At 46.7% G+C, this 144,179-nt stretch overlaps 3 protein-coding genes across 7 annotated transcripts in view; all 3 read left to right on the top strand.

Moving 5' to 3' along the window:
• LOC137428961 (uncharacterized) overlaps positions 1 to 24,079 on the top strand; it is a 110,069-nt gene extending 85,990 nt beyond the window's left edge. The window contains exon 8 of the mRNA XM_068118881.2: positions 21,748 to 24,079. Coding sequence (XP_067974982.2) covers positions 21,748 to 21,938 — 191 coding nt within the window. The 3' untranslated portion in view covers positions 21,939 to 24,079. The remainder of the gene's footprint in view (positions 1 to 21,747) is intronic.
• A 21,919-nt stretch (positions 24,080 to 45,998) lies between these two features.
• AMD1 (adenosylmethionine decarboxylase 1) lies at positions 45,999 to 102,890 on the top strand. 3 transcript variants are annotated; one of them, XM_078780858.1, is made up of 10 exons: positions 46,008 to 46,496; positions 54,648 to 54,734; positions 74,155 to 74,278; positions 74,723 to 74,825; positions 82,251 to 82,293; positions 82,644 to 82,821; positions 88,394 to 88,486; positions 88,619 to 88,822; positions 100,451 to 100,637; positions 102,750 to 102,890. In XM_078780858.1, the coding sequence occupies exons 1-9, from the start codon at positions 46,222 to 46,224 to the stop codon at positions 100,610 to 100,612; spliced, it is 1,269 nt and encodes a 422-aa protein (XP_078636984.1). In that variant the 5' UTR covers positions 46,008 to 46,221; the 3' UTR covers positions 100,613 to 100,637; positions 102,750 to 102,890. The 3 variants fall into 3 exon arrangements, with proteins under 3 accessions (XP_067974983.2, XP_078636984.1, XP_067974984.1); XM_068118882.2 differs by lacking the exon at positions 102,750 to 102,890 and having other exon boundaries at positions 45,999 to 46,496; positions 100,451 to 101,280; XM_068118883.2 differs by lacking the exons at positions 46,008 to 46,496; positions 102,750 to 102,890 and adding an exon at positions 48,707 to 49,275 and having other exon boundaries at positions 100,451 to 101,280.
• An 11,180-nt stretch (positions 102,891 to 114,070) lies between these two features.
• The window catches only part of LOC137429491 (spermatid perinuclear RNA-binding protein), a 109,368-nt gene continuing 79,259 nt past the window's right edge, over positions 114,071 to 144,179 (top strand). For all 3 annotated transcript variants that reach the window (XM_078780859.1, XM_078780860.1, XM_078780861.1), the window contains exons 1-4: positions 114,071 to 114,204; positions 117,187 to 117,222; positions 117,792 to 117,937; positions 125,532 to 125,697. In XM_078780859.1, the coding sequence (XP_078636985.1) occupies positions 117,217 to 117,222; positions 117,792 to 117,937; positions 125,532 to 125,697 (318 nt within the window). In that variant the 5' untranslated portion in view covers positions 114,071 to 114,204; positions 117,187 to 117,216. The remainder of the gene's footprint in view (positions 114,205 to 117,186; positions 117,223 to 117,791; positions 117,938 to 125,531; positions 125,698 to 144,179) is intronic.

Consider the following 144,179-nt stretch of genomic DNA (forward strand, 5'->3'; position numbering starts at 1 on the left):
CGAATACGTGGAGCTGCGCTGGCTGCTCACTTCCAGCCCGGAGCATGGACCTGGAGCGGACCTCCTTGCTGTGCCTTTGCCCGAACCTTCCAGCCCAGTTGTCCCACTTGGACCCTTCTCCTTCGTCCAGTCATTCCTGCCTGCTATTCCCCTTTCGTTTACTCTTCCTGTTCAGGCTGGAGTTCCCCAAGGTAGTGTTCTGGGCCGTGTGCTTTTTCTGGTCTTCATCAATGATCTCTCTGACTCTTGAAAATCCTCTCTATCTCTTTGCTGGCGACTCTACTCTCTGTCGCTCCATTCCACATCCCTCAGATCGGCAGTCTACAGCCTCCTCACTCTCTGCAGACCTGGACAAAATCACAGACTGGGCAAACAAATGGAACATGTCTTTCAATCCTGATAAATCTCACACTCTTACGATGTCTCTCCGAAAAGACCGACTGGACAACCCTCCCATCCACTTTCTGAATAATCCTCTCCAAGAAGTTCTGTCACTCAAGCTTTTGGGTCTCACTATTTGCCATGATCTTTCCTGGGAAAACTACATTTCAAATCTGGCCTCCAAAGCCAGTCGCCGACTGGGCATCCTCCGTCGTGCGAAGTCCTTCCTTGGCACACCTGAGCTCCTCACCACATACAAGGCTTTCATCCGCAGCTCTATGGAATACTGCTCTCCCCTCTGGTCTGGTGCTCCTGCCTCACACCTAGCTCGTCTTCACGCTGTTGAAACCAAAGCGTTCAGAATCATTGGAATCTCCCGCGATGAAGCTAACTCCAAGGGCCTTTCACTCACTCACCGCAGGCAGGTTGGTGGTCTTTCCGTCTTCTACCGACTCCTCTCTGGCCTTGCCCCCCCCCCCCCCAGCTCTCTCTGGGCTCTGTCCCCCAAATATTCCTACAGGTCGCACAAGATCTGCCTGCAACCCTCTTATGGTTAAACTGCCAAAATCAAGACTTTCTGCTCACCTTCACTCCTTCATTCCTCTTTTCTCCCACCTCTGGAACAAACTCCCTCACTCTCTTCAATCCCACTCCACCCTCCAGGTCTTTAAAACAGCTGTTCACCACCATCTCTTATCCTCCCCCATCCAAAACCTTGATCTTTTCTACCCCCGCTAATTTCGGTCCCCTTGTGTTTTATACCTCTCCCCCCCCCCCCCTTCCCACGCCTCCTCCCTCTCTCCCCATCTTGTCTTCCGCTCCCTCTTTTTATATATTTTGTTTGTCTGGTTGATTTGTTTGTGTAATAAATGTTAGCTCTTTCATGAGCCTCGATTCAGTATACAAAAAAAACAAAAAAAAAAACAAACACCCTCTGTTGTCTGTCCTGGGCGTTGATAATTAAGATTGTTTTAAGGGTTGCCCTGTGTATCTGCTTTTTCCTCCTTGTAAATGCCCTTCTTTCGTTCCTCTTTTAGTATAGAAATAAACCTGTGTGCTTCCTTTACCCTTGTTGGTTCTTTGGTTTCCTCTCATCCTGTCACTTTAGTGTTTTCCCTGATTGAATACCTGTGGCGCGATTTTGGCCAAACGCTCGGAGTCGGGTTAGTCCTTTGTTAATGGCTCGAGCCGCGGATTGCTAAACCGCTTGGCAAATACCATCTTGTCCGTGGTTCGAGCGGTACTTGTCTCCCTGTTTTGCGGAGGGATTGTTAAAGGTATTCGGGAGAACACCTTGACCAATAACCCTGATCAATTCCACCCCGCAAAGGAGTGTTACAAGTACCAGGACCAGAGACGGCCAGCTTAACAGGCCAAGGGGATTAACCCCCCCCCCCCCCTTGCTAAGGGGAGTGCCGTCTCTGAGATCCGTAACAATTGGTAGTCAGGAGTGGGGATCTGGAACCTGGGACTAAATTTATTTAGACCAAATTTTGGACACCAATTGTGCTATTGGCCGTAAAAATTGTTGTCGGGGAGTGGGATTTGAAGCCCGAACCAAATTTTTAACATCTAAAAAAAAAAAAAAAAAAAAATTGGTCAAAATTACGAGCGGCCGAAATCTAGTATTTAATATCCTAAATTAAAATCGTGCCATGGATAGTCAAGGTGATCGGGTGCCGGTAGGGGAGAATGGGGAGTTAGAGGCAATCCAGGACCCCAGGGAGGAGGAGAGCAATGAGGGTGCGGTAGCGGGGGTTGCAGGCGCACAAGATGGCGGCGCCTCGCACATGGCAGCGAGGGCCTAGCCCGCGGTACCAGCGGGTTGGGACCTGCATTTACTCATAGGGCAATTACGAGCATGTGTAGAAATGCAGAGGGCCAAATTAAGGGCATAAATGGGAGAAGTGGGGGACAAATCCACCCGGGAAATAAAAGGGTTAAAATTAACCCAGGACTCCAGGGAAGGAGAAGGACAATTGGCAATGGAGGGGGCCGATGAGGGAACAGTAGAGGGGGTTGCAGAGGGACAAAATGGCGGCGCCTCGCACGCGGCGACGAGGGCCGCGCCCGCTGCACAAGTAGGGGCTGGGGACATGCAAGCGTTAATGGCACAATTCATGTCGGAAATCAGGCAAATGAATGACAAGTCCACCAAAGAAATTCGGGAAGTGAATATTGGCATGAATAAAATGAATGGTAAAATAGATATCCAAGGGAAGCAATTGGGAAACCAAATTGAGGAATTGAAAAAGGAGGTGGGAAATCAAATTGAAGTGTTTAGAACCACAATAGGTGACCAAATAAAAGCATTAGGGAGGGACATAGACCGCGAGTTGCGCGGGAGGGGTACACGGGTACGCGGCGAGGTAACGCGGCTCGAGGAGCACAGGGGAAGCGAGTTGGAGCAACGCGGAGTCACGTGGACTGGGGTAGGGATCGCGACCCGGGGTATGGGGAAGACGGCGATCGCCGAAGTAGAGAAAAATTTAGTAGCACCAGCGGTCGTCGAGCTTAACAAGGAAAAAGAAAATAAAGAAATTAAAACCAAACAAATAGTGGAAATTGGGGTTGAGGAGACGGCAGGGTCAGGAATTAAATTGGAGAGGGAGATGGAATATGTACAAAGTCCATGTTCACATCATGATGCCGTGCTTCGTACCCAAAATGAAAGTTTGCAGGTGGTGGACGAACGAAGAAGAGGAAGCGCCCAGGTGAGTCGGACTGTATATGGCACGAAAGGATTTTTCGCGTGCTTGGGATCGCGAAAGCACCCGGGCGTTCGTGGAAGGTCCTTTGTGTGCTGTGTTAAAGCGAATGGCGGGCGTGTGAAGAAAAGGTGTGTGAAGGTGAACGGCGCGCATGTACGAATGGCGTTGGAGCGCGAGTGTGTTACCGAAAGTGAGGATGAGTGCACAACAGAGTGTGAAAGTGAGGATGAGTGCACAACAGAGTGTGAAAGTGAGGATGAGTGCACAACAGAGTGTGAAAGTGAGAATGAGCGCACAACAGAGTGTGAAAGTGAGGATGAGTGCACAACAGAGTGTGAAAGTGAGGATGAGTGCACAAAAGAGTATGTGAGCGTTATGAGTAGACCTGAGTATAGAGCGAAAGAGAACGCATGAGCAAGTACAATAACGAAGTGTATGGAGACACCTGGATGTGTGAGGAGGAAAAGGAACGAGTGGTGTGAGCATGTACGGGGAGCATCGACGTTAAACGGGACAGCGGTTAGACCGACGTTTAGCCGACGTGAGCCCTCGGTCCGTGCCGGGCTTTGGGTACTGCGGGAACCGGCGAGGGTCGTAATCACGGCGGTTTCAAAAGAACCACCGCGCGCGATCCGCGCCGGGCCCAGCCCTGCACGGTCGCGTCCGCGCTTTGCTAAGCAGAGCGGGCGGCCCGGTTCGAGGGAAGGCAGGAGGGGTCGGAACGGAGCCCCCCCCCCACCCCCCCCCCCCCCGTGGTGGCGGCGTTCCACCCGGGCAAGGTTGGCCCATCGCGCTTGGGAGCGCAAGGCCCCGCGCCGGGATGGTGCTTTAAACCTTGTCCCAACCAAACCTCCTCCCCTGAATCGAGTGCCGGACGGACCCAACCGCAGGAGACCAAACCACCCGAATTCATTGCCGGCTTTGCGAAGCCAAGCTTTGATAATGCATGGACGTACCGAGGAGGCTCAGATATAGCGGACTGTGAGGATGATAGTGTAACTGTTTGGAATTGGTAGGGAATTGGCTTGAAATTACTAGTGATTTGAAATTGGGATAATAGTGAATATGATTGGCAAATTTGATGGGCAAAAATGATTGGCAGTAATGATTGGCAAAAATTGGATGGGCAAAATTGATAATGGGAGACGCCCGATGTGGAGGGATGGCAACTTTGCCATCCCTCCCATCTGCCCGGGCACATGAGCTATAGTTTTATGGGGTTTGGCGGTACAAACTACACCGGGGGGGGTTAGGTTATTGATTAGGGATCTAGAGAAATGACAATAGGTAACTTTAGATTTATGTAGCGACATGATACTTGTAGTAGGGGATGTAGGTAGATTAGTTTGGATGATAACGACGTGGGATGTGAAATAGTATAAGGGAAGACGGGAAGCACTAATTTAGAGGGAAAACCAGGTAGATCAGATGATGCAGTGTGTGTGTGTAGGAAGTGATTGAGCAGAGTATGGTGAAAGGTGTGATTGTGTATTGCATTGCATGAATGAGCCTGGGAGGAAAGACGGGTGCAAGAGCCACCAGGTGTGTGTGAGCACCAGGTGAATGAGCAAGTGCAGGTGAAGCACGGGTGAATGGAGCATGGAATGAAGGGAGTACGGAATAGATGGAATGGAGTATGGAATGGATGGTGTGGAGTGAATAGTGTGGAATATGTGGAGTGGAGTGGTTGGTGCGAAAGGAGTGGATGGGGAAGATGGACCCCTTTCACGAGTACCCGGGGAGGGTAGTTTAAAAGTAGGTAGAGGGAGTAGGTAAATTGTGGTTGGATATTGGCATCTGTGGTGCGGGTGGTAGAATGGTGTTTGGATGGGTGCATTAGTGAAGTGGAAATGGCTGGGCGTGTGGCCTGTTAGTGTGTGTGTGGTTAAATGGGCACTCCGCCACTGTTAGGATGTCGGCCAGGTGGGCTCTGGGAGCCAGTAGAGTTGTTCAGTGGGGCCCGAGGATCCGGAGGACGGACCCGGGTAGCCCAGTGCCAGAGAGGGCACCGAGTGGGGAGAGCGCCAGAGGGCCTTCCCCAGGTAGATAGGTTAGGGTAAGGAGCAGGTAAGCTCGGAGGCAACTGCAGTGGCGGAGGTGTGCAGGTGAGTAGACCTGATGGTGAGCCACACGACCCAGCCCGGAAATTGTGCGAAGGCACAGGGAGTTGAATCGGGGGAGTGAGACCCCAAATTGGTGAGCACCACAGTTTGGTCAATGGGAGTTCGGTTCTTAGAACCACATAGTGTAAGATGGCCAATGGTTTTGCAGGGAAAGACCCCGGGTAGAGTAAAAATGTTAGTCATTTAGAGGATAGTTAGGATTGAAATCCCTTCGCACCATCTGCAGCCACTCACCTGGGGTGATATGACTCCACACCATGTTTGTTTTTTTTGTGCAAATGTTTTGGAATGGTAAGACGCATCATGACGTTGGGGTGACATTGTGCTTGTTTGTTCCATCTTTTCCTCCTTATGAGGAATTGATGAGAAATTGGGCTTGATGGCAAATTTGGTTAGAGGGATTGTTAACGAATTTGGTATTAGGGGAGATATGGGGAAGACAAGACGATAGCGACGGATTTGTAAATGTGTCGAGTTTTGTGTAAATACGGGGTAAGGGCAAGGGTAGGGTAGGTGATGGGGGGGGGGGGGGGGCCTGTTGGCCCTAAATAAAAATGGACGCGTTGTGTGCCTTTTTATTGTTTGCAAATAGGCAGCAAGCAAAGACCAAGAAGAACAACAGGAAGAAACATCGGCCAGCAGAGCAGGAGCTGACAAGAACCGGTCAACAGTTTGTGTTGTTTTTATGTGTGCAATGAGCACTGGATGGTGCTTTGTGTGTTTCATGGTGCTTATTGGTGCTGATGGTGCTTTGGTGCTTTGTGATGCTCTTGTGCTCGGGGGTGCACTGCAATATCAATTGTGCATCCCCGGGCACTTGAGTATGGTGTATCGGTGCAGTGCAGTGCATGCTCTTCCTCTTTTTCAGAAACATTATTTTGTCTCCCAAAATGACAGGTCCTGGGTTCACATTGTAAATACAAATTCGTGTTTTGTAAATAATGCTCCCCACCGTATATGTGTAGTTTGCGAATAATTCCGTGATTCGGTCATTCTGTGGGCGTGAGTCTGTTAGGTAGGATGCAATGTAGCAGGCGGGACATACGTAGTTGTTTTAAAACTGTCGCACTCAAGGGTAAGGTTAATAGTAGAGGGCTACTACACCTGAGTGTCACATTAAGTAAAGCTAGTTCGGGTCGGGACGACCCTAGAGGAAAAACGGGTGCTGTGTTACGCTTTTTAGAACCTTCACTAGTAAATTTTAGTAAATGTTTCCCTTATAAATGTTCCCCTGTAAATATGCCCACCAATTGGCTTGTTAAAGATCGCACCCTCGTTAGTCCATGTACAACACGTAGCGAACCATAGGACCTCTCTGTAGTTATTTCATTATTATGTGTTTCAGTTAAGGATCTGTTCCCAATAGTTGAATCTGCGTTGCATTAATCAAATAAGATAGGCCCCTGCTGTCCATTTTGCTCTCCCTCTTCAAATTGTGGTACCTCGCTTGCCAACAGCGTTCGCCGCCGTTGCACTGGGCTGTTTACTGGCACCACGCCGCCATTAGCCATGCGGTCAAGCCGAAGAGGAAGGGGGCAGAGCTGCCAGAACAAGGTGTGGCACGTTGACTCGTCATCGGAGGTGGAGTCAGCGAGCCCCCACCAGCCAACCAGGGCTGACGAAATACGATCACGGGTGTGGCTCTATGAAGCGCGGCTTGATTCCAACACGAGCAATAAAAGCGGCTACGAGGGACTGCTTGGCCAGTTGAGTGAGAGGGTTCCAGAGTTGCTTGAGAGAGTCGGGTGAGAAGGTACCAGTTGAGTGAGAGGGTTCCAGAGTTGCAAGAGAGAGACGTGATCCGGCAGATGAGGGAGGTACCAGGCGAGCATACCGCTGGATCGTGAGGCAGAAGAGTGGGTCCGTCATGGCGACAACAATACAGCAGTCAATTGACATTGTCCGACCGTGTGTGAAACCAAATACGTGGAGCTGCCACTGGCTGCTCGCTTCCAGCCCAGAGCGTGGACCTGGAGCGGACCTCCTTGCTGTGCCTTTGCCCGAACCGTCCAGCCCTGCTATCCCACTTGGACCCTTCTCCTTCGTCCAGTCATTCCTGCCTGCTATTCCCCTTTCGTGTAAGTCTGTTGTCTGTCCTGGGAGTTGATAAATAAGATTGTTTTAAGGGTTGCCCTGTGTATCTGCTTTTTCCTCCTTGTAAATGCCCTTCTTTCGTTCCTCTTTTAGTATAGAAATAAACCTGTGTGCTTCCTTTACCCTTGTTGGTTCTTTGGTTTCCTCTCATCCGGTCGCTTTAGTGTTTTCCCTGATTGAATACCTGTGGCGCGATTTTGGCCAAACGCTCAGAGTCGGGTTAGTCCTTTGTTAATGGCTCGAGCCGCGGATTGCTAAACCGCTCGGCAAATACCATCTTGTCCGTGGTTCGAGCGGTACTTGTCTCCCTGTTTTGCGGAGGGATTCGTAAAGGTATTCGGGAGAACACCTTGACCAATAACCCCGATCAATTCCACCCTGCAGAGGAGCATTACAAGTACCAGGACCAGAGACGGCCAGCTTAACAGGCCACCGGGATTAACCCCCCCTTGCTAAGGGGAGTGCCGTCTCTGAGATCCGTAACAATATATATATATATATATATATATATATATATATATATATATATATATATATATATATATATATATGTATTGTTGCGGTTTTGAGAACCCACACAGGTAACATCATTAAAGGTTAAAGGTTGCACCCCATAGTTAGGCCACAAACAACACGTAGGCCCATTTAGAACATTAGTTATGTCATAGTACGTGTTTAGGATAAGGCCATTTCCCGAGTAAATCATCTGCGTTGTGCAAATCAAATAAGGTAGACTCCCTTCCATTTTGCCACCAAACCCTCCAAATTCCACCTCGGAGGAGAGTTTTCCTTCCATTCCCCTTTTTGGCCTTTGCACTGAGCATTAGGGTGTTCACAAGTCAAGGAACACGAGGTAGGCCTGAGAAAGGGGGTGGAGCGGTGGAGATCGGCAGCTGCGGTAAGGACCACCAGCCAATCAGCGTTGAGGTGAGATGGCCTGATAGGGCGTGGCTGGAGGTTCGAGAGGGTTCGTTGGGCAGCGCTTTGTCAACGCGCGCGCAAAGCCCTCTGCAGGACTGACGCGCTTTACCAATGAGGACTTGGTTGGAGCGCATTGCATTGTTGGTTACAAGGACTTTGATGGGAGAGCGCATGTGTAAAGAAATTTCCAGAGAACCAAGGACTTTTGTGGAAGGCGCCATTATTCAACGACTCGCTGGGGAAAGCGCCATTGTGAAGGACTATTGTGAGAGACGCGCTATCCTGATCGATTGCAAGGGCTCGTTGGGAATTTGGCTGTGGGCTTGCAGGGAGCGCATATCAAGCACCGGTCCTTCTATTACATACGTGGCCGTGAACCACAACGTAACCGTTAGCCCAGCCTACCTTTCCCCGATATAATTGTCCGCTTCGCGCCAAAGCCATGCGGAGAGCTTGCCTGCCGTCTACCATCGTCTTTACGGTACGAGTCGGGGACCGGAGCGAGCTGTGAACGAGATCCTTGGGACCATCGCCTGACCATCTACAAACCCCGTGTGAGTGAGTCTGAGAGTGTGACTGAGTGTGAACGGGCCCGTGTCCAGGGGATAAGTATAAGACTGTATAAGGCTGCCCTGTGTTTCTGCTTCTTCTTCACTGTACATTGCTTCTCTTCCTCTTCTTATTTGTACTAAGCGTAATAAATTACTTGTTCTTCCTGTTTCCTCTTAATTCGACCATCTTAGTGATTTCTCCATTGGGTAAGCGTGGCACGATCACAACCGCTCCAATCGGGTTAGTTCCCGTTAACGGCCCGAATCGCGGCTCGCTATCGCTCGGTGTGTCCACTAAAACTGTGGTTCGGGTGGGGTTATTTCCTTGCTTCACGGCCGGTGTTAGTACTTAGGTAATAAGAATTCGGCTTACAACCCTATTTAACGCCAACCGGAAGGAACGTGATAGCCCCGGATCGCGTCGGCTAGATAAAAGACAAGGGGATTAATACCCCCTTGGTAAGAGGAAGGCCGACGTTTGGAGATCCGCAACAATTGGTGTCGGGGAGTGGGATTTGACCCGAAGTGCGCCTAACGCACTCAAAATTACGAGCGGCCGAAATTTTATTAACATCTAAATTCAATCGTGCCATGGATAGCCAAGGCGGTCGGATGCCGGTGGGGGTAAATGAAATAGAGGAGGAATTAGAGTCAACCCAGGACCCCCGGGAGGAATTGGGACAATTGGGAGAAATGGAAGAGGACATTGAAGAGGGTGCAGCAGTAGAGGTAGCGGGGGAAGAAAATGGCGGCACCTCGCACGTGGTGGCGAGAGCCGAACCTGCAGCACCAATAGATATGGACCTTCTTATGGCACAAATCAGAGCGTGCATAATGGAGTCGAAATGGGAGATGGGCCGAATGGGTGAGCAATTGGGAAACCAAATTGGGGGATTGAAAAATGAGATGGATGCGCGAAGTAGCCAAATGAAGGAAATGGGGGGCCAAATGAAGGAAATGGGTGGCCAGATGAAAGAAGAATTAAATAAATTTGAAAACAAAATGGGTGACCACATAAAAAAATTTGGAGGGAACATAGACCGCAGGCCGAGCGGGAAAGGCACATTGGTATGCGACGGGGTAGCGCGACTTGAGGATTGCGGGGAAAGCGAGGTTGAGCCAAGCACAGCCGGGTGGACCGGGGTAGAAATCGCGACACGGGGTATAGAAAAGCCGATGGCCGCTGAATTGGAAAATCTTGTTTTATGTGCACCAGCAGTCATCGAGCTTAATAAAGAAAAATAATTTATAATTAAAATTGGGGTTGAGGAGACGGCAGAGGTAGTACATGAATCGAAGAAAGAAATGGAATGTACACAAAGTTTGCATTCCCATTATGATGTCGTGCTGCCTAACCAAAATGGAAGTTTGCAGTTGGTGCAGGAGAGGAGGATCCCGAAGGTAAGCAGGATTGTGGATGGCGCGAAAAGGTTTGGCGCGAAAGGATTTTTCGCGCGCTTGGGATCCCGACGTCACCCGGGCGCTTGTGGGAGGTCCGTGGTGCGCTGTGTGAGAGCGAATGGCGCGCGTGTGCGAACGGCGCCAGAGCGCGATTGTGTTACAGAGTGCGAAGAAGAGTGTATGATGGAATGTATGTGGGAAGAGTGTGTTGAAACAGAGTGCGATACAGAGTGTGAGATGGATGAAGAGAGTGTGCGAGGATGCACACCAGAGAGTGTTGGAGCGAGTGTGCAGGGATGCACACCAGAGTGTGTGATTGGGTGTGCAGCGGGAGATTGCACACCCGTGGGTAGGTGTGTGCTGAGTGGGTATGTGCAAGAGTGCACACCCATGGTTGTTACAGAGGATGTAACGGGAGAGAGCGCACGAGAGGAGTGCGTGGAAGAGAAGTGTTTAACAGAGTGTGCGAGTAGAATGAGTGCGCCTGGGTGGTATGCACAAGCGAGTGCAGTGACGAAATGTGTGGAGTGTATGGGAGATGCTGGAGCGCCTCGGTGTACGAGTGAGAAACGGGTCGCGTGGTGTGAGAATGCGATTCGAGCATCGACGCAGACCGGGTTAGCGTTTAGGGCGACGTACAGCCGACGCGAGCTCTCGGGGCGTGGTGCGCTTTGTGTGCTGTGGGAGCCGGCGGGGATCATTGCCGCGGCGCTCTCGCAAGGAGCGCCGTGCACGATTCGGGCCGGGCCCCGCCCTGTATGGTCGGTGCCGTGTCGTAGCGGCGACCGGCACGGTTTGAGGGGAGAAAGGCGAGGTCGTACCTTCACCCCCTGGTGGGCGCGGTGCTCCGACCGGGGGAGGTTGGGTCATCGCGCCGGAGACCGAAAGGCTATGCGCAGAGATGGTGCCTGGAACCTCGGGCCAAGTATGCCTCCTCCCCAGAATCGAAGATGCCGGACGGACCCAACCGACGGGAGACAGACCACCAGTATGCATTGCTCGGCTTTGCGAAGCCGAGCTGTGAAAATGTATTTCCACCCCGAGAGGCTCAAGAGTAGTGGACTGATAGTAATGGTGATGGCAAATGGTATCCGGTGTAGGGGGATGGTAGATCTACCATCCCTCACATCGTTTACTTTTGGGGCAGAAGAGCAGTAGATTTATGGGGTTTGGCAGTGAAAGATCGCCGAGGGCGGGCTAGGATAATTGTTAGGGATTTAGAAAGATGACCATAGGAGACCAAGATTTAAGTAGAGACATTGATACTGGTAGAGGGGACGTAGTCAGATTAGATGGATGATAATGACGAGGGATGTGCTTAGTATAAGGGAAGACAGGGAAAGCACTAGTATTAGGGGAAATAGTTAGTTAAATGATGCTGTGTGTGTGGAGAAATTGTGTATGAGCTTGAGGATGCGCTTTAGGCGCAAATGAGGAATTGATAATGAGATTCTTTGTGGTGAGAGTGAGCAAATGAGGCATTAGGTCGTGAATGATGTGTGTGTGTGTGTGTAAAAGTGTATGAATGGAGTATTGTGGACATGTGTAATGGTGTTGAGTGAATGACTTGCATGGGGTGCAAGTGAATAAATGGTATGGAATAAATGGTGTGGAGTAAATGGTGTGTGGAATGAGTGGTGTGGAGTGCACGGTGCGAAGGAGTGGATGGGGGAAGATGGACCCTTTCACGAATACCCGGGGAGGGTAGTTTAAAGTTAGGTAGAGGGAGTAGGTAAATTGTTGGATATTGACATCTGGGGTGCGAGTAGTAGCAAGTTTTTTTTTTTTTTTTTTTTTGTATACTGAATCGAGGCTCGTGAAAGAGCTGACAGTTGTTGCTTTGAGGGGTGCATAAGTCTGTGGAGATGGCTGGGCGTGTGAGCCTGTTAGTGAGTATGGTTAAATGGGCACTCCGCCACTGGTAGTCTGTCAGCCAGGTGAGGCCGCAGGTAGGCTCTGGGAGACAGGTAGTGTCAGTATAGTGTTCAGCGGGGCCCGAGGATCCTAAGAGAGGACCCGGGTAGCCCAATGCCAGAGAGGGCATTAGTGGGGTGAGAGAGCCAGGAGGACCTTCCCCAGGTTAGGGTAGTTGAGGAGCTAGGCAAGCTCAGGTGGCGACTTCAGTGGTGGCGGTGCGCAGGTAAGTAGGACCTGCTGGTAGAGCCACACGACCCAGCCCCGAAATTGTGCGAGGGCACAGTAGGAAAAAATGGGGGAGTGAGACCCCAAATTGTAAGAGCTGATATTCATTGACAGGATGGTCAATGGGAATTGGTTTTTAGAACGACATAGTGTAAAGAGGCCAATTGATTGGCAGGGCAAGACCCCAGGTAGTTTAAAGAGTAAAAGTTATTGGAAGGATAGTTAGGATAAAATATCTTCGCACCATCCGCATCCACTCACTGAGGTGACAGGACTCCACACCAGGTTTTGCAGACGATTTGGAATGGAAGACGCATCATGACGTGGGTGAGACATTGTGTGGTATTCCATCCCTTCCTTCTAGGGAGGGATTGGGAACGAATTTGGTTTAGGGGGAGATATGGGAGACAAGACGGTAGAGAGGAATTTGTAAATTGTGTAAATACGGGGAGGGGCAAGGGTAGAGTAGGTTGACATGGGGGGTCACGTACGGCTAGGGACGAGCTTTCTCCGCTCGCTCCCCCGCGCCCCTCATGTCGCATTACCTTGTATTGATGTGTACCCTTGTGCCCTTTCCCTCGCTAACCTCTGCTTGTCTTTCCTCCCCAACCATGGACCCATTACCTTTTATTGAGGGGTGTGCGCAGGTGCCCTGAGCCGTGTGGCCGCACTCTTGCGCTGCACCCTGCTGCCTGCTGCCTGCACCGGTACACCATATGGACCACACGTTCTGTGGCCTGGCACCTTTGCTTGGGCAGGCAATCGCGGCAAACGTTATCTTGCCCTGCGGACCACTGTTTTCTAAGTGGCCCCAATGCCATGCAGTCAGACCACCTAAGCTGGCCCTGCTGGCCAAAATAAAAAGCGGACACGGTTTGTGCCTTTTTATTAATCTTTGGTGTGTCAGGACAAGAAGACTAAGTTTGACGATGGCACACCGAAGAACATGAAGCAGGAAGACGTCGCAGCCCAGCAGCCAACCAAGCACAAGACATCATTATTATTGAAATGTGATGATTGTGGTTTTTGTGCATTTTTTATATCTTTTTCTGCATACGGTGTATGGTGTATTGGTGCAGTGCAGTGCATTCGGTGTTTCCTCTTTTCAAAATTCCTTTTCTTTCCCACAAAAGGCAGGTCCTGGGTTGTTGTAGTTGTAAATAATTAGTTAGTGTCTGGTAAATAACATGCGTCCCACCGGCTTTATGTATAGTTTGAGAATTAATTCCGTAATTCGGTTAATTGTGGGCGTGAGTCAGTTAGTTAGTACACAACGCAGTAGGTGGGACATATTTAGTGTTTAAAACTGTCACACACAGGGTGTTAGAGTAAATGTAGAGGGAAAACCACACCTGAGTGTCACACTAATTTAAAAGGTCGTCCTGACCCTTGCTTGAAGCCGGCCGTCCTCACGTGTGTGGTTCGGCTCGGGGGCGAGCCTGGCGAAGGAGGGGTGCAGTGTTGCGGTTTTGAGAACCCACACAGGTAACATCATTAAAGGTTAAAGGTTGCACCCCATAGTTAGGCCACAACCAACACGTAGGCCCATTTAGAACATTAGTTATGTCATAGTATGTGTTTAGGATAAGGCCATTTCCCGAGTAAATCATCTGCGTTGTGTAAATCAAATAAGGTAGACTCCCTTTCATTTTGCCACCAAACCCCCCAAATTCCACCTCGGAGGAGAGTTTTCCTTCCATTCCCCTTTTGGGCCTTTGCACCGAGCATTAGGGTGTTTACAAGTCAAGGAACACGAGGTAGGCCTGAGAAAGGGGGTGGAGCGGTGGAGTGGTGGAGATCGGCAGCTGTGGTAAGGACCACCAGCCAATCAGCGCTGAGGTGAGATGGCCTGAAAGGGCGTGGTAAGGGCGTGGCTGGAGGTTCGAGAGGGTTCGCTGGGCAGCGCTATATAAACGCGCGTGCAAAGCCCTCTGCAGGACTGATGCGCTTTACCAACGAGGACTTGGTTGGAGCGCATTGCATTGTTGGTTACAAGGACTTTGATGGGAGAGCGCATGTGAAAATAACTTGCCAGAGAACCAAGGACTTTTGTGGAAGGCGCCATTATTCAAGGACTCGCTGGGGAAAGTGCCATTGTGAAGGACTATTGTGAGAGACGCGCTATCCTGATCGATTGCAAGGGCTCATTGGGAATTTGGCTGTGGGCTTGCGGGGAGCGCATATCAAGCGCCGGTCTTTCTATTACATACGCGGCCGTGAGCCACAACGTAACTGTTAGCCCAGCCTACCTTTCCCCGATATAACTGTCCGCTTCGCGCCAACGCCACGCGGAGAGCTTGCCTGCCGGCTGCCATCGTCTTCACGGTACGAGTCGGGGACCGGAGCGAGCTGTGAACGAGATCCTTGGGACTATCGCCTGACCATCTACAAACCTCGTGTGAGTGAGTCTGAGAGTGTGACTGAGTGTGAATGGGCCCATGTCCAGGGGATAAGTATAAGAGTGTATAAGGCTGCCCTGTGTTTCTGCTTCTTCTTCTTCACTATACATTGCTTCACTTCCTCTTCTTATATGTACAAAGCGTAATAAATTACTTGTTCTTCCTGTTTCCTCTTAATTCGACCGTCTTAGTGATTTCTCCATTGGGTAAACGTGTCACGATCACAACCGCTCCAATCGGGTTAGTTTCCGTTAACGGCCCGAATCGCGGCCCCGCTATCGCTCGGCGTGTCCACTAAAACCGTGGTTCGGGTGGGGTTATTTCCTTGCTTCACGGCCGGTGTTAGTACTTAGGTAATAAGAATTCGGCTTACAAACCTATTTAACGCCGACTGGAAGGAACGTGATAGCCCCGGATCGCGTCCGCTAGATAAAAGACAAGGGGATTAATCCCCCGTTAATAAGGGGGAGGCCGACGTTTGGAGATCCGCAACAATATATATATATATATATATATATATATATATATATATATATATATATACGTATATATATATATATATACATACATATACATATATATATGTATATGTATGTACAGACTTGGCATTTAATATTGAATTTTTTTTTTTTCTCGACTTGGGTTTACTTTCTGAACTCGGTATATCAATCTGATGAGTTTCTTTTATGCTTCGGTGATTTCTTTTGTTAAAAGAACCATGTCACTGATTGTCTGTCACAGCAAGAAGTCAATAACAGGATCATATCACAGGTGGCGTGACAAAATGTACGGACAGGTACATTTGACGATTGGCTTCACAATCGGGTATATAAGGGTTGTTGCGTTCTGTATTCGTGGAAAACAACTGCTGCACGTCTACAAAAGTTATTGCCGCTTCCCCTGAAGATGGTCCGTCAACTCGACAATGCTGTTTGTCATTTAGTGGTGGCTTTACGAAATTCCGGCATGAAACAGCGTGCTATTGCTTGGCAGTATGGCATCACTCAAGGTCAGGTGTCAACGATCCTGAAACGAAATGCTCAGAGGGGTGTCCCGACTCCAATACCGAGGCCAGGATGTCCCCGCAGAACCACATGGAGGGATGATCGCCAGCTGCACCGGTTAGTCCGCAATGGCCGTACCAAGTCAGCTAATCGGCTTAGGGCTGAGTGGCAGCAACTGACAAATGTGCCTGTATCCAGAAGGCTAGTCAACCAACGACTGGTTCAAGCAGGCTATCATGCCAGGCGTCCCCTGAGAAAGCCACGTCTGACCAGACAACACCGCCAGCGCCGATTGCAGTGGGCCAGAGAGCACCGTCAATGGCAGCCAGGACACTGGAATCACGTGATCTTCAGTGACAAGTCTAGATTTCTGGTCTATCGTCAAGATGGCCGCGTCCAAGTGCGCAGACAAGTGCATGAAGCCTACAGCGAAGATTGTATAGTGCCAAGAGTCAAAGCTGGAGGTGGTGGGGTGACCGTCTGGGCTGCTTTTCATGCAGGGGGCAAAACTGACCTGGTTGTTCTGAATGGAAACCTGAACCAGTTCAAGCACAGGGCCATTCTGGAAGAAACATTGCTTCCATTTGTTTGTGCAGCCTTTCGAGGAAAGTTTGTCTTCCAAGATGACAATGCACGGCCTCATCGTGCTCGCATGATCCACCACTTTCTTGCTGACCGTGGTGTAGAGCATATGGAGTGGCCTGCCATGTCCCCAGATATGAATCCGATAGAGAACTTGGACCAGCAGCCTGCCTCTGTGCGTGAATTGCAGCAGGCTCTTGTAACTGCATGGCAAGCGATTACTGTCCAAACCTTGGCAAATCTCGTGAACAGCATGCCTCAACATGTACGTGCTCTCCTGAATGCTCGTGGGGGTTACACGAAGTACTGAACTGTAATTTTACTGTCCGTAATCCCATTCGTAATTTAACTTTTGTTTTTGTTAAAAAAAGTTTTGGCTAATGTGCAAAATAAAGAGATACTTCTGGAAAGCGCACAGAAGTTTAACACAGTACTGTCTGTGAATTGAGTTCGATATCAGTTTACATCACTTTCAAGGATCAATTTATTTGCTTCGAAATGTCAAATGTGGTTTTGTTTCTTTTAAAGGTCACATTAACAAAATCTAGAATAATTTCAACATAATTCCAATGAACTTTTGGTTCTAAGTCATCTTGAAAAGTAAGTTCACCCCCACAAAAAAAATATTCCATATTAAATGCCAAGTCTGTATATGTGTGTATATATACACAAAGAATTAAGTTAAGCACCCCTACACAACGAATTAAGGTAAGCACCCCCTAATATATATTCTTTGTGTATATGTATACATTGGCATATATTCTAAGGTATGTGAGATCAAATAATGATTGGTATGACATTAGCAATTATCCATTGATGAAATTGAGTGATCAAAGTGAAAAAAAGTGATTGGTTGAGTCAGTGATCCGATCACGTGGGTCCTACACACGTTATTGACGCAAAGATCGCTAGAGGTCTTCTCAGAACAATGACTGTACGTTAGAAAACATAAACGTCATCCACACTGTCCGTGATGGACCTATAGCTCCATACTTAAATTGAGGTGAAAATATGCCTAAAATTCCCAAAAAATTTCACCTTAAATTATTCAGAATAAAATATTGAAAACGGCATGATTGTTATGTTTTTATGTGACCATAATATCACTTCTCCAGAAAATATAGCAATATCATGGGTATATTACACTGTTTTGACGACAACAAACTTGTAATGTGCGAGGTTGTAAAAAAACGGGGGGGGGTGCTTAACTTAATTCTTTGTGTATATATATATATATATATATATATATATATATATATATATATATATATATATATATATATCTATCTATCTTTATATATATGTATATATATGTATATATATGTATATATATAAAACACAGTTTGTGTGTGTGTGTGTGTGTGTAATGTTACCGATAGACTCCTAAACGGAGAGGCTCACGTACTTGATATTTGGCACAGATATTTGGCACAGAAAAGCGATTGCGTTTTTTCACATTTCAGCGAGGAACATTGCCATTCACACCACATTAGCTCTTTCACGAGCCTCGATCTTGTATACAAAAAAAACAAACAAAAAAAATACAAAAAAAAAAAAATAGGTTTTTTTTTCTTTCATCTTTAGATCCATATTTTTTGCCATAACGTAGCGCATTATGGCTCTCTCGAGCTCGAGTTAGCCAATCACCTGGGAGCATGAGGCCATGTTGGCCATGCCCACGACACGACGCAGAGTTGCAATCGATCGCTCAGAGCGATCACGTGATGTTCCATGCCGCGCGATTGCGTTTTTTTCACATTTCAGCGAGGAACATTGCCATTCACACCACATAGTTTTTTTTTTCTTTCATCTGTAGATCCATATTTTTTTTCAGCGAGGACTATTATACACGGAATCTGAATCGGTGGCAGAGCAGCGCGCTGATTCGACGATTCGCGTGCCCTCCCCCTTACCCTGCCCCCTCCCCTCCCCCTCCCCCCCTCCCCCTCCCCCTCCCCCCTCCCACCCCTCTCCTCTCCCATCCCTCCCCCTCCCCCTCCCCCCATCTCCCTCCCCCTCCCCCCTCTCCTCCCCTCCCCCCTACCCCTCCCCCTCCCCTCCCCCCTCCCCCTCCCCCTCCCCACTCCCCCCTCCCCCTCCCCCTCCCCACTCTCCTCCCCTCCCCCCTCCCCCTCCCCCTCCCACCTCTTCTCCCTCACGTTTATACACGGAATGCCGGGTACTTCCCCCCCCTCTTCTCCCCTCCCCCCCTCTCCTCCCCTCCCCCCCTCTCCTCCCCTCCCCCCCGTTCCCCTCCCCTCCACCGCCCGGCAATGCCGGGTACTTCTGCTAGTATATATATATATATGTATACAGTCATGTGAAAAAGTAAGTACACACCATGTAAAGTTTTGACTTTTTCAACATATTTCAACATACAGCTATTTGATCTTCATTTCAACAATATTTATAGATAAAGGTGACATAATATAACAAATATCATGAAACATTTACATTTTGTAGTCCATTGTATAATTTAAATAAACATAAATGCAAATTTTGCATGTGGAAAAAGTAAGTACACCCTTGGCGCTAATAGGTGGTATTGCCCCCTTTGGCAGAAACAACCTCAAGTAGGCGTTTCTTATAAGTGTCTACCAGTCTCTGACATCGACTGGGAGAAATTTTTGCCCACTCCTCTTTGCAGAATTATTTCAGCTGTGTGATGTGTGAGGGGTTTCTTGCATGCACAGCTCGTTTCAAATCCCCCCACAACATCTCGATGGGATTTCGATCCGGGCTTTGACTTGGCCATTCCAGAACCCTCCATTTCTTTCTTTTCAGCCATTGCTTGGTGGATTTACTGGTATGTTTAGGGTCATTGTCATGTTGCAAGGTCCACCTTCGGTTGAGCTTCAACTTACCGACAGATGGCCTCACATTATCCTCAAGCACCCTCTGGTACAATGAAGAATTCATAGTGGATTCTATGATGGTGAGCTGCCCAGGCCCTGATGCAGCAAAGCTGCCCCAAACCATAATATTTCCACCACCATGTTTTACAGTTGATATCAGGTTCTTGTGGTCAAATGCTGTCTTTGGTTTTCGCCAAACATGTCTTCTGGTACTGTGGCCAAATAGCTCTACCTTTGACTCATCTGTCCAGAGCACATTGTTCCAGAAGTGCTGGTCTTTGCCTAGGTGTTCATTGGCAAACTTTAGTCTTGCCCTGATGTTCTTTCTGGACAGCAAAGGTTTCCTCCTGGCACACCTCCCATGTAGATCAAATTTGTGCAGCCTCTTTCTAATGGCAGACTCGTCCACTTTGACATCAACAGTGGCAAGAGCTACCTGTAGGTCCCGTGATGACATTCTGGGGTTCTTAGAGACTTCTTTCAGCATATTGCGGTCTGCTCTCGGGCTGAACTTGCTGGGGCGGCCTGGCCTGAACAAGTTGGCAGTTGTTTGGAATCTTCTCCACTTGTAGATGATCTTCCGGACAGTCGAATTATTGATTTCAAATTGTTTGGAGACCTTTTTAAATCCCTTCCCAGACTCGTAGGCATCTATAACCTTCTTTCTGAAGGCCCCAGAGAGCTCTTTTGATCTAGGCATGGTGACGCCGCACACTTAAACAACAAAGAGCAAACCAAACGAAATGTCTGAGGTTTAAATAAGACAGATTCCTCCAAGATCCTCTCTAACGATGTTCTAATCATTTGCACCTGAGCTGGTGCACCTGATTCTAATTTTAGGTATTTGAAGTAGTGATAAATGTAGGGGTGTACTTACTTTTTCCACATGCGGAATTTGCATTTATGTTTATTTAAATTATACAATGGACTACAAAATGTAAATGTTTCATGATATTTGTTGTATTATATCACCTTTATCTGTAAATATTGTTGAAATGAAGATCAAATAGCTGTATGTTGAAATATGTTGAAAAAGTCAAAACTTTACGTGGGGTGTACTTACTTTTTCACGTGACTGTATCTATGTAATATACAACTTTGGTTTTGTTGAAAGAGAAATTGGAAGGACTCGTCAGTGGGCTGTGTTGTAATGATGGGTTTAATCACCGTTATGTGTGATCCTGTGGAGGGTGCCCAGTCGTCAGCTGGCTTTTGAGGCTAACTTGAGTGACTGAACTTCTTCAAGAGTATTGTTAAGAAAATCGATGAGGGGAGGGGGGGGAGGCAGTTGCGGTATGGGCCTTTCGGAGAGAGGGAGAGTGAGAATGGGAGATTTGTCAGGATTGAAGGACATATCCCAAGTGTTTGACCAGGTAGTGATTTTATCAAGGTTAGAAGAGAGGGAAGAGGGTGCAGCCTGCCTATCTGAGGGATGAGGGATTTCATGGCAGAGGGTGGACTCATGAGCAAATAGATAAAGATTCTTTTCTGGAGAGTCAGAGAGATCGTTGATGAGAATTAGGAATAGGATGGGGTCTAGAGCACTGCCTTAGGGTGCTCCAGCCTTGACAGGGAGAAGAGGTGTAATTATACCGTTGGGAGCCACACATTGGCTACGAGATTGGAGGAAGTCAGTAGCCCAAGAGTGAAGTTGTTCATGGATGCCACAGGCAGAGAGTTTGGAGAGCAAAGCGGGATGCCAGACAGACTGTATTGAAAGCTTGAGATATGTTCAGAGAGATGGAGATGACATGGAGAGCATCCATCCATTGTTGGGAGAGAAGCAGCATCTCCAAGGTGGAGTCCGTGACCTGGTCTGAATCCAAATTGAGCTTCGGTCATTGGATATAAGGAATGATTTTTATATCAACTGCGATTATGGATTCCATGAACTTGCTGATGGGATCGGTTTTTGCACCTTGTTTACGTAATCCAGCGATTCGTCTGATTTCTAAGCAAATGGAAGTCAACCTCGGGCAAATGATTATTCAAGTACTGCATTGTTATTTTGCCAAATTATAAGAGTCGAGCAATTGCAGAGTATGGATAAGACAGAATACTTATAAAGTGAACCAACTTCTTGAGAATGACGAAGTGTTGCAGTTAGATTATTAAATATTTATTATACCGTTGCCCTAATGTTTCCTGTTGTTTGTCGGTTTCACCCTAAAATTACACCAAGCGCACATGAGTGTCTTTATTTATTTTCTGCTGTGATGGCCTCCAGGTTACCCGTGCACTAGCTTCCGGTGCTCTTTACATTCCAGGTGGATGTTTTTGGATAGAAAAAAATGCCATCCTTGCGCAAGCAGCTGATGCCTTCTTAGAGTGTTTATTTGTGATGAGAGTTGACCATAAACTACGGGATGAATCCAGTCTAAGCGTTGACTCTCACCTGGGGTAATTTTCTTAATTGTTTAATCGCAATGGTGCAATTCGAGATCAAAACTAGAATTTTGTTTTTGTAGCCATGAAAAATTGTAATGAATTTTTTTTGTAGAATTGGAATGAAAAAATCTGCTTTTTTGCCTTGATCGTTAAATCTCTCTTTCAAACTATCTTCATGTATTTTTTTGTTCCTAGGAATGCTGAGAGATAAATTGGGTTCATATGACTTGGCGTTTTATCTTGCTGGTGTTCCACCTTTGCTGGGAGCAGCGGTCCTGGCTTCGATCCCACGCCTTGCAACCACTGACGGCTTCAGGCAGAAACCAAAGGAGAGCAGAACAGAAACGACAAAGAAAGATAATGAAGAGTCCCTCAATAGTGTTTGATTTGCAACAGAAGATCCTCATGTGGATGTTTTCACGTGTTTGTAGTCGTGAAGAAAGAAAAGGAGAATTTTTTTTTTTTTACGGACACATGAAGATTTTCTTTTTTGTATTTCTCTCATCAAAGTTGGAGCAAAGGAATGGGCGACGAAGATGAAACGAAGGAATAACAATAATGGTTAAATGAAGGTAGAACATAGTTTTGTACGTGAAAAGATTGTATTTTGCATCGAACGCCATTAAAAAAAAATATATATATATTGTTTTATTGAATGCAAACTAAAAATGCATAACATGCACCACCTAAACCTAATGTTAAGTATATAATGTGCTATTTAGATTATGATCCGACATTGCTGAATGTAGAATGATCGACAAATGAAAGTTGTTCTCCGTTACACATGATGTGTGTATATGATGCCTCGAGATCCTGTGCACCAATGAGCATAGCTTTCAGGTACATGTGATTTGTGAAGATACAATAACAGCTGTGCTTGATGCCAATGATCAAGGGAGGCAATCAAACGAAATAAGGGTAAGTCTCAGCTGCAGGAACATCAACGAGCAGCGATCTTACCAAGCACTTTGGTTAGCCTGCTTATTATGAAACACCGCCAGTTAATTTTACTACTTATTTGTGGTCATGTTACCTGTGTTATTTATTTGCAAGCATTGCCTTGATATGAATGGAAGAATGTCTGAGAGAAATAATGTTCACGTCGTTCCTCTTTTCAACGTTTTTGTTTTTCCGCATCTTTTTGCTTTCCGCTTCCCTCTCCTTTCCAACACCATTAGTTCCGTTGTTTTTTTATTTATCTTGCTTTTTCACACCTCTCTCACTTATCTCTCTTCTCCCTCCCCATCATCTTAGCTTACCATCAGATGACTAACTGCACCCTGTGCCCCCTTGCAACTTTAATTAAGTCTTGAGTCCACCTATCTGAGGAAACTACGCTTCTTTGAGAGCTATGACTTGTATGGAGAGATAGTGGATATACTGTACATGTGATTTCATGTAAAAGATTTCAGATTTCATGTCTCTCAAAGTTTCCCCATATGGTCTTACACTAACGTCTTACATTACCATGGACACTGAAACAGTTTCTGATTGACGCATACTTTTACAGGAATTTTAAGTTGAGTTATGAATACCCTGCAATGCAGTTATGAATACCCTGAATACCCCGGTAATGTAAGACGTTAGTGTAAGACCATATGGGGAAACTTTGATGACCATGAGCTACCCGTAAATATTATTCAATTTCATTTTTATTTCAAGAGCAGTGTTTATTTAGGTATTGGAACAGTTCTGGAAGGTGAGAACATGACATTTCAAACAAAAATAAAAATTGTGGACCACCCTAATGGATATACAGTACTGTGTTCGTCCATTTTTGGGCAGTTACTGTCTGCAACTTCTCTTGCTTGCCTCCAATTGGCAAATTAATTACTTGAATTTTATGATTCATAAAATAATCTTCAACTTTTTTTTTTTGATTTATTTAAATCACTTTTTCTCTATGTCTGACAGGGTGGTGCAGGTGTGTGCTCTTACCCCTGAAATGCCTAGTCTGGGTTTGATGCTCATTCTGACTATAAATTGTTGAATTATCTTTTTTACAATTTACGAAGCCATTACATCACAAAGTGTGCACAGTCCCTCGGCTGGACGTTGCTTTGGATGTCTCATCTGCCTGCATTAGTTGGTGGATGTTAAATACCACTCGGTGTCTTCTGCGAAACGTTGGCAAGTTATCGCTGACACCCAGAACAGATTCCAATTTTCTGCCACATTCAGTTGAAAGTCAGGCCTGTCATGCCAGTTCGTGAAAGGCTTGGTCCAAAAACAATGTGGGGATAATTGGGGCCATGAAATAAGTAACCGTAGACCTTTTGTTTTTCATCGCTGGAGGCTTTTTCTTTCACTGCTGAATTTGCCTCCAATTTTCCTCCCAAACTATTTTGCATTTTCCTCCTCCAGTGATAGATGTTTTTTCAATCTTCTGTTTTTCTGATTGTTTTTATTTCTTTACACTTTATAGGAACTGCAATGTGATGCAAAGTATTTTGTATATTGCTGCATAATTTCAAGGTTCTGTTGATAAAGAGAATAAAGAAAACATTTCCAAAAATTGTTCAATGAACTGGGGTTTGGTACTGCGGCCTGACTTTGATGATTATGAAACCTACTGACAAGTTTTTGGGATTGTTTTGCATTCCAAGAGAGAAACTTTCAATCGGTGCATACATGCCAACATTGGATTCCTTAAAAACCTCTGAGATTCGCAGTCTGCTCTGACTTAATTTTCACAGTGGAAACGCATAAAGAAATTGTGCAAACTGTTGTCATATAAAGGTCATTTTCACATATTTGCACACTACTCCCCCTCGCCCCTCCCCTCCGAGACTCACCCCTCCCCTCCAAATCTCCCCCATCTCCCATCCCTTTCAAATCCCTCCCCTTGTCCCTTCCCTCCTAAACTCCCCCATAACCCCTCCCCTCATAAACTCCCCCCTCGCCCCTCCCCTTCAAATCTCCCCACCCTCATTTCTTCTCCATTTCGCCCCTCTCACCCCTCCTACTCAAAGCGTCCTCCCCACTTCTTCCCACTTCCAACTCTCACCTCCATCTCCCCCAACCTTCTCCCTCGCTCTTCCTCCCCCTCAAATAACACCTCACTGTGCCTCACCCAATCACCATCAAACCTTTTGTCCGCCCCATCCTTCCCTTTCTCTGAGCTATTCTGAAATCTCTGACACACCTTCAACAGCTCTTCCTCCTCTTCCACATCTTACCATACCCCTCCCTCCCCCTGTTCTGTATCCGATGCTCCCCCTTCCTCTTCATTAACGGTATGGACCTCAAACATCCGGGGCCTTCGCTCAAACTTGACTGATCTCTCCATACAGGTTGCTTCTGACAAAGCAGACGTGATCTGCTCAACAGAAACTTTCCTCCTTCATGATGTCTCTGATTCCTTAGTATCTCTCCCAGGTTACTCCCTCCTCCGGTATGATAGAACGGAGCCTCGTCCTGGAGGTGGGGTTGCTATCTTTATAAAAAAAACTCTTTCTCACTCGCCCTGCACTGCCCTCTCTCCACCTCACCCCCAGGAATACCTCTGGCTATGGCTTCCCCTTCGCTCCCACCTTTTGTTCATATGTGTGTTGAACCGTCCACCAAACAGTGATGACTCCATCTACATCTCGCTGTCTGATAATATGGACCAACTTCTATCTACTCATCCCAACTCTCTCTTCCTCATATGTGGTGATTTCAATTGTCACCATGCCAGTTGGCTGGGTGAGGGTACCACTCTCACCAGCCATGGCTCCTCAGCAAAGGACTTCTGCGACTCACTGGGACTGACACAATCTGTCAATTGCCCGACCTGGATCTCAGTCAATGGAGCATCTTCTCTTCTGGACTTGGTTATGACTAATTCCCTGAAAATGTCTGCTGCTCTCCTTCTGCTCCAATGGGCTCATCTGATCATGTGCTTGTTAAAGTGGACAGCTCTCTGACCATTCTCAGGGAGCCTCCTCAGCGTCGACGAGTCTGTCATTTCACTCAGGCCAACTGGCATGGTCTTCAAGCAGCCATCAATCATCTGGACTGGTCTCCCATCTCTACCGCCTCTGACATCAACTCATCCTGGGAATTCTTCCAAAGTAAATTGCTCTCTCTCATGCACAGATTTATCCCATCTCGTCTTCAGTTGTCATACCCTTCCTCCCGTCCAAGGTACACGGCATCTTGTGGTGAGGATGTTGCCCAGAAACAACTTGCCTTCGTCTCCGGGAAAGCAAATCCAACGGAAGGAAATCTCATATCCTTTCATAAAGCCTGAAACAAGTGTGTGTCCACCCTCAGGAGAGCCCGAAACAATATCTCTCCATTTTCAAGACCGAACTCTCAAATCTGTCTCCCTCTTCCAAATCCTGGTGGCATCTGGTCAAATCTGTTTCTGGTGTTTGTTCCCCCTCCATCCCCTCCCTTACCTCAAATGGTTACACAGCTGACTCCGCATGTGAAAAAGCTGAATGCCTCAACTCTGTGTTTGCCTCTAAATCTTGTGTCCCAAACCCATCCCTCTCTGTGCCCACCATACCCAGTCGTGCCCAGCTGCTCCTGGACTCTGTGCTCTTTCCTCCTGACAAGGTGGAAAAGTTTCTGTCAACCCTCGACTCTGATTCTGCAACTGGACCTGACGGCATCAGCCCACGGATCCTAAAATCCTGTTCATCCACTCTTTCACTCCCTCTCTCTGTTCTCTTCACCCTCTCTTTTGCTCAAGGTCATCTGCCATCTGCTTGGAAATCAGTCAACATCACCGCTTTACACAAAAAAGGTGCAAAAACAGATCCTAGCAACTACAGACCAATCAGCCTTCTTCCAATTATCAGCAAAGTCATGGAATCCATCATTGCTTCGGATATGAAATCTTTCCTCTTCTCCAATGGCTTGATCTCTGATCATCAATTTGGTTTCAGACCAGGTCACTCTACTCTGGACATGCTGCTTCTGCTGTCTCAACAATGGATGGAGGTCCTCAATGCCAAACAGGAAATTAGAGCTGTCTCCCTTGACATATCACATGCCTTCGATACGGTCTGGCACCCCGCTCGGCTCACCAAACCCTCCTCATTTGGTATCCATGGAAATCTCCACGCATGGCTGGCGGACTTCCTCTCTAGTCGTAGTCAACGTGTGGCCCTGAATGGGTTCCTCTCATCTCCTCTTCCTGTTTAGGCTGGAGTTCCCCAAGGCAGTGTTCTGGGCCCTGTGCTTTTTCTGGTCTTCATCAATGATCTCTCCGACTCTCTTGAAAATCCTCTCTATCTCTTTGGTGATGACTCCACTCTCTGCCGCTCCATTCCTCATCCCTCAGATCGGCAGTCTGCAGCCTCCTCACTCTCTGCAGACCTTCTTTTTTTTTCTTTTTTTTTTGTATACTGAATCGAGGCTCGTGAAAGAGCTGACATTTACTTCACAAACAAATCAACCAGACAAACAAAATATACAAAAAAGAGGGAGCGGAAGACAAGAGAAGGGGAAGCACACAAACACTTGAGAGCACACAACATTTAAGAGCAGGGAAATGTGTGGGAGGGAGAGGGCTTGGGGGGAGGAGGCGTTGGAAGGGGGGGGGGGGGTGAGAGAAGTATAAAACACAAGGACACCAAGGACTTCCAAGACAGAAATTGGTATTTCAAAAAAGTGGAATTGGGGTGAAATTAGCGGGGATAGAAAAGATCAAGTTTTTGGATGGGGGAAGATAAGAGATGGTGGTGAACAGCTGTTTTAAAGACCTGGAGGGTGGAGTGGGATTGAAGAGAGTGAGGGAGTTTGTTCCAGAGGTGGGAGAAAAGAGGAATGAAGGAGTGAAGGTGAACAGAGAGTCTTGATTTTGGCAGTATAACCATAAGAGGGTTGCAGGCAGATCTTGTGCGACCTGTAGGAATATTTGTGGGACAGAGTCCAGAGAGAGCTGGGGGGGGCAAGGCCAGAGAGGAGTCGGTAGAAGACGGAAAGACCACCAACCTGCCTGCGGTGAGTGAGTGAGAGGCCCTTGGAGTTAGCTTCATCGCGGGAGATTCCAATGATTCTGAATGCTTTGGTTTCAACAGCGTGAAGACGAGCTAGGTGTGAGGCAGGAGCACCAGCCCAGAGGGGAGAGCAGTATTCCATTGAGCTGTGGATGAAAGCCTTGTATGTGGTGAGGAGCTCAGGTGTGCCAAGGAAGGACTTCGCACGACGGAGGATGCCCAGTCGGCGACTGGCTTTGGAGGCCAGATTTGAAATGTGATTTTCCCAGGAAAGATCATGGCAGATAGTGAGACCCAAAAGCTTGAGTGACAGAACTTCTTGGAGAGGATTATTCAGAAAGTGGATGGGAGGGTTGTCCAGTCGGTCTTTTCGGAGAGACATCGTAAGAGTGTGAGATTTGTCAGGATTGAAAGACATGTTCCACTTGTTTGCCTAGTCTGTGATTTTGTCCAGGTCTGCAGAGAGTGAGGAGGCTGCAGACTGCCGATCTGAGGGATGAAGAATGGAATGACAGAGAGTAGCGTCATCAGCAAAGAGATAGAGAGGATTTTCAAGAGAGTCAGAGAGATCATTGATGAAGACCTGAAAAAGCACACGGCCCAGAACACTGCCTTGGGCAACTCCAGTCTGAACAGGAAGAGGAGATGAGAGAAACCCATTCAGGGCCACACGTTGACCGACTAGTGAGGAAGTCCGCCAGCCATGCGTGGAGATTTCCATTGATACCAAAAGAGGAGAGTTTGGTGAGCAGAGCGGGGTGCCAGACCGTATCGAAGGCACGTGATATGTCAAGGGAGACAGCTCTAATTTCCTGTTTGGCATTGAGGACCTCCATCCATTGTTGAGAAAGCAGAAGCAGCATGTCCAGAGTAGAGTGACCAGGTCAAACCAAATTGATGATCAGAGATCAAGCCATTGGAGAAGAGGAAAGATTTCATATCTGAAGCAATGATGGATTCCATGACTTTGCTGATTAATTGGGAGAAGGCTGATTGGTCTGTAGTTGCTGGGATCTGTTTTTGCACCTTTTTTGTGCAAAGCGGTGATGTTGGCAGATTTCCAAGCAGATGGCAGATGACCTTGAGCAAAAGAGAGGGTGAAGAGAACAGAGAGAGGGAGTGAAAGAGCGGAAGAACAAGATTTTAGGACCCGTGGGCTGATGCCGTCAGGCCCAGTTGCAGAATCAGAGTCGAGGGTTGACAGAAACGTTTCCACCTTGTCAGGAGGAAAGGACACAGAGTCCAGGAGCAGCTGGGTACGACTGGGTACGGTGGGTACAGAGAGGGATGGGTTTGGGACACAAGATTTAGAGGCAAACACAGAGTTGGGGCATTCAGCTTTTTCACGTGCGGAGTCAGCCGTGTGGCCGTTTGAGGTGAGGGAGGAGATGGAGGGGGAACAAACACCAGAAACAGATTTGACCAGACGCCACCAGGATTTGGAAGAGGGAGACAGATAAGAGAGTTCTGTCCTGAGAACAGAGAGATATTGTTTCCTGGCTCTCCTGAGGGTGGACACACACTTGTTTCGGGCTTTGTGAAAGGAAATGAGATTTCCTTCCATTGGATTTGCTTTCCAGGAGACGAAAGCAAGTTGTTTCTGGGCAATAGCCTCACCACAAGATTCCGTGTACCATGGACGGGAGGAAGGGTATGACAACTGAAGACGAGATGGGATAAATCTGTGCATGAGAGAGAGCAATTTACTTTAGAAGAATTCCCAGGATGAGTTGATGTCAGAGGCGGTCGAGATGGGAGACCAGTCCAGATGATTGATGGCTGCTTGAAGACCGTGCCAGTTGGCCTGAGTGAAATGCCAGACTCGTCGACGCTGAGGAGGCTCTCTGAGAATGGTCAGAGAGATGTCCACTTTAACAAGCACATGATCAGATGAGCCGATTGGAGCAGAAGAAGAGCAGCAGACATTTTCAGGGAAGTTAGTCATAACCAAGTCCAGAAGAGAAGATGCTCCGTTGACTGAGATCCGGGTCGGGGAATTGACAGATTGTGTCAGTCCCAGTGAGTCACAGAAGTCCTTTGCTGAAGAGCCATGGCTGGTGAGAGAGGTACCCACACCCAGCAAACTGGCATGGTGACAATTGAAATCACCACATATGAGGAAGAGAGAGTTGGGATGGGTATATAGAAGTTGGTCCATATTATCAGACAGCGAGATGTAGATGGAGTCATCACTGTTTGGTGGACGGTACAACACACATATGAACAAAGGGTGGGAGCGAAGGGGAAGCCGTAGCCAAAGGTATTCCTGGGGGTGAGGTGGAGAGAGGGCAGTGCAGGGCGAGTGAGGAAGAGTTTTTTAAATAAAGATAGCAACCCCCCCTCCAGGACGAGGCTCAGGTCTATCATACCTGAGGAGGGAGTAACCTGGGAGAGATACCAAGGAATCAGAGACATCATGAAGGAGGAAAGTTTCTGTTAAGCAGATCACGTCTGGTTTGTCAGAAGCAACCTGTATGGAGAGATCAGTCAAGTTTGAGCGAAGGCCCCGGATGTTTGAGGTCCATACTGTTAAAGAAGAGGAAGGGGGAGCATCGGATACAGAACGGGGGGGGGGGGGAGGGGGAGCGTTAGGGTAAGATGTGGAAGAGGAGGAAGAGGTAGGGAGAGCTGTTGAAGGTGTGTCAGAGATTTCAGAATAGCTTGGAGAAAGGGAAGAATGGGGCGGGCAAAAGGTTTGATGGTGATTGGGTGAGGCGCAGTGAGGTGTTATTTGAGGAGGGGGAAGATTGAGGCAGAAGGTTGAGGGAGATGAAGGTGAAAGTTGGAAGGGGGAAGAAGCGGGGAAAACGCTTTGAGGAGGAGGGTGAGAGGGGAGTCTAGGAGGGGAGGAGTGAGGGAAGGTCTCGGAGGGGAGGGGTGTGGGGGGAGTTTAGGAGGGAAGGGGCAAGGGGGGAGATCTGAAAGGGATGGGTGATGGGGAAGATTTGGAGGGGAGGGGCAAGGGGCAAGATTTGAAAGGGATGGGTGACGGGGAAGATTAGGAGGGGAGGGGCAAGGGGGAATATTTGAAAGAGATGGGTGATGGGGAAGATTTGGAGGGGAGGGGCAAGGGGGTGGATTTGGAGGGGAGGGGTGATGGGCACGTTTTGAAGGGGAGGAGTGATGGGGAAGTTTTTGAGGGAAGGGGTGATGGGGAAGTTTTGGAGGGAAGTGGTGATGGGGAAGATTTGGAGGGGAGGGGTGAGATTGGATTTTGAAAAATGTACAATTAATGGGAAACGAACATTTCTTGCAAAATGCGTTTCTTGAGACCTTCGATTCAAAAATCCGTTTGAGGACGCTGAAGGATGGGTGGAGTTCTGGAGAGTTTAGGGAATGTATGAAAGAGGCACTGTAACTGTAAGAGATGGAATTTTTTTTTGGAATGAATAGATTTGGTGAGCAAGTCGAAAGCATCCTTTTATAGAAGAAGAAGAAAAAGGTGTTATAGTATATGACAGAATAAGTTCTTCAGGGGACAGTTGAAACATTTTTTAACGACGTGAACACGTGATCATGAACAACGTGGTCGAAGAACCAACGAACAAATAAGAACGAAGAACGGATAAGAACAGAAGGGAATTTTTTTTTTTTTTTTTTTTTTTTGAGTTGAGGTGAAAACAGAGACAGAGACCGAACGTGAAACGTGAAAAATAGAGACCGAAAGTAATTGCGAGCGCAATCGAAGAACCGCTGAGACAGAAACAAAGCCTCAAGCCAAGGTCAGACACGGTAGCCTACTCGTACTACACGAGGCGTCAGGATACGCGACACGAACTGACCGACGATTCTGTACACAGGTATGAAAAACCAACACCAATAATACTATTAAAGACACACCAATAGTTACACACACCGAAAGAAAGATACAGTTTCGACAAACACACAATTGTGAAAAGTTGCTTAACTTCGAAAGCGTGCGCGCATGAACAGCTTTGAAGAGACGTGACGTGAGGTGACGAGAAGAGACGTGAAGAGACTTTGAAGAGATTTAAAACGTTAGACAAGTGGTCGATGTTCGGGGAAGTCAGGGGGAGAAGAGAAAATCTAAGAAATAAGCAATACAGCGAAGGAAAGAACTTAAATTCACAGAACACCTATGGGGGTAGGGAAGCCGAGAGAAAGCAGGCCGCGCACGCAGTGGGACAGAAAACGATTAAATTATACAAAAGTTTGCAAGAATTGCAAAGCAACACCAACTGGAAAACACCGTGCAACACATGCACAATAAAAAACGAGTAGAAATTGACGAAGCCACGAATGGAAAAAATACTATAACTTTTGCTGCAGTGCAGAGGTCGAAGACGCTTCCTTGCTCCAGGGACCGGAAACGGAAGTCCAAACGGAAGACCAGACGGAAGACCTGGACAAAATCACAGACTGGGCAAACAAGTGGAACAGGTCTTTCAATCCTGACAAATCTCACACTCTTACGATGTCTCTCCGAAAAGACCGACTGGACAACCCTCCCATCCACTTTCTGAATAATCCTCTCCAAGAAGTTCTGTCTCTCAAGCTTTTGGGTCTCACTATCTGCCATGATCTTTCCTGGGAAAACCACATATCAAATCTGGCCTCCAAAGCCAGTTGCCGACTGGGCATCCTCCATCGTGCGAAGTCCTTCCTTGGCACACCTGAGATCCTCACCACATACAAGGCTTTCATCTGCAGCTCAATGGAATACTGCTCTCCCCTCTGGGCTGGTGCTCCTGCCTCACATCTAGCTCGTCTTCATGCTGTTGAAACCAAAGCGTTCAGAATCATTGGAATCTCCCGCGATGAAGCTACCTCCGGGGGCCTTTCACTTACTCACTGCAGGCAGGTTGGTGGTCTTTCTGTCTTCTACCGACTCCTCTCCGGCCTTGCTCCTCCAGCTCTCTCTGGGCTCTGTCCCCCCAAATATTCCTACAGGTCGCACAAGATCTGCCTGCAACCCTCTCATGGTTAAACTGCCAAAATCAAGACTCTCTACTAACCTTCACTCCTTCATTCCTCTTTTCTCCCACCTATGGAACAAACTCCCTCACCCTCTTCAATCCCACTCCTCCCTCCAGGTCTTTAAAACAGCTGTTCACCTCCATCTCTTATCTTCCCCCATCCAAAACCTTGATCTTTTCTACCTCCGCTAATTTCACCCCAAATCCACTTTTTTGAAATACCAACGTCTTTCCTGGAAGTCCTTGGTGTCCTTGTGTTTATACTTCTCCCACCCCCACCCCCACCCCTTCCCACGCCACCTCCCGCCAAGCCCTCTCCCTCCCACACATTTCCGATGTCCCTGATCTCAAATGTTGTGTTTATGTGCTTCCCCTTCTCTCCCCATCTTGTCTACCGCTCCCCTTTTTACATGCATTGTTTGTTTGTCTGTTTGATTTGTTTGTGTCATAAATGTTAGCTCTTTCACGAGCCTCGATTCTGTATCCATAAAATAAAATAAAAATCACATACGATAAGGGTGTTCTGTCAAGTCCTGTTTTGTCAAGTCAGATGAAAAAGTACCATTTTTTTTTTGGCCTTTTTCACCGCAGACGACACATATGATTGCAACCACACATGGGTACGACTGGATTTCTTCACTGGCCAATGAGGCCTGGGCCCTTGGGTGGCAACTGAAGTAAGGGTGGCAAAAATGGTGAATCAGCCTATCTGTGATTTCATAATTGTGACCACTACCAATTTATTTCTAAAGGATTGCTTTAGAAACATGTGGGAAGCATTGAGCCAAGTTCTTGAGAGTCGAATAGGATGCAGACATGCAATTCAAACGGCGCGCCGAAACAGGTATCTCATGATTCGCCTGTGCACGCCTACAGGGCGAGGCTTCTTCCTTTCCCGGTTGCGTATCCTGACCCCCAATTGTCTGGCTTCCTGAAAATCACCATCCTGATACTTGTGACTTGTGTTTTATGAGGTCTATGTGTTTCCCTTCCCCACTTATCATCAACAGATGAGCAATTAACTTCATTTTGCAAGGAGAGTGTATGTAAATATACTGTATCAGTTCACATTTTGATGCAATGACACTAGCAGAGCCAGTAGGAAAAGGGCATTTTGAAGGAGCTGTGGCTCCCACGTCGATCGAAAGAATGGACGCGACAAAAAGCTTGAATTCATCTGAGCTGCTTTATTAGAATCAAACACTCAGGCACTCTGGGAAAAACGTTTTACGGTCGGCAATATATATCTATTCCGCCAGGGGGTTTGCCCAGGCCTGGCGCCAGGGGGCGTGGCCCCGCGGGCCGGCTGCGGCCTGGCAAGCCGAGGGCGAGCCTGCCCGGGCGTCCCGACCGAGGCCTGGCAAGTCGAGCGCGGGCCTGCCCGGGCGTCCTGGACGAGCCCGGCCTGGTGATCGCTCCGCGTCCTTGATAGGTGCAAGGCGATTGTGTAACCCCAGCGGCAGCCGCTACACACGTCCCCCCAGAATCGACTTGCACCGACAGGGTCAACTTGAGGGGGGTCCTGATGACCCGGCCGAAGCGACCCCTGGTGGGTCGTGGGAGGGGGTCCGGTGAGGTGGTGGGCGGTCGAGTGGGGGGCACCGTGGACGGGGGGCGGCCTCGCCGCGGCGGGAGGGCCACCCGTGGTGGGTGGTCGACGTCCACGTGCGCCGGCTTGAGGCGGTCCACTGCAATCCGGTCCGACCTGCCGCCGATGTCGATGACGAACGACTTGTCGTCCCGTCGCAGCACCCGGAAGGGCCCGTCGTACGGCGGCTGGAGTGGCCGCCGATGTGCGTCGTGACGCACAAAAACATACTCCGCGGTGCGGAGTGCTGGGGGGACGTAGGACTGGGGGTCACCGTGGTGGGATGTCGGCACGGGGGCAAACCGTCGGGCGGCCTCCTGGAGGTCCGAGCGCTGGCGAGCTGCGGACCAGGGGCTGGTAGCGTCGGGCACGAATTCGCCCGGGACGCGTAGCACCTGGCCATAGACCAGCTCGGCGGTGGATGCCTGGAGGTCCTCCTTGGGGGCCGTGCGAAGGCCCAAAAGGACCCACGGCAGCCGGTCGGCCCAACCGCCGTCTTGAAGGCCGGCCATGAGCGCGGCCTTCATGGAGCGGTGGAATCGCTCGCACAACCCGTTTGCTTGGGGGTGGTAGGCCGTAGTACGGTGGAGCTTGACCCCCAGGTTGCGGGCGACCGCGCCCCACAGCTCGGAGGTGAACTGTGGTCCGCGGTCTGACGAGATGTCCGCCGGTGCGCCGAAGCGGGCGACCCAGGTGGCGATGAAGGCCTGCGCCACGTCGGCGGTGGTGGTGGAGACGAGGGGAACGGCCTCCGGCCACCTGGTGGTCCTGTCCACCATGGTGAGCAGGTGTGTGAACCCTCGTGATGGGGGAAGGGGGCCCACCAGATCCACGTTGACGTGGTCGAAACGTCGTTCGGGCACGGTGAAAGGTGCCAGCGGGGCCTGGGTGTGTCGGTGGACCTTGGCCCGTTGGCAGGCGGTGCAGGCGCTGGTCCAATCGCGGACGTCCCGACGAAGGCCGTGCCAGACGAAACGCGCCGACACCAGCTTCTGGGAAGCTTTCCGGCCCGGGTGGGAAAGGCCGTGGAGGGAGGCGAAGATGCGGCGTTGCCAGGTGACGGGCACGATGGGGCGAGGCCGGCCTTGGGAGACGTCGCAGAGCAGGACAGTGTCCGCGCAGGGGATGTCGGCCAGGCGGAGGCCCGTGTCCGCCGCCCGGAGGGCTTGCACCGTGGTGTCGGTGGTTTGGTCCGCCGCCATGAGCGCAAAATCCACGCCCAGGTGGACCGCGTTCGCGCTGGCCCGGGAAAGACAGTCGGCCACGGCGTTGTTTTTGCCGGCGACGTGCCGGATGTCCGTGGTAAACTCCGACACGGCGGAGAGGTGGCGCTGTTGGCGGGCCGACCATGGCTCCGTGACCTTGGCCATGGCGTAAACCAACGGCTTGTGGTCGACGAACGCCGTGAAAGGTCGGCCCTCCAGGAGGTGGCGGAAATGGCGGACGGCCAGGTGTAGACCGAGGAGCTCCCGGTCAAACGTGCTGTATTTGAGCTCGTTCGGCCGGAGCTGCCGGCTGAAAAAAGCGAGTGGCTGCCAAACCCCGTTCACCCATTGCTCATGTACGGCGCCCACCGCGTAGTCGGAGGCATCCGTGGTGAGGGCGATGGGAGCGTTGAGCACCGGGTGAGCGAGCAGTGTTGCGTCGGCGAGGGCCCGCTTTGAGCTTTGGAAGGCCGCATCCATTGCTGCGGACCAGTCGATGTCGTGCTTGGCCGGCTTGCCCCGGAGGGCTTCGTAGAGGGGCCGCATGAGTTGAGCAGCGCGGGGCACGAAGCGGTGATAAAAATTCACCATTCCCAGGAATTCCTGCAGGGCCTTTATGGTGCGGGGACGCGGGAAAGTGGTGATGGCCTCGACCTTGGTTGGCAGCGGCACAGCCCCGTTCTTGGTGATGTGGTGGCCCAAAAAATCAACGGCCGTCGTGCCGAAGTGGCATTTGGCCGGGTTGACGATGAGGCCGTGCTCGCTGAGGCGCCCGAACAGTGTTCGGAGGTGGAGGAGGTGCTCGGCCCGGGACGTGCTGGCGACGAGGATGTCGTCCAGGTAAACGAAAAGGAACGGCAGGTCACGCAGCACGCCGTCCATCAAGCGCTGGAACGCCTGAGCCGCGTTCTTGAGACCAAACGGCATCCGCAAGAACTCGAATAAGCCGAACGGCGTGATGACTGCCGTTTTAGGGACGTCGGCCGCCCTGACAGGTACCTGGTGATATCCCCGTATGAGATCAATTTTTGAAAAAATGACCCGTCCCGCCAGACGGGCGGAGAAGTCTTGGATATGCGGGATCGGGTACCTGTCGGGTGTTGTAGCGTCATTAAGACGGCGGTAGTCGCCACACGGGCGCCATCCACCCCCCGGCTTTGGCACGATGTGCAGTGGCGAGGCCCACGCGCTATCGGAGCGCCGCACGATGCCGAGGTGCTCCAACGCGTCGAATTCGGCCTTCGCAACGGCAAGCTTGGCTGGGTCGAGGCGGCGGGCCCTGGCGTAGACCGGCGGGCCCGTGGTTGGTATGTGGTGCTCGATCCCATGCCGTACTGCGACGGCCGAAAACGTCGGCCGCGTGAGGGCCGGGAACTCCGCGAGCAGGCGAGCAAACTCGTTCGCCGCCGGGACGGTGCGTGCCAGCTCGGTCGGCGCGGAGCTGCTCAATGTGCATACCAGGGAGCTGAAGGTTTCAGCGTTGATTAAACGACGCCGTTGGACGTCCACCAGCAGTCCGTGTGCGCAGAGGAAGTCGGCGCCGAGCAGAGCCATGGGCACGTTGGCGGTTACAAACGTCCAAGCGAAGCGTTGGCCGCCGAAGCAGAGGGTGACGTTGCGCGGGCCGAAGGTGCGGATAGTCGATCCGTTGGCCGCAACCAAGGAGGGGCCGCAAACCGCGGATTGCCTGTCCTGGTCAGAGGCGGGCATGACGCTCACTTGGGCGCCGGTGTCGCACAGGAAGCGCCGTCCGGACGCTTTATCCGTGATGAACAGTAAGTTGCCCGTGTGACTGTGGCCGGCGTTCATGGCAGGTAATGAACGCCGGCCTGGCCGTTTCCCGACCCGCCGAAGGTGCACGGGGGTCGGCATGTCCGGGCCTTCTGTCCGAACCTGGCATGATAGGAACACCACGCTTGGTCGGGTGGAGGCTTCGGACGTCGTGCTGAACGTGGTCGGCTCGGTATAGCGGCCGCCAATTGCGTCGGCAGTTCGGCCGTCGAACGCGCCGGGTGCTCGGGCGCCATGGATGGTGCATCAGGCGGCGGCGGGTCCCATGTCGCCGCTGCGATGCGCTGTCCCGCGGCGGAGATTTTGTCGGCTTCTCTGGCAAGGGCCCGGGGATCTGTGATCGTCGTGCTTGCCAGGGCGAGGCGTACCGGGTTAGGCAGCTGACGGAGGAACAGCTCCCGGAACAGGAATGCCGGAGAGTGCTCGCCGAGCAGCGAAAGCATGTAGTCCATTCGCTCGGAAGGGCGCGTGTCGCCGAGCTCCGGCAAATCGAGCAGGCGCCGTGCGCGTTCCGCCGCTGGGAGGGCGAAAGCATCGAGGAGAAGCTTCTTAATCGCGCCGTATTTGTCCGCGGCTGGCGGTCTCTCGAGGAGGCTCAGGGCGCGGGCTGCGGTGGCTGAACCGAGCGCAGCGACCACGTGGTGGAAGCGGGTGTCGTCCGCCGTGATGCCTCGCAGGGCGAACAGGGACTCCGCTTGTGCGAACCAAACCGCCGCGTGAGCCTCCCAGAAGGTAGGCAGTTTAAGGGCGACTGCCGTGTTCATGTCGATAGGTCACCAATGAAGGAGCTGTGGCTCCCACGTCGATCGAAAGAATGGACGCGACAAAAAGCTTGAATTCATCTGAGCTGCTTTATTAGAATCAAACACTCAGGCACTCTGGGAAAAACGTTTTACGGTCGGCAATATATATCTATTCCGCCAGGGGGTTTGCCCAGGCCTGGCGCCAGGGGGCGTGGCCCCGCGGGCCGGCTGCGGCCTGGCAAGCCGAGGGCGAGCCTGCCCGGGCGTCCCGACCGAGGCCTGGCAAGTCGAGCGCGGGCCTGCCCGGGCGTCCTGGACGAGCCCGGCCTGGTGATCGCTCCGCGTCCTTGATAGGTGCAAGGCGATTGTGTAACCCCAGCGGCAGCCGCTACAATTTAAGATTTTCTGACTAAATAATTGGTTTGAGGGAAAGTTTTTCTGCAAAATACGTGACACCGTTTATTACCACCACCCCTCCCCAGAGGAGAGGTTATTACATTTGGGTCTGCTTGTCTGTCTGTTTACACGTAATTTGCTAACGTAGACCACAACAATATTTTTTGCAACCAGTACCTCTATAAAATATGTACAATTAGAATGTGAGTACGTCTATAAAATATGTACAACGAGAATGTGAGTACGTCTATAAAATATGTACAACAAGAATGTGAGTACGTCGAAAAAATATGTACAACTACCCAATGCCAAATAATTAAACAACATTTCCTCCAGCTCACTGCATTGCCGTGCAGCACATAGAGACGGTATTGCGAGGGAGAGGTATACAATAATTGTTTGATTAATTGCATAATTCAAATAAACAAATAATAATCGTGAAATAATTTCTTAATCAATTAGTTAATAGCATACCTAAACCACCAGTGTTTCATCTGAAGCTGTAACGTTTTGGAAATTAATTAAAAAGTTAATGAAAAAAAAATCGATTACTTGATTAATCAATAAATAATTAATTATTGATTAATTGATTCATCAAATCTAAAATATAATTTATAGCCAAATCACTTGGTCACTGTCATATCCAAATATCAGCTTCCTCGTTCAAAAGGTGCCCGAGATAGTGCCCAGGTGAGAAAAATTTAACAAGTGATTAATAATAAAAGTAAATAAATAATAATCGTAAAATAATTAGATTATTAATCAATTGGCTAATAGAATACCTAAACCGCCACCGTTCCATCTGAATCTAACTGTAAAAAATTAATTAATTGAGTAATTAATCAAATGATTAAATAATTAATTGATTAATCAATAAAGCAAAAATACAATTTACAGCCAAATCACGTGCTCACGATTGTGCCCAAATTTCAGCCTCCTAACTCAAAGGATGGCTGAGATATCTCCCAGACAAACAAACAAGAAACCAGAGTGAAAACAGAGTACCCCCTTTCAGCTCGTGTCATTGCCGGGCCCCCTTCGGTGTCCGGCAATGATGTCATGCAGCGCCTGAAGATGGAAGAGGAAAGGAGTGGTGCACAATTAGAATGTGAATACAGTATGTCTATAAAGTATGTACAATTAGAATGTGAGTACAGTATGTCTATAAAGTATGTATAATTACCCTGCCATAGCCCTCCCCACTTGGACAAAAAACGTACGCAATGTGAATGTTGCTATATCCACTCAATGGCGAAACTGCAAATGGGGAATCCACGAATGTCACGGATGGAAACCCTATGTCATTTCCTCATTCTGTTTTAAACTCAATGTTTCTATATTTTCATTCCAAACAGCATCGTTTATCATTACAATCACAAACAAGTCAAGTGAATCCACTTGGATTCCGCCCAGGTTGGCACATGGAAATTATGATGTAGCATAATTATCATCTCGGGTCAAGATTTGAAATTATGCCATGGTTTTTGTAAAATTGCTACGAGTATTCACATTATGTACTTTCACCAAAACATACATCATCATAGAAACATACATAGAATTTGGGTCCTCTGGGTCATTTGGGTCCTCTGGGTCATTTGGGTCCTCTGGGTCATTTGGGTCCTCTGGGTCATTTGGGTCCTCTGGGTCATTTGGGTCATTTGGGTCCTCTGGGTCATTTGGGTCATTTGGGTCCTCTGGGTCATTTGGGTCCTCTGGGTCATTTGGGTCCTCTGGGTCATTTGGGTCCTCTGGGTCATTTGGGTCCTCTGGGTCATTTGGGTCATTTGGGTCCTCTGGGTCATTTGGGTCCTCTGGGTCCTCTGGGTCATTTGGGTCCTCTGGGTCATTTGGGTCCTCTGGGTCCTCTGGGTCCTCTGGGTCCTCTGGGTCATTTGGGTCCTCTGGGTCCTCTGGGTCCTCTGGGTCCTCTGGGTCCTCTGGGTCATTTGGGTCCTCTGGGTCATTTGGGTCCTCTGGGTCATTTGGGTCCTCTGGGTCATTTGGGTCCTCTGGGTCATTTGGGTCCTCTGGGTCATTTGGGTCCTCTGGGTCATTTGGGTCCTCTGGGTCATTTGGGTCCTCTGGGTCATTTGGGTCCTCTGGGTCATTTGGGTCCTCTGGGTCATTTGGGTCCTCTGGGTCCTCTGGGTCATTTGGGTCCTCTGGGTCATTTGGGTCCTCTGGGTCATTTGGGTCCTCTGGGTCATTTGGGTCCTCTGGGTCATTTGGGTCATTTGGGTCCTCTGGGTCATTTGGGTCCTCTGGGTCATTTGGGTCCTCTGGGTCATTTGGGTCCTCTGGGTCATTTGGGTCCTCTGGGTCATTTGGGTCCTCTGGGTCATTTGGGTCCTCTGGGTCATTTGGGTCCTCTGGGTCATTTGGGTCATTTGGGTCCTCTGGGTCATTTGGGTCCTCTGGGTCATTTGGGTCCTCTGGGTCATTTGGGTCCTCTGGGTCATTTGGGTCCTCTGGGTCATTTGGGTCCTCTGGGTCATTTGGGTCCTCTGGGTCATTTGGGTCCTCTGGGTCATTTGGGTCCTCTGGGTCATTTGGGTCCTCTGGGTCCTCTGGGTCCTCTGGGTCATTTGGGTCCTCTGGGTCCTCTGGCTCCTCTGGGTCCTCTGGGTCCTCTGGGTCCTCTGGGTCATTTGGGTCCTCTGGGTCCTCTGGGTCCTCTGGGTCATTTGGGTCCTCTGGGTCATTTGGGTCCTCTGGGTCATTTGGGTCCTCTGGGTCATTTGGGTCCTCTGGGTCATTTGGGTCCTCTGGGTCATTTGGGTCCTCTGGGTCCTCTGGGTCATTTGGGTCCTCTGGGTCATTTGGGTCCTCTGGGTCATTTGGGTCCTCTGGGTCATTTGGGTCCTCTGGGTCATTTGGGTCCTCTGGGTCATTTGGGTCCTCTGGGTCATTTGGGTCCTCTGGGTCCTCTGGGTCATTTGGGTCCTCTGGGTCATTTGGGTCCTCTGGGTCATTTGGGTCATTTGGGTCCTCTGGGTCATTTGGGTCCTCTGGGTCATTTGGGTCCTCTGGGTCATTTGGGTCCTCTGGGTCATTTGGGTCCTCTGGGTCATTTGGGTCCTCTGGGTCATTTGGGTCCTCTGGGTCATTTGGGTCCTCTGGGTCATTTGGGTCCTCTGGGTCATTTGGGTCCTCTGGGTCATTTGGGTCCTCTGGGTCATTTGGGTCCTCTGGGTCATTTGGGTCCTCTGGGTCATTTGGGTCCTCTGGGTCATTTGGGTCCTCTGGGTCATTTGGGTCCTCTGGGTCATTTGGGTCCTCTGGGTCATTTGGGTCATTTGGGTCCTCTGGGTCATTTGGGTCCTCTGGGTCATTTGGGTCCTCTGGGTCATTTGGGTCCTCTGGGTCATTTGGGTCATTTGGGTCCTCTGGGTCATTTGGGTCCTCTGGGTCATTTGGGTCCTCTGGGTCATTTGGGTCCTCTGGGTCATTTGGGTCCTCTGGGTCATTTGGGTCATTTGGGTCCTCTGGGTCATTTGGGTCCTCTGGGTCATTTGGGTCCTCTGGGTCATTTGGGTCCTCTGGGTCATTTGGGTCCTCTGGGTCATTTGGGTCCTCTGGGTCATTTGGGTCCTCTGGGTCCTCTGGGTCCTCTGGGTCATTTGGGTCCTCTGGGTCATTTGGGTCCTCTGGGTCATTTGGGTCCTCTGGGTCATTTGGGTCCTCTGGGTCATTTGGGTCCTCTGGGTCATTTGGGTCCTCTGGGTCATTTGGGTCCTCTGGGTCATTTGGGTCCTCTGGGTCATTTGGGTCCTCTGGGTCATTTGGGTCCTCTGGGTCATTTGGGTCCTCTGGGTCATTTGGGTCCTCTGGGTCATTTGGGTCATTTGGGTCCTCTGGGTCATTTGGGTCCTCTGGGTCATTTGGGTCCTCTGGGTCATTTGGGTCCTCTGGGTCATTTGGGTCCTCTGGGTCATTTGGGTCCTCTGGGTCATTTGGGTCCTCTGGGTCATTTGGGTCCTCTGGGTCATTTGGGTCCTCTGGGTCCTCTGGGTCCTCTGGGTCATTTGGGTCCTCTGGGTCCTCTGGGTCCTCTGGGTCCTCTGGGTCCTCTGGGTCCTCTGGGTCATTTGGGTCCTCTGGGTCCTCTGGGTCCTCTGGGTCATTTGGGTCCTCTGGGTCATTTGGGTCCTCTGGGTCATTTGGGTCCTCTGGGTCATTTGGGTCCTCTGGGTCATTTGGGTCCTCTGGGTCATTTGGGTCCTCTGGGTCCTCTGGGTCATTTGGGTCCTCTGGGTCATTTGGGTCATTTGGGTCCTCTGGGTCCTCTGGGTCATTTGGGTCCTCTGGGTCATTTGGGTCCTCTGGGTCATTTGGGTCATCTGGGTCATTTGGGTCCTCTGGGTCATTTGGGTCCTCTGGGTCATTTGGGTCCTCTGGGTCATTTGGGTCCTCTGGGTCCTCTGGGTCATTTGGGTCCTCTGGGTCATTTGGGTCCTCTGGGTCATTTGGGTCATTTGGGTCCTCTGGGTCATTTGGGTCCTCTGGGTCATTTGGGTCCTCTGGGTCATTTGGGTCCTCTGGGTCATTTGGGTCCTCTGGGTCATTTGGGTCCTCTGGGTCATTTGGGTCCTCTGGGTCATTTGGGTCCTCTGGGTCATTTGGGTCCTCTGGGTCATTTGGGTCCTCTGGGTCATTTGGGTCCTCTGGGTAATTTGGGTCCTCTGGGTCATTTGGGTCCTCTGGGTCATTTGGGTCCTCTGGGTCATTTGGGTCCTCTGGGTCATTTGGGTCCTCTGGGTCATTTGGGTCCTCTGGGTCATTTGGGTCCTCTGGGTCATTTGGGTCCTCTGGGTCATTTGGGTCATTTGGGTCCTCTGGGTCATTTGGGTCATTTGGGTCATTTGGGTCCTCTGGGTCATTTGGGTCCTCTGGGTCATTTGGGTCATTTGGGTCATTTGGGTCCTCTGGGTCATTTGGGTCCTCTGGGTCATTTGGGTCCTCTGGGTCATTTGGGTCCTCTGGGTCATTTGGGTCCTCTGGGTCATTTGGGTCATTTGGGTCCTCTGGGTCATTTGGGTCCTCTGGGTCATTTGGGTCCTCTGGGTCATTTGGGTCCTCTGGGTCATTTGGGTCCTCTGGGTCATTTGGGTCCTCTGGGTCATTTGGGTCCTCTGGGTCATTTGGGTCCTCTGGGTCATTTGGGTCCTCTGGGTCATTTGGGTCCTCTGGGTCATTTGGGTCCTCTGGGTCATTTGGGTCATTTGGGTCCTCTGGGTCATTTGGGTCCTCTGGGTCATTTGGGTCCTCTGGGTCATTTGGGTCCTCTGGGTCATTTGGGTCCTCTGGGTCATTTGGGTCCTCTGGGTCATTTGGGTCCTCTGGGTCATTTGGGTCCTCTGGGTCATTTGGGTCCTATATTCCTATCCTATAACATATATATCTCCTATAACCTATCCTATAAATATAGATTTGATGACGTCATGTTTACACATCTGAGCGACAGAAATGAGCGACAGAAATGAGCGACAGAAATGGGTGACAGAAACTAGCTTCACTTTTGAGCGCCCGAAATTCCCAGGCAAACGCTATAACGCACCAGGTTTACAACCTGTGCGTTAATAAATACCATAGTATTTATATATCAAAATATAATGTTAAAGCACGATTGTATTGATATATTAAACAAGCAAACTGTCATAATCGAGTCACTTTAGGATTCGGGGGCAAGCAAGGTGTGTGCTGATCCACATTTCAAAATCATAATGCGAGCATGGTGGCGTTAGCCAAGGCGAGCTTCGCGCCCACGAACGCCGCGTCCATCTGCTCGGTCCAGGTGACGTCACCTTTGCCCGGCTTCCCTCGGAAGACCTCGTGCAGGGGGCGCAGGAGCTGGGCGATGCGGGGCAGGAACCGATGGTAAAAGTTTACCATGCCCAGGAACTCCTGGAGCCCCCTGATCGTGTGGGGGCGTGGAAACCCCTTCACCGCCTCCACCTTGGCCGGTAGGGGGACGGCCCCGTGCCTGGTGACGCGGTGCCCCAAAAAGTCGATTTCAGTGACACCGAACCGGCACTTGGCGGGGTTCACGATCAGGCCGTGCTGGCCCAGGCGTTCGAAGAGCGTGCGGAGATGTCGCGCAGGCATTCATCGCCACCTGGGTCGCCCGGTTCGGCGCCCCCTCGGACATCTCGTCCGACCGCGGCCCCCAGTTCACCTCGGAGCTCTGGGGGGCGGTCGTGCGGGGGCTCGGGGTCCAGCTGCACCGCACCATGGCCTACCACCCCCAGGCTAACGGCCTGTGTGAGCGGTTCCACCGCTCGTTGAAGGCCGCGCTCCGGGCGACCCTCCGCGACGGTGGCTGGGTCGACAGGCTCCCCTGGGTGCTGCTGGGCCTCCGGACGGCGCCCAAGGACGACCTGCGCGCATCCGCGCCAGAGTTGGTCTTTGGGCAACCGCTGCGGGTGCCGGGCGAGTTCCTCCCCGACTCCACGGCACCATGGTCCGCGGCGCAGGAGCGCTCCGCGCTGCAGGAGACCGCCCAGAGGTTCGCCCCGGTGCCCACGGCGCACCACGGGCATCCACCTACACACGTCGCCCCGGAGCTTCGCACCGCGGAGTACGTCTTCGTCCGGCACGACGCCCACCGGACACCACTGCGGCCCCCGTACGACGGGCCTTTCTGCGTGCTGGAGACCGGGGTGAAACATTTCACCTTGGACATCGGCGGCACTCCTGACCGTGTCTCCATAGACCGCCTCAAGCCGGCCCACCTCGACGTGGACCACCCACCGCCGGTGGCTCGACCCCGCGTCGGGGCCGCCCCCCGGCGGGCGCACCCCCGGCACCGCCCGGCCCGCCGGCACGCCGCCCCCCGAGCCTGCACCCATCCCGGGTGCAGCCGGAGGCATCCCAGCTGGCATCCCTGCACCCCGGACGCCGCCAGTCGCCAGAGGGCGCTTCGGCCGGGTCATCCGTTTGCCCCGCAAACTGGCCCTCCAGGTGCGCGGGAATTCTGGGGGGGCGCGTGTGGCGGACACGAAAGCTCACTGGCGCGAGGGCATCATTCCGCGCACCAAGTGGGCGGCGGCCACGCCCGAGGGGTAGGCGTGGCCGCGGGATATACACCGGGCGCGCAGCCCGGAACGCTCCAGTGTTACAGTGGAGCTCTTGAATAAAGACTCTTACAACTTACCGCGTTGTCCGCTTCCTCCTTGCTTACAAGCAGCGCGCGTAACACCGCGCTTCAATTGATTAATTTTCCCGAAATCTCCTACCCTACCTTGCGACACCAGCTGGGTCCCAAACATTCCACAGAAAGTTTTTATATTTCTTTTTAGTAAAATATCAACTGTAATGGTGATTAAAGCTTCCTCCTCGTCCCCGTCATGTGACCAGATCCTCGGCTCTGATTGGTGGACGTTTGTGAGGGACTTACAAACATACATACACCGGACGAACAGATAAACGATGTTCCAGACGGCATTGCCCGAGCCCCGATGCGCTAAGATGTAAAAATTACGAAATTTGGTCGTGAGAAGTCGGAGCATCCGGAATGTTGGTACAGGATCGTGGACACTGTAAAATTTATTATAAGCGGTGTATTAACATAGTGACAACTCCTCAATGCTGGCTAATTTAATCGCGCTCCTAAAGTCTCATTACGCAAAGGTTAACAGCACATTATCAATAGGGAGATAATAAGATCGCATATTATTAGTTATTTATTTGCAAGTTGATGAAATAACAACGAGGCGAAAGGTTTTTGCTGATGTGGTTTATTTATTTATTTAAAAAATTGACGCGCAAACCACAGCAACCACCGAAGCCACGCCCCCAGACGTCATGACACAGTACGTAGTACCAATCACAACACGAGTGACCCCCGCCTGCATAACTTGTTTGGCAGGACAGGAAACTGGAAGGCGACAGCCGACAGCAGATAACCATTGCGGGAATGGCTGCAGATATCACCTAACGTTGAGAGGTTGTCGTGTCGGCGAAAGAACGAGGTCAAAAAAGATTAGAAGAGGGTCTGCGAATCCATAAATAAAGAGAGATTTACATCAAATAAGTGTAATGAGAAAATCGTTTCAATCGGATTGATATTGTGCAGGGATGGAGAAGCTTCCAGAATGTGAGGAAGAAGAACGTGTTGAGAAAGGAGAATGGCGTGCTCGTATTCCTGAGGTTGGTGAGGCCTTGGTACAGGTTTCAGAGAAGGGTTTTGATGAGGATGAGAACTCCTTGAATGGGACGGAGAGGTTCGAGGGAAGTGGATCGAAACTAATAAAGGGAGATGAAGATGATTGTTCGTTCTTTGAAGGAGCTGAAAAGCTCTTGGAGATTTGGTTCGACAAGAAAGCGGGAAATGATCTGCGTGACATTCCCAGGTCAGTCATACTGTGCGTTGTGTCGTGTGTGCAAAAAAACCCCAAAACAAGTGATCCTGCATTGTGTACATGTGGAAGGGATGAGTGGATGTATGGATTGTTTATGTGTGGAAGGGAAGAGTGGATGTATGGATTGTTTATGTGTGGAAGGGAAGAGTGGATGTATGGATTGTTTACGTGTGGAAGGGAAGAGTTTATGTCTGGATTGTGCACATGTGGAAGGGAAGAGTTTATGTATGGATTGTTTACGTGTGGAAGGGAAGAGTTTATGTCCGGGTTGTTTACGTGTGGAAGGGAAGAGTGGATGTATGGATTGTTTATGTGTGGAAGGGAAGAGTGGATGTATGGATTGTTTACGTGTGGAAGGGAAGAGTTTATTGCCCGGGTTGTTTACATGTGGAAGGGAAGAGTTTATGTATGGATTGTTTACATGTGGAAGGGAAGAGTTTATGTATGGATTGTGCACATGTGGAAGGGAAGAGTTTATGTATTGATTGTGCACATGTGGAAGGGATGAGTGGATGTATGGATTGTGCACATGTGGAAGGGAAGAGTTTATTTATGTATTGTTTACATGTGGAAGGGAAGAGTGGATGTATGGATTGTGTATGTGTGGAAGGGAAGAGTGGATGTTTGGATTGTTTACATGTGGAAGGAAAGTGTGGATGTTTGGAATGTGCACATGTGGAAGGGAAGCGTTATTGTATGGATTGTGTACGTGTGGAAGGGAAGAGTTTATGTATGGTTTGTGTACATGTGGAAGGGAAGAGTGGATGTATGGATTGTGCACATGTGGAAGGGATGAGTGGATGTATGGATTGTGCACATGTGGAAGGGAAGAGTTTATGTATGGATTGTTTACATGTGGAAGGGAAGAGTTTATTTATGTATTGTTTACATGTGGAAGGGAAGAGTGGATGTATGGATTGTTTACATGTGGAAGGGAAGAGTTTATGTATGGATTGTTTACATGTGGAAGGGAAGAGTTTATGTATGGATTGTGCACATGTGGAAGGGAAGAGTTTATGTATGGATTGTTTACATGTGGAAGGGAAGAGTTTATGTATTGTTTACATGTGGAAGGGAAGAGTGGATGTATGGATTGTTTACATGTGGAAGGGAAGAGTTTATGTATGGATTGTGCACATGTGGAAGGGAAGAGTTTATGTATGGATTGTGCACATGTGGAAGGGATGAGTGGATGTATGGATTGTGCACATGTGGAAGGGAAGAGTTTATGTTTGGATTGTGCACATGTGGAGGGAAGAGTGGATGTATGGATTGTGCACATGTGGAAGGGAAGAGTTTATGTTTGGATTGTGCACATGTGGAGGGAAGAGTGGATGTATGGATTGTGTACATGTGGAAGGGAAGCGTTATTGTATGGATTGTGCACGTGTGGAAGGAAAGTGTGGATGTTTGGATTGTGCACATGTGGAAGGGAAGAGTGGATGTATGGATTGTGTACATGTGGAAGGGAAGGGTTATTGTATGGATTGTGTACATGTGGAAGGGAAGAGTGGATGTTTGGATTGTTTGCATGTGGAAGGAAAGAGTGGATGTTTGGATTGTGTACGTGTGGAAGGGAAGAGTTTATGTATGGTTTGTGCACATGTGGAAGGGAAGAGTGGATGTATGGATTGTGTATATGTGGAAGGGAAGAGTGGATGTATGGATTGTGTATATGTGGAAGGAAAGATTGGATGTATGGATTGTGTACATGTGGAAGGGAAGAGTTATTGTGTACATGTGGACTGGAAGAGTTTATGTATGGATTGTTTATGTGTGGAAGGGAAGAGTTTATGTATGGATTGTGCACATGTGGAAGGGAAGAGTGGATGTATGGATTGTATACGTGGGGAAGGGAAGAGTTATTGTTTGGATTGTTTTCATGTGGAAGGGATGAGTATGTATGGATTGTGTACATGTGGAAGGGAAGAGTTTATATATAGATTGTATATATGGGGAAGAGAAGAGTTATTGTTTACATGTGGACGGGAAGAGTTTATGTATGGATTTTGCACATGTGGAAGGTGTTACGGATTCGTCACTTCCGTTGTTGTGGTTTTCATCCACTGTAAACATTGTTGGTTCCATGTACTATTATTGTTGTCGTTTAAGGGAAATAGAGATTACTATTTTCAAAAGGTAAAAAAGTTAATGTTTTAAATGAAACCGGAAACGGACGACGACGAGGAGGAAGAAAAAAAGAAGGCGGAGCGAGTGAGTCGGACAAGGAGCCTAGCTGCTTCGAGGTCTGGAGCAAACGTTGACGAACGAGGGTCACGTGTGAACTTCGGGTTTCCCGGGAAAGGGATTCCTGCGACAGAGTTGTCATCGCTGTGACAGATAAACCTGCGTGACAGGTTTTGCGGTTGATTCCGAAGAGAATCATTAGAGTGCCATTACGTCTCGAGAACGGACCGTTGGCCATTATGACTCGCGCCCGATTTTCGCATTGCTCCAGGTTTTTCAAGTCGCTTCAACCATTTTCACCGCATCCAGACGTTAACTTGGTGTGTGTGTGAAACGTGGCCTTTGAGTGGGAAATCTGCGGTTCGCCGATTGGGAGCCGTGGAACGTCCATACCCGAAGGTGTGATTTCCCAGTCGCCTGGAGGGCACCTTTACGCATCTTTGGCAGCGTGACTGTCACTCAACCAAACGGGATTCTGGTCTCGATTAGACATCGTTCTGACGATCACTGGAGCGGATCGACTTTGGCTTGATGCCGGAATAGAGACATTGGGAATGTTCTTGTTTCACTCACTTGGAGCACAGTGAGTTACCTTGTACGAACTGATGGTACCATCATAGGATTGATATATTTGTTGTACAATTGATTACTATTATTTTTTGTACTGTTATTCTTGTGTGACCTTAATACAATACTTGTTTGTTGGTAACAATTGGTGTGGTTTCACCATTGATCTTTGACACACAGAATAACACATCTTTCTGCCGTGACTCCTCTCGGGGCTCGGAGGTACACCATGACCGGGGTTTGGGGAGGAGCACGTAACAGAGGGAAGAGTGGATGTATGGATTGTGCACATGTGGAAGGGAAGAGTGGATGTATGGATTGTATACGTGGGGAAGGGAAGAGTTATTGTTTGGATTGTGTTCATGTGGAAGGGAAGAGTGGATGTTTGGATTGTTGATGTATGGATTGTTTATGTGTGGAAGGGAAGAGTGGATGTATGGATTGTTTATGTGTGGAAGGGAAGAGTTTATGTATGGATTGTTTATGTGTGGAAGGGATGAGTGGATGTATTGATTGTTTATGTGTGGAAGAGAAGAGTGGATGTATGGATTGTTTATGTGTGGAATGGATGAGTGGATGTATGGATTGTTTATGTATGGATTGTTTATGTGTGGAAGGGATGAGTGGATGTATGGATTGTATACGTGGGGAAGGGAAGAGTTATTGTTTGGATTGTGTCCATGTGGAAGGGATGAGTAGATGTATGGATTGTATACGTGGGGAAGGGAAGAGTTATTGTTTGGATTGTGTTCATGTGGAAGGGAAGAGTGGATGTTTGGATTGTATACGTGGGGAATGGAAGAGTTATTGTTTGGATTGTGTTCATGTGGAAGGGAAGAGTGGATGTTTGGATTGTTTATGTGTGGAAGGGAAGAGTGGATGTATGGATTGTTTATGTGTGGAAGGGATGAGTGGATGTATGGATTGTTTGTGTGGAAGGGAAGAGTGGATGTATGGATTGTTTATGTGTGGAAGGGAAGAGTGGATGTATGGATTGTTTATGTGTGGAAGGGAAGAGTGGATGTATGGATTGTTTATGTGTGGAAGGGAAGAGTTTATGTATGGATTGTTTGTGTGGAAGGGATGAGTGGATGTATTGATTGTTTATGTGTGAAAGAGAAGAGTGGATGTATGGATTGTTTATGTGTGGAATGGATGAGTGGATGTATGGATTGTTTATGTGTAGAAGGGATGAGTGGATGTATGGATTGTACACGTGGGGAAGGGAAGAGTTATTGTTTGGATTGTGTTCATGTGGAAGGGATGAGTAGATGTATGGATTGTATACGTGGGGAAGGGAAGAGTTATTGTTTGGATTGTGTTCATGTGGAAGGGAAGAGTGGATGTTTGGATTGTATACGTGGGGAAGGGAAGAGTTATTGTTTGGATTGTGTTCATGTGGAAGGGAAGAGTGGATGTTTGGATTGTTTATGTGTGGAAGGGAAGAGTGGATGTATGGATTGTTTATGTGTGGAAGGGATGATTGGATGTATGGATTGTTTATGTGTGGAAGGGATGAGTGGATGTATGGATTGTTTATGTGTGGAATGGATGAGTGGATATATGGATTGTTTATGTATGGAAGGGATGAGTGGATGTATGGATTGTTTATGTGTGGAAGGGATGAGTATGTATGGATTGTTTATGTGTGGAAGGGATGAGTGGATGTATGGATTGTGTACACGTGGAAGGGAAGAGTTTGTTCGGATTGTGTGCATGTGGAAGGGAAGTTTATGTATGGATTGTGTACATGTGGAAGGCAAGAGTGGATGCATGGATTGTTTATGTGTGGAAGGGAAGAGTTTATGTATGGATTGTGCACTTGTGGAATGGAAGAGTTTGTTAGGATTGTGTACACTAGGGCGTGCCCGTACGTGGGTGCAAAAAAACATGCGTGCAAACAACAACAACAAAAAAAAACTTTGAAACCACGTGGCAGTAACGACCACAGAACCCCCCCCTCTATTTACATGAAATGGTTTGGTCCATTCGCAAAGCCAAAGCGAACGGCTTGCGAGTACGGTAGAACCCCCCCCCTCTATTTACATGAAATGGTTTGGTCCATTCGCAAAGCCAAAGCGAAGGGCTTGCGAGTACGGTGACCATACCTTGGGAACCACTTGTCCGATTAATTTCAAACCTTGAAAAGGCACATCCTCGGGTCCCCAGCAATATACCTGGCAAGTTTCAAGTATATCGGACCCGTGGTTGTCGAGAAACAGCGGTCACAGACAAACACACACACACACACACACACACACACACACACACACACACACACACACACACACACACACAGACACACACACAGAGATTACTGGAATTATAGATAGACTAGGGCATGCCCGTACTATATATAAGCTAGGACGTGCCCGTACGTGGGTGCCCGTTCCTTGCCAAAAAAAAAAAAAAAAAAAATTTGTGTAGGGGTGTGTGTGTGTAAACATCCTAGGGCGTGCCCGTACGTGGGTGCAAAAAAACATGCGTGCAAACAACAACAACAAAAAAAAACTTTGAAACCACGTGGCAGTAACGACCACAGAACCCCCCCCCCCTCTATTTACATGAATGGTTTGGTCCATTCGCAACGACCACAGAACCCCCCCCTCTATTTACATGCAATGGTTTGGTCCAAAGCGAACGGCTTGCAGTGTTTGGTAAAGAAATCGCCATAGCTCGGTAAGTACTTGTCCGATTAATATGAAACCTTGAAAAGGCACATCCTCGGGTCCCCAGCAATATACCTGGCAAGTTTCAAGTATATCGGACCCGTGGTTGTCGAGAAACAGCGGTCACAGACAAACACACACACAGACACACACAGACACACACACACACACACACACACACACACACACACACACACACACACACACACACACACACACACACACACACACACACACACACACACACACACAGAGATTGCTGGAATTATAGATAGATGTGGAAGGGAAGAGTGGATGTATGGATTGTGTACATGTGGAAGGGAAGAGTGGATGTATGGATTGTGCACATGTGGAAGGGAAGAGTGGATGTATGGATTGTGCACATGTGGAAGGGAAGAGTGGATGCATGTATCGAGTACATGTGGAAGGGAAGAGTTTGTTAGGATTGTGTACATGTGGAAGGGAAGAGTGGATGCATGGATCGAGTACATGTGGAAGGGAAGAGTTTGTTAGGATTGTGTACATGTGGAAGGGAAGAGTTTATGCATTGATTGTGTGCATGTGGAAGGGAAGAGTTTGTGAGGATTGTGTACATGTGGAAGGGAAGAGTGGATGCATGGATCGAGTACATGTGGAAGGGAAGAGTTTGTTAGGATTGTGTACATGTGGAAGGGAAGAGTTTGTTAGGATTGTGTACATGTGGAAGGGAAGAGTTTGTTAGGATTGTGTACATGTGGAAGGGAAGAGTGGATGCATGGATCGAGTACATGTGGAAGGGAAGAGTTTGTTAGGATTGTGTACATGTGGAAGGGAAGAGTGGATGTATGGATTGTGTACATGTGGAAGGGAAGAGTGGATGTATGGATTGTGTACATGTGGAAGGGAAGAGTGGATGTATGGATTGTGCACATGTGGAAGGGAAGAGTTTATGCATTGATTGTGTGCATGTGGAAGGGAAGAGTTTGTTAGGATTGTGTACATGTGGAAGGGAAGAGTTTATGCATTGATTGTCTTGTGTACATGTGGAAGGGAAGAGTGGATGCATGGATTGTGCACATGTGGAAGGGAAGAGTGGATTCATGGATCGTGTACATGCCGAAGGGAAGAGTGGATGCATGGATCGTGTACATGCCGAAGGGAAGAGTGGATGTATGGATTGTGTACACGTGGAAGGGAAGAGTTTACATATAGATTGTATACGTGGGGAAGGGAAGAGTTATTGTTTGGATTGTGTACATGTGGAAGGGAAGAGTTTATATATGGATTGTATATGTGGGGAAGGGAAGAGTTTGTTAGGATTGTGTACATGTGGAAGGGAAGAGTTTGTTAGGATTGTGTACATGTGGAAGGGAAGAGTGGATGCATGGATCGAGTACATGTGGAAGGGAAGAGTTTGTTAGGATTGTGTACATGTGGAAGGGAAGAGTGGATGTATGGATTGTGTACATGTGGAAGGGAAGAGTGGATGTATGGATTGTGTACATGTGGAAGGGAAGAGTTTGTTAGGATTGTGTACATGTGGAAGGGAAGAGTTTGTTAGGATTGTGTACATGTGGAAGGGAAGAGTTTATGCATTGATTGTGTGCATGTGGAAGGGAAGAGTTTGTTAGGATTGTGTACATGTGGAAGGGAAGAGTGGATGCATGGATCGAGTACATGTGGAAGGGAAGAGTTTGTTCGGATTGTGTACATGTGGAAGGGAAGAGTTTGTTAGGATTGTGTACATGTGGAAGGGAAGAGTTTATGCATTGATTGTCTTGTGTACATGTGGAAGGGAAGAGTGGATGCATGGATCGTGCACATGTGGAAGGGAAGAGTGGATTCATGGATCGTGTACATGCCGAAGGGAAGAGTGGATGCATGGATCGTGTACATGCCGAAGGGAAGAGTGGATGTATGGATTGTGTACACGTGGAAGGGAAGAGTTTACATATAGATTGTATATGTGGGGAACGGAAGAGTTATTGTATGGATTGTGTACATGTGGACGGGAAGAGTTTATGTATGGATTGTGCACATGTGGAAGGGAAGAGTTTATATATGGATTGTATACGTGGGGAAGGGAAGAGTTATTGTTTGGATTGTGTACATGTGGAAGGGAAGAGTTTATATATGGATTGTATACGTGGGGAAGGGAAGAGTGGATGTATGGATTGTGTACACGTGGAAGGGAAGAGTTTACATATAGATTGTATATGTGGGGAATGGAAGAGTTATTGTATGGATTGTGTACATGTGGACGGGAAGAGTTTATGTATGGATTGTGCACATGTGGAAGGGAAGAGTTTATATATGGATTGTATACGTGGGGAAGGGAAGAGTTATTGTTTGGATTGTGTACATGTGGAAGGGAAGAGTTTATGTATGGTTGGGATGAGGGGGTGGCATCTGGCAGATGTGTGGTCGAAGGATCGTGTGATTGCATATTGTCACTGAGGTTTGTGGGACAGGAGTGGGGGAGGGAGGGCAGGAGGTGGTCTTGTACTGTTCGGGGAGGTGTGGGAACGTGTGCCATGAGCACATGGGTAATAGTACTTCGTTAGGGTGGAGTGGGGGAGGGTGTGGTGTGTTGGTCGCACCTATTGTCTCACAGGAGCTTGTCATGGGTTTTACTGTGGTAACGTGGACCAAGCCATTTTTTGCATCCATTTGGGGAAAAGATGGAAGTGTATTTAAAGAAGATAACTTTTCGTTTTTTTGTGATATTGTGTTGTTTCAGATGTGATTGGGAATCTGTCCTGAGTTATGTTCACTGCCTCATCATCTCTCACATATCCTCAGCTGACCATGATGCTTACGTTCTGAGGTAACGCACTCGCCATTTTTTACCTTAACTTTGTCAAAATGAAACCCTGCTTTGTTCCTAAGGGGACAAACTTTACATATTTTCTTTGTCTTGCCCTTGACTGTTGACATGAATTCCCATTTGGCTGCTGCCGCGATAGATGTTCCAGGCACTGAACTGAAGCAGTTGGTCGCTTTTAGGTCACTAGGACGTGCCCGTTCCTTGCCCAAAAAAAAAAAAAAAATGTCTTCGCCCATGCATGCATGGGCGTGCCCATGGGCCCATGGGCGTGCCCGTAAGTGCGTGATGTGACCGTACAATGAATGTATCGTCCCGACGCCGCAGCTCGGATGGCGCTGCAGTTAATCGGGCCTGTATCGGCAGAGTTATTATAAACGTGTACTACAATCGATCGTACCTTACAGCGTATGCTCGCCACGTTCAGCATCAGTACGTCGTCACTATGACTATCCGTAAGTCCGGAAGTGACGTCCTCATTTGACTGTCCGGAAGGTCGCATATCGCAGTTACGATGAATCGCAAATTAGTTTTAATTAGTTCTAAAACATAGTTTAACGCCAACATAGCGCCAACATAGTTTGCCAACGTGAAATAAATGAATACGCTCTCAAATGTGCCGTCCGAGGCAGAGTCTGTTCGCCACGTTCGGCACACGTGATAGCTCGCTGCTCTCTGATTGGTTGAATCGTTTTTTGGACATAGCTCGGTAACTACTTCTCCGATTAATATGAAACCTTGAAAAGGCACATCCTCAGGTCCCCAGCAATATATCTGGCAAGTTTCAAGTATATCGGACCCGTGGTTGTCGAGAAACAGCGGTCACAGACACACAGACACACATACACACAGAGATTACTGGAATTATAGATAGATGCATGACGGTGTGGTTCAGATGAATGGTCACATGAGCTCCCCGTGGTGATGGTGAACATCATTTCTCCAAATCTTCCAGAGGATGGTACCTTTGCCATGCTTCGGATGGAGGTGTATGCCAAATTGACGCCTTCTTTGGCCAGATTTACTGCTCATAGCTCTTCCCAAAGCAGTCATCACTTCATTTCTTTAAATGCAAGCTGGTCTTGCCATTTCCATATGTGAACCTGCTCTCAACACACTGAATCAGATAGAGTGAGCACACCTTAACATTAAGTTACCAGGCTCTAACTGATCATGTTTATCCTATTACAGCTTCATATTCACCGGTTTGCTGTTTTCCTTTCAAACATTCGAATATTATATTTTCATATATATCACAAAGGCATGAGGTCCAACATCAGATGTATATTTAAAACAGGCCGAGAAATAGCTTTTAACGTGCTCTCAGGTTGCCATTTTGAGAAGAAAATAAAGTCAGTCCTTTTACAATTTTCGGTTTGTCCATAACAACAAAACACCGGATGTTTTAATAGCTCGGATATCTCTAACCTTGTGACTCATTATTTAACAATTTAAAATTATGTGGTCCTCGTAATACAAGTCAACAAGGAATTTAATCACTATCTTACCTTCTATATCAACAATTTTCCTGTTATTATTACCAAACAGGTATTACAAGCGTTACGCCTCGGTCCCCCCGTCGTTGAAGTGATGTGAGTTGACAAAGTGGAAGACGCAAGGCGGCCATCTTGGATTTTGACGTGGCGACCCAATTTTCAACAGCGTTCTTCCTTATGCGGAGATACACCCACACACCAGATTAGAAGTTGGTACTTCGCTTATTTTTCAAGATATTTCGTTCACAAGATTCAGACATACATGGCGGTGGCCATCTTGGATTTTATCGTGGCGACCCAATTTTCAATAGCCTCCTTCCTTATGCGGAGATACACCCACACACCAGATTAGAAGTTAGTAGTTCCTTTATTTTTCAAGGTATTTCGCTCACAAGGTTCAGACATATATTTGGTGGTGGCCATCTTGGATTTTGACGTGGCGACCCAATTTTCAATAGCGTTCTTCCTTATGCCTAGATACACCCACACACCAGATTAGAAGTTGGTACTTCGCTTATTTTTCAAGATATTTCGCTCACAAGGTTCAGACATACATGGCGTCAGACATGCATGGTGGTGGCCATCTTGATTTTTGACGTGGGTTGCACCCACACACCAAATTAGGATTCGGTCCTTCGCTTACACACGCACGCATGCACAGACGCATGCACACACAGACGGAGGGGAGAACCATAGTCCCCCTTTCGCTCCGCGGTGCGACGGGGGACAAAAATGAGTACTTCATATATCTCTCAAATGCATTCATCATGAAATAATGAATAAGATGCAATAATAATGATAATAATTAATTATAATAATAAGACAAATAATAATTATTAATGAGATTAATAATTAAATAATGAATTATAATTGATAATAATTAAAAATATATCTCATGCATTAAAAAAAAAATCATTAATATAATCGTTAAAATCACAAACAGGAATACCTAGCCCCAATCAACGAAACATGATCTATTTATCATCATAGATTCATCGATTTCCCACTTTTTATTTTTAATTTTCTTTAAAGACGTTGGTCAATAGATTCTACAAATAGTGTGTGGTTTAAAAAAAAAAGGTGCTTGAGGTCACATCAGTTTTCCTGGTTTCAAACTTTGGTGATATTAGTTCACTGGCCTTATAAGACCGGCACAATACATGACATCCTTTTATCTTTTCATTCTGGATCTGCGCCGTCCATCTGTATCATTATTTGATTCGTTGTCCTTGTTCAATCTCACGGTATGCAAATATAGGTGTCCCAAGTTATTAAAATATATATTGCAGGTACACGTAACATCGCGTTCGTGTTTGTCCTCTGATTTGAGATTCACAAATGTACAATACATTCCTTTGGAAAGCTCACATTAATGGCTGAATATTCCCACTAATTCTTTCTTTTGCGAGATTTGTGAGATTTATATCACTACCAAACTGTCAGATCTTACCCCATATTCTTTATTATTATTTTTATTATGTTAACAACTAATAAAACCCAACCAACTTGGTCCATTTGTTCAATCTGACTTGTTTGTTTCCATTTCCATCCTTATTCATGAAGCAGGTGGTTGCTTTGACCTTTCAGCTGGTCAAATATTCAACCCCCTCGCTCGGTAACCGTCCACGCATAATAGGCAGATGGGATTCTCCACGCCTATGATACTCTTCTTCTTCATCAGTTTCACCGCAATCACTCTCCCTTAAGAATACAACGAGCAGGTGTCGAAACTGAAACGGGTTGGAGGCTGACATAGCTGTCCACCAGGGTGGAGCTTATTTTTGAACTTTTGAAATATGATCTTCTTACCCTCTCAGTTTGTTCCTATATATGAAATAAAACTTCAGGCAAAATATGAGCACAATTGAACAATATTGGTAAAGTTTCTGATACCCCAAAGCTGCGGCCGCCCTTTTATTTCGCATACTACTGATATAATAGATCAATTCTGTTGATAAATTAAGAACCCAATTTTAACTACTAAGTAAATTGACACTCTCTCCTATCATCATACACACAACATGCAATCATTGTGGTAAAATTAATTACTGGGAACACAGATAAAACCTTTAAATTATAAAACTCTGTGCTCCATTAAATAAATAATTACAGTAGTAATATGTACATTGTACATACACAATATCTGTTATAATAAAAGAGTAAAATGTTCGTTGAGCTAGAGTCTGCTAGACAATAAATTTTAAAATGAGATGTAGCGCTGACCTGGGAACGCTTATCACCATAGTATCTAAAAGTAAACACTGTACATAGGTGTATCACAGAACACTATTTGAAAATAAAAACGAAGTTATCACAGGCTTTGCAGAGAATCACAGACACAATGGGTGTATAAACATGGTATCATATTATCACAGATTATAGAAGCATAATCATTGTGGTTCAACTGGTTCATATCTATTATCCAACCAATCATCCGAATCCCATTGTTTTGCTGATAAATTGATAATGCAAATTTTCCATGAATTTATATTCCAGACATGTTCAGACTTGTTTACTGTTTGGACTCATGGACTGACTATGCTGACTAAGCAACAGCTGCAACACTGTTGCAGCAGTATGTTTGTGTAATTGCTTGAGGCATTGTGCTCACTGCTCAGTTATTAATAGAACTGTTTGAATTTTCTTGATTCTTAATTTCTTAATGCTATGTTCTACTTCTTTCAGATTCACATCTGATTGAAAATGTCATCTGTGGAAAAAGCAACAAAATCTCAAACCAAGTTGTATCTCCTTGGCGACTCTGTGACTGAATTAAGTGGCAGCAAGTTGCCATCATTGCGTATGGCTCTTGGATTCTTCCTACATCACCATCTCGATCTGAAGGAGACCGTAAGACAATCGTCGGATGTTACCATCACGGAAATAGCTAACTTTTGGAAGAAAGCTAGAATCCCGATGAGAGCTCATCAAAACTGCCAAACCAAGCTTGAGCAGACATTTGAAGAATGGCGTCTTCTGAAAAAGAACAAAGCGCGAACGTCACCAACTCAACTCGCGAGAGAGTCGGCTTTTGTTTCCAGGCTTGAAGACCTTTTTGATGTCGCTCATGCTGATGCTCTGACCAATACGTCAGTATTACAAGAAGACAAGGATTTCTTGTTAGCCCAGCGAGAAAAGGGAAGAAGGGGGTCGCTGGCTGGAGTAGATGTAAAGCTTGCTGCAAAGGAGAAAACGGCGTCCAAAAGAGGAGGAAATGCTTGCCAGGCGACAGTGAATGGAGCAAATGAAACAGTTAGCAGCTTCTACAGCTGAACTGATTTCAACTGATTTCATCTGGTTCTGAATCTGAAAACAGCTCAGCAGAAGATAGTGAAAAGATGGAAACTGGGGACAATGCAAGTGAGGGAGCTGCTGGAGGCATCACATTTCAGACACAAAAAAGAAAGAGGGGGCGAAAAACTGTCGTTACTGAAGAACTCGCAGCCGCTCTAGATCGCACAAAAGTGTCAGACCGCAAAGCCGTTTTTGTTATAGCAGAAACTGCCAAAAGCTTGGGACAGAACATTGATGAACTTGCTCTAAACAGAGACTCAATTCGCCGACAAAGAGTACAACACCGAGTCCAGAGATCTGCAAATATAAAGGCGGAGTTTCAGGGTAACGTTCCCCTTGTTGTTCACTGGGACGGCAAACTGATCCTTGATCTAATTGGAAAAGAGAAGGTTGATCGCCTGCCAGTATTGGTTTCAGGGAAAGGAGTTTCTCAGCTATTCACAGTTGCCAAGCTTCCATCTGGAACAGGCAAGGCTCAGACTGCTGCTGTCTTTGGAGCCATTGAAGACTGGGGCATAGCCGACAGCATCCGAGCTATGTGTTTTGACACGACCAGCTCAAACACTGGTCGGATCGCTGGTGCCTGTGTCCTCCTAGAGCAGAAGCTTGAGAAGGAGCTCTTGTCACTAGCTTGCAGGCATCACATTATGGAATTGATAATTGGTGCAGTGTTCCAAGTGTGTATGGGATTGGGAGCCAAATCTTCTCCCGAGGTTCCACTCTTCAAACGCTTCCAGGAATACTGGGGATTCATAGACACGACCAAGTATGAACCAGGGATTGCAGCTGATGATGTGGCAAGTCTAGTGGAAGACATAAAGCAAGGCACTATCGATTATGCCAACAAGCATCTTGAACAGAGTCAGCCGAGAGATGATTATAAAGAATTCTTGGAACTTGTGATTGTCTTTCTCGGTGCTGCTCCTGCCAGAGGAGTGCGATTCATGTCATCCGGAGCAATGCACCACGCCCGCTGGATGTCCAAAGTAATATACTGTCTCAAGATCTGGATGTTCAAGGCTCAATTCAAACTGACTCCTGCAGAAAAGAGAGGATTACGTGATGTGTGTGTATTCACAGTACGTGTCTACCTGACAGCCTGGATCTCTGCACCTCAAGCATCAGGTGCTCCTTACAGTGACCTGCTGCTGCTGAAGTCACTGCTTGAAAACTCATCAATCCATCCAGCCATCTCAAAGTCAACATCACGCAAGTTTTCCAATCACGTGTGGTACTTGTCACAGGAACTTGTTAGCTAGGCTTTCTTCGACAGTCGGGTCAGTTCGTCAACCAAGAGACTGATGGTGAGTGCCATGAAGAATGAAGAAGACCAAGATCAGGATCATTCCAAGCGAATCACTGTTGCTCTTGATTCATTCAAGGACAAGAACTTGGAAGATTTCGTCACAGCAAGGTCAATGAAACTACTGCGAATGATGGAACTTCCAGATGGATTTCTCGCGGTTGATCAGGACTTGTGGGATGACAGAGACGACTACAAGCAGGCTGCAGAAACTGTCAACTCTCTAAAAGTTGTCAATGACTACGCTGAACGTGGAGTGGCACTTATTCAGGAGTACAGTGGGTTGATAACCCGCGATGAAACTCAGCTGCAATTCCTGCTGCAAGTTGTCGAGGACCATCGCAGAATGTACCCTGATAGCAGAAAACATACACTGTCCAGGATGCCATGAAAATAATAAATTTGGGGTTTGCTGGACATTGTCAGACTGATACTATGAACTCTGTCAGAAACTGAACAAAGAATTCACTATTAACGTGTCCAAAAATAAATACTGTGTTCAAGTGTGTTGTTTAAAATAAATTAAGATATAGTCTGATATACTCGTAATTCGTTGAATTTTTATAATTTTCATAATCTTTGAGGCCCTTGAGCTACCCCTAAACATAATAATTTAGTGCTCAAACTTATTATACAGTGTTTCTATATTATATGGAACAGATTAAGGGGGTAGGACTTTCAAAAATAAAAATTTAGTTTTTTAAAAATTTTTAAGCTCCACCCTACTGTCCACCTCACGTGAAATGTACGTCAACTCCACGACCCCCTGCGCTCGGTATTGGCCAGGCCCCCTCGCCGGGCGATTTACTCAAGGAACTCGGCAGACCCGGGGCCGGCAATGGTGACAAGCTCCCAGAATCCAAAGCAGCGGCACCCCAAGTAGCATCGTCCTTGCGCGAGTCCACCCGGGCGGGCTAGTCAAGTCTGCCTCGGCTGAATCGCTCATGTCGGGCTGCCCGTTAACCTCTCCACAAGGCGCAAGATGCTGTACCGACATAGTTGTTGTCCCCCGTCGCACCATGGAGCGAAAGGGGGACTATGGTTTTCCCGTGCGTGTGTGCATGCTTGCGTGCGTGCGTGCGTAAGCGAATGACCGAATTCTAATTTGGTGTGTGGGTGCAACCCACGTCAAAATCCAAGATGGCCACCACCATGTATGTCTGACGCCATGTATGTCTGAACCTTGTGAGCGGAATATCTTGAAAAATAAGCGAAGTACCAACTTTCTAATCTGGTGTGTGGGTGTATCTAGGCATATGGAAGAACGCTATTGAAAATAATTGGGTCGCCACGTCAAAATCCAAGATTGCCGCCACCATATATATGTCTGAACCTTGTGAGTGAAATATCGTGAAAAATAAACGAACTACCAACGTCTAATCTGGTGTGTGGGTGTATCTAGGCATAAGGAAGAACGCTATTGAAAATTGGGTCGCCACGTCAAAATCCAAGATGGCCACCACCATATATATGTCTGAACCTTGTGAGCGAAATATCTTGAAAAATAAACGAACTACTAACTTCTAATCTGGTGTGTTGGTGTATCTGCGCATAAGGGAGAACGCTATTGAAAATTGGGTCGCCATGTCAAAATCCAAGATGGCCGCCTTGCGTCTTCCACTTTGTCAACTCGCATCACTTCACCGACGGGGGACCTAGGCGTAATGCTTGTTTCCCTACCATTGGTGTGCAGCTTCAAAGTTATAATTATTGTAAAATCATTATTCCAAAATTAACTTTGAGACAAACCTGCCGCAAAATCCGGAAACCCAATCTAGTGTAGTGGTGTACCAAAATGGCGGCTCGCCATCTTGGTCATCCCACTGCCTCTTGTTGGGTTTTTCGGCCATCATTTTGCTCGGCCTACACAAACGCGCTTTGTCTTAAAAACACGTTCGATTTATCATTACATAATTGAAATATATCATCCAACTCTGTATTCAGTTATTCAGATGTCGCCGTGACACGGCCTGACACCACGAGCAGAGATGCGCCCCTCACCGTTTATAACAGCCCTCCCCACTTGTTTTGGCTCCCACCAGGGGGAATTTAGATTTTAAACCAAATTGTCAGGATTTAAATTTTAGACGAAAGAGTGGCAATTTCGAAATTATAATAATATAAATAACCACTTTTAGAGGCCATTTTCCCCCGCGACGCGGGGGTTGGCCTTTTTCGGGAACCGTGGTTGTTGTTGTTTTTTGGTCCCCTTTTTGAAGCAATGTTTTACGGCCGGATGCCCTTCCTGACGCCAACCCTTTTTGCCGCCTTTAACGACAAACAGGGAATTACCAGTGAACTGGTACTCAATTAGCCGACCTCGGAAGGATGACAGGCTGAGTCAACCCCCCTGGCGTTAATTCAGCGATCGACCGGGATTCGAACCCAGGATCCTAGGATCCTAAGCCGGTACCCTAGCCGCTAGCCCAACACCAGGGCGAAATTGTTAACCATAATTGTTCTGTTACTCAATGCAAGTTGGAATCATGGAAATATGGGAATACAAGAAATATCCGTGGATGAGAGGTGTTGGGTTCGCACCATTTCCTTTTCGTACAAGCTAGCATCGGCCGTGGATGTAACACAGGCACATGGATACTCATCCTTTTAGCAATAGATGAAAAAAATGTCGTGGAACTCCTGTTGTGGCCCCGGAACCGAAGAATAAAGTATATTTATAACAGCCCTCCCAACTGTTGTAGCTCCCCGCCCTCCCAGCTGTTGTAGCTCTCCGCCCTCCCAGCTGTTTTAGCTTCTCCACCCTCCCAGCTGCCGTAGCTCCCCCACCCTCCCAGCTGCCGTATCTTCTCCACCCTCCCAACTGCCGTAGCTTCTCCACCCTCCCAGCTGCCGTAGCTTCTCCACCCTCCCAGCTGCTGTCCCTCCCATCTGCCGTAGCTCCCCCACCCTCCCAGCTGCCGTATCTTCTCCACCCTCCCAGCTGCCGTAGTTTCTCCACCCTCCCAGCTGCCGTAGCTTCTCCACCCTCCCAGCTGCTGTCCCTCCCATCTGCCGTAGCTCCCCCACCCTCCCAGCTGCCGTAGCTCCCCAACCCTCCCAGCTGCCGTAGCTCCCCCACCCTCCCAGCTGCCGTAGCTCCCCCACCCTCCCAGCTGCCGTAGCTCCCCCACCCTCCCAGCTGCCGTAGCTCCCCCACCCTCCCAGCTGCCGTAGCTCCCCCACCCTCCCAGCTGTCGTAGCTCCCCCACCCTCCCAGCTGCCGTAGCTCCCCCACCCTCCCAGCTACCGTAGCTCCCCCACCCTCCCAGCTGCCGTAGCTCCCCCACCCTCCCAGCTGCCGTAGCTCCCCCACCCTCCCAGCTGCCGTATCTGCCGTAGCTCCCCCACCCTCCTAACAGGATTAATAGTAAATATCATCATTTGAAACTTATGCTGTACATTCACAAGCCCCCATATATGTCCTTCCTTCCCATCAGTGTTCAAAATCACCTAAACCAGACACGCAGTCCATTCATTGCTTGTGATCCATCGGTTTACGTCGGCTTGCAAGTCTGCATCGGACATGCCCGTACACTCGGGCCTTGCACTGACCCACATGGTTGGGAGTTTCCACTACAAGTAGTTGACCATTTGGAGTGCTGAGAATGTCCTCCGGTCTTTCGTTGTACACAGGCACAACCGTTTCTCTCACGTACCTTTCCAAGTATTTTCTGATTCTTTCATAAGCTTTCTGAGCCATTTTTGATGACAATCCTTATCTCACCCACACAATATACTTTAGGGTGCCTGAAGATTGCTATTTCCTGGGGATTCTGCGTATGAGCACCGACCATACAGGACTTTTGAAATGTCCCAAATGCAGGACGATGCCTTCTGTGCATGTGCTGTTTATTTTCGTTCCCTCACTTCGCTAACATCGAGGCATTTTGTGGAGGACATAACATCTAGATTTGTTTGTTTTTACATTAGAGTTAATCAAGTAATGACTTGTGAAGGTTTTTTTTTTTTTTTTCCTTTCTTTTTTGTTCGGCAGTTCTTCGCTGCATTTTATATCACTCCATCCATATGTCCTGCTCTGCAATTGCAGCACAATTCGTACAATACGGGCACACACATTTATGTCCAGCCGAGCGATGGCACACACATTGGTGGGATACTGGGATGACAGGCTTTAACTGTGTCAGGATTCAAATCCAGGTTGGATAGCTTAAAGGTGAGTGTGCGTTCTTCTAGGAATCTAGGCCATCTGACCCACGTGAGTGTAGTATTTAACAAAATACTGAGTTAAAAATATTATTCCCTCTCTTCTGTAGCAATGTCCTCATTTGTGTCTTGGAAAGAAAAAGAGGACAAAACTAGAATGGCACACTGCAGAACGCATACCTTCACCAGACTGAACGGTTTACGTTTTGTAGCCCAATGATAGACCGGATCTGTATCTGGACCTGAACCAAAAGATCTGGCCCATTGGGCCCTATAGGCCTCAAGATGACATCGTGTTTCGTTCAATCCCGTTCCGAGGTCAGAGAGACTAAAAAATAATCACTGGTAATCTGAGTACGTGCCAAGTTGTAGCACATACAAAAAGTTTAACTAACAGATCCTGCCAGTTTGAAAGTTTTCCACGCGTTTATGTCGCACTACTTTGTCTTGCATCGAAGGCACTGATGTTGAATCTAGGCCCATCAGAACACTTGCTTGGGTCACATGACATACAAAATGGCGGCGCCCATGTCGCGCTGAATGTTTAGTCATGGCCTCGGGAAAATCGCGTTTAAAGTGCTTCATGCACTTTGAACACGTCGTGAATGACATAACTCCGCCGTTTACGCCTCTTAGATGGAGTAAATATCGTGAATGCCTGCAGACGTGGCTGCAATTGGACAGTGAGTGTCACAATCTTGCCAACAGACACCAGCATCTGGTCAACGTCGAGTTCACCAACACCTCCACGAGTTTATGATACACCTCCACGAGTCTAGGATCTACCTCCACAAGTCTACGATACACCTCCACGAGTCTACGATACACCTCCACGAGTCTACAATACACCTCCACGAGTCTACGATCTACCTCCACGAGTCTGCGATCTACCTCCACGAGTCTACGATCTACCTCCACGAGTCTATGATCTACCTCCACGAGTCTAGGATCTACCTCCACGGGTCTAGGATCTACTTCCACGAGTCTAGGATCTACCTCCACTGGTCTAGGATCTACCTCCACGGGTCTAGGATCTACTTCCACGAGTCTAGGATCTACGTCCACGAGTCTAGGATCTACCTCCACGAGTCCAGGATCTACCTCTACGAGTCTAGGATCTACGTCCACGAGTCTAGGATACACCTCCACGAGTCTAGGATCTACCTACACTGCTAATTATACCCCAAGTTATTGTGCAGGGTGGGACGAAACGAGCTCTGTTGTACAATGTCTGCATCGGTGGGTGATATTGGATATGCGTCCGCCTGCGTTCGATGTCAACCCACTGTTTACGTTTGATCTCGATTAAAGGTCACATGACAGAGGTAAAACCTCAGATGTTTCAAACTCGAGTTATGATCTGCAAAAATATTTTCAAAGGGCACAAGTCCTGTTACACCCAAACATTTAATCTGTCCATCTTTGCACAGCAGGCCATTGTGGTGTCAAATTTGGTTGTTGTTGTATCACTTCGGACAGTTCTCTCGAACAAGCCCGTGACACAAAGACAGCGGATCGATCTCCCAGAAACGACCCAGAGATCCCCCACATCGAGGATGGTGTGACCCACCTTCACGAAGTCAGGGCCACGTCAGAGTTGGAGAAAGAGAGAAACAGGGACAAGAGGGAAAGGGACGGTCCATGGGGACCAATCGGAACTCTGACCCTAATTAAGCGCTGACCTGACAAATCCGGACAGCAGGACAGAATGGGGAAGATTTTGCCCCCGAATTGCATTGGGGGGAGGAGGGGGAAGGGTTCGACCACCATGAAGAAGCATCCGCGATATGTACTGTCAAGTTTGATTGAAATCCCTTCTCTCGTCCACAAGTTGTGGTAACCAAGATTTTAAATTAAAGGTCACATGACCATGTAGTACATGGGCTTATGTTGGGAAACCAAAGTTTTAGGACCGTTTTGCTAGATTCTTGGCAACTAGGCTTAAATCACTCTAAATAGCATATAAAATAAAAAATTGCTGTTGCCAAATTTTCACGACATCTTCATGGCGGCCATCTTGGATTTCAAGATGGCCACCATTTCGGACCTATTTTGCCTTATATCTCACTTATTAATCAAGGTATCAGCACAAGAATAGTGTCCTTACCCACATTTTCGGGGTCAAGGAAGACAATGGTGATAATCAAATTTCAGCTGGATGGCCAACATCTTTATAATTTCAAGATGGCCGCCATTTTTTATCAAAGTATGAGCAAACATAGCCTAGTGTCTTAGTCTGAGACAATTGATGAAGACTAGTTGTGGTGGCTAGCAACCATCATAGACTTAAGCCTTTTCTGAAAGCAATGCTACAGTTTGTTAATCAGTTTGTTTCATCAAACAACTCCTATCAAAAATCCAAACGACAGGCTCTCTACTGATCAAACACAGTCATTCCCAATAGGCTGGGCATCAGTGTTGCAGCATTTCTCCAAATCAGCATCACAGTTACACAATTCGGTACAGACTACATTCCTAGCTTTGCATGAACACCTGCGTGAACACAATTTGCTAGACTCTTTGCAGCTCGTCCACAGCCACAGCGAACAAGTTGGAGAATTGAGGCTGGAGCAATTGCAACCTGCGTCACGACTGGTCTCAATTCGCCTCCAACAGTTTCCCATCCCAAGGTGTTTGGGTCGATCACAGTTGGATTTAGAGTTAGATCTTGTGCCCACGTGTGTGCTTGCAAATGAGCACGCTGGACATGCTCTTTCCAGGCACCAGCAGTTGGTGTTAGTTTCTCGACTCCCTGATCAGCCTTCAGCTGGTGGAATAGGTGCCATCGTAGTTCAGCAGCACTTCTTATTGTGACACCTTTCGGACAGAAGAGGTGACAGAAATACTCTTCACATCCTTCTAGGACAGCATCAGATGGTTTATCACCCTCTCCAAGCTGAGCAATTGCTGACACTACTGTTTGATTACTTTCAGTGAATGCCTTGAAGCAAGTTGTTTTACTCTTGCCCTGAATGTGGCCAGTGGTGTCACAGCCGGCGAGAGCATGCCAATTAACAAGTGCTTTTGCCCTCTGAGCACCAAGCTGTTCATAGATTGGCCTTAGTAAGATTTTCCGACGGTTTTTTCCAGTGCCCATGATAACTGCAGCATCACTTCCTAGGTCATCACTTCGACGTAGAGCAAGTAACAACACATCTGTGTCTGGGGAATAGATACTCACAATGAATCCTGTTTTCACAAGTTGCACTGCATGCAAAATCATGAGTGTGTCAGCTTCCTCCTGGCTACTGACCTCTTTAGCAATTTCACATTCAAAATTGCTCTGGACGCTTCTCCTTGTCACCGTTACAATCTGCATGGAGGATCTACTGTTGATCAATCTATTTGCCAGGAAGAGTGTCAGTGAATCCTTTGTGACATTACTAGCAAGGAATGACTTGGTGTCCTTGATTTTAGTTTGCTCATCAACAATATAGTTTTTCACTGCCTTGGTCTTGCCTCTACGACGTTCCCTTGTTCCTTCCTTCAATGATGCATCAATTGTGTAATTGTCAAACACAACCCGAAGCTGCTCATAAGCACATCCTCTGCATTCGGCTAGCTGTACATACGCTGTGCCTAGCTCCTTGCAGTTCTGAAATTTCTTGACACATTAATTCTTGCAATAGCGCCATTCCATCAACAATTAAGCATGTCCTGGGTCTTTCTTGCACATTCTCAGGGTGTTCTGCAAGTTCTTCAGCATGGTCACTTGAGTTTGTGTCATCACTGGATTTCACAAGACCCTCCAGGAGTGATATGATCTTGCTCTTGTCGGTGGTGGGGTGGACCATTCCATTTGGCTGGAGAAGAGTTCTATTGGTATTGGACAGTTCATGTGCCCCTACCACTTCCTCTAGATCCACTGCTTCCCTCGATGACCTTGCAATGACTAGTAGTCGAGCAAACAGGGATGTCGTCACTTTCAGTGCCACAACCTCACTACCAGTTTTCACCAACAGGTCTTTGCCAACCGAATTCCAAGATGGCAATTTCAATTTGGTCATTGTCGACCACAGGTTTTGGTTTCCCCTTATTCTCTTTTCTACAAATGCACTGTAAGCCTCCTGTCCGAATTTCTCTGCATTAAGAATTCCTTCCTCTACAGCTTTAGGAATCACCTCAATTGCAGCATCTATTGCTGTCCTTCTTGCCTTTTTACCATGAATGACAGAAGGTTTTTGGCCTTGACCATCGGTAATATTACAACAAATGTTCTCACGGATCTTCTGTAACAGCCTGCCCCTGGTGATGCTGTGATTCTGAATACCATAGTCCCGCATCATGTTACTGTAGACCTCATCAGCCTCAGGTGTTGAGACAAACTGTCCATCATCGATGCAATCCTGTAATTCAGCGAATAACTCAATTTCAGCTGATACAAATCTCTCTCTCTGTCCTAAGTCCCCATCACCACTTTGGTCACCTGCACAATTTTTGCGCTGTGGCATTTGCACGTAGCGACTCCAGTTGGAGGTCAAACAGCTCTTCTGGTAGGTTATGTCCCTTGCAAGAAAATCTCCCTCAACGAGAAAGTCCGCAAGGTTGAGTTTCCAGACACTGTTGTCACTGTTTTCCACAATCTGTTTAACTGACCTACCAATATCTTTGCTTCTACACTCACAGCGTATCTCTTCTGTCCCGGTCTTTTTGTCCTGTTTCACAGTCTGACAGAAAAAGCACATATTCCGGCAGAATGATGGTACTGTCGACCGTGTCTGCCTTTCTGCTGGTGCTGAACAGGAGGCTTCCTCTGGAATAGGAGTTGTTGATGGTCTTCCTCGTTTCTTACCTCCGGTCAGAACACGAGTGTCCATTTGACTTGTGGCTTGTTCATATCGTCCTTTATCACGTTCAATATGCTGTATATGTGTCAGCATACCGTAACAGCTCCGATGCCATAATGCTTTTCTTGACATCAGATCACCAGCGGATAAGCCTTGCAGTCTTTGATTTATGGCCACATATGTCGGATTCCTGTATGTATCTCGTTTGGTGAGATTTCGCAAAAATGTCTCATATGTATCTGCCTGTGGTGTGCTTAAAGGCTCAAGCACTTTCCTTTTTATGTATTTCTTCCCTTGGCATAGCAAACAAAGACTGAAGTCAATGGGCTTCTTTTTAGCAGCAGGTTCCTCTGGTGTGGTCATGATGCCGGCAGTCGTTCTTCCTCCACAGTTATCCAAGAATGCAACTTCTCAAGGTCCTCTGCTGCACATCTGAAAAGAATAAAGATTGTTAAAAAGTCATCCAACACAGTTTCAGGAATAATATTTGACTAAAACTAGATGTACGGTAGCTTGATTCTTTAGATAATATTTGGGTGTGGATCTGGCAGAAGAACTCCCCTGTCCCCCCACCTCCTATCCACCCACTCCCAATCCAATCCTAACCATTATCTAAAAATGTAAGTACCTGTGAGTAAAAGTAAATAGATTCAATACCAGGACATTTATATTTAAACCTGATATACATGAAAACCTTTTAAAGTATGGCTTTGACCTGGAGTTTGGGCAAAACTAGATTAAAAAATGGTGGCCATCTTGAAATTATAAAGATGTTGGCCATCCAGCTGAAATTTGATTATTACCATTGTCTTCCTTGACCCCGAAAATGTGGGTAAGGACACTATTCTTGTGCTGATACCTTGATTAATAAGTGAGATATAAGGCAAAATAGGTCCGAAATGGTGGCCATCTTGAAATCCAAGATGGCCGCCATGAAGATGTCGTGAAAATTTGGCAACAGCAATTTTTTTATTTTATATGCTATTTCGAGTGAATTAAGCCTAGTTGCCAAGAATCTAGCAAAACGGTCCACAAATATACATAAGCCCATGTACTACATGGTCCCTTTGACCTTTTCAACCCAAAATCGAACCAGTTAATATTTGCATTACAGTTCATACCAATTTTGTTATCATACCAATTATTACAGTTCATACCAATAAGCCAATTCCATAAGCGGTTATTCTGGAAACGAAAGTCTGGTACGGACCGACAACCGGACGGACAACCGTCCTGCGGAAGCATAAAAACGTGCACTGTATACTAATTTTAATAATAAAATACTCACGATCACCTTGCTGTTCTACCTGAGCGAAATAATTGCTGATTAATTCTACCTGAGATTTTTCAAGTATATTGCTTGATCTTGTGCGTTATTCTGTCTGTTTTTCTGTTTGTTACTTGCAAAATCGAAGATTTTTCAAGTATATTGGTCGGTTGTGTTTGTGACTCTGTTAGTTTGTCACCGGCCTACAGGTCACAATTTTCAACCGATCTTCACCAAACTTCACCAAGTGGTAGAGTTGGTCAAATGCCAGAAGCCTATTGTTTTTGGGGTCAATAGGTCAAAAGGTCAACATAGGCCAAAGGTCACCAACTTTGCTAAATTTCTAAAATCCTCAATTTTCATCCGATTGACTTGAAATTTGAAGACCACTTGCATATCTGGTCATTGAATTCAACCACCAAGAATTTTTGAAGTCAACATTGGCCAAATGGTCAACATAGGCCAAATTTCTAAAATCCTCAATTTTCATCCAATTGACTTGAAATTTGGAGAGGACTTGCACATCTGGTCACTGAATTCAACCACCAACTATTCTTGAGGTCAACATCGGCCAAATGGTCAACATAGGCCAAAATTCTAAAATCCTCAAATTTCATCCAATTGACTTGAAATTTGAAAAGGACGTGCATATCTCGTCACTGAATTCAACCACAAATTATATTTTAGGTGAACATAGGCCAAAAGGTCAACATAGGCCAAATTTCTAAAATCCTCAATTTTCATCCAATTGACTTGAAATTTGAAGATGACTTGCATATCTGGTCACTGAATTCAACCACCAAGTACCTTTGAGGTCAACATAGGCCATAAGGTCAACATAGGCCAAATTTCTAAAATCCTCAATTTTCATCCAATTGACTTGAAATTTGAAGACGACTTGCATATCTGGTCACTGAATTCAACCACAAACTATATTTGATGTCAACATAGGCCAAAAGGTCAACATAGGCCAAATGGTCAACATAGGCCAAATTTCTAAAATCCTCAATTTTCATCCGATTGACTTGAAATTTGAAGAGGACTTGCATATCTCGTCACTGAATTCAACCACCTAGTATATTTGAGGTCAACATCGGAAGGTCAACATAGGCCACATTTCTAAAATCCTAAATTTTCATCTAATTGATGTGAAATTTGAAGAGGACTTGCATATCTGGTTACTGAATTCAACACCAAGTATTTTTGAGGTCACCATAGGCCAAAAGGTCAACATAGGCCATCATGTATCATTGGAAAACTTTTGGGGGAGGGCGGATTTTGCAAGTATCGTGCTACGCATGACGTCTTCTTGTTTGTTTGTCTGTCTGTCTGTCTGTCTGTGTCTGTCAGGCGCCTGCAGGTCACAATTTTCAACCGATCTTCACGAAATTTCACCAAATGGTAGAGTTGGTCAAAAGCAAGAAGTTTATTGTTTTTGGGATCAAAAGGTCAATAGGTCAACATAGGCCAAAGGTCAACAACAATTTCAAATTTCTAAAATCCTCAATTTTCATCCGATTGACTTGAAAATTAAATGGGATTTACATATCAGTTAACTGAATTCAACCAACAACTATTTTTGAGGTCAAATATGTCACAAGGTCAACATAATCTAAAGGTCAACCACTTTTTTCAAATATCTAAAATCCTCAATTTTCATCCGATTGACTTCCGATTGATTGATTTTCATGACGATTGACTTGAAATTTGAATATGATTTTCATACCAGCTAACTGAATTCAACCACCAACTATTTTTGAGATCAACATAGGTCATTAGGTCATACGGTCAAAATAGGCCAAAGGTCAACTAATTTTTTGGGATTTCTAAAATCCTCAATTTTCATCCGATTGACATGAAAAATCTGAATAGGATTTGCATATCAGCTTAGTGAAACGCACCACCAACTGTTTTTGCGGTCAACATAGGCCAAAAGGGCAACATAGGCCAAATTTCTAAAATTGTCAATTTTCATTTGATTAACTTAAACGTTGAAGACTATTTGCATATCAGGTCACTGAATTCAACCACTAATTATTTTTGAGGTCAAAAGGATGCTCTACTGAGTGCCATTCTACTTTGTTCTGTTTTGTCAAGTGTCGCTCTATGAGTGATTTTTCATTTGTTTGTTTGTCCGCACAGAATAAATATGATTTTCTCTGCAACCTTTGGTCCGATTGACAGGAAATTTTCACCAAAGGTGCAACTCTACCTGTACAATCTTTAATCATAATTATGACGTCATAGGTCACGTGGTGTGGGCGCCATCTTGGAAAAACTTTGCACCTCTGTATCTCCGAAAGCACTGCACAGAACAAATTGAGACATGGCTCATTGTAAAGAACTCTCCATGGGGAATAAAATATGTTAATGATTATGTCATAGTTGCCTCCATTATGACGTCATAATTCGACAAGTACAAACCTTCATCCGATCAAGATGAAATTTCTTGAGGTGGAGAAAAATAATAATAATAATGATGTCATCGGTCACGTGGTTCGGCCGCCATATTTGTTTTAACACAAAAGCCTTAAAAACGACTGAAAACACGTCCTGGTGAGGGTCTGCAATATCTGATTGCTCTTTCTAGTTTGTTTTGCATTGCTTCTTGTAAATTCCTTACCCGTGTGCCATTTCCTTTTCAAATATATTTGGTCTTCGGTGAATTCTGGTTATCCTGGTGGATTTTTGGTGGTTTCCAAAATCCTCATTGAAGGTGATTGGCAGCGGTCCCCCTACCGCTAGACAAGATCACGTCACTTGACTCGGCCTCGCTCAGCCCAGCTCTGTCACATGATCGTCTATCGGCACACCACTTGGCCAATTCGGAGACTCCACCCTTTTATGGTAGCATGGCATTGGACACGAGGATCTGGCCAGGGTGGGAGAGGGAGGTCTTCGAAATGGGTCTTTGAAACGGTCTTTGAAATCAAGATTGCTTTCACGAGAATCACTGGATTCGAACCAGGCAACCACAACGGACCGATGGCTATGACAATACTTTTATATGGAAATAATTTGTTAAGGTGTGCGTGTGCTTTCTTTTTCTTTTTAAAATTCGTTTGTATTGGCCATTATTTACAATGTGCATTTCTTCTTCTTCTCCTTCCAGTGAGAGTTCGATGTTTATATCTCGACAACGCTTTATCCTAAAGACGTGTGGGAAAACAACACTCTTACTCGCCCTCCGTCCACTTCTCTCTCTCGTGTATTCATACTGCCAAAATACTCCGCAGGTAGTCTCTGCTCAATCTGCCACTTCCCTTTTAATCTTTTCCTTTGTATTATGACCTGGTGTTGGGCTAGCGGCTAGGAGTGCCGGCTTAGGATCCTACGATCCTGGGTTCGAATCCCGGTCGATCGCTGAATTAACGCCAGGGGGGTTGACTCAGCCTGTCATCCTACCGAGGTGGCAAATTGAGTACCAGTTCACTGGTAATTCCCTGTTTGTCGTTAAAGGCGGCAAAAAGGGTTGGCGTCAGGAAGGGCATCCGGCCGTAAAACATTGCTTCAAAAAGGGGACCAAAAAACCAACAACAACCACGGTTCCCGAAAAAGGCCAACCCCCGCTTTGCGGGGAAAAATGGCCTCTAAAGGTGGTTTTTTTTTTTTTTAATGACAATATATTTAGAAAATATCATGCCATAATTGGAGGTTTAATTGTTACATTGCTGTTCCAGTCCCTGTTCTATTCTAGGAAGAGTTATCTTCAGCCAAATCATCAACCTTTACCTCATGGATCCTTCTCACGAGAGGCAGATTTTCTACTTTCTCTTTTTCCAGGTAATCTGTGGAAGCATTTTAATAACTGTTTGCTTTATCTTGATTTAATTGATTTATAAACACTTTCAGGCTTTCCCTTCCAGTAGAGGGTACAGTGCCGACAAAGTTCTTTCAAATATCCTCCGCTGCATATCTTTTCTCTCCCAATGCTCTGTCATCATACTTTATTTGGCTTCCAGTGCAGTGTGCCACAGGGTGGTTTGATGCAGGGCAGTAAACTTGAGTGCACACATTTAAAGATTTGACACCGTGTTTGATATAATTTTGAGTGCTTAAGTTAGGATTTCTTCTTCATTACACACACATTTACAAATGCTCGACAAGTTGAATGGCATTGCCTAGAGTCGGCATGGGGATCCTGTGGGTCGAATACCGCCCACGGCATGTTTTGATGCATCATGTTTTGATGGAGCCTGGTGTTGGCGTAGCGGTTAGGGTGCCGGCTTGGGATCTTAGGATCCTGAGTTCGAATCCCGGTCAATCGCTAAATTAACGCCAGGGGGGTTGACTCAGCCTGTCATCCTTCCGAGGTCGGCAAATTGAGTACCAGTTCACTGGGATGAATGATTCCGGTGTGTACCCCGGTTTAGAATAGGTACACCGTATCCCTAGTAAGAGGCGACTAAGGGTTGGCGTCAGGAAGGGCATCCGGCCGTAAAAACATTGCCTCAAACAGGGAACCATGAGGTCATGGGGCCCGCAAGGCTAACCCCCACTCTAGCGGGGAAAAATGGCCTTAAAACGAACATTCATTCATTCCACGTGATGATATTTTGTTCTGTATTTTAAGTAGCTATTTTGTAGGAATGACTGGCAGGATAACGTAGAGGTGTGCTGACTTGCCTCTGAATTGTCTTGCCTGGGTTCAAATTTCGACCCAGCTATAAGCTGGCATCCTATTTCGTATGCAAGATGATTCATTGATTTGTGTGCCGTGCCGTCCCTCAGATGGATGTTAAACTGGGTGTCCCGTTGCTGGCATTAGTTGGTGGACGTTTAACTCCCTACCGTGTACTTTGCGAATAGAAGGCGAGCTGGCCCCGACATCTTGAAGAAATTATTAATTCCTGCACTTGCATGTCCTGTCGGATTTGCGACCCCATCCATCCACCCCAAGTGACCAAGCCAATGAAACTGCCTCGGCACCCCTTTGTGCCTAATGGTGCAAGGAGGAAAAGAAGAATTATGTAAGAATATGAAAGTTCATACAAAATTTAATTTCTCCAAAAATGTCATAATGTCTTTAATCCATCAAATAACTGACCAAATACAGCATTGGAGTATCAGGATGAACCTAAAAAGTCAAAGATGGAGTCGTCAGGAGGAACCTGGATAGGATTTGGGTTTTGGCTGATACTCCTCGACCCATCCAGGTGCGGCCAGGTGAACCTTACAAAAACTATTTGCAAGATTCAGCCCTCAGACAAGATCCATAGGCAAAGAAAATCAAGGAAATTAGAGATGGAGGACAAAAATAAACATAAATAAATAAACAATGCATACCAACAGAAAACATTCACACACACATTTACACACATACACACCTATTGTCCAGAAATACCTTACCACTTATTACATTACCACCAGAGAATTTACACAGCAATTCACCAGCAGACAAATCAATACACAGGCCCTCAATTTATAATGAAGTTCCCCTTCTGGTAAACATAATGACACTTCTGGTTTAATTGACTTATTTATTTATCTAAAATATGAACAATCAACACCAACAACAAATCCCCATTACTTATTTATTTTGATTCTTTCACACCACTTCCAATGCTACAGGAACCTGTTTACCCAAAAACCAACCAAAGTTAAACAAAAGATTACAATGACGTCTGAAAACATTTTCACACAATCTAAACAATCTACGTATTAGCACAATAATCCTGTCTAACGTAATGGAATATATCTTCTTCGCATGAACCACAAAATCATCCTTCACAAATAAATTCTAGCAAATATAATAACCTGAGATGAAAGACATTGTAACCTTTCTTAACAGGTACATTATGAGACAAAAAGTATACAGGACAACAGGAAAACTAATACTGTATAGTCAACTTTATGACACAGATTTGTACTAAAACAATTATTTCCAACTCTAATTAAAACATCCAGGTATGCAACAACACTAACACATGTGCGGGGGAGGGAGGGGGAGGAGGAGGGGAGAGCACACATCTGTGGGTTTTGAATGGTGAGGGAGAGGAATAGGGCAAGAGTGAAGGTGTGTCTGTGTGTGTGTATGTTTGTGTATGTGTGTGCAGTGTGTGTGCATTCGCATGATAATGTAAAGCGCCACGAGGGTCGTTAACTCTTCTTGATGGGGCTATATAAGACTCCTTTATTATTATTATTAACACCATCATCACTATGACTGTTATCTGCTATTAGGCTTTCTGTATAAATCCTATGAATCAGCCTATCAAAAATTTGTAATTAATCACACATATATCTTCGCTATAATAAGCCTGGTGTTGGCTTTGCGGTTAGGGGGCCGGCTTGGGATCCGAGGATCCTGGGTTCGAATCCCGGTCGATCGCTGAATTAACGCCAGGGGGGTTGCCTCAGCCTGTCATCCTTCCGAGGTCGGCAAATTGAGTACCAGCTTGCTGGGATGAATGATCCCGGTGTGTACCCCGATTTAGAATAGGTACACCGTATCCCTGCGCATCGTAAGAGCGTGACCAAGGGTTGGCGTCAGGAAGGGCATCCGGCCATAAAAACATTGCCTCAAACAGGGAACCATGATTGTCATGGGGCCCGCAAGGCTAACCCCCGCTCTAGCGGGGAAAATGGCCTTAAAACGATCATTCATTCATTCATTCATATCTTCGCTATAATGACATGTAGTCGACAACATTTTAGCAAAGCTTAACTTATTTTCCTTCATCAACTTCTGCACAAATTAAAACTCACAATAAACAAGAAACATGTCTGCTAATAATGGGCTACAGTTCCCTCCCATTGGAATATCTTTTATTTGTTGAAATAATTTCCCACAAAAAGATACAAGAGTATTAAACAAAATGAAATCAACATCTTAAAATTTTTGTTGGTTACAATAATTAAAACCCGTATACTTTTTCTTAGAAAAAGAGAGACTTGTCAAATCTGTTGCATAAAAATATATTATAAGAGCGAAAACTTTATTAACTTGATGGTATTCATAGAATATACTTACGACTCAGTCGACATGGTGTGGGCCAACTCGTGTTTTTTTTAAGGTTTTTTGTTTCTTTGATAAAATATGGCTGCCAGACCACATGACTGATGATGTTATGAATTTACATTCTCCAATATAATTGTTGCGTAGATCACACTCGATAAATTTCTAACCGATCTAACTAAGCGCTGCACTTGTTGAATTATGACGTCGTAATGAAGGCACCAATGACATCCTCGTTAACGGCACTTATTCCCATATGCAGAGTTATTTACAATGCACCACGTTTCAAGATTTTTCATAGAGTGGCTTCAGGCATATAGAGGTCCAAAGTTTTTCGGGTTTTCAAAGATTGCGCCCAAAACCATGACCTATGACGTCGTATTTATCACTAAAAATTATACATGCGTAGACGCATACTATGGTGAAAATTTCGTGTCAATCGGACCAACAGTTGCCGAGAAAGTTAATTTAAAAAATGCAGCTACCCAGGTACATACGTACGTGACGATCACTTAACCCCACTTTTCGCTTTGAGCGCAGGGTAATAACAGAGTGCATCCTTAACCAGTGCCAAATCCAAATTTGTATACAAGGTAGAAAAATCAAAAACATCAACACATTTAATATGGAGGAATCTAATCCTATCTAAGAACTCTAAAGTGCAACGTGTTCACTGCTACCAGCGATCTTGTAAGTCTTGGCAGGAAATTTAACTGTAGAACAGGAAGGAGCGAGCTTCACAAGCACACACGTGCTCTGTATCTTCGTACATTGTGTTGTTGGTGTACAACCTTATAGTTTGAGATAAAAGCAAGTAAGAATACGAATTATTATACCCAACACTTTTTGGGAAAAAAAAAAATTGATGGGATATTGTAATCGGCTCTCTTTCTGACTCTGTTTGTCTGTCAATCAATCACGCCATCTCCTAAACTGTTGGTTGCCATACTGGAGGCGAGCTTCTCTTGGGGGAGTGTGAGGCAGGTACAGGTAAGGCGGGTACAGGGAAGGCGTGAGGCCCTGTGAAAAACCTATTCTGATGTCGAATTCAGCTTAAATATTCAAAAAATGATCATCTAAGCTAGATATTTATACGAACACAAACGTTCTCCACTTTGCGATACCCCCACGACCTTCAAATATCACGCCAGCTCTGTGCGTGCTGATGCCTGTGAATAACACCGCAACTACACCGGCAGCGTAGTGTCCGACTGTGCTTTACTGTGTCTGAAATAAAATTTATTTCAACTAGTGAGATACCCATGCTGCGCACGGGTGGGAGGCCAGAAGCAAACGGGCAATGCAGATATGGCGAATGCTAAAGCATGAATCCAATAAATTCCACGTACCTGTAGCATCCTCAGTCGCATGTCAGACATGGACAGCAAGTTCGTGAAGGACTTCCATGAAAAACGTACCTGTTCGCAAACAAACGGGTACGTTCACGTATAGGAACATCGATCATGGGTCCGTGGCGAATCTGCGTATGGCGATCCGCGAAGTTCACGTTGAGAAAGTAGAAACCATCACGGCATGTCGTCATTTACTTGAACTCAATATCTCTTTTTTCATTCCAAACAACATAACTCCAATCACAAATTAATTACAAAATAAACTTTTAACAACATTGTTAATGTTTCCTTCGTTGTAAAAACTACCAAGTCAACAGCTAAAAGGATTTTGAGCCGATAGGTGTTACGGCCTTGGCAAGATCGATGGAGACAGCAATCTGTTAGCGTATACACCGCCCAAATAGCTATGTGGAATTCTCTCATGTAGAGATGAAACTCACGTCGTTTGAACTTTGGCCGAGGTCATTATTTACTTTTAATGATGTTTATATACGAATCCAAAAGAAGATAATTGGTTTTGGGTCGTCCTTTCCGCATATCTCGTGGGATTGTGAGTTGGAGAGACGACCGTGATGGCGGGGAGGGGGTTGGCATTCTCTCAAGCAGGGATTCAACCCATGTCCTTATAAAACGTCTTTGTCCGAGGTCACCGAGTCCGATCGGTGCAGTTGGAGGCCAAAGGCCAAAGCTAGAGGCCAAAGCTGAAACTGGAAAAACAATAAACCCTATTTTACTCCAGGAGATCCCAGGATTACCCACCCAAAATATCGTTGCGATCGGTTCAGCCGTTTTTGCGGTACCTTCGAACGAACAGACAGACAGACGGACGGACATTTGGTGAATTATAGTAAGATGAAAAATGGGGGGCGAGATGGAGTGTGAGGATTTGTTGAAAACCAAAAGGGGGGCGTCATGCCAAAACGTTTGGGAACCACTGTCCCAAACAGTTGTGAATAAATTCATCAAACTTGATAGTTATGATCACCACATGGCAAGAAGGTGCAAAAGACCGACTCCGAAAACCGACTCTCCGAAAAGACCTACTGGACAACCCTCCCATCTACTTTCTCAACAATCCTCTCCAAGAAGTTCTGTCGCTCAAGCTTTTGGGTCTCACTATCTGCCATGATCTTTCCTGGGAAAACCAGATTTACAAGCTCGCTTCCAAAGCCAGTCGCCGACTGGGCATCTTCCGTCGTGCGAAGTCCTTCCTTGGCACACCTGAGCTCCTCACCACATAGAAGGCTTTCATCCGCAGCTCAATGGAATACTGTTCTCCCCTCTGGGCCGGTTCTCCTGCCTCACACCTAGCTCGGCTTCACGGTGTTGAAACCAAAGATTTCAGAATCATTGGAATCTCCCGTGATGAAGCTAACTCCGAGGGCCTTTCACTCACTCACTCACCGCAGGCAGGTTGGTGGTCTTTCTGTCCTCTACTGACTCCTCTCCGGCCTTGCTCCCCCAGCTCTCTGTGCTCTGTCCCCCAAACATTCCTACACGTCGCACAAGATCTGCCAGCAACCCTCTTATGGTTAAACTTCCAAAATCTAGGCTCTCTGCTCAACTTCACTCTTTCATTCCTCTTTTCTCCTGCCTCTGGAACAAACTCCCCCACTCCCTTCAATCCCACTCCTCCCTCCAGGTCTTTAAAACAGCTGTTCACCACCATCTCTTATCTTCCCCCATCCAAAACCTTGATCTTTTCTACCCCCGCTAATTCACCCCAGATCCACCTTTTTTGAAATTCCAACTTCTTTCCTGGAAGTCCTTGCAGTGTCCATATGTTTTATACCTCTCCCACCTCCTCCCAGGCCCTCTCCCTCCCACAGATCTCTCGATGTCCCTGCTCCCAAATGTGTTTGTGTCCTTCCCCCTCTCTCCCAATCTTGTCTACCGCTCCCCTTATTATATGTTTTATGAGCCGGTTTGACTTTTTGTGTGATTAATGTTAGCTCTTTCATGAGCCTCAATCTTGTATACAAAAAAAAAAGAAGAAAAAATAGCAGTATTGCTTTTGGTCCCACTCCCTGGGCTGGGTTCAAAAGGTCAAATGCTATTATGGGCACATTTAAAAACGTGTTTTCATTAAACTTTATATATGCAATCCACATTGAGGAACACTTTTTAAAAGGTCATGGTTTTTTGGGGTCAAGAAGAGAAGAAAAAATTTAAACTCAAAATTCGATATTGCATCATTCCTTGTGGAACTTTTTGCCATCATTCAACTTTGTTTTAGGTGGAGATTTGCGATGGCATGCCATAGTTGGTTTATCGACATTGTGTTTAAAAAATAAAAGTTTGAACAGTTTGAGGAAAAACCAGTGGAAAGAGTGATTCTTATTTTTTGTTTTAGCATTGGCTGTGGTTGATAAAATGGCAAGGGGAAAGTTGACCCTGAGTGCCATGATTTTCAGACAGAAGTCACAATGATTGGTTACATTACTTATCTGCACACATGCCACTCAAATTACTAATAATTCACTAAGCATGTCTGTCCAATACCAAGTTTAACAATAGCTCTTTCGGCCTTTGGACAATGACACGTTCCCCACTTCGGGTCTGGACTAGAGAGTAGACGGACCAGAATCCCGATTATCAAGGTGCAGCTTGGATTAGGTGGGTGGTACCTGGAATGGGGTGAAGATGACCAAGTGTGTGGTTCCCCACGATGACAGTCATAACCACAGGCGTCTAACCCAATCACGTGACATTTCGACCTGATCTTTAACCAAGGTCGCATGACATTTCTCAAGACATCCTGGGGGAGAAATTTAGTCTTTCTTCAAATTATAATTTTTGTGGGTGAAGTGGAGGAGGGTGGGTTTTCTCAAAACCGGTTCTGTTTCATGTTTGTACATACACTTGATTATGTTTTTTCTCTCTCTCAAATCCTGACAGATGGACGGTCATACTGCATGGGAGACGTCAACAGAGACTGCTGGTTAGTGAATAATTTATTGATGTTTTGTCAAGCTGTTTTTCTGGACTCTGTAATCGTAATGGCCTTCAAAAGCATGTACGTACAAAATGTTTGTTTTGTACAAATGTTTTGTACAAAACAAAATTTTTGTACAAAATTGTTTTGTTTTGTACAAATGTTTTGTTTGTACGTTGTTTGTACAAAATGTACAAATGTTTGTACAAAATGTTTTGTACAAAATACAAAATGTTTTGTACGTACAAATACGTACGTACAAAATACGTACAATGTGATAGTTTATCGTTTTGGAGCATGTTGCTTTTTTTTCTGTTTACCATTCTGCTGCTTTTTCTTTTCCTTGTCACGCTAAGGTACTTGTTCAAGGTGGAGCGACTGGGTACCATCGGTTCGCCCTTCCTTGATCCGAGCTGCCCTGGCTTAACTGTAGAACCAGATCAAACTCTGGAGGTCTTGATGTCCAATCTTGAACCTGAGGCAATGCAACCTTTCTTTCAAAGCGATGGAATAACTGCACAGGATGTAACAAAGGTAATTATTTTCTTGAAAAAAAAAAACGTTATTCTTCCTCCTGTCTTTGACAACCAACATTTTGATGTGATTGAAGAAGGCTGACTCGTTTGGTCACGAGAGCTTGTAAGCACAATGACCCGATCACCCTGAATTGTACAAATCTGAAAATCTTTTGTTGGATGAGATTACATTTTTTGAATTTTTTGCAAATGATTCTTGCATGCACCATCCCAAATGCGGTCTCACAGAAACCTGAAATTATTTGCACATCTTCATCTGGATTTAATTTAATAATGGCAAAATTGTTCCTCATTTCAAAATTCATGTTATTACCCCCACATAATTATCCCCACATAACATGTTATTATCCCAGTGTGTACCCTGGATAAGAATAGGTACGCCGTATCCCTGCGTGTCGTAAGAGGCGACTAAGAGGGTTGGCGCCAGGAAGGGCATCCGGCCATAAAAACATTGCCTCAAAAAGAGAACCATGACAACTACAACTACATGTGGGCAGGGTACAGCCCGAAGTGGAGATCGGTTTCTGAGGTTTGGGACATGGAATGTAGGGACAATGACAGGGAGATCAGGAGAAGTGGTGGAAGTATTGGTCAGAAGAAGAGTGGACATATGTTGTGTGCAAGAGAAGAGATGGAAGGGAAGTGGTGTGAGAATGGTGAAGGGTAGGCAGGGACAGAAATACAAGTTTGTGTGGCAAGGGTGCCTGGAGGGCGTGAATGGTGTTGGTGTCCTGTTTTCTGAGGAGTTTGTAGACAGTGTGGTGAGTGTGACTAGAGTGAGTGATAGGTTGATGATGGTGAAAATGATGATTGGAAAGCTCTTGGTGAACGTCATCTCGGGATATGCTCCGCAGGTTGGTCGAAGCGATGAAGAGAAGGACAAGTTCTGGTGTGCGATAGAGAAGCTGATGGAAAACGTGAAAGATGAGGAAGTTGTTGTGGTAGGAGGAGACCTAAATGGACATGTGGGAAGGAGTATGGACGGTTTTGACGGAGTTCATGGGGGTTACGGATATGGTGTGAGAAATGGAGAAGGTGAAAGGATTTTTGAGTTTGCTGATGGAGCTGATTTGTTGATTTGTAATACTCAGTTCCAGAAAGAGGATAATAAGCTTGTTACATACACGTCAGGTGGGTCGACGACAACCGTTGGCTACCTGATGGTGCGTAGGCGAGATAGGGGGCACCTCCGGGACACAAAGGTGATCCTGGGGGAGGAGGCTGTTTCACAGCACCACTTGGTTGTCTGCGACGTAAGGGTGAAAGGTGTGAGGAGAGCTCGGCGGGTGAAGTACCAACCGAGAATGAAGGTGTGGAGATTGAAAGAGGTGACAGTAAGGGAGGCATTAAAAGAGAGGCTGAGTAGGGTCGAGGATGATGTGGTTGAGCTTGAAAGTGGTTGGATGTCAATGAAAGCTAGTCTGTTGGGAGCCGTTGGTGAGGTATGTGGATGGACAAAAGGACCACCGAGGCACTCGGAAACATGGTGGTGGGATGATGAAGTTGGAAAGAGGATTGACGAGAAGAGGAAGAAGTTCAAGGAGTGGCAGAAGGTGAAGGGTACGGGAGCAGAAACAGCAGAGCATGAAAGTTATAAGGCAGCCAGGAAGGCTGCAAAGAAAGAGGTAGCAAAGGCGCAGGAGGCATGTAGGAAAATGTTCGGAGAACGCTTGGATTCGGAAGAGGGTCAGAAAGCAGTATTCAGGATTGCAAAGCAGATAGCGAAAGAGAGGTGTGATGTGATGGGGGTGAGTTGCTTGAAGGATGAAGTGGGACAAATCGTTGTGGACCCAGATGGAATTAAAGGAAGATGGAAAAGATATATGGAAATGCTGTTGAATACAGAGAATGAATGGGATGGCAACATAGAGAGTAACCCAGTTTTAGGACCGGCAGAGAAGATAACTGAGAAGGAAGTTGAGGTAGCGATAAAAGCAATGAAGGGTAGAAAAGCGGGAGGGCTGACGGGAGTTGTGGGAGATATGTTGAAGGCAGCAGGAAGTTGGGGTGTGAAGAGAATGACAGAGATCTGTAATCTGGTGGTGAAAGAAAGCCACATTCCAGTGGATTGGGAACTGAGTACCCTCGTCCCTCTATACAAGGGGAAAGGTGACCCTCTGGAGTGTGGCTCGTACCGAGCGATAAAGTTATTGGAGCATGGAATGAAGGTATTGGAAAGGGTGTTGGAGAGGAGGATAAGGAAGAAAGTGAAGATCGACGAAATGCAGTTTGGATTCATGCCAGGAAGAGGAACGACAGACGCGCTTTTCATTGTGAGGCAGTTGCAGGAGAAGTACATGGAGAAGAGGAAGAAGTTGTTTCTTGGGTTTGTTGATCTGGAGAAAGCATTCGATCGGGTTCCACGCAAAGTATTGATATGGGCATTGAGGAAGTTAGGAGTGGAGGAATGGTTGATCAGAGTAGTGATGGCAATGTACAAAAGAGCGCGCACAGCTGTAAGGACGAAGGACGGGAACAGTGGTGAGTTTGAGGTGAAGGTGGGAGTGCATCAGGGGTCGGTACTAAGTCCACTACTATTTGTAGCTGTGATGGAGGTGCTGGCTCAGAACGTAAAGGAGGGTTTACCGTGGGAGTTGTTGTATGCAGATGATCTGGTGTTGATTGCGGAAAGTATGGATGGACTGAAGGAAAAGATGAACACGTGGAAGGAATGTATGGAGACAAAAGGTCTGAAGGTGAATATCGGAAAGACGAAGGTGATGGCAAGTGGTAAAGCATGTGGTGAGGTGGAAAGAACTGGGAAGTGGCCCTGTGCTGTGTGTAGGAAGGGTGTCGGAGTGAACTCCATTCAGTGTACAATGTGCGCTGAGTGGGTTCATCAAAAATGTCGTGGTCTGAGAGGGTCATTAACCAGTGTGGCAGCTACATTCAAATGTAAGGTGTGCACAGAGGGAGCTGCAGATGGAGGAAATGTTGAGTTGGATCTTGGAGACGGCGTGAAGCTGGAAGGTGTGAAAACATTTTGCTACCTCGGAGACATGCTGAATGGAGAAGGTGGATCAGACTCGGCAACGGTTGCTCGAGTGAGATGTGCATGGAAGAAGTTTCGGGAATTGAGTGGCGTGCTGATGATGAGGGGAGTGTCGTTGAAGCTGAAGGGAAAGGTGTATGCTGCATGTGTGAGAAGTGTTATGATTTATGGGAGCGAGACATGGGTAATGAACGTAGAGCAGCAACGAAGGTTGGAAAGGGTGGAAATGCGAATGGTTCGACGGATGTGCGGAGTATCGTTGAGAGAGAGGAAGACAAATGATGAATTGCGAAAGATGATGGGAATAGAGCCTGTGATTGATGCTGTGAAGAGGAACAGGTTGAGATGGTTTGGTCATGTGTTGAGGAAGGATGAAAGTGACTGGTTGAGAAGAGTGATGGAAATGAATGTAGAAGGAAGTAGAAGACGGGGAAGACCGAGAAAGACTTGGCTAAAGATGGTGGAAGAAGAAATGCGGGCAAGGGGGTTAACAAGGAGAGATGCAGAAAATAGGGCAAAATGGAGAAGATTGTCATGGGGACCGCAAGGCTAACCCCCGCTCTAGCAGGGAAAATGGCCTTTAAAATGCATGTTGTTGTTGTATCCCCACACTTATCCCCAAAATTATCTGCTTCTTTTTCACCGAGTTTATCAATTTACAAAATTATTTCTAATATATATCCATATATTATGGATATGGTTGTTGTTGTATCCCCCCCCAAAAATGGGGGGGGGATACATTGTAATCTGCTCTGTCTCTCTGTGTCTGTACGTCCGTCCGTCACGCTATTATTATTATTTTTTTAACGGTTAACCAGAAATTTACCAAACTTGGTAGTTATGATCACCACATGGTATGAAGATGCAAGAGTTCTATCACTTTTGGCCATGCCCCCTGGGGTGGGGTCAAAAGGTCAAAAACCTCAAAAAATTACGGGCACATTTTTAAATGAAACTTTGAATATGCAATCAACACCGTCGAAGGTCATGGGTCTTGCAGCAGGACAATGACCCCAACCAAACTTCAAAATGCACACAGGAATTGTTCAAGTCAAAATGTTGGACTGTTCTGAAGTGGCCAGCAATGAGTCCAGATCGAAATCCCATTGAACACCTGTGGGGAGATCTCAAAACAGCAGTTGGAAGAAGGTATCCTTCAAATCTGGGATAACTGGAGCAGTTTGCACAAGAAGAGTGGGTCAAACTGCCAATAGAGAGATGTAGGAAGCTCATTCATGGCTACAGGAAGCGCTTGACTGTAGTTATTTTGTCCAAAGTCTGTGTTGCCAAATATTAAGTCTGGGGTGTCAATAATTTTGTCAATGCCATTTCTTTTTATTTTCTGATTTAAAAGGATTTATTAAGTTCTGAATCAAAAACAAAGATTCTGTAATATTAACAGTGAAATAAAGAATTGTGGAGACCAAATACTTTTGTCACTTCGGGCACATTTCAAACACTTCAAACATTCGGGAGACCAAATACACTCCTCCCCCCTCCTCCCCCTCCCCCACCCTCCCATTTCGAACATACCGTCTCCTCCACTTTGAACATACCGTCTCCTCCACTTTGAACATACCGTCTCCTCCACTCCCCTGATTGCTCCCGTACTCGGTCTGTTATCCCACCACTTTGCACTCATCCTCTCCCCTCTCTCCCCCCACTTCACTCTTGCTCTCTCCCCTCACCTACTTCACTCTCGCCCTCTCCCCTCCATACCCTTCTTCGCCTCCCCACTCTCCCCCACCACTGCTTCACTCAAGCCTCCTTCTCCCCACCTCCCGCTTCGTTCTCGTCCACCGCCGTTCATTTACACGCTCGCATCCCCCCTCCCCCCCATACCATTCTTTCCTCCATCCTTTCTCCTTCCATCCCCAGCTTCACCCTGCCCTCTTAACCCACCACCCTGTTTCACTTTCACCCTTTTCCATCACCCAGCCTTGCTCCCCCCTCCCCCCTCCCTCTGGCACCTCAAACTCGTCCTCTTCAGGTACTGCGGGGAGATAGGGAAATGGCATCATGCAATGCTAACATTGCAGGCAATACTTTAAATGCTTTCTGTCAAACAACCTCAAAAGGGAATAGTCGTGCTACGGTTAGTAAGATGGAACAGGCATGAACGACCTTCATGTTGTCAAACCTCCATTATGTTGTGAAAAGTCTGATTGGGCCATCAGACAAGTGAAGTTCATCAAGCCTTGCATTCGATGGAATTCCATGGAAAAGCAACTGCACGTGAGCCTTCAATCATTGTGGTGAATGTATTGGCTCACATGGAATGGTACCATCAATAACAATATATCGGCCTCAAAATGTGTATTATATATGTGCTTTGGATCGATATTTATCAATGCACTTTGGCAGCCACTCATGGTGGACTGAATTTCACTTTTCGGCTTATAGTGTCCAGCCTTCGATTAAGTAGGAGTACTGGAAGGGACCATGAGATTTTAAATACCTGTACCTTTACTACTTTACTTTACTACCTTTACCTTTACTACTTTCCTGGAGTTATGGTATCACATCAGGACATGGTGATGTTTATTGCTTTGTTAATGTTATCTTGTGTGCTCTGCAGAAAACTGGTATTGCCAACCTGCTACCAGGGTCCTCCATCGATGCTGTTTTATTTTCTCCGTGTGGCTACAGTCTTAATGGACTCACCTCCCAGGTAACACGTCGTGCTGTATTGGGGCACAAGGAATGGGACACCTGCTGGCGCTCATGCATGCCTGCGCACATTTCATGGACCATCCCCATTCGTTGCATTGAATTGCTTTCTTCCTGTTGACCTCACCCTCAGGGTTATTATTGGACCATTCATGTGACACCAGAAGCGAAGTTTTCTTATGCCAGTTTTGAAACGAACCTGGAGCTTTGTCCAAGGGGAGTCGAAAGCTCTCTTGCAGATGATGCAGAGGAAAAGGTTACTCTGGAAGGTTTATTAAACCAGCTTCTACAGATCTTCCGTCCACAAAAGCTGATTACAACGCTGTTTGCTAACTCGGTGAGTATTCATTTTTTCTTACTTTCTTACTATGTACTTTTCTTAGTACTTTACTTTTCTTACTACGTTTTTCTTTGACAAGCATCTTGTTGTTGTTGTTGTTCGGCAGCATTGTGTTTGCTTCTTCTGTTGGGGATTACCTGCCTTGTTGGGTGGCATGAGGAATAGATCTGTGTAATATAAAAGCTAAATCTTGAACGGTTTTTGAAACGTCACGTGCACAAGCCAAGTTACCGAGATAGTTGCAATGGCAACGTAATTCAGCCAATCACAGCCGTCATATAATCGGATTGACATAATGTCGAGGAATAGATATATGTGATATAAAAGCTAAATGTTCAAAGGTTCTTGAAATATGGCGTACATAAACAGATGATTGGTCAGTCAGGCAGAGCTCCTTTTAATGGCACCCATCTCCGACCTAGTTGGAGGGGCGAGGGACAGTATAATAATAATAATAATAATAATGCATTTATTTTATATAGCGCTTTTCAGGAAGCCCAAAGACGCTTTGACAGAGTGCAAAACATAACGCATAGCAAAACATAAAGACAATTGCAAAAAAAGAAGAATCAATAGGGAAATATTCAAAGCACAAAGGAGGGAGAAGGAGAGGAGATAGTCAGGGGTTAGATGCTGTGGGTTAAATGTTGAATGCAGTGTTGAACAGGTGGGTCTTGAGTGATGTTTTGAATGTGGTGAGTGAGGAGGAGTCTCTGATGGTGTGAGGTAGCGAGTTCCAGAGGGTGGGAGCAGCGATGGAGAAGGCCCTGTCCCCCCAGGATCTAAATTTGGTCCGGATGGGGGGGGTCAGGAGGTTGGTACCAGCAGAGCGGAGGTTGCGGGTGGGAGTGTGTCTGGAGAGGAGGTCAGCCAGGTAGGATGGGGCCAGGTTATGGAGGGCTTTGTAGGTCAAGAGGAGGATTTTGTACTGGATTCTCTGGGAGATGGGGAGCCAGTGAAGCTTGTAAAGGACGGGGGTGATGTGGTCACGGGTCCGGGAATGGGTGAGTAGACGGGCAGCGGAGTTCTGAATGTATTGGAGTTTATTGGTGATTGTTGAGGGTGAACCATAAAGGAGGCTATTGCAGTAGTCCAGACGGGAAGTGATGAAGGCGTGGATGAGGGTTTCTGCAGCCACAGAGGAGAGGGATGGACGGAGACGGGCGATGTTTTTCAGGTGGAAGAAGGCTGTCTTTGTGATCTGTTTAGTGTATTTGTCGAAGGAGAGGGTTTGGTCAAAGATGATGCCAAGATTCCGGATGTGAGGGGAGGTGGACACTGGGAAACCGTCGATGTTGAGGGCAAAGTTATGGGTGGACTTGGTGAGCGTTTTTGGGCCAATGATGATTATTTCAGATTTATCACAGTTAAGTTTGAGGAAGTTGATTTGAAGCCAGGATTTTATTTCAGTGATGCAGTTTGTCAGGATAGAGTGGGTGGCGGTGGAGATGGACTTGGTGGAGATGAAAAGCTGGATGTCATCGGCGAAGCAGTGGAATTGGAGACCATGACGGCGGATTAAGTGACCGAGGGGGGACAGGTAAAGGATAAAGAGGAGGGGGCCAAGAACTGAACCTTGGGGGACACCTTGGGGGAGGGGAGCAGTGGGGGATTTGCAGTTATTGATGGAGATGAACTGACGTCTGTCAGAGAGGTATGATTTAATCCAAGAGAGGGCAGTGCCGGTAATGTTAAAGGTGGTTTCAAGTCGGGTGAGGAGGATGGTGTGATCGATGGTGTCAAAGGCAGCGCTGAGGTCGAGGAGGATGAGAATGTTGAGGTTGCCAGCATCAGAGGAGAGGAGAAGGTCGTTGGTGATTTTGAGGAGAGCAGTTTCAGTACTGTGGTTGGACCGGAATCCGGATTGGAATGTTTCATACAGGTTATTGGCAGAGAGGTGATGCTTGAGTTGAGTGGCTACAGCGCGTTCCAAAACCTTTGACAGAAAGGGTAGGTTGGAGATGGGTCTGAAGTTATTTAGGGTGTCAGGGTTTAGTCCAGGTTTTTTCAGAATGGGGGTAACAGCAGCAATTTTGAGGGATGGTGGGACGATGCCTGTAGACAGGGAGGAGTTTATTGTTGCAATGATAAGTGGAGAAAGAGCAGGAAGGGAGGCCTTGACAAAGCTGGAGGGGATGGGGTCAAGAGTGCAGGTGGCAGTTTTCATTCCGATGAGGAGTTCAGAGAGGTCAGTAGGGGAGACTGGGGAGAATTGAGACAGGGGATGGCAGGATAAGGGGGGGCAGGTGGTTTGAGGGGGAGCGGGTGCGGCGGTGGTCAAGCTGTTGTAGATGTTTTCAATTTTGCGTTGGAAGAATGAAAGGAAGGAGATGCAGTTGTCTATTGTGAATGACTGGGTGGTGGTGTTCAGGGGGCTGAGGAGTTTGTTTATTGTAGAGAAGAGTGCTTTTGGGTTTCCGGAGCCAGAGTGGATAATTTGAGAGTAGTAGGCGGAGCGGGCGCGGGAGAGGGCATCTTTATAGTGTTGTATGTGGTCCTTGTAGGCCTGGGAGTGAACTGTGAGACCTGTTTTATTGCGGAGTCTTTCAAGTTGGCGAGCACGAGTTTTCATTAGGCGGAGCTCAGGGGTAAACCAGGGAGCAGAATGGGTGAAAGAAACTGTTTTGGTTTTTATAGGCGCAATTTGGTCAAGGCAGGAAGAGAGAGTGTGGTTGTAGTAGTCAGTGAGGTCAGAAGGGGTGTGGAGGTCAACGAAGGGAGAAGTGGACATTTTTTCAGAGAGGGTCGATGAGAATGAGGCAGGTGAAAAAGCGTTTAGCTTACGGAAGTTGATAGTGCGATAATGCCTTGGTGCTGGGGTGGGGATGTTGATGGTCAGAGTGATGGCTAGGTGGTCAGAGAGAGTGAGGTCGGAGCCAGAGAGATGGTGCAAAATTAGTCCAGTAGAGCAGACAAGGTCCAAAATGTGACCACGGTTATGGGTAGGAAAGTTGACATGTTGAGTGAGGTTAAAGCAGGTGAGTAAATCAGTGAAGTCAGTGGTTAGCGTGGAGTCAGTGGAGTCCATGTGGATATTGAAATCACCAAGGAGGAGGATTGAGGGGGAGAGGGAACATAGCTGGGTCAGAAAGTAGGAGAAGTCAGACAGGAATGATGGGTGTGGTTTGGGAGGGCGGTAGACAACAGCCATGACTGACTGTGTGTGACCAGAGAGTTTAAAAGCCAGGTGTTCAAATGATGGAGCAGATGAGATGGAGATGAGGTTGGTCTTGATGTCTTGTCGGTGAATAACGGCAATTCCACCACCTCGGCCCTCCGAGCGTGGTTTATTGATGTAAGAATATCCATTGGGTGTGGTGAGGTTGAGCGTGTAGTAGTCCAGTGGTTGTTGCCAGGTCTCAGTGAGACAGAGAAAGTCCAGTTTATTTTCCAGGATGTAGTCGTACAGGATGAGGCATTTGTTGTTGAGGGACCGGGTATTGAACAGGGTGAGCTTGATGTTGTTTTGTACGGCGGGTATGAATCCAGGTGATTTGGCCAGGGTTCGCAGACAGGAGGTGCGATTTTGTGCGTTGTTGTGACCAGGTGTGTTGGGACGATGAGTGGGAGTGCGCTGAGCCGACCAGAGGATGGGGATGGAGTGACCTGATTGTAAATAAACAAACTTACGACCGGAGCCACGGTGAATGTACCTGGGTCGACGCAGGAGTCCATTCGATCTGATTGCAGAGATGCATGATGGGGTGGAGCGGGTTTTAAGCAGGAGAAGCCTTGCGGCAGAGTACCGCAGAGCCATGCCAGCAGGAGCGAAGGCAAAGCGAGCACGCGGCCAAGGGTGAGGAGGCGAAACAATCGACACAACCAACGGGAGTGGGCCCGAGGAAACAGCGATGGAGCCGAGCAGGTGAAGCCCGGAGCAGCAGAGCAGAGCCGGGACCGCGCAGAGGAAGACTCAATGGCCATAAATCCGCCACGACCACCAGGAAAGCAAGACACGGACAATGGTCCAGTCAGAGAAGCGGCGAGCAAACGACGCCAGCGTCCTCTCACGACCGGACCGGAAAACGGAAGTCGGATAATGGAGCAAGTGTGTGTGTGTGTGTGTGTGTGTGTGTGTGTGTGTGTGTGTGTGTGTGTGTGTGTGTGTGTGTGTGTGTGTGTGTGTGTGTGTGTAATTGGATGTGTGTGTGTGATTGGATGTGTGTGTGTGATTGGATGTGTTTGTGTGATTGGGTGTGTGTGTGTGTGTGTGTGTGTGTGTGTGTGTGTGTGTGATTGGATGTGTGTGTGTGTGTGTGTGTGTGTGATTGAATGTGTGTGTGTGTGTGTGTGTGTGTGTGTGTGTGTGTGTGTGTGTGTGTGTGTGTGTGTGTGTGTGTGTGTGTGTGTGTGTGTGTGTGTGATTGGATGTGTGTGTGTGATTGGATGTGTGTGTGTGATTGGATGTGTGTGTGTGATTGGATGTGTGTGTGTGATTGGATGTGTGTGTGTGATTGGATGTGTGTGTGTGATTGGATGTGTGTGTGTGATTGGATGTGTTTGTGTGATTGGTGTGTGTGTGTGATTGGATGTGTTTGTGTGTGTGTGTGTGTGTGTGTGTGTGTGTGTGTGTGTGTGTGTGTGTGATTGGATGTGTGTGTGTGTGTGATTGGATGTGTGTGTGTGTGTGATTGGATGTGTGTGTGTGATTGGATGTGTGTGTGTGATTGGATGTGTGTGTGTGATTGGATGTGTGTGTGTGATTGGATGTGTGTGTGTGATTGGATGTGTGTGTGTGATTGGATGTGTGTGTGTGATTGGATGTGTTTGTGTGATTGGGTGTGTGTGTGTGTGTGTGATTGGATGTGTGTGTGTGTGTGTGTGTGTGTGTGTGATTGGATGTGTGTGTGATTGGATGTATGTGTGAGTGTGTGTGTGTGTGTATGTATTTCTTTCTTTCTGCTCTATACCCATTGGTTCAACAGCAGACCTGATGCCATCCACAATTTTAACCTGAAAAAAAATGGTACATCCTCTATTTTGCTAAGCCTAAGACATTTTCATAGCTGTCATATTCACAGTCGCCATTCCCCCTTAAACGTTTTCCCTTCAGTGTAAAATGACCACATCAACTGTTCAAAGCATCATCACATATCGAAAGGTTGGAGTCCACAGGCGTCATTGGCCTTGTGAAGGTGACAGCATGTGTTGGCGTCAGGCTTCAGGCCTCTGGTGTCAGTCTATGGGCCAGTGCAATTGCAATTCTCCGAGCTATATAACCACAATGCACAGAAGCAGTACGCATGTTTTTGCTTCATGTACGTAACCCAGGTTATTTTATATTATTTTATTTTCGGGAGAGATCGAGGCAGCGGACTTTTGCCTATACACCGTCCAAATGAAGAGATGTGTCAGAAGAACGTGTTTCACACTTGGAACAAGATCACCCGTAGGGCATGTAATCTGCCAGTAATAACAACAATAACAATAACAACAATACTACTACGAGTTCCCTTGCAATGAATTTCGATGCAGGAGGAGGCCAGTAGGCCCATCAAAGCCTGCACTATTATTACCAACCCATTGTTGTTTGTCCGTGCTCTATCGTTTTTGTAAATGTTCAATGTCGAGGAAGAAAGCAGCACGTACCATTTTTTAAAGTCTTTGGTATGACCCATCCGGCGTTTTTTTTTTTTTTTTTTTTTTTTTTTTTTTTTTGTATACAAGATCGAGGCTCGTGAAAGAGCGAACATTAATCACACAGAAAGACAAACAGACACACAAAACAAATAACATCGGGAGCGGTAGACAAGATGGGGAGAGAGGGGGAAGGACACAAACACAACATTTGAGAGCAGGGACCGAGAGACATGGAGACATCGAGAGAACTGTGGGAGGGAGAGGGCTTTGGGGGGGAGGCATGGGAAGGGGGGGGGGGGGGTGGGAGAGGTATAAAACATATGGACACAGCCAAGACTTCCAGGAAAGAAGTTGGAATTTCAAACAAGGTGGATCTGGGGTGAATTAGTGGGGGTAGAAAAGATCAAGGTTTTGGATGGGGGAAGATAAGAGATGGTGGTGAACAGCTGTTTTGAAGACCTGTAGGGAGGAGTGTGATTGAAGTGAGTGTGGGAGTTTGTTCCAGAGGCGGGAGAAAAGAGGAATGAAAGAGTGAAGGTGAGCAGAGAGCCGAGATTTCGGCAGTTTAACCATCAGAGGGTGGCTGGCAGATCTTGTGCGACCTGTAGGAATATTTGGGGGACAGAGCACAGAGAGAGCTGGGGGAGCAAGGCCGGAGAGGAGTCGGTAGAAGACAGAAAGACCACCTACCTGCCTGCGGTGAGTGAGTGAAAGGCCCTCAGAGATAGCTTCATCGCGGGAGATTCCAATGATTCTGAAAGCTTTGGATTCAACAGCGTGAAGCCGAGCCAGGTGTGAGGCAGGAGCACCAGCCCATAGGGGAGAACAGTATTCCATTGAGCTGCGGATGAAAGCCTTGTATGTGGTGAGGAGCTCAGGTGTGCCTAGGAAGGACTTCGCACGACGGAGGATGCCCAGTCGGCGACTGGCTTTGGAGGCCAGCTTGGAAATGTGGTTTTCCCAAGAAAGATCATGGCAGATGGTGAGACCCAAAAGCTTGAGCGACAGAACTTCTTGGAGAGGATAGTTGAGAAAGTAGATGGGAGGGTTGTCCAGTCGATCTTTTCGGAGAGACATAGTAAGAGTGTGAGATTTGTCAGGATTGAAAGACATGTTCCACATGTTTGACCAGTCTGTGATTTTGTCCAGGTCTTCAGAGAGTGAGGAGGCTGCAGACTGCCGATCTGAGGGAAGAGGTATGGAGCGGCAGAGAGTGGAGTCATCAGCAAAGAGATACAGAGGATTTTCCAGAGAGTCGGAGAGATCATTGATAAAGACCAGAAAAAGCACAGGGCCCAGCACACTGCCTTGGGGAACTCCAGCCTGAACGGGAAGGGGAGATGAGAGAAATCCATTCAGGGCCACACGTTGACTACGACCAGAGAGGAAGTCCGCAAGCCATGCATGGAGATTTCCATGGATACCATAGGAGGAGAGTTTGGTGAGCAGAGCTGGGTGCCAGACCGTATCGAAGGCACGTGATATGTCAAGGGAGACAGCTCTGATTTCCTGTTTGGCATTGAGGACCTCCATCCATTGTTGAGACAGCAGAAGCAGCATGTCCAGAGTTGAGTGACCTGGTCTGAAACCAAATTGATGATCAGAGATCAAGCCATTGGAGAAGAGGAAAGATTTCATATCCGAAGCAATGATGGATTCCATGACTTTGCTGATAATTGGGAGCAGGCTGATTGGTCTGTAGTTGCAAGGATCTGTTTTTGCACCTTTTTTGTGTAAAGCGGTAATGTTTGCTGATTTCCAGGATGCTGGCAGATGACCTTGAGCAAAGGATAGGGTGAAAAGAACAGAGAGAGGGTGAGATAGAGCGGCAGAGCAGGATTTTAGGACCCGTGGGCTGATGCCATCTGGTCCAGTTGCAGAATCAGAGTCGAGGTTTGACAAAAACTCCTCCACCTTGTCAGGAGAGAAGGTCACAGAGTCCAGGAGCAGTTTGGTTCGACTGGGAAAGGTGGGAACAGAGAGAGATGGGTTTGGGACTAAGGATTTTGAGGCAAACACAGAGTTGAGGCATTCGGCTTTGTCACGTGCGATGTCAACTGTGTGGCCATTTGAGGTAAGGGAGGGGATGGAGGGGGAACAAACACCAGAAACGGATTTGACCAGACGCCACCAGGATTTGGAGGAAGGAGACAGGTTTGAGAGTTCATTCTTGAGTGAAGAGAGATAGTGCTTCCTGGCACTCCTGAGGGTAGACACACACTTGTTCCGAGCTTGGTGGAAGGAACTGAGATTTCCTTCAGTTGGATTAGCCTTCCAAGAGGCAAAGGCAAGTTGTTTCAGGGCAACTGCCTCACCACAAGATTCAGTGTACCATGGACGGGAGGAAGGGTAAGACAACTGAAGGCGAGATGGGATAAATCTGTGCATGAGAGAGATCAGTTTGCTTTGGAAGAATTCCCAGGAAGAATTGATGTCAGAGGCAGTGGAGATGGGAGACCAATCCAGACGATTGATGGCTGCTTGAAGACCGTCCCAGTCGGCCTGAGTGAAATGCCAGACTCGTCGACGCTGAGGAGGCTCTCTGAGAATGGCCAGAGAGATGTCCACTTTGACAAGCACATGATCAGAAGAACCGATTGGAGCAGAAGAAGAGCAGCAGACATTAGCAGGGAAGTTAGTCATAACCAAGTCTAGAAGAGTAGATACTCCATTGGCTGAGATCCGGGTCGGGAAATTGACAGATTGTGTCAATCCCAGTGAGTCACAGAAGTCCTTTGCTGAGGTGCTATGACTGGTGAGAGAGGAACCCACACCCAACCAGGTGGCATGATGACAATTGAAGTCACCACATATGAGGAAGAGAGAGTTGGGATGAGTGGATAGAAGTTGGTCCATGTTGTCAGACAGTGAAATGTAGATGGAGTCATCACTGTTTGGGGGACGGTACAGAACACATATGAACAAAAGGTGGGAGCGGAGAGGAAGCCGTAGCCAGAGGTACTCCTGGGGGTGAGGAGGAGAGAGGGCAGTGCAAGGAGAGTGAGGAAGAGAGTTTTTGATAAAGATAGCCACCCCACTACCAGGCCGAGGCTCAGGTCTATCATACCGGAGGAGGGAGTAACCAGGAAGAGATATTAAGGAATCAGAGACATCTTGAAGCCCATAGGGGAGGTAACGGAATACGGAATCGTCTCTGTTAAGCAGATCAAGTCTGGATTGTCAGAAGCAACCTGTATGGAGAGATCAGTCAGGTTTGAGCGAAGGCCCCGGATGTTTGAGGTCCATACCGTTAATGAAGAGAGAGGGGGAGCATCGGGTACAGGACAGGGGAGGGGAGGAGTAGGGTAAGATGAAGGATGAGAGGGGGAGGTAGGGAGAGCAGTTGTTAGTGTGTCAGCGATTGCAGAAGAGTTCCAAGAAAGGGAAGGATGAGGAGGATGAAAGGTTTGAAGGTGAAGGGGTGAGGCACAGAGAGGGGTTGTTTGAGGGGGGGCAGAGGAAAGAAGAAGGTTGGGGGGGTGGAGGTATGAGATAGAAGGGAGACGAAGTGGGGAGGAGGCAGCTTTGAGGAGGAGGGGGGAGGAGGGAGAATTGGAGAGGAATGGTATGGGGGGAGATTTGAATGGGAGGGGTTGGGGGGGAGTTTTGAAGGGGAGGAGTGAGGGGGGAGTTTAGGAGGGGAAGGGCAAGGGGGGAGTTCAGGAGTGGAAGGGGAAGGGGGGAGTTCAGGAGTGGAGGGGTAGGGGGGGAGTTTAAGAGTGGCGGGGCAAGGGGGGAGTTTAGGAGTGTAGGTGCAAGGGGAGGGATTTGGATGGGAGGGGCAAGAGGGGAGTTTAGAAAGTGGATGATTAATGAAAGACGAACATTGAAAACAAATTGGGTTTGTTGTGATTTTCAAGTTAGCAATCCGGTTCAGAATGATGGAGGAGGGATGGAATGAATGTGAATTTAGACCATGTAGTGAGGGAGACGTATAAGATATTGAATTTCTTTTTTTTGAGGTGGAATGAGTTGGAGAGGAAATCGAGAAAAGCCTTTTAAATAGGAAGAAAAACAGCGTGTTGTAAAATACCACTGAGTAAAACACTGAAGGGGAAAGGTTATACATATTTAAATAATATTTAAACAGAACCGTGAACAATCTTATGTGCACAAAAATACCAACGGGGGGAGAGCCGAGAGGGACCACCACGAGTCACGTGAAGGGCAAACGGTGGATGGCAAGGAGTTAATGGGGGCGGGGCGAACAGCACACCTGGACAGAAAATGCAGGATGAGTCAACAGTACACGTGGAGAAAGGAAAATAAATGTTTTTTTTTTTTTTTTTGTTTGTTTGGTTTTTGGGGGTGGGGGGGGGGGGGAGGTGGGGATTTAGAACGTTAGACAGAGTATTATGTTCGGGGTAGAAGGGAAAAAAACTAAGAGCCAAGCAAAACACGATTAAGATAACAAACACCGACGGGGGTACAACTACAAGGCCGCACACGAGGAGCAGAACACGATTAAATAATTACAAGTTACAGGAAATTCAAACCAAAAGTAACTATAATCAAAACAATAACGCATGGACGATAAAATAACGAGTTGAAATTTGACAATCTATCTGGGGAAATGGGGGAGAAACACGTCGTCGAAGAACGAACGAACGAACGAATAAGAATGAATAAACGAATGAGAACAGAGAAGGAAATGTTTTTTTTTTGGATTTTTTTGAGTTGTGATTTACACAAGGAAGAGGGCTATGGGGTGAAAAGATTGGGAAAACAGAGAACGAAAGTTATTGGATCACAAAAACACGGACCGCTGAGAGAAAAACAAAGCTTCAAGGTTGTACAGTGTTCACTGTACAACTACAAGGCCTCAAAACACGACCCGAATTAACACGATTTTCAATACAGGTATGAAAGATTTGCACCGAAAATCTTCGTCGGGAGACAATATATACACCATAAAATAAATAGTTATAACGAAAATACAAATGGGAACAATTACTTAACTTCGATTTCGATGGATAGCATGGAGAGCTGAGAATAAACGAACCCTCGCCAGCAAGACCGGAAACGGAAGTGGTTCGAACCGCCGACCTCGCAGATTCAGAGCGGACACTGACCATTACACCACCAGGTCTGGTTTAAATCCATTAATTAGTACATATATTAATTACGGATTGTAATTATGGACTCTGCTTTAACAGGAATGTCTATTCATACTTCCTACATCTTTGAGGTTTAATCGCATTTTACCAGACCTCTGCTACTTCCTGTGTCTTGGATGTTTTTTCTTGTTATTTATTTATTTATTTATTTATTTGTTTGTTTGTTTGTTTATTTATTTTATTTATTTATTTATTTGTTTTATATTTATTTTATATTTATTTATTTTATATTTATTTATTTTATATTTATTTATTTTATATTTATTTATTTTATATTTATTTGTTTTATATTTATTTATTTTATATTTATTTATTTATTTTATATTTATTTATTTATTTTATATTTATTTATTTATTTTATATTTATTTATTTATTTTATATTTATTTATTTATTTTATTTTATTTTTTTTTTTTTTTTTCATTTTTTTTTTTTTTTATTTTTTAATTATTATTTTATTTTATTTTATTTTATTTTATTTTTTTAATTTTTTATTATTATTATTATTATTATTATTATTATTTTATTATTATTATTATTACTTGTTTTGCTTTATCCTTGTATTTTTTTAACTTTCTCTTAGCCACTTACCTAAAGTGACTATGCCTTGTCTGGGGTGATATCCATTAAACAAAAAATTGTTTGAATCAAAGTATATATTATGATGAAAAAGATGATTGTTTTCTGCATCAAAGGTTAGATGGAGGTCATGTCAGGTAAAAATGTGATACTTGAGATCAGCTGAAAAGATTTAAATCAAACTTGGTAGAAGTATTTATTTAATGATGTAATAATGTGGGCGTAGGTATATCGGTGGATGTCGCATCGTCAGTGCTGTTCTCGTTATTTTTATTTCTTACCAAAAAAATTGTTCCACCTTTTTTGAATCAAATCAAATTTTGTGAATCAAATGCATTTTTCCTTTGCAGACATCCAAATGCCATATGGTCATTCGCCATATGGTCCCTCCAGGGCCCGCTTCACCCCCTGGATATCATGTCACCGGACGACAATGGGCACAATTTTCTCTCTACTCTTTACTTTTTCTGAGTTTGGAGAGTGACAACCGACCGCAAGCTATAGAGCTTTAAATAGTTCAACCGAATGTTGAGAGAGGTATGGGAATGAAGGTGAACTGGCATTTCAGGTGTGAGCAGCCCTTCCTGAAAGTGAGAGAGCTATGCACCATCTAGTATAGCACTGTAGTTTATAGTGCAATGGGATCATCTACATATTACGTATACATTTTCAGACCATCACTCTTGCATACATTCCATTTCTTTTCATTTTCTCTCAGTTCCCAGCTCTTCACCCCACCCGCCTACACCTTAACCCCCTTGTGCAGGTAACATTTAGGCGCCCTGTGCTAATCTGTGTTAAACGATTTCAATAAACTGATTATAATTTGATATTATGCGATCTTAAATGTAAACCGATTTATTCCAATATTGGTCACAATATGATGCAATGATGCAGTTTCCTTGTGTAACAAGCACTCTTCTTCATTTGAATGACCTACGTCACAATCCCAAGGAATGTCCTTCAACTGGTAGTTAAAAGAACATTTTTGTTCGACTGCATTTTTCATAATCACTTTGTCAGTTGATGGTTGTAGGTTGGAGATGTATACTGTATATGTATTACCTTTTTATTTCCTTCACTATTAATTTTAATCCTATATTTTCATCGTTGCCTCTGAAATTCCTCATTTTGTTGATTCGAGCTTTATTTAGCACAAATAAATGTATGAATATTGTTACAGACGCGGTTTTAGATGTTATTTTACCGAGCGGTTGGTATTACCGCGTCCGAACAGTTACTCCCCGATTAGAACCCGATTCCACCCGACGTTGACCAGATCGCACCGCAGATATTCAATCGGGAAACCTCTAAAGCGACCAAAAGAGAATGAAAAGAGAAGAAGACAGAGTACGGAGGAAGAACAGATTTATTATACACACACAAGCAATGGATGGAAGAAGCAGTCACACAGCGAATCGTTAACTTACACTATTCATTTTACTTAACCCCAAGACAACGAGTAGGACAGACGACGTTCACACTTACACGGGGGATATTGCAGGCAGGTAGGGCTTGAGGTGGATTGCTGGAGAGGGAGGAGGGTCGGAGGCAGCAGCTCTCAATTCCTCGTGGTTTTTGGCGGGAAAACCCTCCGTCGCGTATCCGCTGCTGTAGACGTCACGCGCTGGCTCGGCACACCTGCTCCTCTTCTTCTGGTGGAGCCGTCTCCCTCCTTTCAGCGCGTCTCTCCAAAGCTGGTTTCCTTTCCGAGTACCTCTCCTCTTTGGCTTGGAGCGTTTCGCATCTCACCGCTCCTCTTGGTGTCGCCTCTTCGCTCATCTCCCAGGTCATCTCCTAGGTCATCTGGTGAAGCAGTCCCTTACAGTCGCTTTTATCACTCGGGGCGGAATCAAGCCGCCGGCTCCGAGGGCACGCCTACCGGGTCGCTCACCGCGGTGCTGATTGGCTGTTAGGGCTGGCTCACTCCTCCCCTCTATGACGAGGTGGAGACACGCCTTTCTTCTCCGAGGTTAGCACATGGGCAATGGCGGCATGCGGGATTGAACACAACTCGCACCCTTTTGAAAGGAACTTTGGAGAGCGGAGATGATTTGGGGAAATTGGAAGGGCCTACGCTTATTTTGTTTGATACAATGCAAAGTCAATCTAGTGGGAAACACATATTTAACCTACATAGAATAAGGAAATACACTATTTAAAAAGATATATCGTGACCTGCGTGTAAGTTTCATGGAATTAACTAGGAGGACGGCTGCGACCATTATTTACATTACCAGGGTGTTACCATAATTTTGTAACGTTCACATTGTAACGTTTTCACATTCGTTATACTTCCTCCAAAATTGTTACACTTCTCAAAAAACCGTTACACTTCTCAAAACCGTTACACTGCACCCTCCTTTCTTCAGGCCCTTTTCGGGCCTACTAAACTTTAACTTAGTGTGACACGTAGGTGTAATTCCCTCTACAATTAACCTGACCCTGAGTGTGACAATCTTAAAACACCAATAAGTATGTCCCCCTATTGCATTGCACCCTGTCTAACAGACTCAAGCCCACAGCTAACCGAATTACGGAATTATTCTCAAACTATACATTTACGGTGGGGAGCATTATTTACAATGACGTGATTTCTTATTTACAACGCAACCCAGGACCTGTGTTTTTTTTTTTTTTTTTTTTTAGGGAACAAGAAAAAGAAATTCCTGTTGGGAGGGAGGAGACAGCACGCATTGCATCGATGCACCAGTACCAAAACCACCAAAACACCCAAAAGCACCAAAAGCACCACAAAGCACCACTCGGTGCACAGTCACCATGGTTCATAATAAACACAACAAAACAACTGGTGGTGGTTTTCTCTTTCCCTGCTGGGCCGATGTTCTTCCCGACGTCTTCTGGCTTCATGCGGCCTACTTGGAAATATAAAAAAGCACAACTTGTGTTCGTTTTTTATTTAGGGCCTCAGGGGCCAACTAAGGGTGGTCCACCTGTTTGGCATAGGTGCCACCTTACCGAGGTCCGCAAGCAAGATTCCCTGGCCACTATGGCCGGTCTCCAACAGAGGTGCCCTGCCCCAGAACCTGGGGTCCATCAAGTGGTACTTGGCCGCAGAACAGCGGTCCATAAAGTGGTACATCAACGCAATGCATGCTGGTTCTGGGAATCTCGGGCGCACAATGGCCACCTCACGCATGCTCCCCTCGGCACCCAATGGCGCACAGGTCATGTGGGAGACAAAAGAAAGACAATTGAGCGAGGGGTAAGGTCACAAGGGTACACGTCAATAAGGCAATGCAAGGCGAAATGCGTACGGAGGGCGAAGTGAGAAAGCTCGTCCCTACCGTACGTCACCCCCCTGTCACCTACACTACCCTTGCCCTTACCCCATATTTACAAAATCTACCCATTTACAAATTCGTCACTACTGTCACGTCTTCCCCATATTTCCTCTATACCAAATTCGTCTCCACAATCCCTCGACTTCAAAATTTGCCATCACCAATTCATCATCAATCCTCATAAGGAGGGAGAGATGGAATTACGCACAATGTCACACCCACGTCATGATGCGTCTCACAATCCACAACATTTGCAATAATGAAAAATAATAAAACATGGCATGGTGTGGAGTACCTGTCACCTCAGGTGAGTGGATGCAGATGGTGCGAGGAGATCCTTCATCCTAACTATTTTCTAACTGACTTTAACACACTTTACACTACCCGGGGTCTTTCCCTGCCAATCCATTGGCCAACTTACACTATGGGTTCTAAAAACCAATTCCCATTGACCAAACTGTGGTGCTTCTCAATTTGGGGTCTCACTCCCCCGATTCATCTCCCGGTGCCTTCGCACAATTTCTGGGCTGCGACGTGTAGCTCTCCCAGCAGGTCTACCCACCTGCACACCTCCACCACTGCAGTTGCCACCCGAGCTTACCTAGCTCCTCACCCTAACCTAACTAACTGGGGAAGGCCCTCTCCTGGCTCTGTCACCCCTTGGTGCCCTCTGGCACTGGGCTACCCGGGTCCGTCCTCCGGATCCTCGGGCCCCATCCACAACTACCGGCTCCCAGAGCCCACCTGCGGTCTCACCTGGCCGACATCCTCACAGTGGTGGAGTGCCCAAACCAACTACACACACTAACAAGCTACACGCCCAGCCATTTCCACAACACTAATGCACCCATCCAAAGACCATTCTTTCACCCGCACCACAGATGCCAATATCCAACCACAATTTACCTGTACCCTCTACCTAACACTTACACTACCCGCCCCGGGTATCCGTGATGGGGGTCCACTCTTCCCCCATTCACACCTTCGCACCATCCACTCCACTCCACAATTTCCACCATACTCACTCCACGACCATCCATTCCAATACTCCAGATATTCCACACTACCATTTATTCCACACAGCCACATACACCTGTTGTTGCACACCTGTGCCCTCACACCTGGTGCCACCTGCACCCTCCTTTCTTCCTGGACCATTTGGTCAGCACAACACGCAATCACCACTACTCCCTCATACACTGCTCCATTCACCTGTTCAGTTGCACACCTGTGCAATCACACCTGTTCAATTCTCACCTGTTCAATCTTCACACACACGGCATCATCTCAGCTAACTACTCCCTTCTGAAACTTGCGCTTCCCAGTCGTCCCTTTAAACTATTGCGCTCCCACGTCATTATCAACCACACTAAACTACCTGCGTCCCCACTACAGGTATCAGTCACTATCTAAACCTTAACGTTACCTAATGTCATCTTCGCTAGATCCCTATCAATATAACCAAGCCCTCCCTGGCTCGGTTGTCATAGCCACCCCATAAACTATTGCGCATTTGCCCCCACCTCTGTGAGGGATGGTGGATTTGCCATCCCACCACATCGGGGAGGTCCTACTATCAATTTGGCTCACCAAATTTCAGCCAATCAAAAATTTTGCCAATCATCTGCCAATCACCGTACCGTCATCAAATTTTGCTTTTTTCTAATTTCGGGGCTAAAACACTATCCTCATCACCCGTCTACTTATTACATCCTCTCGGTGCGCCAATTCACGTCTACAGCCCGGCTTCGTACAGCCGAGCAATGAACGCGGGTCGTTTTGTGCCAGCGGCTGGATACGTCCCGCATTCGGGGCAGGGACGGGGGCTTACCCGGGCCGAGATCCCACGCACCACCTCGGCGTGGAGCCATCTAATGTCCCGATCTCGACCTGCCGGCACGTCTCAATAGAAAGTGGTCGCCATGACGACCCTTCCTATCGGGCTGCCCGCTCCGCCTAGTGGAGCCCGGACGCGGCCGTTCCAAGCGAGGCACAGCGTGGATCGCGTACGGCGGTTCTTTCGAAACCGCCGTGGTTCGGATCCCCGCTGGTCCTCGCGGCACGCGAAGCTGCCCGACGCGCACCGAGGGCCTGATTCGGCTATAAGTCGTTCTAACCTCTAACCTGGTTACCGTCGATGCCTCACCTGGATGCTTATGCGCATACGCTACCCCTTCCTTGCTCATACCTCCAGCTGTTCCCATGCTCCTCGTACCTTTCCTTACACACCTCGGTACACTCATTCCGCTCACCGACTTGGTCACACACCTGACCACCGAACACCTTGGCACACATTCGTCGCTCGCACACCTCACCAACACACCTCTTCGCGCCCCTTTCTCGGTCACCTCCTTTGTGACAATCACAGGTGTGCTCTCACCCGCACACCCAACCACGTGCCTCACTACCAATTCCAGCGTGCATTCCCACTCACGCTCTACCATTCCAGGTGTGCATCCTTCCATTCCAGGTGTACATCCTCGCTCACCTGTCACAACCAACTCACGCTCCGTGTCACTCTCACTACTCTCACCTCCACTCTCGGGCACGCACTCACCCTTACTCTCGACAGCACACTCTTTCCTCATGCACCCGTCCGTTACACACCTTTCTCGTGCATCCTTTTGCGCACACTCTTTCGTTACTTCCTCCGTAACACTTACCACACCGCGCTTCCATGTACCCCCTCGCACACGCGCTTCGACCAACTCACTCTTGACGGCACACTCACTCCTCGGCGTGCACTTTTTCCTCACACACCCCATGGTCGGACATTCTCGCACACCTCTTTTTTCGCACACCAGACCTGTCGCACACTTCACCAACGGCCTTTCACGAACACCCGGATCCAAACCAATCCCCAAGCCGACTGAAGCTTTCCTCACATCATATACATTGCCACTCACCTCCGTACCTCGTCGTCACACCTCCTTTGCCACCTGCAAACTCTTTATTCGGTTAGTGAGCATCACATCATGAGTTGAGCACCGACCTTGTACCAATTCCATTACCTCCTCCTGGATTTCTTTCTTAGTTTCTGTCCGTCTCTTCTTAATTTCACTCACCTCTTCTTCCACTTCCTCTAATTTTTGTTTAACCTCTTTTATTTCTCGGTGCGTCTCCTCAAGTTCGTCCTCTAAGGCTACCGTGACCGTCTCTATGTGCATCCTCACCTCTCGGTCCTTCGTCTCCATTATCTCTGTCACCTCGTCCACCCTCATTGTCAGTTCCTCACGTACCATCTGACATTGCCTCTGTGTCGCTATTAATTCGTTTTTAATTTCTTTTTGTGTCGCCTTTAACCCTCCTAGTACCGCAGTGTTCCTTTGAACCTGCTCCACTAACTCCGTTTGTCCCTCTGTCAGCTGTTCCACCTCCTCAGTCAGATCTTCTATTCCCCCCTGTAACTTTGCCGTATTATTTCTCACCTCTTTCTCCATACGCTTCTCACCTCGCTTTACCTCCTCGCGTAGCCCCGAAACCTCCTCACTTATACCTCGTCGTATCTCCTCCGTCTCTTTTGTAGATGCCACCCTCATCTGTCCCAATTCATCCCTCTGAGCATCCAATTTGGTTTCTACCCCGATTTTTACCTCCTCTATCTGCTCTCCCATTTGTTTAATTTCTCGGGCGGATTGCTCCCCTATCTCCCGCAATTTGTCCTCCATCCTATTTTCTAACCCCATTAACCCATTTTTCACCCCCTCTAACTGATTCTCCTGGGCAGCCATTCTATTTTCCACCCCCGTTAACCCATTCTTTACTTCTTTTATCCCGTTGTCTAACCCCTCAAAATTATTGTCTAACTTCTCACCGGTACCCCTCGCTTCGTCCCTCATTACCCCCATTTGGTTTCCCATTACCCCCATTTTCGCTTCTAGCCTCTCCATAAGGGCCCCCATTTGCAACATAAAAAGGTTCGAATCCACCAGCGGCGCTGCTACGGTCGCGGGCGCGGTCGCCATGTGCGAGGCGCCATTTTGCGCGTCTGATACCCCCGCAACCACATTGCTATTTTTCTCCTCCTCCCTTTCCTCCACATACATTTCCCCGAGGTCCTGGGTCGATTCCACCCTGTCTATCTCTCCCACCGACATCCGATCGCCTTGATTGTCCATGGCGCGATCTCAAAATTCGGGTTTTGCTTTAAAACAAAACAAATTTCGTCAGCTCGTAATTTTGACCAAAAATTTTTTCTACACGTTTTAAAAATTTGGTTCGGGCCTCGAATCTCACTCCCCGACACCAATTGTTACTTAATAACACAATTGGTGTTCCAAAATTTGGGCCTAACAAATTTAGTCCCAGGTCCGAATCCAACTCCTGACAACCAATTGTTACAGACGCGGTTTTAGATGTTATTTTACCGAGCGGTTGGTATTACCGCGTCCGAACAGTTACTCCCCGATTAGAACCCGATTCCACCCGACGTTGACCAGATCGCACCGCAGATATTCAATCGGGAAACCCAGATATTCAATCGGGAAACCTCTAAAGCGACCGAAAGAGAATGAAAAGAGAAGAAGACAGAGTACGGAGGAAGAACAGATTTATTATACACACACAAGCAATGGGATGGAAGAAGCAGTCACACAGCGAATCGTTAACTTACACTATTCATTTTACTTAACCCCAAGACAACGAGTAGGACAGACGACGTTCACACTTACACGGGGGATATTGCAGGCAGGTAGGGCTTGAGGTGGATTGCTGGAGAGGGAGGAGGGTCGAGGCAGCAGCTCTCAATTCCTCGCGGTTTTTGGCGGGAAAACCCTCCGTCGCGTATCCGCTGCTGTAGACGTCACGCGCTGGCTCGGCACACCTGCTCCTCTTCTTCTGGTGGAGCCGTCTCCCTCCTTTCAGCGCGTCTCTCCAAAGCTGGTTTCCTTTCCGAGTACCTCTCCTCTTTGGCTTGGAGCGTTTCGCATCTCACCGCTCCTCTTGGTGTCGCCTCTTCGCTCATCTCCCAGGTCATCTCCTAGGTCATCTGGTGAAGCAGTCCCTTACAGTCGCTTTTATCACTCGGGGCGGAATCAAGCCGCCGGCTCCGAGGGCACGGCCTACCGGGTCGCTCACCGCGGTGCTGATTGGCTGTTAGGGCTGGCTCACTCCTCCCCTCTATGACGAGGTGGAGACACGCCTTTCTTCTCCGAGGTTAGCACATGGGCAATGGCGGCTTGCGGGATTGAACACAACTCGCACCCTTTTGAAAGGAACTTTGGAGAGCGGAGATGATTTGGGAAATTGGAAGGGCCTACGCTTATTTTGTTTGATACAATGCAAAGTCAATCTAGTGGGAAACACATATTTAACCTACATAGAATAAGGAAATACACTATTTAAAAGATATATCGTGACCTGCGTGTAAGTTTCATGGAATTAACTAGGAGGACGCTGCGACCATTATTTACATTACCAGGGGTGTTACCATACTTTTGTAACGTTCACATTGTAACGTTTTCACATTCGTTATACTTCCTCCAAAATTGTTACACTTCTCAAAAAACCGTTACACTTCTCAAAACCGTTTACAATATCTTATTGGCTGTGTATCTTATGGGCTTGTATTGTCACATCAGCGCTCTACCTAATGTGACCGTTGTTTGATCGCGTGCTACTTTTTAAACTCGATCTAACCTGAACAAATGACAATGCTGTACTTCTTATTTAACGCAATAAAATTGTTTTCAAATTGACTTGTAATTTTTTATTTTTCATTTTTCTGAAATTACACCTTTTGCCACCATCTTGGATTGGGTCATGACTGAAACAAAATGGTGGAAATTCCATGAATGAGCCGGTTTTTGATACTATGTTGTCCACTGACATAGCCAGACATAATGTTTGTATTACCTGCAGATATAATCACACAATCATTTAATTTTTCCCCCCTAACATGTGCAATTTCTGTTTTGTACCATCTTCAAGTTAGCTGCTCCATTGTGAAAATTAGCTACACATGCATGTTTTTACCAAAACTACGAAGCTACTTTATGGATAGCACACTGTAAATCTCGTTGGGCATTCTAGTGGGTCATTGGGGTAGAGCAAAGCGGATGGACTACCTTATGCGGTCGTCACTGGATTATGTCCCTTGATTAATGTCCTGCAGATGTTCATAACATCTGAATGCTACTTGACTTGCCAATCTTCAGTAATGCATATCATTGCAAGCTCAATTAATGCTGCGAAAAACGTAAGATCTGGCTTTGAAAAGCCAGATTACGGATCTTCCTTCCAGAGGAGAGGATTGCATTGGAGTCCGTTGTGTTGTTGTCTGTCTGTTTTGTCCGCACATGGAAATAAATTGATTTTCTCTGCACCGTGGTCAATTGACAGTAATTTTCACCATAACTGCAACTCAATCCTGTATAGTTTTTATGATATTATTCCATCGTTCACGTGGTTCGACCGCCACTTGTAGAAACGAAAAATATTGCACATATATATCTACCGAAAACGCCGATAGAAAAAAATTGAGAAATGGCTCATTGTAATACACTCCTTGGGGAATATAAATATGTTTACGATTGTCATAGGTGCTTCACATTATGACGTTATAATTCGACAAGTTAAAAACTTCACACGATCAAAGATGAGTTTCTTATGACATAATCTAGACTAAATTGGTTTAGGAACAAAAATGATGTCATCGTCACGTGGTTCGCACCATATATTGTTTTAACACAAAGCCTCTAAATAATCACTCGAAAATACATCCTGGCGAGGGTTTGGAATCTCTGATTGCTCTTTTTCTTGGTGATTATTGTGATTAGGACTGCAGTGAATTTGCAGATTTGCAGAATGATTTATTCAAGTATGGTGGTGTGTGTAGTTAGAAGCAGTCTAACAGGAACTGCAATGTCTGATGCCTTTATTACCATGGTCAATGTCATGCAATAAAGTATACTTTGCTTGGTACAGTGGGCCATAATAAGATTGTCAAGACACTGTAGCCAGAAATGAATCCACTCCTTCCATCAGCATGATGGCTCTGAAGGATTGCTTATCTCATCCCCAAACAAAAATCAGTTAAAATCAAAGGTATAGTGTTAAGCTTTGACAAAGTGCCTGTAATTTTTCTTGGTGGTAGTCAAATCTAACAACACAAATGTTGGAAACGATCACGAAAGTATACAATTGTGTCACAAACCCTAAGTTCCTTAATCTATCGATGCCCAAGACTATGATGGTGTAAAGCAGCAATTGACTGACGAAGGGTTTGTCAACAAATAAGTTAAAATACAACTTGGTGAAATTGTGGATGATGGTTTAAAGGAGCAGTTGGGCTGGGAGAGAACAACTGAGTTGTAAATCGATGTTTGGCAAAGGAAAATCCACCTCGAGTCTCCAGAACCACAGAAGCTGGGCCAAGCCTTCATGAAATGAACCTGCAGAAGTCACACATCAACTACCTTACTTACTTCAGCCAAATAATGTAGAGTTCAGCTGTTATGGTTTGGTCATATTGAAAATTTCCGACGACATTCCAGAAGAGCGGATTTCATATCAAGTGGGTGGATGGTTCGCACATACGAGTGCAAATGCAGCAAAGGAAGCTCCAGCGCTGCCACAAGCGAAGCTGCAAACACACCCGCTCTCTCTGCCCAATAAACAATCACACGCTCCCTGGCCTACAAACAATCCTGATACAAATTCCAGGTTTATAAAAAGTTCCTGCAGCCAGTCGAGTCTCGGCTACCGTGCAACACGTTTGAGGCAGGCCAGTCAATCTTGGGGGCACTGGGCTTGCAGCGGGACAGAGTACATAGGCAGCAGTATGAAGTAGAGAAGCAAGAGCTAAAGAAGGCCAGAGAAAGGTGTAGGTTTACCAAACAGCTGAAGGCCTGATTGGGAAACCAGCCAATTGTAAGTACGTAAACTGGTGCTCTTCAGTTCTTGGTGTCCAGTGAACTGGAGGTGAAGATGAGTACAAGGATCAAGGTGTCCTATAAACCAGGGTTTGAGAATCCCAAACTGTACTGAATATTGGATTATTTCGTTGTGAAAACGGAACTAGTGCTTCTTCACATAGTGTGATTCTGGCCTGATGATGGAACCGTTTAAAGGCGATTTGGGGATTAATTTGGTTTATCATTAAGCATCCCCCTATCTATAGGAGAGGGGAAGGCTTATTGCTGTTGTAGGGTTTGTTTCTACAATTAGCGCCCCCAAATTTTTTATGGTACCCCAGAGTTTATTACACGCCTAGGTGTACTAAACCACCATTTAGGTTTTTCTTTGGTTTCTTCCTGGACTCCTAATTTCTGAAATTTCAGCTGTATCTCAGATCTGGCTGGGACTTTCAGGATGGAAACTTCCATCAATAATGTGAATATAAAGTACACAGGGTTGACATAATTTTTTGATGTTGACCTAATTTTAAAGTCATGACCTAATTATGAACATTTAACATTTTTTTCACCATAACTCGACTGAGGTCTGTCCAATCGGAACGAGATTGGTCTCCCTAGATAGCCAATAGGTCATTAGAGAAAGGTGTATTTATGCTTAATTTACATCATATCCCTCAGAGTTCAATGTCTAACGTCGGTCTGAACAAACAAAACGCGTTTTTGTCATCGCTTGGCCTTGCAATGTTTTTGTATCAAATAGTGGACCTGCATTGACGTCATGCACATGATATTTGATTAGAGTCCTTGACCTACTTTTTTGGATTGTGACCTCATTAACAGAAAACACCTTTTTGACCATAACTTGTTGAAAAATTTTCCTCTGGTTTTCATGATGTCGGGTTTTTTGGATAAATTGTATATGGGACATATTTTCTTCGTTTTCACTCTATCCCTAAATGTTGAAGATCAAGTTCATCTGGTGGTCCAAAAAAATATGGCCATCATTGGATCACAGGCCAAGGGTAAATTTCAGGCAATCGCTAAGGGTAAGCCTCCCCTGGCCGGGGAAGGCTTACCCTTGGTGATCACTTTGTGATCCCAGATATCTAGCTATGGCTTGCTGTTCCCTTTTTACTTTACAAAGTTTGTATTATTTTGTAGTTTGACCAGAGTATAACGATGCAGGAGTCTATCGGTGCTATGCTCACCAAGTTGTAAATTATTTCAGTCATCATCTCAATAAAAAAAATCAAACATGGAAACCGCTGTCATTAACCCGCACACGCGAAGCGGATTGTGGGGTTAAGCCATGTCTGTCCGTCCATCTGTCCACAAACGTCAGTGTATGATCGAGGAACAACTTTTAAAGTGGATGCTGAATTTTAAACATGAATCGGAAAACGAACCTGCAGTGAGATCTCTCTGATCTTTGAAACATGCTTGTTTTTCTCGCTCTGTTGTCACTTTCTACCTCTATGAAGGCCTCGTTGAAATATTACTCTTTATCTATCATAGCTTGAAGTTGGAAGTCGGCATTTAACCGCTTAATGCCCTCTTGATGCGCTTGTGGTCTGGCGGACCTGAAGCCACCGGAAGTGCTCAATCCGCCATATTGCTTATCCCACAACACAAAATCCCGTTTGCGTCAATACAAATACTTGCTTCAAAGTGCATATTTCCTACGAAAATTGTAGTTGATTGTAGTCCATTCCCGGGTTGAAAAAAAGCATTGTTATCGTATTTATGAAATGCCATCGTGTGCTGCTTACGATTGTAAAAACCGCGACGGTCGTGTTCAAAGGAGGAGCGGAATTACATTTCATCTTTTTACAATTACATTACAATTACAGTACACCCATTCCCAGACCCGTGACCACATCACCCCCGTCCTTTACAAGCCTCACTGGCTCCCCATCCCCCAGAGAATCCAGTACAAAATCCTCCTCTTGACATACAAAGCCCTCCATAACCTGGCCCCATCCTACCTAGCTGACCTCTCCAGACACACTCCCACCCACAACCTCCGCTCTGCTGGTACCAACCTCCTGACCCCCTCCATCCGGACCAAATTCAGATCCTGGGGGGACAGGGCCTTCTCCATCGCTGCTCCCACCCTCTGGAACTCACTACCTCACACCATCAGAGACTCCTCCTCACTCACCACATTCAAAACATCACTAAAGACCCACATTTTCAACACTGCATTCAACATTCAACCCATAGCATTTAACCCCTGACTATCTCTTCTCCTTCTCCCTCCTTTTGCTTTAAATATTTCCCTATTGATTCTTGTCTTTTTGCAATTGTGGTTTTTCATGTATTGTTATGCATTATGTTTTCCACTCTGTCAAAGCGCCTTTGGGCTACTTGAAAAGCGCTATACAAAATAAATGAATTATTATTATTATTATTATTATTATTATCTGTATGTGTCATAACAGTCCCATTCTTTCGTTTTGGGGACTCATGGGAGAGCAAAGATGGCGGAAAAATGACTTCAAAAAATGAGCTTCCCCTCCTATCCAGTGAGTATAGATTATGGGGAAGTGTATCAAAAGGCACAGATCCTGGTTATCCCTTTAAATTTGTCGAGAATATTTTCGTCTTTTATTGCTATATTTGTGATATTTAAATGATGTTTTACTTTTTGTATCCAATAATTTTCCTTTAAATTCACGCAGACGCACAAAGAGTTGTGTGGAGTTCATCAGAGCAGTTAGGCGGTGTATAGGTAATTTTCCTTTTAACATCTTTAAATTTTCCGGCATCGTGTAGTTATCTTCATGTGCGGGATGGTATTTATATGGTTGCAAAATCAGAAAAGGCAAATAGGAAAAAGGTATTACTTGATTGAGCTTTCCCTGGTGCGGAAGAGACGGGGTTTGGCCTGTGTGAGCTTGCGATCATCACACGCATTTTACAAAGGTTCTCAATCTTCCCTCGGTACGTTGACATGGTGTTGGCAATGCCGAAAGTGGGATTGTTAATAAATAGGCCGAATGTATTTATTATTCGATTTTTTTTCATGAGGTTTACCTTTCAGGAAATTTGTGACAAAACGTGATAGGCCCATATCAATATGTTTTTGTTAATGCCAGGAAAAAAAAATCAGCATTTGCCTGTGTAGGTAAACAGTCCTATATATTTATTTATGAGTAGAGTACTCTCGAAACGAACGTGTGTGTGTGTGTGTGTGTGTGTGTGTGTGTGTGTGTGTGTCTGTGTGTGTCTGTGTGTGTCTGTCTTCGGCAGCCCTATGCATCAAAAAGGAGTGGTCAACATCATGAAAATATCAAATCCTTCTTCCTTTTTATTTAGTTTAAATGTAATTCAGAATTGACCAGAACCAAAGTTGTAGTTTGGATTCCTGGGCAGTAGACTTGGACACATGTGTCTGTGTGTGCATGTCTGTCTGCTCGTGTGTGTGCGCACACACTTCTAAAAACAGGTGCGAATAGAAGATGTCACACACCAAACTGAAACAGCAACAATAACAGCCCCAACAATTGCAAAAAAAGACAAAATAAAAATACAAGATGAAATATCAACAGATACATACTGCCAACTGGGAAAGACAAAAGAGCAGGGAGATATTAAAAAAAAAAAAAGAGTTGGACAGATTGGGGATAGACAAAGAAGGATCACTGGAATCGCTAAGAACAGGTCAGCTCAAGTGGGACGGAAAACAAATCATTAATACCCAAGACCAAGGACACTACATGAATGGTTTTAAGAAGATGGCAGGACTGAGTCAATCAGACAAGTGTAGGTTCTGCAAGGTAGAAACAAAGTATGAGTCACCTCCCATCAGCATTTAAAAAAGTCATGTCAGAACAGCTGTACACCCAAAACCACAACAAGGTATGTAGAGGAATCCATTGGCACATCTGCAGAAATTTCAATATCCCAGTCCACAAAACCCATGGAATCATGACTCGAAAGCAATCATTGAAAACAAGTACATAATGCTCATGTGTGACCTGATGATCCCATCCAGCGTGAGCATAGAAAACAAAGCATTGTGACCAGACATAGGACACGGATACAAAAAGGAAAATAAGGCATTGCTAATTGAGGTTTCATTACCCAGTGATTTTGATCTTAATAACACAGAAATCAAGAAAATGACTAAATACCAGGACCTCAAGAATGAAGTGAAAAGATCCTGGAAGCTGAAGAGCATCAAAATTGTACCAGTGATAATTGGAGCAACAGGAATGATCAGGAAGAACGCCACTGAAATTAAAAAAACCATCCCCGGGAATATTACCACAAATGAACTACAATTGGAGGCAATCTGAGGTCTGTGACGATCCTGAAAAGAGAACTTGGAAGAAAACTCTGAGAAAGTTGTGCAGCTTGGCCCATGAACCGTGATCCCTTACCGAAGCGGAGGTGGATACTTTGGGCCCTGGGAGGACTCCGATCCACCTCCTGAAACCCGCATATGGAGATGACAACCAATGGCACGCACACACACACACACACACACACACACACACACACACACACACACACACACACACACACACACATCGAGAGTACTCAAATAAATGTATAGTACTGTTTACCTGGGATGTTTGCCACATCCACGCTGTTTGAGCATACATGATGCAATTATCCAAGTTTTGAAATGCATCTGGGAAAGAGAGAAAAAAAGCTCCCCTCAGCATTTAGACGATAGAGCATGGAAAACCCTGGGAGTTGGTATCCCTTAACTATGGAGGGAGCTCTTTCTCTAAAATTGTCCTGCTACCCTTTGTGTTTGAGGTTGGAAGTTTCTTCCGCCAAGGTCAATGTCCCTGTTTATTTGATGTCAAGTCCTGTGTTGTTTGCTGTCTCTCTCTTGTGAGTTTATGATTTGTGTGTGACAGCTCTTCCATTGCCTTAGAAACTCGAGAGAAAAGAAAAAAAGGATTCATAAATCTAAAGGTCTATAAATGTGCGGCCACAAAACAAATTGGTCACTTGGTCGTGCTAAAATGCACTTGGTGACCCTGTTTTCAATAAAGTCCATGTTGGTCTGTAGTTCAGGTGTAATTGTCAGCTGTACATGTACTTTCTTGCCACCTAGCGATGGAGGTCGTTATTACTCGGCACGATGATGTTCGAAAAGCTGTGGACATTTTGCCATGGCAAGGTCCTACTCTGAAATGGCAATCGCATTCTCAGTTGAACGCACCTGTATCGCCTCCATTGAAACAAATTGTAAATGTCTTTTTGATCATTCCAAATGTTGCAATTTCCTTAATACTGTCTCTTGAAATGACAATATTCTTGACTTTCATTGTACTTTATCATTGTTTCTAATTAATTAGGCAAAGAGTGTCGTCTTCTTCTTCATTCCTATGCAGGGTAGAATCATTGGTTGAGGGCATGGCTGTGCCACTGATGCAAGGTTAGGACCGGAATTTGGAATTTGTTCATGGTGCCGGCCATACCGCGCTTAATCTTCACGAAGGATACCGTGAGATCTTTAAGACTTTAACGTCCATCACCAAATGCTGGCAGATGGGACGTCTGTTTTTAACGTCCATCAGAGGGACGGACGATATGTGCATGATTGTGAAACACCGGGATGACAGTTTATAGCTGGGTTGGGATTCGAACCCAGGCTAGGTAGCTTAGTGGGAGTGCGTGCACCCCTGGGACCTCCTGTCACCTCAGTGTGTGGTTGTCACCTATTTTGATCATGTATTAAATAAATAATTTGAATGACAACTTGTCTTCTTTACTACTCAACCTGAAAGAGGTGATACACATGCTTGCTATTTTAAACCATGCGAATGAAGCAAACATTAATTTTCGCTTCTCTTTCAATTTTTTTTTGTATAATTGTATATTTCACTTCGGACTGACTGCTCAATGTGTTTTGTGTTTCAATTTTTCCCACCCTCACTCACGTGTGTGACTATTATTTTTCAGTTGAACAAATGCTGGCTGAGACATGCAAATATGTTGGTAAGGCAATGGTGGCGGCAAGATTCTGCATCACAATTCAGACAAATGTTAATTGACTTGTTTTTATGCAGTACCTGGTTTTACTACATCATCTTTACCTGTGCCATTGATTCATTATCCTCATTCCTTTTGAAAAAAAAAAACTGGGGAGATATTTTAATCTGCTCCGTCCGTCTGCCTGTCTGCTCCGTCAGTTTAAAAGAACGTAGATATGAAAGAACATGTCTATGTTCTTTCAAAATCAAATTATCTGTCAAGGTCACCGATTTTGTATGCTTTACAATAATTGTAGATTCAAATCTTTTGGGATTCTTTTGGAACACCGTATGTGAAGATACAGACGGTGTGGCATCACAGGACTTGACATCAAAGTGAAATTTCTGTACTTTGCCTACACTATTTTTCTCCATCAGAAGCTTCCACACAACAAAAGCAGTCAGGATAGACTCTCAGGAAGATATAAGACATGGGAAGATTTTTTTTGCAAGTTTAAAAAAAAGCAAAAATATGTAAACATGCAATTGATAACTGGAATACTTCCTTCATTTTCTATTTTCTCCTCCCAACAGAGGAGACCATGTGAAAGAGATGAACATCTACTGCTGCGTGCCCATGCAGAAGTTTACCCGACCCCTGGAGAACTTGCAGCCACTCAGCACCTTGTGTGTGCCTCAGAGAGAGCACTGCATAATTTATCAAACTCACTTACTTGGAGGTTTGACTCTTCACCTTTGCATAATATATATATATATATATATATATGAAATTAGGTGAGGGCACAAACCCCTACATACTGCCGGTCCAAAGGCGATGAAGAAAGAGTGTGGCAAAAGGAGACAAAAAGGACAAGCCCGTCCCTCTTAGAGAGGGGCAAGGCCAGTTCGGAGACAAGGACCAGGTGACTCACGCACAGACGGATGGGGGGGGGGGGGGGGGGGGGTGGGGGAAATGGAAAGGGCAGATGCCGATTGGCAGGAAGGCAAAGGAGAGCAGCAGAATGAGGGAGAGGAGGAGGGTGAAGATGATGAAGAGCAGGGTTGGCTGGAAGAAGAATTAGCCAACAAAATAGAAGAGATACAATTGATAAAACTCAGTGACCAAACCTCCATCGCATAGAATTTGGACTAGACAAGTGTGTCAAGTGCACATGTGTACAAGGTAAACGACAAAAACAGACAATATAAAAATTCATCTTGAAACAACAATACAACAGTTTGAAATATATCTATATATATATATATATATATATATATATATATATATATATATATATATATATATATATATTTATGTGAGGGCACAAACCCCTACATACTGCCGGTCCAAAGGCGATGAAGAAAGAGCGTGGCAAAAGGAGACAAAAAGGACAAGCCTGTCCCTCTTAGAGAGGGGCAAGGCCAGTTCGGAGACAAGGACCAGGTGACTCACGCACAGACGGGTGGGGGGGGGGGGGGGGGGTCTACAAAAGTTATTGCCGCTTCCTCTGGAGATGGTCCGTCAACTTGACAATGCTGTTTGTCATGGAGTGGTGGCTTTACGAAATTCCGGCATGAAACAGCGTGCTATTGCTCGGCAGTATGGCATCACTCAAGGTCAGGTGTCAAAGATCCTGAAACGAAATGCTCAGAGGGGTGTCCCTACTCCAATACCGAGGCCAGGATGTCTCCACAGAACCACAAGGAGAGATGATCGCCAGTTGCACCGGTTAGTCTGCAATGGCCGTACCAAGTCAGCTAATCGGCTTCGGGCTGAGTGGCAGCAACTGACAAATGTGCCTGTATCCAGAAGGCTAGTCAACCAACGACTGGTTCAAGCAGGCTATCGTGCCAGGCGTCCCCTGAGAAAGCCACGCCTGACCAGACAACACAGCCAGCACCGATTGCAGTGGGCCAGAGAGCACCGTCAATGGCAGCCAGGACACTGGAATCACGTGACCTTTTTTTTTTGTATACAGAGTCGAGGCTTGTGAAAGAGCTAACATTTATCAAACAAACAAATCAAACAAACAAGCAAACAAAGTATATAAAAAGGGGAGCGGTCGACAAGATGGGGAGAGAAGGGGAGAAAGCACACAAGCACAACATTTGAGAGCAGGGACATCGGGAGATGTTTTTCGTCTAGATGTTTCTTCAGTGACGAGTCTAGATTTCTGGTCTATCGTCAAGATGGCCGCAACCGAGTGCGCAGACAAGTGCATGAAGCCTACAACGAAGATTGTATTGTGCCAAGAGTCCAAGCTGGAGGTGGTGGGGTGACCATTTGGGCTGCTTTTCATGCAGGGGGCAAAACTGACCTGGTTGTTCTGAATGGAAACCTGAACCAGTTCAAGTACAGGGCCATTCTGGGAGAAACATTGCTTCCATTTGCTCGTGCAGCCTTTCAAGGAAACTTTGTCTTCCAAGATGACAATGCACGGCCTCATCGTGCTCACATGATCCAACACTTTCTTGCTGACCGTGGTGTCGAGCATATGGAGTGGCCTGCCATGTCCCCGGATATGAATCCGATAGAGAACTTGTGGGCAGAATTAACGCGTCAAATCGACCACTTGGACCAGCAGCCGACCTCTGTGCGTGAATTGCAGCAGGCTATTGTCACTGCATGGCAAGCGATTCCTGGCCAAACCTTGGCAAATCTCGTGAACAGCATGCCTCGACGTGTACATGCTCTCCTGAATGCTCGTGGGGGTTACACGAAGTACTGAACTGTAATTTTACTGTCCGTTATCCCAGTCATAATTTAACTTTTGCTTTTGTTGAAATTTTTTTTGGCTAATGTGCAAAATAAAGAGATACTTCTGGAAAGCGTACAGAAGTTTAACACAGAACTGTCCGTGAATTGAGTTCGATATCAGTTTACATCACTTTCAAGGATCAATTTATTTGCTTCAAAATGTCAAATGTGGTTTTTGTTTCTTTTAAAGGTCACATTAACAAAATCTAGAATAATTTCAACATAATTCTAATGAACTATTGGTTCTAAGTCATCTTGAAAAGTAAGTTCATCCCCACAAAAAAAATATTCCATATTAAATGCCAAGTCTGTATGTCACAAACAAATGTGCAAAACAATCACCAAAGAATAACCTACGTAGAACAAAGCTGATCCTGAAAACATTCCTCTCCCCAAGAAACAAAATCAAAGCCATAAACCAGCTCGCAGTACCAGTGTTCCAATATAGCTGTGGAATAATAAACTGGGCCCAATCAGAAATCAACAAGTTCGACATAAAAACAAGAAAACTCCTTACCATCCACAAAATGTTTTACAAAAACTCGTGCATCCCGAGAATGTACCTGCCGAGACGAGAGGGAGGGAGGGGTCTGATGGAACTCAACCAGGTGCACAGAGTGACAAGTGTAGGACTAGATGAGTATGTGAAATGCTCAACAGACTATCGGATGCAATTTGTAAACAAACATGAACACAACAAACCTGAACATGTATCACTAACTCACCCTGCAAAGAATTTCCATAAACAGGTGCGAATAGAAGATGCCGCACAGGAAAATGAAACAGCAACAAATACAGCCCCAACAATTGCAAAAAAAAAGACAAAATAAATGTATAAAAATAAATATCAAGACATATACACCAACAACTGGGAAAACGACAAAAGAGCAGGAAAATAAGAAACATAATTGGACAGAATGAGGATAGACAAAGAAGGCTCATTGGAATGGTGATGAAGAGGGCAGCTCAACTGGGACCGTGAACAAATCATAATAAATGCCCAAGATCAAGGACACTACACCAACAACAACAACAGGCATTTTAAGGCCATTTTCCCTGCAAGAGCGGGGTCTAGCCTTGCGGTCCCCATGACAATGTTCTCCATTTTGCCCTATTTTCTGCATCTCCCCTTGTTAACCCCCTTGCCCGCATTTCTTCTTCGACCATCTTTAGCCACTACAACGAACGACCAAGGACACTACACCAATGGATTAAAAAAGATGGTGGGGCTAAGCCAGACGGATAAGTGTAGATTCTGCAAGACAGAAACAGAAAGGCTAGTCACCTGCTCTTGGGATGCAAAAAACTATTATCAGAACAACTTTACACACAACGGCACAACAAAGTATGCAAAGTGATTGATTGGCATATCTGCAAAAAATGTTAACATCCCAGTACCAGAAAGCTCATGGAAACACAAACCAAGGCCAATCATTGAAAATGAGGATGTCATGCTCATGTACAACCTGACCTGATAGTTACATCAAGCGTGAACATGGTAACAAAACATTGCGTCCAGACATAGTTCTCAGGTACAAAAATGAAAAGACAGCATTGCTGATCGAGATATCGGTACCAGCGATTTTGGCTTCAGTAACGCATAAATCAAGAAAATGACCAAATGCCGTTGATTTTCCAAAAGGGCCTATATCCAAAGTTAGCTGCACCCCCTGTCAATCTTATGTTTCGTGATATTTTTGTCTTATTGAACTTCTAAGTTGATAATTTCATAACATTACCCCTTTCAAAAATGGTCCCAACAACCCTAATTCAACTCTTTAACCTACAAAGAGCATCACTGATGTGAAAATATATGTAAGCAACTTTCTTGCTTGAGGAGTTGATATATTGTGTTAAATGTTTTTATATTACCCCGGACAGTATAATGCACGACCTCTGGTTACACAGTAGTGTAATGTCATGTGTTATGCACAAAGCCTGGTGTTGGATTAGCGTTTTGGGTACTGGCTTGGTATCCTAGGATCCTGAGTTTGAATCCCGGTCGATTGTTGAATTAACACCAGGGGGGTTGACTCAGCCTGTCATCCTTCCGAGGTGGGCAAATTGAGTTCCAGCTCACTGGTAATTAGGGCACTGCATCAGCGGCACAAATGCGCTTCCAGAAAAATGATGCAATCCAGCAGCCACAGGCTGCATACGAAAAAACCAAAAAAATGTGTCATGCACTCAGTCACCAGAGAGAATGGGTAAATGAGTAAAATCTGGGACAAGTTTTCTGTATTTTCCATTAATATTGCCCCATCAGTTACTAAGATTTTGATTCAGCGTAACTTAAATTCATACTTTTTGTTTCAAAGTCTGAGAGGTCACAAGTTGGCAGCAGATGCGATGGAGCGACTGAGATGGGATGCCTTCCTGGCATGGAATGAATGTCGGGAAACACTATGAATCTTGAGTCATTCACTGCTATTGTCCAATGTCTTCGTTCAGAAATCAATGTAACCATGATCCAAGCCATAGTAAATCACAGGAATTTCAGGTTACAGAAGAGCTGTATGATAAGTTCTGCAAGTCTCTGGGTCCAAATTGTCAGTTCTGGACATTGTATCTTGATATGGTTAGTTTGGCCTTGCAGTTTGTCAGATCCACATGAGAAGCAAGTTGGGATATACATCTGAGTGTCTTCTGGAGCTCCTACCATGGTGCTGTGCATACTACAGAACAAACGACGCCAGGTATTTCCCAGTTTACCTTCTTTAGATAATTTGGTTGCTGGATACTTCCGCAGCTGCTCATGCCCAACTGGCCAATGGTGATTTCGCTGTTCACAGCAGTCACAAGGTAACAAATTTGGCCGTATTCCACAGGATCAAACAATCGAAAACAGATACCAATTGCAACAAGTGGTGGCATCATTGGTATGAGCTTGAATCCTGGTGCAGTTTTTAAGTGGATGATACTACGCACAGATTGTGCTGATTGTACCCATCATTGTCAAGAGCTGTAGGTTTGGAGTAGACTAAACATGAACATACAATGATGCAAGAAGAAAGCGTATGCGGAGATGATGAGGAAGCCGTAAAACGGATAATTACCCGTGTTGACAATTGTATCAACCCATTCAAATCTGATGAGAAGCTATGCCATGTGGCATCTGGGAACATTGCAACAGAAGAGATCAAGTCAGATGTCCTGTCTGCACATGGGAAGTGGATTATTTCCTTAAGAAGATTCATCTCTGATGAGCTTGAAATTGGAGGAAAGAAATATTTTTATGAATCCATACCTCAACTCCAACGAAAGACGTTCTCATCAGCCGAGAAGACAAAACATGGGTCAGCCACATCTAGGACAGATGTACTTAATCAAGTCCACAAGATAAATGTTTGCATTTGGACGCTTGCTATTTATTGGTGAAAGCCATGATCTGCCGTTGAAGAGGCTTCGAGAGTATCCTTTGGGATACCTCCCTGTGTCAATTGCTACACCTGATGGCAGTCCTGTGAAGACAGTGACGTCTACAATCCTCAAAGTACTAGAAGGAGACAAGGCCCCGTTGACTAGTGTTCCTCCTCATTGCAACTGGATCCCTGATGTCATGGCTATACTCCATTCTCCGAAACCGGCAGCCGATAGCACATACTCCCAGCTGGCATCTCAGATATTTAACAGCATTGCCAGAGGCATACCAGATGGCAGGATTGATTGGGTGGTTGATACATACCCAGAAATGTCGATCAAAGATGTTGAACATGATCGGAGAAGTGCTGCGGGTGTTTTGGAAACAATAATTTGCTCAGGTGCACAGAATATCAACAAAGAGTTCAATAAAGGAGCGCAACATTCAAGGAGGAACTCGCACAGTTTCTACTGCATTAGTGGTGTGGACCAGAATATGCAGGGCGATTGAACAATCACGCCTTATTTGTCACAGTAGGTGATAAATGGTGCAGGTTGAATACCCGTGATGCAAGCTGTTGTTGACATGGTAGTCATTGCAGCTTCTCTCAGTCACAACATCCAGGCACAATTGATCTTCCACACAGGTACACAACGCAATGCCCTTCCTAGATGTCATACTTTCACTGGCTGCGACTCAATGAGTGCATTCGTTGGCACAAGCAAAATAGTTGTGGTTAAGCTCATCAAGTAAGACCGCATTTAGAAGTACCATGATGGATATCGGGCAATTTATTTAACATAACACCAGAACTACTTGCTGTAGGAGAAGCAGCAATCTGTCCACTGTATGGGAAGAAACAGCAGACTTTATTGAATCTCCTTAGAAATTATATGTTTTCCATCTCCGGCGCATCAAGTACCAAGCTTCCATTTGGAGAAGATACTTGGATAGTTCTCCAGATGTACTGTCTGACCGTAGCCATGGATGGCTAGGAATTTAATGGTAATGAGAATGAATAAATGAATGATCGTTTTAAGGACATTTTCCCCCTCTAGAGTGGGGGTTACCCTTGCCGGCCCCATGACAATCATGGTTCCCTGTTATGAGGCAATGTTTTTATGGCCGGATGCCCTTCCTGACGCCAACCCTTAGTCGCCTCTTACGATGGGCAGGGATACGGTGTACCTATTCTAAATCAGGGTACTCACCGTGAACATTCATCCCAGCAATCTGGGACTCAATTTGCCGACCTAGGAAGGATGACAGGCTGAGTCAACCCCCCTGTCGTTAATTCAGCGATTTGACGGGGATTCAAACTCAGGATCCTAGGATCCCAAGCCGGCACCCTAATCGCTAAGCCAACACCAGGCTTTAATGGTAATGAGATTACCATAAATTTTGCGGACGTTGCTCCTGCTCCAATCCAATGACCATTTTAGAGTGCTTCAGTTGCAAATTCCAGAAGTGTAGTGGTGGAAGATGCATCAAACCTCTGAGCTTTTGTTGTTTGTAGATACAATTTTGACTTTGTTGTGTTCCTGTGGGTTTTGCTATTTGTTTGGCAATACTTCAATATGATATGTCCCGATCACACTGTATGTTTGAGTAAACATGCAGTATGTTTACTCTCACTTTCTTCCTTACACCCTCTCACATAGGTCTTCCATGAGAGAGAGAAAGGAGTGAGAGAATGAATGAATGAATGATCGTTTTAAGGCCATTTTCCCCGCGAGAGCAGGGGTTAGCCTTGCGGGCCCCATGACAATCATGGTTCCCTGTTTGAGGCAATGTTTTTATGGCCGGATGCCCTTCCTGACGCCAACCCTTGGTCACGCTCTTACGATGCGCAGGGATACAAAACCTATGAGAGAAAAGGAACCTATTAGTTTTTATTTGCCTATAACAACCAAGTTTATGATTAGCTCGTCAAACAGCTCCACATTCTTTACCATGTCCAAAGCTACTTCTTTTATTTTTATTTTCCCTCGTTTTCTTCCCATTTATCCACCACATATTGGTTAAATACAGAGGCTGCTCATGCTCCTGATGAAATAGTTACCCAAATGCCTGTACTATACTTCGTCACATTAATTAGTCACATATACTTTATTTTTGTGTTGTTTCTTTTTGATTTGCTTTATTTTAATTTATTCCTGCGATTCTATTATGGCCTATTTTTTGTCCTAAACCTTGTCTTCATTCCTTGCCACAGTGGCGGAGGAGGGAGGGAGTTGGTGACTGTTCAACGGATTGGCCGTCTTGCCAAGGGGTTGCTTCTCAGGGGTTGTCATGGCGTCGCTGTGGCTCTGTGCTGTCAAAATTGGCCAAGCCTTGGGTTGTTGGAACAAATACAATCAGGCCTCAAAACACAATTTCAGGTAATGCTGCCACTTTGTTAAAATCACCATCATTTCATCTAATCTACACTGTAAACATACGAGAACTGGGATAGGTTTTCACCTTGTCCTTAAAATTGGAGGAAAAGGGGGAAAGGGTAAAAGAAAAATGAAGTTTGATTGAACATATTGTAACGAATTTGAGAAGTGTAACGGTTTTGAGAAGTGTGACAATTTTGGAGAAAGTGTAACGAATGTGAAAAGTATGGTTTTGTTGTGTGTAACACCCTCGTAATGTAAATAATGGTCGCAGCCGTCCTCCTAGTTAATTCCATGAAACTTACACACAGGCCACGATATATCTTTTTAAATAGTTTATTTCCTTATTCTATGTAGGCTAAATATGTGTTTCCCACTAGATTGACTCTGCATTGCATCAAACGAAATAAAGCGTAGGCCCCTCCGATGATCCATGGCAGCTCAAGTGCCAGGGATTCCCCCACTTGAGCTTTCACAGCAACCGTTTATTGCAGTACTGAACTGCTGTGCAACGTGACGGCGCATTACCTGCAGCTGCTGACCGGTTTTCGCCATTTGTGGCCATTACGAACAAGGGGAGTGGCTAGAGAAGACGGGTCGCCCCCCTCGTCATAGGGGGGAGGAGTAAGTCGGCCCCGCTCATCCAACCCAGAACAAGGGGTTTGGCTAAGAGAGGGCGGAGCGGGAACCCCCGAAAAAGTGCGCGAAGGTTCGGTGAGGAGACCAATATAAGCCGCCGCGGGACGCACTCCACGCTCCAGCTCTGACCCCGTCCTCTTGCTCTGACTCCGTCCTCTTGCTTGCTGTCGCTCGTTGTTGCTGGGGAGAAGGAAGACGCCTGAACGAGCAGGTGTGTGCGAGCCATCGTGCGACCAGCTGCGCTGCAGCTAAGGGGGCAGCTAAGGGGCCGCAGGCCACGAAAAGGACGTGCCAGGCAGCAATCCACGCTGGACCCTCCATTGCCTCCCAAAACAACCATCCATCCTCAAGCCATACCTGCCTGCAATATCCCCCGTGTAAGTGTGAACGTCGTCTGTCCTAATCGTTGCCCTGGGGTTAAGTAAATTGACTAGTATAAGCTAACGATGCACTGTGTGACTGCTTCTTCCATCCATTGCTTGTAAATAATTTTGATCGCTCCTTCTTTTTGCTTGTGTGTATAATAAATCCTGTTATTCCTCCGTACTCTGTCTTCTTCTCTTTTCCTTCTCTTTCGGTCGCTTTAGAGGTTTCCAAATTGAATATCTGTGGTGCGATCTGGTCAACGTTGGGGGAGTCGGGCCAATCGGGGATCCTGTAACGGTCGCGGTGGACCATCCGCTCGGCCCATAATAACATCTAAACCGCGTCCGTAACAATTGGTGTCGAGGAGTGGGATACGAGGCCCGAACCAAATTTTTAAAACGTATAGGAAAAAAAATTTTTGGTCAAAATTACGAGCTGCCGAAATTTTGTTTTATAAAACCCGAATTTTGAGATCGCGCCATGGACAATCAAGGCGATCGGATGTCGGTGGGGGAGATAGACGGTTAGGGGTAACCCAGGACTTAGGGGAAGAAAGGGAGGAGGAGAGCAATGAGGTGGTTGAGGGTGTATCAGACGCACAAAATGGCGTCCTCGCGCACGAGGTTTCGGGCGCACATAATGGCGTCCTCGCGCACATGGTTGTTGCGGCACCAAATTTAGCCGCGCCTATGGTCGCGGCAGCCGAGCCAGAGATGCCAGAGTACATGCGAGTCTTTATGATTCAAATGATGGCAAAAATTGAAGTAATGAGGGACGAAGCGAGGGCTCAGAGTGAGCAATTGGGGGTAATGAGGGACGAAGCGAGGGGTACCGGTGAGGGGTTAGACAATAATTTTAAGGGATTAGACAAGAAATTTGGGAAGTTAGACGACAAATTTGAGGGGTTAGACAACGGGATAAAAGAGGTGAAAAATGGGTTAATGGGGTTAGAAAATAGGATGGAGGACAAATTGCGGGAAATAGGGGAACAATCTGCCAGGGAAATCAAACGAATGGGGAACCAGATAGAGGAGGTGCAAATCGGGTTAGAAAGTAAACTGGATGCTCAGAGGGATGAATTGGGACAGATGAGGGTGGCATCTACAAAAGAGATGGAGGAGATGAAAGAGGGGATACGACGAGGTGTAAGTGAGGAGGTTTCGGGGCTACGCGAGGAGGTAAAGCGAGGTGAGAAGCGTATGGAGAAAGAGGTGAGGAATAATACGGCTAGGTTACAGGGGGGCATAGAGGGTCTGACGAAGGGAGTAGAGCAGCTGACAGTGGGACAAAGGGAACTAGCGGACCAAGTGGAAAAGAACACTGCAATCATCGGGGGTTTAAAAGCGACACAAAAGGACATTAAAAATGAATTAATAGCGACACAGAAGGAATGTCAAATGGAACATGAGGGATTGACGAAGAGGTTGGAAGAGGTGACAGAAGTAATGGAGACGAAGGACCGGGAGGTAAGGACGCACATAGAAACGGTTAAAGTAGCGATGGAGGAAGAAATAGAGGGGGCGCACCGGGAGCTGAAGGAGGTAAAGGAAAAATTAGAGGAGGTGGAAGAAGAGGTGAGTGAAATTAAGAAGAGACGGACAGAAACTAAGAGAGAAATAAAGGAGGAGGTAATGGAATTGGTACAAGGTCTGTGCTCGAATCGTGATGTGCTGTTCACTAACCAAATAAAGAGTTTGCAGGTGGCAAAGGAGGTGCGGAGACGAGGTGCCAAGGTGAGTGGCGATATAATCGGAAATGTACATGATGTGAGGAAAGCTTCAGTCGGCTTGGGGATTGGTTTGGATCCGGGTGTTCGTGAAAGGCCGTTGGTGAAGTGTGCGACAGGTCTGGTGTGCGAAAAACGAGGTGTGCGAGAATGTCCGACCATGGGGTGTGTGAGGAAAAAGTGCGCGCCGACCAGTGAGTGTGCTGTCGAGAGTGAGTCGGTCGTAGCGCGTGTGCGAGGGAGCACATGGAAGCGCGGTGTGGCGAGTGTTACGGAGGAAGTAACGAAAGAGTGTGCGCAAGAGGATGCGCGAGAAAGGTGTGTAACGGACAGGTGCATGGGGAAAGAGTGCGCTGTCAAGAGTGAAGGAGAATGCACGCCTGTGGTGAGAGTTACAGAGGATGTAACGAAAGAGTGTGCGCAAGAGGGTGCGGAAGAAAGGTGTGTAACGGACAGGTGCATGAGGAAGAGTGCGCTGTCGAGAGTAAGGGTGAGTGCGCGACCGAGAGTGGAGGTGAAAGTAGTGAGAGTGACACGGTGCGTGAGTTGGTTGTGACAGGTGAGCGAGGATGTACACCTGGCATGGAAGGATGCACACCTGGAATGGTAGAGCGTGTGTGGGATTGCACGCTTGAGTTGGTCGTGAGGCACGTGGTTGGGTGTGCGAGAGAGAGAGCACACCTGTGATTGTCACAGAGGAGGTGACCGAGGAAGGGGCGCGAAGAGGTGTGTTGGGGAGGTGTGCGAACAACGAATGTGTGCCAAGGTGTTCGGTGGTCAGGTGTGTGACCAAGTCTGTGAGCGGAATGAGTGTACCGAGGTGTGTAAGGGAAGGTACGAGGAGCATGGGAACAGCTGGAGGTATGAGCAAGAAAGGGGTAGCGTATGCGTGTAAGCATGCAGGTGAGGCATCGACGGTAACCGGGTTAGCGGTTAGAGCGACTTATAGCCGAATCGGGCCCTCGGTTCGTGCCGGGCTTCGCGTGCCGCGAGAACCAGCGGGGATCCGAGCCACGGCGGGTTCAAAAGGACCACCGTACGCGATCCACGCTGGGCCGTGCTGGGAACGGCCGCGTCCGTGCTCCACTAGGCGGAGCGGGCAGCCCGATAGGAAGGGTCGTCATGGCGACCACTTTTTATTGAGACGTTCCGGCAGGTCGAGATCGGGACATTGGATGGCTCCACGCCGAGGTGGTGCGTGGGATCTCGGCCCGGGTAAGCCCCCGTCCCTGCCCCGAATGCGGGACGCATCCAGCCGCCGGCACCAAAGAACCCGCGTTCATTGCTCGGCTGTACGAAGCCGAGCTTTAGAAGGGAATTGGCGCACCGAGAGGATCTAATAAGTAGACGGGTGATGAGGATAGTGTTTTGGCCCCGAAATTAGAAAAAAAGCAAAATTTGATGATGGTAGAGTGATTGGCAAATTTTTGATTTATTGAATTTGGATGAACAAAATTAATAGTGAGAGACCCCCGATGTGGTGGGATGGCAAATCCATCACCCCTCACGGAGGGGGGGCAAAGGAGCACTAGCTTATGGGGTTGATGGCAGTGAAAACTAGCCCGGGTGGGTTAGGATATTGTGTGTAGGGATCTAGCGAAGATGACATTAGGTAACGTTAAGATTAGTTAGTGACAATGACACCTGTAGTGGGGACGCAGGTAGAGTAGTGTGGATGATAATGACGTGGGAGCGCAATAGTTTAAAGGGGTGACTGGGAAGCGCAAGTTTCAGAGGGGAGTAGTTAGATGAGATGATGCCGTGTGTTTGAGGATTGAACAGGTGTGCAACTGAACAGGTGTATGGAGCAGTGTATGAGGGAGTAGTGGTGATTGCGTGTTGTGTTGACCAAATGGTCCAGGAAGAAAGGAGGGTGCAGGTGGCACCAGGTGTGAGTGCACAGGTGTGCAACAACAGGTATGGAGAATGGTTGTGTGGAATAAATGGTATGGGATATATGGCGTATTGGGATGGATGGTCGTGGAGTGAGTATGGTGGAAATTGTGGAGTGGAGTGGATGGTGCAAAGGTGTGAATGGGGGAAGGATGGACCCCCATCACGAATACCCGGGGCGGGTAGTGTAAGTGTTAGGTAGAGGGTACAGGTAAATTGTGGTTGGATATTGGCATCTGTGGTGCGAGTGGAAGAATGATGTTTGGATGGGTGCATTAGTGTTGTGGAAATGGTTGGGCGTGTAGCCTGTTAGTGTGTGTAGTTGGTTTGGGCACTCCACCACTGTGAGGATGTCGGCCAGGTGAGGCCGCAGGTGGGCTCTGGGAGCCGGTAGTTGTGGATGGGGACCGAGGATCCGGAGGACGGACCCGGGTAGCCCAGTGCCAGAGGGCACCGAGTGGGGTGACAGAGCCAGGAGGGGCCTTCCCAAATTAGATAGGTTAGGTAAGGAGCAGGTAAGCTTGGGTGGCAACTGCAGTGGTGGAGGTGTGCAGGTGGGTACACCTGCTGGGAGAGCTACACGTCACAGCCCAGAAATTGTGCAAGGGCACCGGGAGATGAATCGGGGGAGTGAGACCCCAAATTGAGAAGCACCACAGTTTGGTCAATGGGAATTGGTTGTTAGAACCCATAGTGTAAGTGGCCAATGGATTGGCAGGGAAAGACCCCGGGTAGTGTAAAGAGTGTTAAGGTCATTTAGAGGATAGTTAGGATTGGAGTCTCTTCGCACCATCTGCATCCACTCACCTGAGATGAGGTAACTCCACACCATGCCATGTTTTATTATTTTTCATTAATGCAAATGTTTTGGATTGTGAGACGCATCATGACGTGGGTGTGACATTGTGCGTAATTCCATCTCTCCCTCCTTATGAGGATTGATGATGAATTGGTGATGGCAAATTTTGAAGTAGAGGGATTGGAGACGAATTTGGTGTAGAAGGGAAAGATGGGGAAGACAAGACACATAGTGACGAATTTGTAAAGGTGTAAATTCTTGTAAATATGGGGTAAGGGCAAGGGTAGTGTAGGTGACAGGGGGGGTGACGTATGGTAGGGACGAGTTTTTCTCACTTCGCTCTCCGTACGCTCTTCGCCCTGCATTGCCTTTATTGACGTGTACCCTTGTGACCTTACCCCTCGCTCATTTGTCTTCCCCCCTTTTGTCTCCCACTTGAGGACCTGTGCGCCATTGGGCGCCGAGGGGAGCGTGCGTGAGGTGGCCATTGTGCGCACGAGATTCCCAGAACCAGCATGCATTGCGTTGATGTACCACTTTATGGACCGCTGTTCTGCGGCCAAGTACCACTGGATGGACCCCAGGTTCTGGGGCAGGGCACCTCTGTTGGAGACTGGCCATAGTGGCCAGGGAATCTTGCTTGCGGACCTCGGTAAGGCGGCACCTATGCCAAACAGGTGGACCACCCTTAGTTGGCCCCTGCGGCCCTAAATAAAAATGAACACAAGTTGTGCTTTTTATTATTTCCAAGTAGGCCGCATGAAGCCAGAAGACGTCGGGAAGAACATCGGCCCAGCAGAGAAAGAGAAGACCACCACCAGTTGTTTTGTTGTGTTTATTATGAACCGTGGTGACTGTGCACCGAGTGGTGCTTTGTGGTGCTTTTGGTGCTTTTGGGTGCTTTGGTGGTATTGGTACTGGTGCATCGATGCAATGCGTGCTGTCTCCTCCCTCCCAACAGGAATTTCTTTTTCTTGTTCCCTAAAAAGAAAAAAAAAAACACAGGTCCTGGGTTGCGTTGTAAATAAGAAATAACGTCACTGTAAATAATGCTCCCCACCGTAAATGTATAGTTTGAGAACAATTCCGTAATTCGGTTAGCTGTGGGCTTGAGTCTGTTAGACAGGGTGCAATGCAATAGGGGGACATACTTATTTGTGTTTTAAGATTGTCACACTCAGGGTCAGGTTAATTGTAGAGGGAATTACACCTACGTGTCACACTAAGTTAAAGTTTTGTAGGCCCGAGCACGGGCCTGAAGAAAGGAGGGTGCAGTGTAACGAATTTGAGAAGTGTAACGGTTTTGAGAAGTGTGACAATTTTGGAGAAAGTGTAACGAATGTGAAAAGTATGGTTTTGTTGTGTGTAACACCCTCGTAATGTAAATAATGGTCGCAGCCGTCCTCCTAGTTAATTCCATGAAACTTACACACAGGCCACGATATTTCTTTTTAAATAGTTTATTTCCTTATTCTATGTAGGCTAAATATGTGTTTCCCACTAGATTGACTCTGCATTGCATCAAACGAAATAAAGCGTAGGCCCCTCCGATGATCCATGGCAGCTCAAGTGCCAGGGATTCCCCCACTTGAGCTTTCACAGCAACCGTTTATTGCAGTACTGAACTGCTGTGCAACGTGACGGCGCATTACCTGCAGCTGGTGACCGGTTTTCGCCATTTGCGGCCATTACGAACAAGGGGAGTGGCTAGAGAAGACGGGTCGCCCCCCTCGTCATAGGGGGGAGGAGTAAGTCGGCCCCGCTCATCCAACCCAGAACAAGGGGTTTGGCTAAGAGAGGGCGGAGCGGGAACCCCCGAAAAAGTGCGCGAAGGTTCGGTGAGGAGACCAATATAAGCCGCCGCGGGACGCACTCCACGCTCCAGCTCTGACCCCGTCCTCTTGCTCTGACTCCGTCCTCTTGCTTGCTGTCGCTCGTTGTTGCTGGGGAGAAGGAAGACGACTGAACGAGCAGGTGTGTGCGAGCCATCGTGCGACCAGCTGCGCTGCAGCTAAGGGGGCAGCTAAGGGGCCGCAGGCCACGAAAAGGACGCGCCAGGCAGCAATCCACGCTGGACCCTCCATTGCCTCCCAAAACAACCATCCATCCTCAAGCCATACCTGCCTGCAATATCCCCCGTGTAAGTGTGAACGTCGTCTGTCCTAATCGTTGTCCTGGGGTTAAGTAAATTGACTAGTATAAGCTAACGATGCACTGTGTGACTGCTTCTTCCATCCATTGCTTGTAAATAATTTTGATCGCTCCTTCTTTTTGCTTGTGTGTATAATAAATCCTGTTATTCCTCCGTACTCTGTCTTCTTCTCTTTTCCTTCTCTTTCGGTCGCTTTAGAGGTTTCCAAATTGAATATCTGTGGTGCGATCTGGTCAACGTTGGGGGAGTCGGGCCAATCGGGGATCCTGTAACGGTCGCGGTGGACCATCCGCTCGGCCCATAATAACATCTAATCCGCGTCCGTAACAATATTTTTTACATTTTTTTCTGTATGTTGAAGCTCTGGGCGTAATATACGAGAGCGAAGTCGATGGTGTGCCATCGCAAATCACCTTGCTTCTCGCATAATGCAAAGTTGAAAGATGGTGAAACGTTTCACCAGGAATGATCCAATATGAAATTTTTAGTTAAAATGTTTTCCCTATTTTGACCCATGTGGCCTGAAGTTCCCACCCCTTGGGGCAAGAGCCGGGGGTCATATCCAAAAAACTCGTTTCACACAGAGCCTTCAGAAAGTATTCACACCTCTTGACTTTTCACATTTTGTTGTGTTACAGCCTGAATTTAAAATGGATTCAATTGAGATTTTTTGTCACTGATCTACACATAATACCCTATAATGTCAAAGTGGAATTCTTTTTCAACATTTTTACAAAATAATCAAATATGAAAACCTGAAATGTCGTGAGTCAATAAGTATTCAACCCCGTTGCTATGACATTCAAAACTGAACTCAGGTGCATTCAATTACCTTTGATCATCCTTGAGATGTCTCTATTACTTGATTGGAGTCCACATGTGGCCAATTCAAGTGATTGGACATGATTTAGAATGAAACACACTGTTCTATACATTATATATATATATATATATATATATATATATACATATACATATACATATATATATATATATATATATATATATATATATATATATATATATATATATATATATATATATATATATATATATATATATATATATATATATATACAGTGAAACCTTGACTTACGAGTTTAATTCGTTCTGTGACCGAGCTCGTAACTCAATTTGCTCGTTTCTCAAATTAAATTTCCCCATTAAAATGCATTGAAATGCTATTAATCCATTCCAGCCCCCAAAAAACCACACCAATTTTTTTTGTTACGTGTTTTTAAATAAGAAAAATGTACTTTATAAATAACAAATAATGTATAAACAAGCACGACCTCGTATATACTGTACATAATAAGCGGCGTTACGCGCGCTGCTTGTAAACAAGGAGGAAGCGGACAACGCGGTAATTTGTAAGAGTCTTTATTCAAGAGCTCACTGTAACACTGGCGCGCTCCGGGCTGCGCGCCCGGTGTATATCCTGAGGCCACGCCTACCCCTCGGCGTGGCCCCCGCCCACTTGGTGCGCGGAATGATGTCACCACGCCACTGAGCTTCCGTGTCCGCCACAATGTAAAGAAATAAACTGGTATTAGTAAGTGTATTTACCTTGAAGATCAGACGAAGATGCTGGCGGAGGTGGAGGAGATGACTTTTGCCTTTTTCGCCACACTTTCCTCGCTTTCACTTGCAGGGCGTTTCAATAAAAACCTGTCCAACGAGGTTTGTTTCTTCCTCCCTTTCAAAATGTTTCGATCGTACTGCTACGATCGTACTGCCTCGCCAAGTCGACAACACGCACACCTCGCTCATGTTTTTCGACGATTGCGTGTTTTATATCCAAGCACATCATCCTCTTCTTCTTCTCAGGACTGCCCTTGGCACTCAATTTCTTAGGACCCATGGTTAAAACTAAGAAATTTTCCAAAATAACCAACATGCGAAAACAAAGCAGCAGCGATATACGGCAGAGATGCTTGCGCGGCAAGATAACCACGTGACCGGAACGCTCGTTGGGCCACCTAGTGGCAGGTGGCGTAAGCTCGTAACTCAGATCTCGGCTCGCATCTCAAAGCAAAAAACCGCCCGAGCGACGGCTCGTATCTCGGAAAACTCGTAAGTTGGTGCACTCGTAAGTCAAGGTTTCACTGTATCTATATATATATATATATATATATATATATATATATATATATATATATATATATATATATATATATATATATATATATATATATATATATATATATATATATATATTTCCATATATATATATATATATTTCCATATATATATATATATATTGTTACGGACACGACTTATTGAGATGTTATGCTGGGCCGAGCGGAATGGCCGCCGTGTTCGCACAAGTTACCCGATTACACTCGAACGTTGGCCGAATCGCGCTATGCTAAATCAATGAAGGAAAGGACACAACGGCTGGGTTAAATGACACGACACCAGGGGTACAGTTCTCAAGACCTCCGGAGGAGGTTATAATATGGGTTTGCAGAACGTTTAGATTACACGCACGAGAGGTACAGCACAGAAAGGTGGGCACTTAAACACGGTCTTATCTTAGCCCCGACAGACCACAGATAAACGGGACAAGACTGACTCACACAGGGATTGATGGCAAGGAGGGGCAGGTAGTCGATGGCTCAAGGTGCACCTTGGCTCAGGGGCAGAATCGACCCGGTCCAGTCCAAAGAGGCGGGAGGTATCCAGCGCTTGGAGGTGGCGACTTCTCTCTCCAAGCTGGGGGCGCATCTGACGTCACCTCCGGTAAGTGGCTGCGTATATCCAGCGGGGAGTGACACGCCCTCGGCTCGTTAGCTCCGCCCCAGATGGAATCGGTCCGCCGCTTCTTATTGGGTGCGGGGGGGTTACCGGGCTCCGCCCTTGACGAGGAGCTGACAGTCAGCCCCTGTGTGGTAACCCCGTCGGAGCACATGGTAAATGGCGGCTAACCAAGCCGGAGTGAGGACGCGCACTCCCCGCGCCGCTGTTGTTGTTGTTGGTGTTGTTGTTTCATGAGATGATGGGAGGATGCGGAGATGAGATTGTGGGGAGGTATTGGGAGGTCCTAAACTTACTACTGGTGCCATACAATCACATTCTGGTGCAACGAAGTCAGAATTAATGGAAACGAGTCCTTAACTGACATAGACTAAGAATAACTAGCAAGATGTCCTATAGTTGTCTACGTGAGATGCGGTGAACCTGGGCACGACATTTAATGGGGGAAAAAGGGGAAGGTCGGTTCGACAGAGTGTTGTTTACAGACAATGGGACTAGGGAATGGGGGATTGGGGATAGTTGGGGAGTATTGGGGAAATAGGGGAATATTTACAAGCGGATATGGATGGAGGCCAAATCCCATATCCGCAACATTGCACCCTTCTGTACCTCGGGGCGTCCCGACCCGATAAATTTTTACCTACTTTAGTGTGGCACTCAGATGTAGTTCCCTCTACTATTAACTCTACCCTGAGTGCGACAGTTTTACAGATGTTCACAAATGAGTAAATATGTCCCCCTGCGACGTTGCACCCTTCTCCTCACAGAAACACACCCACAGGATAACCGAATCGCGGAAAGAATTCTCAAACTAAACATACAGCCGGTAGGGAGCATTATTTACACAAGACTACACTGATATTTACACTACGATCCAGGACCTGTTTTTGGAGGAACACATGCAGATGTTATGCATAGAGAGAGCACGCATGCCAGCATCGATACACCAACCCACGAGTGCTCTGTGGCCTTACGGCCTTTAATAATGTGCAGAGCACCCCATCCAAGCACCAAAAGCACCACCCCATCATGTACAGTCAGCACCATCCGGTGCACCAATAAAGTGTTCAACAATCACCGGTGGTGTCGCAGCCGGCCGATGTTCTGCCGCTGGTCTTGCCTTCATGTGGTGCACTTGGCCTTCTGGCTTCTTTCAAAAATAAAGAAAGGCGCCAACCGCGTCCATTTCTGTATTGTGGCCGTCAGGGGGCCAACTAAAAGTGGTTCACCTGTATGGCATAGGTGCCACGTTGACCCATAGGTCCATCCACGGGTGGTGCTTGCCCGCAAGAGAACTGCAGTCCATGGTGGGCGGCCACAAACATTGCGGTCCATATGGTGTATCGATCCCGGCAGCAAGCAGCGAAAGTGCAGGCCCACAACTGCGGAGCCAGCACCTCTCTCTCCTCTCTCTCTGCCCCAAAGCCAGATCCTCGGAGGTGGGAGACAAAAGAAGAGGACAAGTGAGTAAGGTGGTAAGGGCGCAAAAGTGCACGCAACATTAGGTAATGCACACTAGGGGCACATGGGAACCAGGTGAGATAGGTACGTTCCTACCGTACGCCCCTCCCCCCACCAGGTAACCTACATTGCCCCTCCCTTACCCCTTACTGTATCCACAAAACACAACACTACCCATAAACATCTACTTTACAAATCAACAAACGTCCCTACTGTCTTCCCCGTTCCTCCCATAAACCAAATTCGTCTTCTCTCCCTCCTAACCAATCAAATTTGCCATTTTCAACTCTCATCAAAATTTGCCATCTCCAACTCAACATCATAATTTGCCATCACCAATTCATCATCAGTCCCTCCTAGGGAGGGAGAGATGGAATCACCCAAATGTCTCATCCACGTCGTGATGCGTCTCACAAATCCAACAGCAATTCTCCTTTCCTGCACACAGAACAAAGAAAACACAGGTGTGGAGTCATCATCACCACAGGTAAGTGGCTGCGTATGGTGCGACAGGTTCATCAATCCTAACTATTTCCTAAATGACTTTAACAACTTTACATTACCCGGGGTCTTTCTCCTGCCAAACCATTGGCCCTCTTACACTATGGGTTCTAAAAACCAATTCCCATTGACCAAACTGTGGTGCTTTTCAATTTGGGGTCTCACTCCCCCGATTCATCTCCCGGTGCCCTCGCACAATTTCTGGGCCGCGACGTGTAGCTCTCCCCCGCAGGTCTACCCACCTGCACACCTCCACCACTGCAGTTGCCTCCGAGCTTACCTGCTCCTTACCCTAACCTAACTACCTGGGGAAGGCCCTCTGGCGCTCTCCCCACTCAGTGCCCTCTCTGGCACTGGGCTACCCGGGTCCGTCCTCCGGATCCTCGGGCCCCACTGACACTAACGGCTCCCAGAGCCCACCTGCGGCCTCACCTGGCCGACATCCTCACAGTGGTGGAGTGCCCAACCAACGACACACACTAACAGGCTACACGCCCAGCCATTTCCACAACACTAATGCACCCATCCACAATACCATTCTGCAACCGCACCACAAATGCCAATATCCAACCACAATTTACCTATACCCTCTACCTAACACTTACACTACCCGCCCCGGGTACTCGTGAAAGGGGTCCACTCTTCCCCCATCCACACCTTCGCACCATGCACACCACTCCGTACCACTTACTCCAACTCTCTCCACACCACTCATTCTCTGCTCCATATATTCCACACACCTGTACTTGCACACCTGTGCTCTCACACCTGGTGCCACCTGCACCCTTCTCTCCCCAAGCGCATTCGCGCTGATCCACACACTCACTACTCATACACTGCTCCACACACCTGTCCAGTTCTCACACAGCCTCATCTCATCTAACTACTCCCCTCTGAAACTTGCGCTTCCCAGTCGTCCCTTTAAACTATTGCGCTCCCACGTCATTATCATCCACACTAATCTACCTACGTCCCCACTACAGGTATCAGTCACTAACTAATCTTAACGTTACCTACTGTCATCTTCGCTAGATCCCTATCAATATCCTAACCAACCCGGGCTAGTTTTCACTGCCATACACCCCATAAGCTATTGCGCATTTGCCCCACTTTTGTGAGGGATGACAGAGTTGCCATCCCACCACATCGGGCATCTCCCACTACCAATTTTGCACATCAAATTTCAACAAATCAAAAATTTGCCAATCACTACTCATAATCTGCCAATCATTACTGCCAATCCTTTGCCAATCATCAAATTTTGTTTTTTTCTAATTTCGGGGCCAAAACACTAACCTCATCACACAGTCTACTCACTAATGCCTCTCGGTGCGCCAATTCCTGTCCAAAGCCCGGCTTCGTACAGCCAAGCCATGAATGTGGGTTGTTTGGTGCCAGCGGCTGGATACGTCCCGCATTCGGTGCAGGGAAGGAGGTTTACCCGGGCCGAGATCCCACGCACCCTCTCGGCACGGAGCCATCCCATGGCTCGATCTCGACCTGCCGGAATGCCTCAACAAAAAGTGGTCGCCATGACGACCCTTCCTACCGCTCCGCCTAGTGGAGCACGGACGCGGCCGTTCAAAGCGAGGCCCAGCACGCACCGAGGGCCCGATTCGGCTATAAGTCGCTCTAACTGCTAAACCGGTTACCGTCGATGCTTCACCTGGACGCTTACATGCATACGCTACCCCTTGCTTGCTCATACCTTTCCTTACACACCCAGGTACCCTCATTCCGCTCAACGACTTGGTCACACACCTGACTACCGAACACCTTGGCACACATTCGTCGCTCGCACACCTCACCAACACACCTCTTCGCGCCCCCTCCGCGGTCACCTCCTCTGTGACAATCACAGGTGTGCTCTCACTCGCACACCCAACCACGTGCCTCACTACCAATTCCAGCGTGCATTCCCACTCACTCTCTACCATTCCAGGTGTGCTTCCTTTCTCACCTGTCACCACCAACTCACGCTCCGTGTCACTCGTACTACTCTCACCTCCACTCTTGACAGCGCACTCACCCTTACTCCCGACAGCGCACTCTTTCCCCATGCACCTGTCCGTTACACACCTTTCTCGCGCACACTCTTGCGCACACTCTCCCGTCACACCCTCTGTAACACTCACCACAGGCATGCATTCTTCCTTGCCTTTGACAGCGCACTCTTTCCCCATGCACCTGTCCGTCACACACCTTTCTCGCGCACACTCTTGCGCACACTCTCCCGTCACACCCTCTGTAACACTTACCACACCGCGCTTCCATGTGCTCCCTCGCACACGCGCTACGACCGACTCACTCTCGCCAGCACCCTCACTCCTTGGCACGCACTTTTTCCTCACACACCCCAGAGTCGGACTTTCTCGCACACCTCCTTTTTCGCACACCAGACCTGTCGCACACTTCACCAACGGCCTCTCACGAACACCCGGGTCCATCTCGACCCCCAAGCTCATTAAATCACCTGGCGCATCATACGCACGACCATATTGGTCACCACTTACACCGGGTCCTCTTCCTCTTCGCTTCTCCTCCATCACCTGCGAATCCCTCATCCGGTTAATGAGCACATCATCACGATCCAAACACAGACTTTGGACCAATTCTTTTATCTCCTCTTTTATCTCTTTCTTATCCCCTCTCCGTCGCTTCTTAATTTCGCTCACCCCTTCTTCCACTTCTTCTAATTTCTGCTTCACCTCTTCTATTTCCCGGTACGTCTCCTCAAGCTCGTCCTCTAAGGCTACCTTGACCGTTTCCATGTGCGTCCTCACCTGCTGGTCCTTCGTCTCCATTACCTCTGTCACCTCGTCCAACCTCGTTGTCAGTCCCTCACGTACCATCTGACATTCCCTCTTCGTCGCTATTAAGTCATCTTTTAGTTCTTTCTGTGTCGCCTTTAACCCTCCTAATACCGCAGTGTTCCTTTGAACCTGCTCCGTTAGTCCTTTTTGTCCCTCCGTCAGCTGTTCCACCTCCTGCGTCAGGTCCTCTATGCCCCCTTGTAACTTTACAGTCCCCTTTCTCACCTCCTTCTCCATGTGCTCCTTACAGTGCCTCACCTCCTCGCGCACTCCTCCGACCTCCTCACTCACCCCTCTTCTGATCTCTTCTCCCATCACTTGCATCTCCTGCCCAGATGCCACCCTCATCTGCTCCATTTCCTCCCTGTGAGCATCCAGTTTGGTTTCTACCCCCATTCTGACCCCCTCTATCTGCTGCCCCATTTTTTTAACTTCCCTTTCCGCTTGGTCCCTCATGTCCCTCAATTTGCCTTCCATACTGTTTTCTAACCCCATTAACCCATTTTTTACCCCCTCTAACTGATTCTCCTGGGCAGCCATTCTATTTCCACCCCCGTTAACCCATTCTTTACCTCTTTTATCCCGTTGTCTAACCCCTCAAAATTATTGTCTAACTTCTCACCGGTACCCCTCGCTTCGTCCCTCATTACCCCCATTTGGTTTCCCATTACCCCCATTTGGTTTTCCAATCGCTCACCCTGAGCATCCATCCGGTTCCCCATTACCCCCATTTGCCCCATAAGGGCCCCCCTCATTCTGTTTTCCATTTCTTTATTATTCTTGTCCATAAGGGCCTTCATTCGTATAAAAAAAAGGTTCAAGTCTACCAGCGGCGCTACCACGGTCGCGGGCGTGGTCGCCGTGGCCATGTGCGAGGCGCCATTTTGCGCGCCCGTAACCTCGTGCGCGACGACGCTATTTTGCGAACCTGCCACCCTCACTGCTTCGCTCTCCTCATGTCCCTCATTTTGGTCCTCCATCGACCCTGCCTCACTCTCCTCTACCGGAACCCAGCCGTCTTGGTCTGCCATAGCGCGACTTTCAAAATTCGGGTTTTTATTTTTTTTGTAAAACACAATTAAATTTCGCCGTTATAATTTCGAGCGCGTGAAACGCGCTCCGGGACCGATCCCACTTCCCGACACCAATTGTTACTCTAATAGTACAATTGGTGTTCCAAAATTTGGGCCTAACAAATTTAGTCCCAGGTCCGAATCCAACTCCTGACAACCAATTGTTACAGACACGACTTATTGAGATGTTATGCTGGGCCGAGCGGAATAGCCGCCGTGTTCGCACAAGTTACCCGATTACACTCGAACGTTGGCCGAATCGCGCTATGCTAAATCAATGAAGGAAAGGACACAACGGCTGGGATAAATGACACGACACCAGGGGTACAGTTCTCAAGACCTCCGGAGGAGGTTATAATATGGGTTTGCAGAACGTTTAGATTACACGCACAAGAGGTACAGCACAGAAAGGTGGGCACTTAAACACGGTCTTATCTTAGCCCCGACAGACCACAGATAAACGGGACAAGACTGACTCACACAGGGATTGATGGCAAGGAGGGGCAGGTAGTCGATGGCTCAAGGTGCACCTTGGCTCAGGGGCAGAATCGACCCGGTCCGGTCCAAAGAGGCGGGAGGTATCCAGCGCTTGGAGGTGGCGACTTCTCTCTCCAAGCTGGGGGCGCATCTGACGTCACCTCCGGTAAGTGGCTGCGTATATCCAGCGGGGAGTGACACGCCCTCGGCTCGTTAGCTCCGCCCCAGATGGAATCGGTCCGCCGCTTCTTATTGGGTGCGGGGGGGTTACCGGGCTCCGCCCTTGACGAGGAGCTGACAGTCAGCCCCTGTGTGGTAACCCCGTCAGAGCACATGGTCAATGGCGGCTAACCAAGCCGGAGTGAGGACGCGCACTCCCCGCGCCGCTGTTGTTGTTGTTGGTGTTGTTGTTTCATGAGATGATGGGAGGATGCGGAGATGAGATTGTGGGGAGGTATTGGGAGGTCCTAAACTTACTACTGGTGCCATACAATCACATTCTGGTGCAACGAAGAGTCAGAATTAATGGAAACGAGTCCTTAACTGACATAGACTAAGAATAACTCGCAAGATGTCCTATAGTTGTCTACGTGAGATGCGGTGAACCTGGGCACGACATTTAATGGGGGAAAAAGGGGAAGGTCGGTTCTACAGAGTGTTGTTTACAGACAATGGGACTAGGGAATGGGGGATTGGGGATAGTTGGGGAGTATTGGGGAAATAGGGGAATATTTACAAGCGGATATGGATGGAGGCCAAATCCCATATCCGCAACAATATATTTCCATATATATATATATATATTTCCATATATATATATATATATATTTCGATATATATATATATATTTCCATATATATATATATATATATATATATATTTCTATATATATTTCTATATATATTTCTATATATATGTTCGGTGGTTATATCTGCAAAAGGTGGCTACTTTGCTGAGTCTAAAATTTAAATTAAATTTTGTTAAACAAAATGATTCTATGATTTCTTTTTTATCTCCAATTTATTGTTTGTTCTATGCTTAATTTCAGAGTACATTGAGACATTAAACTTTCATTTCATGAGACATTCATTCATTCATTCAATGAGACATTAAACTGCATAAATTTCAAATAAAACTGGAAAAATTGAGGTGTTCTAAAACTTTTGACCGGTAGTGTATATCTCCTGATTTCATGATGCCATGCACACATTCAAGGCATCCAGTGCCAGAGGCAGCACAGCAACCCCAAAACATCACTGAACCTCCATGTTTGACTGTAGGGAAGGTGATCCTTTCTTTGACGGCTTCATTTTGTTTTCTGTAAACATAGAGATGATGTGCTTTCCCAAAAAGCTCTAATTTGGTCTCATCTGTCCACAGTAGGAGTTTGGCTTGTTCAGGTGTATTTTGTTGGGCTTTCTTGTGTCTCCCTCTCTCAGCAGTGGGGTCCTCCTGTGTCTCCTACCATAGAACCCCCTTTCATTGAGTTGGCAACGGATGGTGCGAGTTGAAACTGTCGTACCTGGTGTCTGAAGGTCAGCTTGAATCTGTTTGGCAGTTGATTGAGGTGCTTTCTCCACCATTTTTCTCCAACAATCCTTCGCTGCAATCTACGATCAAGTTTTCTCTTGGTGCCACGTCCAGCGAGGTTGGCTAGAGTGCCATGGGCCTTAAATTTCTTGATAACATTGCATACAGTGGACATGGGAACATAAAGGTCTCTGGAGATGGACTTGTAGCCTTGAGATTGTCCATGCTTGGCAACAATCTTGTGTCTGACCTCCTCAGACAATTCTCTGGTTTTCTTTCTTTTCTCCATGCTCATTGA

The sequence above is a fragment of the Myxine glutinosa genome, chromosome 6 (genome assembly GCF_964187855.1).
Source record: "Myxine glutinosa chromosome 6, kmMyxGlut1.1, whole genome shotgun sequence".
NCBI lineage: Eukaryota > Metazoa > Chordata > Myxini > Myxiniformes > Myxinidae > Myxine > Myxine glutinosa.

Bases quoted from the DNA above. Each gene is read 5' to 3' on its own strand.
- AMD1 (XM_068118882.2), top strand. From the start codon at position 46,222: ATGGAGAAGCTTCCAGAATGTGAGGAAGAAGAACGTGTTGAGAAAGGA. The intron at 54,735-74,154 runs GTAACGCACTCG...TTCTCCTTCCAG, and splicing joins CATGATGCTTACGTTCTGAG to TGAGAGTTCGATGTTTATAT. The intron at 88,487-88,618 runs GTAACACGTCGT...CCTCACCCTCAG, and splicing joins TTAATGGACTCACCTCCCAG to GGTTATTATTGGACCATTCA.